At 56.7% G+C, this 103,771-nt stretch overlaps 3 protein-coding genes across 4 annotated transcripts; 1 reads left to right on the top strand and 2 right to left on the bottom strand.

The window, feature by feature from the left end:
* The first annotated feature begins 21,905 nt into the window (after positions 1-21,905).
* CSNK1G2 (casein kinase 1 gamma 2) lies at positions 21,906-58,420 on the top strand. Its single transcript, XM_007994673.3, has 12 exons — positions 21,906-22,172; positions 45,906-46,358; positions 55,411-55,451; positions 55,547-55,616; positions 55,707-55,855; positions 55,959-56,193; positions 56,263-56,348; positions 56,436-56,520; positions 56,597-56,745; positions 56,852-56,935; positions 57,010-57,116; positions 57,227-58,420. The coding sequence occupies exons 2-12, from the start codon at positions 46,172-46,174 to the stop codon at positions 57,279-57,281; spliced, it is 1,248 nt and encodes a 415-aa protein (XP_007992864.1). The 5' UTR covers positions 21,906-22,172; positions 45,906-46,171; the 3' UTR covers positions 57,282-58,420.
* Positions 30,002-32,395, bottom strand: LOC103233629 (uncharacterized protein CSNK1G2-AS1-like). The gene is given in 3 exon segments (XM_037994442.2): positions 30,002-31,337; positions 31,732-31,864; positions 32,194-32,395. Coding segments are annotated over 3 exon segments (471 nt in total). The 3' UTR covers positions 30,002-31,201.
* A 4,944-nt stretch (positions 58,421-63,364) lies between the features above and the next one.
* On the bottom strand, positions 63,365-95,333 carry BTBD2 (BTB domain containing 2). Of its 2 annotated transcripts, XM_073017151.1 has the most exons (9): positions 94,927-95,333; positions 74,796-74,915; positions 72,260-72,416; positions 69,878-69,983; positions 69,159-69,356; positions 66,752-66,944; positions 65,170-65,257; positions 64,843-64,989; positions 63,365-64,663 (listed from the first exon to the last, which is right to left on the bottom strand). In XM_073017151.1, the coding sequence occupies exons 1-9, from the start codon at positions 95,316-95,318 to the stop codon at positions 64,502-64,504; spliced, it is 1,563 nt and encodes a 520-aa protein (XP_072873252.1). In that variant the 5' UTR covers positions 95,319-95,333; the 3' UTR covers positions 63,365-64,501. The 2 variants fall into 2 exon arrangements, with proteins under 2 accessions (XP_072873252.1, XP_072873253.1); XM_073017152.1 differs by lacking the exons at positions 63,365-64,663; positions 64,843-64,989; positions 65,170-65,257; ... (1 more) ...; positions 69,159-69,356; positions 69,878-69,983 and adding exons at positions 69,994-70,769; positions 71,034-71,213.
* Positions 95,334-103,771: the final 8,438 nt, after the last annotated feature.

Here is a 103,771-nt window from a genome sequence, read left to right as displayed (position 1 = left end):
CCTTTGGCCAGGTGCGGTGGCTCACGCTTGTAATCCCAGCACTTTGGGAGGCCGAGGCGGGCGGATCACGAGGTCAGGAGATCGAGACCATCCTGGCTAACACGGTGAAACCCCGTCTCTACTAAAAATGCAAAAAATTAGCCGGGCGAGGTGGCGGGCGCCTGTAGTCCCGGCTACCCGGGAGGCTGAGGCAGGAGAATGGCGTGAACCCGGGAGGCGGAGCTTGCAGTGAGCCGAGATCGCGCCACTGCACTCCAGCCTGGGCAACTGAGCCAGACTCCGTCTCAAAAAAAAAAATAAATAAAAATAAATAAAAATGGCCGGGCGCGGTGGCTCAAGCCTGTAATCCCAGCACTTTGGGAGGCCGAGACGGGCGGATCACGAGGTCAGGAGATCGAGACCATCCTGGCTAACACGGTGAAACCCCGTCTCTACTAAAAAATACAAAAAAAAAACTAGCCGGGTGAGATGGCGGGCGCCTGTAGTCCCAGCTACTCGGGAGGCTGAGGCAGGAGAATGGCGTAAACCCGGGAGGCGGAGCTTGCAGTGAGCTGAGATCCGGCCACTGCACTCCAGCCTGGGTGACAGAGCAAGACTCCGTCTCAAAATAAATAAATAAATAAATAAATAAAAATAAAAACACAAAACACTAGCCAGGCATGGTGGCCCACGCCTGTAATCGCAGCTACTCGGGAGGCTGGGGCAGGAGTATTGCTTGAACCTGGGAGGCTGAGTTGCAGTGAGCTGAGATTGCACCACTGCACTCCAGCCTGGGTGACTCAGCAAGACTCCATCTGGAGATAAAAAGAAATAGGGGTTTGTGGAGTGTGGTGGCTCACACCTGTAATACCAGCACTTTGGGAGGCTGAGGCAGGCAGATCACCTGACATCAGGAGTTCAAGACGAGCCTGGCCCACATGGTGAAACCCCACCTCTACTAGAAATACAAAAATTAGGCAGGTGTGGGGGTGGGCACCTGTAATCCCTGCTACTCGGGAGGCTGAGGCAGAAGAATCAGTTGAACCTGGGAGGTAGAGGTTGCAGTGAGTCAAGATCACACCACTGCATTGCCACCTGGGTGACAGAGCAAGATTGTGTTTCAAAAAACCAAAAGAATAAACATTGCATGTTAATTTTTTTAATACATTTTTTAAACAGGAGGATTGGTGGCATACATTTTTAAATTTTTGCAAATTTCTTGAACGTCTGGTTTCATAGAGAACGAGGGATGGCTCATCAGCTCTGTCACAAAAGGGTGTTTTAGCCACAACAAAGATTGAGGTCAAATGGTCTATCTAGGATGTGAACCCAGGAAGTACTGAAGGGGCATGGGGATGGGGAACGGCTTGTAGTTTGTAGGGAGGTGTGAATGGGGAGGTTATAGCTCCAGGCAGCTGGAGCTCAGTCCCTCTGAGGATCTGGTTCAGGTTGTCGTCCCAAGGTAAGGGAGCTGGGGTATTTATCCTCCAACTCCCCTGCAAATGGGATGGGGGCTGGGGAGGCTTAGCTCCCCCCTCAGGTGGAGAGTCATGTATGCCAGTCTGTGTGTGTTGTGCTTGTGTTGTGTGTGTATTGTATGTGTGTATGTATGTGCATCTGTGTGTCTATGAGTGTGTGTTTGTGCTTTACTACAGCTTGAATTAGGTCCTCCCCAATATCCACCTTAAGCCCTGGGACCTCAGAATGTGACTTTGCTTGGAAATAAGGTCATTGAGGATGGAACTATATCGTTAAGATGACTTCATTCTGGAGTAGTGTGGGCACTGATCCAATGTGACAGGTGTCCTTTATATACAACAGGAAATTTGAGCTGGGCCCAGTGGCTCTCGCCTGTAATCCCAGCAATTTGAGAGGCCGAGGCCAGGAGTTCAAGACCAGCCTTGGCAACATAGTGAGACCCTGACTCTACAAAAATTTTAAAATTAGCCAGGCATGGTGGCACACACCTGTAGTCCCAGCTACTCGGGAGGCTGAGGTGGGAGGATTGCTTGAGACCCAAGAGTTTGAAACCAGTCTGGGCAACACAGCAAGATCCCATTTCTACAAAAAATACAAAAATTATCTGGGCATGGTGGTGCATGCCTGTAGTCCCAGCTACTCAGGAGGCTGAGGTGGGAGGATTGCTTGAGACCCAAGAGTTTGAAACCAGTCTGGGCAACACAGCAAGATCCCATTTCTACAAAAAATACAAAAATTATCTGGGCATGGTGGTGCATGCCTGTAGTCCCAGCTACTCAGGAGGCTGAGGTGGGAGGATCGCTTGAGCCCTGGAGGTTAGGGCTGCAGTGAGCTGTTATGGCGCCACTGCACTCCAGCCTGGGTGCCAGAGAGACCCTATCTCAAAAACAAAAAACAAAACAAAAAAAGAGCCAGGTGCAGTGGCTCACGTTTGTAATCCCTGCACTTTGGCACACCAAGGCAGGTGGATCATCTGAGGTCAGGAGTTCAAGACCAGCCTGGACAATGTGGTGAAACCCCGTCTCTATTAAAAATGCAAACAATTAGCCAGGCGTGGTGGCGTGCATCTGTAATCCCAGCTACTTGGGAAGCTGAGGTGGGAGAATCGCTTGAAGCGGGAGGTGCAGGTTGCAGCGAGCCGAGATCGCACCACTGCACTTCAGCCTGGGTGACAGAGCAAGACTCTGTCTCAAAACAAGAGAAATTTGGGCACAGACACAGACACACAGAGGAAGAACACCATGGTGAAGCTTTCGCAAGCCAGGAACGCTGGTCACCACCAGGAACCAGGAGAGGCCTGGGACAGAGTCCCCTCGGGCTCAGAAGGACCCAGCGTCGCCAACACCTTCGTCTGGGACTTGCGGATGGAATGAACAGGTGTTTGCACCGCCGGGTCTGCAGTACCTGGCAAGGCAACCCTAGCAAACCGATGCGTGTTTGCATGTGTGTGTGCCTGTGTGCGTTTACATGTTCAGGAGTGACAGATGCTGCAGGGTACAGACGGGGACCCCAGCCTCTGCTGCGTGTCCTAAATATCACGCCCCTCTTTCTGCAAGCTGTCGCCCCAGTCACCCCGCCTTGTCTTCCCTTCGGTGGTCGACCCCGCCGCCCTCCGCTCGGCCGCCAGAGGGCGCCCTCGGACTCTGGTCGGACGGGCCCCGCCCGGGCTCCCGGGCTTCAGGTTCTCATAGAAACTCTCGCAGGGGTGGCTCACGCCTGTAATCCCAGCACCGTGGGAGGCTGAGGCAGGAGAATCGCTTGAACCCAGGAGGCAGAGGTTGCAGTGAGCTGAGAGCGCACCATTGCACTCCAGCCTGGGCGACAAGAGTGAAACTTCTTTTCAAAAAAAAGAAAAAAAAAAAACACACGAGGAGTGTCCTCCTGTGGACGAGGTGCAGCCGGCATGATGTGGTTCCTCTCTGAGTGGCCACGTCCCCTTCAGGGTCACAGGCGCGATCCAGAGAATGAGGAAAGGAAGACGGAACTGCAGGCATGGCGGGGGACCTGGCAGGCAGCTGGGAGAATCGTGTGCCCCCATCCTGTGCCCCCTCACCGTGTGCCACCCCCATCGTGTGCCCCCCATGGCTGCTGCCCCTGGTGGGGAGTCCCCTGGGTGGGCGCCACTCACAAGAGTGACTGCGATGGCTTCACTGGGCTGGGCCCTCCAGGCTCCCCCTCCACCCCTGCCACTGAGCTCCACGCGCAGACCCAGGCCTGGGGGAGCTGCAGGGACAGATCCTCAGCCCTATGGCTTCAGCTTCCATCCCAGCGGGGTCCGGGGTCCGGAGAGGAGCTTGCACCAGGAGGCAGGGGGCCGGGAGAGTGAGGGAGGAAGAGTGGGGGAGGGGGAGTGAGGCCGACTGTCAGTCCCTGGCCTCCTCCCTCCAAAGGACAGCCTGTCCATGGGGGTCCCTCTCTGCAGCCCCTACCCCTGCTGCTGGGCCCCGACTGTTGCCAACCCCAGGGGCTGTGTCATCCGGCGTTGCTGCCCCTCACCCTGCCTACGCCTCCACCAACCCCACTGCTAAATCCTTCTTCTGCATGAGGGAGCCATCACCTTCCGACAGCAATTAAGGAGGGTGAATGTGATACATTTGGGACATCTGAAGATTTCCCAGCATGAATGCACAATCCCAAACTTGTGTGTGTGTGTGAGAAAGAGAGAGAGAGAGGGAGAAAGAGAGTCTCACTCAGTCTCCCACGCTGGAGTGCAGTGGCACAATCTCAGCTCACTGCAACCTCCACCTCCCAGGTTCAAGCGATTCTCCTGCCTCAGCCTCCCAAGTAGCTGGAACTACAGGCATGGGTCGCCATGCCCAGCTAATTTTTATATATATATATATATATTTTTTTTTGAGACGGAGTCTCGCTCTGTCGCCCAGGCTGGAGTGCAGTGGCCGGATCTCGGCTCACTGCAAGCTCCGCCTTCCGGGTTTTACGCCATTCTCCTGCCTCAGCCTCCCGAGTAGCTGGGACTACAGACGCTCGCCACCTCGCCCGGCTATTTTTTTTTTGTATTTTTTACTAGAGACGGGGTTTCACCGGGTTAGCCAGGATGGTCTTGATCTCCTGACCTCGTGATCCGCCCGTCTCGGCCTCCCAAAGCGCTGGGATTACAGGCTTGAGCCACCGCGCCCGGCCTAATTTTTATATTTTTAATAGAAACGCTTTTTTTGCCACGTTGGCCAGGCTGGTATCGAACTCCTAGCCTCAAATGATCCACCCACCTCAGCCTCCCGAAGTGCTGGGATTACAGGTGAGAGCCACCCCATTGAGTCATTTCTTTCTTTCTTTTTTTTGAGACGGAGTTTCGCTCTTGTTGCCCAGACTGGAGTACAGTGGTGTGATCTCGGCTCACTACAACCTCCACCTCCTGGGTTCAAGCAATTCTCCTGCCTCAGCCTCCAGAGTAGCTGGAACTACAGGCGTGTGCCACCATGCCTGGCTAACTTGGATATTTTTAGTAGAGTCAGGGTTTCTCTCTTTGTTGGTCAGGCTGGTCTCAAACTCCCGACCTCAGGTGATCCGCCCACCTTGGCCTCCCAAAGTGCTGGGATTACAGGCATGAGCCACCACACCTGGCCCCCCAGTTGAGTCATTTCTGGTCTTCTGAGCACCAGAAACTTGATAAGATGTGTGATGTGTGTTGTTTTATTAATTTTATATTTATTTATTATTTATTTATTTGAGATAGAGTCTTGCTCTTTGCCCAGGCTGGAGTGCAGTGGTGCGATCCCGGCTCACTGCAACCTCTATTTCCCAGGTTCAAGTGATTCTCCTGCCTCAGCCATGCAAGTAACTGGGACTACAGGCGCCTGCCACCACGCCTGGCTCATTTTTTGTATTCTTATTAGAGATTGGGTTTCACCATGTTGGCCAAGCAGGTCTCAAATCCCTGACCTCAGGTGATCTGCCTGCCTCAGCCTCCCAAACTGCTGGGATTACAGGCATGAGTCATGGCTCTCAGGCTTTTTTCTTATTTAAAAAAAATTAAATATTTTTTGCTTAATTTATTTCACCAGTCATATCACAAAGACCTGTGTTGTTTAAAGCCACTGGGTTTGGTATAATTTGTTATGCAGTAGTAGCTGACTGATACAATCAGTGTTCCTGGATTACTTTCAGAAACTTGATAATAATATGTACACTAACTAGGGCTGTATCAGGGTGCATGGCAGGGTTTTTGAAGGCATTTTAAAGAGGTTTAGTTCCTGTCCTCAGGAGCTGCTGCCTAGTGGGGCAGACAGACCATGAATACCCATCGTGGGAGGCAGAACACATAAGTACGTGGACGAAAGCTGTTCCAGAGGCTGGTGGATTGGATTCATTTGGCCTGATGTATCATGGAGTCTTCCCAAAAGAGGTGGTCATCTGCCCGAGCTTGGCCAGGCCTGTTGGGCTGAGAGAAGCCAGACAAGGTTCAGATGGGTGGAGGGTCAGGGTGGGTTGGAAAGGAATAAGTCAATATGGGTGCAGAAGGCGTCCTAATGGATAGATGGTGCTGCAAAGTGGAACCAGCCATTGAGGCAGCCTCAAATGCTGTCCCCATTGTGAGGACTTTGAAAAGCCGCCCTCCTTTGAAACACAGAAGGGGCAAGGAGTAAATATATATATATATATTTCTTTATGTTTTTGAGACAGAGCCTCGCTCTGTCGCCCAGGCTGGAGTACAGTGGTGTGATCTCGGCTCACTGCAAGCTCCACCTCCCAGGTTCATGCCATTCTCCTGCCTCAGCCTCCCGAGTAGCTGGGACTGCAGGTGCCCACCACCACGCCCAGCTAATTTTTTTGTGTTTTTAGTAGAGATGGGGTTTCACCATGTCAGTCAGGATGGTCTCGATCTCTTGACCTCATGATCCGCCCACCTCGGCCTCCCAAAGTGCTGGGATTACAGGCGTGAGCCACCGCGCTCGGCCAATTTATATTTCTTGTAAGGGGTGAGAAGAAGGAGCTTTCTCAGGCTGGAGGGAAGAGAAGACAGATGAGCGCAGACACTCCTGGTGGCAGCATGAGGGCTGGGGAGCAGGTGCGGGGCATGGTGGGGCTCTGCAGGGTGGTTGTGGTTGGTGAGGACCACTGGAGCAGGGCCTTGAAGGGCCTCACCTCTCACCGGGCTGCCTCTGGACCATCCTCCAGTCTGCTGGGGACTAGCAGAGGGGAGAGACTGGGAGAGGAATCATTATTCGATGACCTCATTCAACCCTAGGGATTTGGGGTGGCTAAGGTGGAATGCCAGTGGATTATATCTGACATGATGCAGGGTGTCTGGGCTCAGCTAGGCAGTTCTGCTCCCTGTGGTGGTGGTGGTGGGGGGATCAACAATAATCTAGTGGCTTTCCCTGGCCAGGAATGTCTGAGGTAGCTCACTCACAGGGCTGGCACGTGGTGCCTGCTCAGTGGTGCCATCACCCAGGGGCTTCCAGGTGACTGCTTGAGCTGCCTCACAAGATGGTGGCTGGGTTCCAAGCAGAAAGGATGCTGTTGAGCGTTTTGTTGTTGTTGTTGTTGTTGTTTGTTTGTTTTTGAGACAGAGTCTCATTCTGTCACCCAGGCTGGAGTGCAATGGCACAGTCTTGGCTCACTGCAAACTCCACCTCCCGGGTTCAAATGATTCTCCTGCCTCAGCTTACTGAGTAGCTGGGATTACAGGCGCCCACCACCATGCCCAGCTAATTTTTATATTTTTAGTAAAGATAAGGTTTCACCACATTGGCCAGGCTGGTCTTGAACTCCTGACCTCAGGTGATCTGCCCACCTCAGCCTCCCAAAGTGCTGGGATGACAGGTGTGAGCCACCGCGCCTGGCCTACTGTTGAGCTCTTAAGACCCTGCCTCAGAAGTCTCAAGGCACCATTTCCACTGTCTTCAGTTCACAGGGAAATGGACTGTATCTTTCTGTGGGAGGAGCAGCCAAGAATCTGTGACCACCACACCCAGCTTTTGAACCACTTCTTCTTTGTGTCTCAGTGTTTGTGACGTGCAGCATCCCTGTTGCCTGGCTCCGGGATGCCACCCTCCTACTGGGGTTGCAGCTCCAAGGGGCTGGGCATTCCATTGAGCTGAGGGGTGGGGGCTCTGGACGGGAGGCTCCCTGGGGGGAGCTCATGTCTTCCATGAAGCATCGTGGTCACTGCTGCCCTGTCCTGCACCCTGTATACTGCGGGCTACCCTCTGTGGCTGGCCTTGGTGACAAGAGGTGGGAGAGACCCCGGTCAACACCATGGGAGGAGTCCCCAGGGACTGGGGGCAAATGGACACAGTGAATGCCAGGAAGACTACTTAGGCGCCATATGACCAAAAATAAGTTAAATCCAGTGGGCTGCGTCATCAACAAGAACGTCCCCCAGTCTCCACGAAACAGTCCAAAGCCTGGAGCAAGACGGGTCCCTAGAGCTGAGCAATGCCATTCACAGCGGCGTTCCCGAATCCCCCCATGCAGGCACGCACCCACTAACACACACAACACGCAAACCCACACACACCACACACAGGCATGCCAAACCCAGGCACACAAATGCACACGCCCCCACAGACCCAACAAACACACACACACTTCCCCAGACGCACAGGTGCGTGCACACACCCACGCACACAAAGACCCACACACAGACATGTGCACACACATACACAGATACACATGACATAAATGCATGAACACACGGACACACGGACCACACATAGCAACACGCCACCTCACACAGATGCACCTAACACACAAACACGCACCTGTGCACACATGTACATGGACATACACACTGGAAAACAACAAACACACATACACAAAACGCAGGCCGGGTACGGTGGCTCACACCTGTAATCCCAACACTTTGGGAGGTTGAGGCAGGGGGATCACTTGAGCCTGGGAAATGAAGGCTGCAATGAGCTATGATTGAAGCTCTGCACTCCAGCCTGGGTGACAGAGGGAGACCCTGTCTCAGAAAAACAAAACACAAATCACAAAACACAAAATACGGCCGGGCGCGGTGGGTGACTCACGTCTGTAATCCCAGCACTTTGGAAGGCCGAGGCGGGCAGATCACGAGGTCAGGAGATCTAGACCATCCTGGCTAACACGGTGAAATCCCATTTCTACTAAAAATACAAAAAATTAGCTGGGCGTGGTGGTGGGTGCCTGTAGTCCCAGGTACTCGGGAGGCTGAGGCAGGAGAATGGTGTGAACCCGGGAGGTGGAGCTTGCAGTGAGTGAAGTTCACGCCAGTGCACTCCAGCCTGGGTGACAGAGTGAGACTCCGTCTCAAAAAACAAACAAACAAACAAACAAAAAATACAAATGCATGGACACGTATCCACACACGCCAACATGTTACATCACACACAGACACACAAAACAAATATACACTCATGTATGGAGGTACACACAGACACACGCAAACATCAACAAATAGCATCCCACACAGACACACAAACACACAGCCATGTACCCCCAAAGTGTGCTGCAGGATGAGGCTTCGTTCTCTGGAACAGCGGAGAAAGTAGACAAAGGAGAGAAACTTCTCTCAGAGTCACCTATCCTCTGACTGGATCCTGTGCCCCTGTGAAGAGGCAGATCCCAGTGCCCCAAACTTGGCTCTGGGGCCACCCACTGCCCCCAGGCTCTGTCCCTGCGGGTGGTGGGGGTGAGGGCAGACCCTGCTCTTTGCTGCTTCCTCACTCAGCAAAACTTCCTGACATCGTCCCCGTCCGTTGGCTGGGCTGCATGTGGGAAGGCAGTGCTGGGCAGCCCCAGCCTCTCAGCTGGGAAGGGGTGCCGCAGCTGGCTGCGAAGACTGATGTTCTTTTCCCCCAAGTCTGTTTATGCCCTACCAGAGACTGTTGGGTGTAATTCCCAGAAAATTCTGGAATGATCTAAAATGAGGAAATAGAAAAGAGTTGTAGAATCAGGCCAGGCGCAGTGGTTCAAGCCTGTAAACCCAGCACTTTGGGAGGCTGAGGCAGGTGCATCACCTGAGGTCATGAATTTGAGACCAACCTGGCCAACATGGCAACATTGGCAGACGTCACCAATTAATCAAGGAATGATGTTTCTCCTGCCCTCCTTCCTCCTGTGCACAGGGTAGGCATCGCCAATTAACCAATGATGTTGGCTGACTGGGGAACGCTGCTGTTCGTCCTGCCCTTCCTCTTGTGCACAGGGCAGACATCACCAATCAACCAATGATGCCCACACTGCTTCCCTCCCATGCACAAAGCAGACATCACCAATCAATCAAGCAGCACCAGGAGGAAACCGATTTGGCAGTTCAGTCTGTCTTCAACCCTATCTTTTTTTCTTTTTTCTTTTTTTTTTGAGACAGAGTCTTGCTCAGTCACCCAGGCTGGAGTGCAGTGGCCTGATCTTGGCTCACTGCAAGCTCTGCCTCCTGGGTTCACGCCATTCTCCTGCCTCAGCCTCCCAAGTAGCTGGGACTACAGGCACCCGCCACTATGCCCGGCTAATTTTTTTTTTTTTTAATTTTTAGTAGAGACGGGGTTTCACCGTGTTAACCAGGATGGTCTCGATCTCCTGACCTCGTGATCCGCCCGTCTCAGCCTCCCAAAATGCTGGGATTACAGGTGTGAGCCACCGCGCCCGGCCAACCCTACCCTTTTATAGATGAGGTTGAGGCCCAGGGACCTGCTCAAGGGCAACTACAGGGCAGATCCCTCCTCCTCTTCCGGGGAATTAGCTTTGTCTCTTGTTCCTGGAGCAAATTCAGGAAAATTACAAGGTCATGTACATTTTCAGCCCAGGGCATGAGTCACTTGATCCCTGCTCTCCAGGACTGTCCCCTTACAGGGAGGCCACTGAGGCTGGTGGGGCCAAGGCTGGGCAGTGAGCCACTCCAGGCAGGAAAGCCGTTTGTCATCAGAGCTGCTCTGAACGCAGCCGCCAAGTGGCAGGCAGCTGTTGTCATCTGCTCAGCATCCCCCCTTTCTCCTGCTGTGGGGAACCTGGTCCACCTGACCCCTGTGTTCCCAAGGCGCTGCTCCTCGTGGAACCTGGCCTTCTGGTCACCAGGACGTTGCCTGAACCAGGCCTGGCCAGTCGTCCGGAAGGGGCCAATGCCAGATAATAAGAGACTTTGCTGGGATTTTATAACGATCCTGGGAGACGAGAGCTCTGTTTTTTGGGGGGTTGCTAAACTAAGCCACACCTGCCACCACGGACGGAAGCAGCTTGGAGTGAAAGAATGAAGCCAAGGCGCAGAGACGGAGAGAAAAGGAGAGGAAGAGAGAGAGAGGGAAAGGTAGAGACAGAGAGAGATATAGAGGGGGAGAGAGACAGAGACAGAGAGAGAGATGGAGAGAGAGGGAAAGGTAGAGACGGAGAGATGTGGGGAGGGAGAAAAAGACAGAGATAGGAGGTGAAAGAGACAAGACACAGTTGGAGGTAGAGGAAGGGAGAGATCCAGAGACAGCGAGAGATAGAGATAGGGAGGGAGAGACAGAGAGAGAGAGGAAGAGAAAGAGAGAGACACAGAGACAAAGGGAGACAGAGACAGAGAGATAGAGAAGCAGAGGAAGAAAGAGGCAGAAAGACAGAGAGACAGAGACAGGGAGAGACAGAGATACAGAAAGACGGCGAGCACTCCAGGCTGGGCAATAGAGCAAGACTCCATCTCAAAAAAAAACAGAGACATAGAGACAGACACGGAAGAGGCCTAGAGATAGGCATAGAAACAGAGAGAGAGAGACAAGGACAAGGAGAAAGGTCATCCCTGGTTGCAGCCATGTCTGAAGGCGGCGCCGCCCGACCGGTGAGTTCCACAGCTCAGCATCTGCGATGGGCTACACCTGTGTGTTAGCACGTTACTAATAAGGCCCAGCTGTTGTAACAAACAGACCTGTCGGGCACGCAGGCTCCGGCACAGTGGACATTTACTTCTTGCTCCAGGCCGGCAACGCAGGCAGCTCCACAGGACCCGCTCCACAGGTGACCTGAGGACTCAGGGTGCCTCCTCGTCCGGGCTCCATGGCCGCCTAGGGCCCCATGCACTCCTCCTCCTGCGGTTGGAAGGGGAATGGAGGCCCAGGGTGGACGGCAGGAAGAACACACAGGGCTGGAGGCACAAGCCCGCGACGGCCTCAGCAAAAGGACCCAGCTTTCCTTCCTGCAAAGCGTGAGTCTGGCCCCTGCCCCTGAGCCTCCTGACTCTCCAGCCAACCCGGCCTCAAAATGAGTGGCCCCGAGAGGGCCCCAGGCCACAGGGCTGTGGGGACACCTCCAGTCATAACATGCGGCAGGACCAAGAGGTGAGCAAGGGGAGAGAAGCTTCCAGAAGGCTTCCCAGAGGCGGCGACCCTGAGGCTGGGCCTTCAAGGATGAATGGGGCGAGAGTGGGAGAAGCGCTTCCCAGGCGGAGGGTGTGGGGCTGTCAGGGTAGTGGCATCTGTAACAAAATCCTGTAGTGGGGCAGCTTAGACGCAACAGAAATTTACTTCTCATGGTACTGGAGTGTCTGGAGGTTCCTGACCAGGGTGTGGGCAGCTTTGGTATCTGCTGAAGGCCTGTATTTGTCTTTTTTTTTTTTTTTTTTGAGACGGAGTCTCACTCTGTCGCCCAGGCTGGAGTGCAGTGGCCAGATCTCAGGTCACTGCAAGCTCTGCCTCCCGGGTTCACGCCATTCTCCTGCCTCAGCCTCCCGAGTAGCTGGGACTACAGGCGCCCGCCATCTTGCCCGGCTAGTTTTTTGTATTTTTTTAGTAGAGACGGGGTTTCACCGTGTTAGCCAGGATGGTCTCGATCTCCTGACCTCGTGATCCGCCCGCCTCGGCCTCCCAAAGTGCTGGGATTACAGGCTTGAGCCACTGCGCCTGGCCTTTTTTTTTTTTTTTTTTAAGGTTAGAGTGCAGTGGCACAATCTTGACTCACTGCAACCTCTGCCTCCCAGGTTCAAGCAATTCTTCTGCCTCATCCTGCTGAGTAGCTGGGATTACAGGCGTCCACCACCAAGCCTGGCTAATTTTTGCATTTTTTGTAGAGACGGGGTTTCACCACGTTGGCCAGGCTCGTCTTGAACTACTGACCTCAGGTGATCCGCCCGCCTCAGCCTCCCAAAGTGCTGGGATGACAGGTGTGAGCCATTGCGCCTGGCCTTTTATTTTGTTTTGTTTTGTTCGTTTTTGTTTTTATGAGACAAGGTCCCACTCTGTCGCCCAGGCTAAAGGTGTGATCTCAGCTCACTGCAGCCTCTGCCTCCTGGGCTCAAGAGATCCTTCCATCTCGATCCTCCCAGTTCAGCCTTGCCAGGTGCTAGAATTACAGGCATGAGCCGCCATGCCGTGCCATGGGCCTGTTCTTTATACAGGATGCCTTCTCGCCAGGTCTTCACATGGTGGAAGGGGCCAGCAATCTCGTTTGAGACTATTTCATTTTTTTCTTTCTCCTCTTCCTCCTCCTCCTTCCTTGTCCTTTCTCCCTTCTCCTTCCTGCCTTCTTTTTGTTTATTTTTGTTCTTTTTTTTTTTTTTTTAGACACAGTCTCGCTCTGTTGGTAGGCTGGAGTGCAGTGGTGCGATCTCTGCTCACTGCAACCTCCACCTCCCAGGTTCAAGCAATTCTGCCTCAGCTTCCTGAGAAGCTGGGATGACAGGCGCCCACCACCATGGCTGGCTAATTTTCGTATTTTTGGTAGAAACAGGGTTTCATTGGCCGGGCGCGGTGGCTCAAGCCTGTAATCCCAGCACTTTGGGAGGCCGAGACGGGCGGATCACGAGGTCAGGAGATCGAGACCATCCTGGCGAACACGGTGAAACCCCATCTCTACTAAAAATACAAAAAAATTAGCCGGGCGAGGTGGCGGGTGCCTGTAGTCCCAGCTACTCGGGAGGCTGAGGCAGGAGAATGGTGTAAACCCGGGAGGCGGAGCTTGCAGTGAGCTGAGATCCGGCCACTGCACTCCAGCCTGGGAGATAGAGCGAGACTCCGTCTCAAAAAAAAAAAAAAAAAAAAAAAGAAACAGGGTTTCACGATGTTGGAAAGATGGTCTCGATCTCTTGACCCCGTAAGCCACCACGCCCGGCCTATTTTTCTTCCTTCCTTTCCAGATATGAGGTCTTGCTATGTTGCCCAGGCTGGGGTGCAGTGGCTATTCACAGGTGCAATCATGGTGCACCATAGCCTCAACCTCCTGGCTCAAGCAGTCCTCCTGCCTCAGCCTCTGGAGTAGCTGGGACTACAGGTGCGAGTCACCACACCCGGCTTTTTTTTTTTGAGACAGAATCTCGCTCTGTTGCCCAGGCTGGAGTGCAGTGGCACGATCTTGGTTCACTGCATCTCCACCTCCTGGGTTCATGCCATTCTCCTGCCTCAGCCTCCTGAGTAGCTGGGACTATAGGTGCCCGCCACCATGCCTGGTTAATTTAATTTTTTTGTATTTTTAGTAGAGACGGGGTTTCACTGTTTTAGCCAGGATGGTCTCGATATCCTGACCTCGTGATCCACCCGCCTTGGCCTCCCAAAGTGCTGGGATTACAGGCGTGAGCCACCGCACCTGGCCCTCTGTATTCTTAGCCTCACTAAGGCTGATCTCGAACACTCGGTCATATGGGATCCTCCCACTTCGGCCTCCCTAAATGCTGGGATTACAAGTGTGAACGCCTCTTATGTGGGTATAGAAATAGAACAGAAGGGGGTGCTTCCTTCCTGTCTCCTCCCCCAAACCTACAGCTGTTTGGGATTTACTGGGAGGCTGGGAGATTTTCTCTCTAGAGGGTGGGATGGGCGTGGACAAGTTGTTATCTTTATAATGTTCTTATTAGATTAAGACTGCCAGAGGGTGCCAGGTGCGTTGGCTCACGCCTGTAATCCCAGCACTTTAGGAGGCCGAGGCGGGTACATTGCTTGAGTTCAGGAGTTGGAGGACCAGCCTGGGGAACATAGCAAAACCGTGTCTCTACAAAAAATTAGCCAGGCATGGTGGCGCGTGTCTGTGATCCCAGCTACTCGGGAGGCTTAGGTGGGAAGATTGCTTGAGCCTGGGGAGGCAGAGGCTGCAGTGAGCCGAGACTGGGCCACTGCACTGCAGCCTGGGTGACAAAGTCAGACCCTGTCTTAAAAAAGACCCGGCCGGGCACAGTGGCTCACACCTGTCATCCCAGCACTTTGGGAGGCCAAGGCGGGCGGATCACCTGAGGTCAGGAGTTCCAGACCAGCCTGGCCAACATGTGAAACCCCATCTCTACTAAAGGTACAAAAATCAGCCAGGTGTGGTGGCGGGCACCTGTAATCCCAGCTACTCAGGAGGCTGAGGCAGGAGAATCGCTTGAACCCGTGAGGTGGAGTTGCAGTGAGCCGAGATCTGCACTCCAGGCTGGGCAACAGAGCGAAACTCTGTCTCTAAGTAAGTAAGTAAATAAATAAATAAATAACCCTCAAAGGGGCTGGTCCGCCCCCTCCACCAGCTGTCCCCAATGAGGTCCTCATGATTAAAGCTGAAATGAATCAGGAACGCCGGGCGCGGTGGCTCAAGCCTGTAATCCCAGCACTTTGGGAGGCCGAGACGGGCGGATCACGAGGTCAGGAGATCGAGACTATCCTGGAGAACACGGTGAAACCCCGTCTCTACTAAAAAATACAAAAAAACTAGCCAGGTGAGGTGGCAGGCGCCTGTAGTACCAGCTACTCGGGAGGCTGAGGCAGGAGAATGGCGTAAACCCGGGAGGCAGAGCTTGTAGTGAGCTGAGATCTAGCCACTGCACTCCAGCCTGGGCGACAGAGCCAGACTCCATCTCAAAAAAAAAAAAAAAAAAGAATCAGGAACACGTGGACCACATTTGAAGTGGATTAAAAATAAGAAAGCAAGCTTGGCCGCCGTGGCTCACACTTTGAATCCCAGTTTTTGGGGAGGCTGAGGTGGGAGGATCGCTTAAGGCCAGGAGGTTGAGACTAGTCTGGGCAATATGGTAAAAGCCCATCTCTATTTAAAAAAAAAAAAAAAAAAAAAAAATGCCGGGCGTGGTGGCTCACGCCTGTAATCCCAGCACTTTGGGAGGCCGAGGCGGGTAGATCACGAGGTCAGGAGATCGATACCATCCTGGCTAACACGGTGAAACCCCCTCTCTACTAAAAATACCAAAATTAGCTGGGTGTGGTGGCTTGTGCCTGTAGTCCCAGCTACTTGGGAGGCTGAGGCAGGACAATTGCTTGGACCCGGGAGACAGAGGTTGCAGTGAGTAGAGATTGCACCACTGCACTCCAGCCTGGGCAACAGATCAAGACTGCATCTCAAAAAATAAATAAAATAAAGCCGGGCGTGGTGGCTCACGCCTATAATCCCAACACTTTGGGAGGCCGAGGTGGGTGGATCACCTGAGGTTAGGCATTCTAGACCAGCCTGGCCAACATGGTGAAACCCTATCTCTACTAAAAATACAAAAATTGGCCAGGTATGATGGCAGGTGCCTGTAATCCCAACTACTTGGGAGGCTGATGCAGGAGAATTGCTTGAACCGGGAGATGGAGGTTGCAGTGAGCCGAGATCCCGCCACTGCACTCCAGCCTGGGCATCATAGTGAGATTCTGTCTCAAACTATCCCAAATGATTAGAGAGAAATAGGTTTATTTGAGGCTAAAAGTCCTATGCTGGCAATTTTTCATTCATTCATTCATTCATGATACCTGTGGGAGCTATCGTTAGCCCTAATATACACACGAAGGTAAGGAGGTTAGAGAATGTGAATGAGCTACTCACAGTCACACAGCTTCTGACCAGCTCAGCCCCAGCCTGGGCCTCGCTATCTGCATTCTTTCAATTACACTCTTTTTTTTTTTTTTTTTTTTGAGACCGTTTCCATCTTGTTGCCCAGGCTGGAGTGCAATGACGGGATCTCGGCTCACCACAACCTCCGCCTCCCGGATTCAAGCGATTCTCCTGCCTCAGCCTCCCTAGTTGCTGGGATTATAGGCATGCGCCACCACGTCCAGCTAATTTTGTATTTTTAGTAGAGACGGGGTTTCTCCATGTTGGTCAGGCTGGTCTCGAACTCCCGACCTCAGGTGATCCATCTGCCTCGGCCTCCCAAAGTGCTGGGATTACAGGCGTGAGCCACTTGCCCAGCCATTCAGTTACACTCTTTTACAGGGACACAGCCAGAACTCAGCACTAAGGTACCACATACCTCTGAAGGAGAGGCAACAGTTCCCATGCCCCGAACCCCAGATGGGGAGTGACCGTTTAAGAACAGGTATTCCTGAAAGTCAAGAATGGGAGAGAAGCTGGACACGGTGGCTCACGCCTGTAATCCCAGCACTTTGGGAGGCCAAGGCAGGTGGATCACCTGAGGTCAGGAGTTTGAGACCAGCCTGGCAAACATGGTGAAACCCCATCTCTACTAAAAATACAAAAATTACCCAGGCGTGATGGTGCATGCCTGTAATCCCAGCTACTTGGGAGGCTGAGCCAGAACAGCTTGAACCTGGGAGGGGGAGGTTGCAGTGAGCCAAGATCACGCCACTGCACTCCAACCTGGGCTCCTATAATCCCAGCATGTTGGGAGGCCAAGGTGGGAGGATTACTTGAAGCCAGGAGTTTGAGACCAGCCTGTTCAACATAGAGAGATCCCTGTCTCTACAAAAAATTAAAAAATTAACTAGTCATGGTGGTGTGCACCTGTAGTCCCAGCTACTTGGGAGGCTGTGGTAGGAGGATTGCTTGGGCCTGGGAGGTCGAGTCTGCAGGGAGTAGTGACTGTGGCACCACTGCACTCCAGTCAGGCAACAGAATGAGACCCTGTCTCGGAAACAAAAGAGTGGGAGAGAAGAGAGGAGATGGGGCAGGCAAGTCTGAGGAAACAGAACCTGGGTTCTGAAAATTCTGGGAGGTCTGTGGAGTTCATTCATTCACCACGTATGGCCACCGCATTCAGACTGAGTGCCTACTGTGTGCCAGCCCTTCCGCTGGGTCCTACGGGCGTGGCTGGAGGAGACTGACATGAAACAAACACAGCCCTTCACAGCAGGGATCCGGGCAGAGGGGACCCTGATGCGGTGGCAAAGGATAGCAGGGCAGTTGCTGGCACTTCTCCAAGGAGTCACATTCCCCCTGGACTGATGGAGCACGGGGGTGCCGTGAGGCCTGCCTGCCTCTCACATTGCTGCCGGACAAGAGCCAGAACGGGCATCTCACAGGGCTCCGTGTAGCCCTGACAGCGCTGCCATTCAGCCCTCCCGTTCTGGTGGAATTCTTCATTTTTCTTTGCATTCCTATCTGGCTATAACAATAGCACAGGACTGTCATAGGAGACGATAAAATCTTCCTCCCAAGCTTATCACATCTGGTTTCGAGCCTGTAGGGTTTGGCCTTCCCTCACCATTCCGCCAGAGAAGGTCTCTCTCCCTCGGGAACTGTGCCACATACCATCTTTTTTTTTTTTTTTTTTTTTTTTTTTGAGATGGAGTCTCACTCTGCTGACCAGGCTGGAGTGCAGTGATGTGATCTTGGCTCACTGCAACCTCCACCTCCTAGGTTCAAGCGAGTCTCCTACCTCAGCTGCCTGAGTAGCTGGGACTACAGGTGTGCGCCACCACACCTGGCTTATTTTTGTATTTTTAGTAAAGATGGGGTTTCGCCAACCATGTTGACCAGGCTGATCTTGAACTCCTGACCTCAGGTGATCTGCCCGCCTTGACCTCCCAAAGTGCTGGGATTATAAGCACGAGCCACTGCGCCCGGCCCACCACATAGCGTTGGTTTTTTTTTTTTTTTTAAGACCAAGTCTCACTCTGTCGCCAGGCTGGAATGCAGTGGCGCAATCTTGGCTCACTGCAACCTCCTCCTCCCGGGTTCAGGTGATTCTCTTGCCTCAGCCTCCTGAGTAGCTGGGACTACAGGCGCCTGCCACCACACCTGGCTAATTTTTCTATGTTTATTAGAGACGGGGTTTTACCATGTTGGCCAGGATGGTCTCAATCTCTTGACGTCGTGATCTGCCCGCCTCGGCCTCCCAAAGTGCTGTAATTACAGGCGTGAGTCACTGCGCCCAGCCCTCATTTTCTATTTTTATTTTATTTTATTTTGAGATGGAGTCCCGCTCTGTTGCCCAGGCTGGAGGTGCAGTGGCACGATCTCGGCTCACTGTAAGCTCTGCCTCCCTGGTTCATGCCATTCTCCTGCCTCAGCCTCCCAAGTAGCTGGGACTACAGGTGCCTGCCACCACGCCTGGCTAATTTTTTGTATTTTTTTTTTTTTTTTTTAGTAGAGACAGGGTTTCACCACGTTAACCAGGATGGTCTTGATCTCCTGACCCCGTGATACTCCCACCTCGGCCTCCCAAAGTACTGGGATTACAGGCATGAGCCACCGTGCCCGGCCTATTTTTTCTTTTTCTTTTTTTTTTTTTTTTGAGACGGAGTCTGGCTCAGTCGCCCAGGCTGGAGTGCAGTGGCGCGATCTCGGCTCACTGCAAGCTCCGCCTCCCGGGTTCACGCCATTCTCCTGCCTCAGCCTCCCGGGTAGCCGGGACTACAGGCGCCCGCCACCTCGCCCGGCTAATTTTTTGCATTTTTAGTAGAGACGGGGTTTCACCGTGTTAGCCAGGATGGTCTCGATCTCCTGACCTCGTGATCCGCCCGCCTCGGCCTCCCAAAGTGCTGGGATTACAGGCGTGAGCCACCGCGCCCGGCCAATTTTTTCTTTTCTTTTTTTTTGAGATGGAGTCTGGCTCTGTTGCCCAGGCTGGCGTGCAGTGCCATGATCTTGGCTCACTGCAACCTCTGCCTCCCGGGTTCAAGCAATTCTCCTGCCTCAGCCTCCAGAGTAGCTGGGATTACAGGCGCCCCCCCACCTCGCCCAGCTAGCTTTTTGTATTTTTTAGTAGAGACGGGGTTTCACCGTGTTAGCCAGGATGGTCTCGATCTCCTGACCTCGTGATCCGCCCATCTCGGCCTCCCAAAGTGCTGGGATTACAGGCTTGAGCCACCGCGCCCGGCCCCAATTTTTGTATTTTTGGTAGAGTCGAGGTTTCACCATCTTAGCCAGGCTGGTCTTGAACTCCTGACCTTGTGATGTGATCCACGGGCCTCGGCTTCCTAAAGTGCTGGAATTACAGGCGTGATCCACCGTGCCTGGCGTAGCATCTTATTTTAAAAAAATTCTTATTAATGGTTGGGCATGATGGCTCACACCTGTAATCCCAGCACTTTGGGAGGGCGAGGCGGGAGGATCACTTGAGGTCAGGAGTTCAAGATCAGCCTGGCCAACACTACTAAAAATACAAAAATTAGGCACTGTGGTGGGCACCTGTAATCCCAGCTACTCAGGAGGTTGAGGCAGAATTGCTTGAACCCAGGAGGCGGAGGTTGCAGTGAGCCAAGATTGTGCCACTGCACTCCAGCTTGGGTGACAGAGCAAGACTGTCTCAAAAAAAAAAAAAAAATTACTTTTTTGAGACGCAGTCTGGCTTTATCGCCCAAGTTGGAGTACAGCGGCTCAATCACAGCTATTTTTTTTTTTTTTTCTGAGACGGAGTCTTGATCCTGGCTCAGTGCAGCCTCCACCTCCTAGGTTCAAGTGATTCTCCAGCCTCAGCCTCCCCAGTAGCTGGGATTACAGGCACCTGCCACCACTGCTGGCTAATTTTTGTATTTTTAGTAGAGACAGGGTTTTGCCATGTTGCCCAGGCTAGTCTCCAACTCCTGGGCTCAAGTGATGCACCTGCCTCAGCCTCCCAAAGTGCTGGGATTTCATTTGTTGTTTTTTTATACACACACACACACACACACACACACACACACACACATATATATATTTTTGAGATGGAGTCTCGCTCTGTTGCCCAGGCTGGAGTGCAATGGTGCAATCTCGGCTCACTGCAACCTCCGCCTACCAGGTTCAAGCGATTCTCCTGCCTCAGCCTCCAGACTAGTTGGCATTACAGTTCCCTACCACCACACTCGCCTAATTTTTGTATTTTTAGTAGAGAAGGGGTTTCTCCATGTTTGTCAGGCTGTCTCCAATTTCTGACCTCAGGTGATCCACCTACCTCGCCCTCCCAAAGTGCTGGGATTACAGGCGTGAGCCACCGCGCCCGGCCTTGGCCTTACTATTTTTTAAGGCAGTCTTGCTCTGTCAGGCAGGCTAGAGTGCAGTGGTGCCATCACAGCCCACTGCAGCCTCGATGTCCTGGCCAATGCAATCCTCCTGCCTCAGGCTCCCAAGTAGCTGGGGCCACAGGCATGCATCACCACGTTCCGCTCATTTTATTTTTTGTAGAGACAGGGTCTCTGTTACTTAGGCTGGTCTTGAACTCCTGGGCTCAACCAAGCCTCCTCCTCCCTCAGCCTCACAAAGCGCTGGCATTACAGGCATGAGCCTCCGCGCCCACCCCACACCCCACCTTATAACGTCATCTGAAATCACCACATAGGGCTCTCTCCTTCCCCTAGAACCAAGGGCTCCCTAGGAAACGATGCCAAGAGTCTAGCTCACTGTTCTATTCTGAGAGCCACTGGCAGGCACTTAATACATATTTGAATGAATGTGTCTCCTCCGACTTTAAAAATGCCCCCACCGGGAGGTGCGTGGGAGATGTGGGGAGGCCGGAAACCACTTCTGCAGCTGCCCGTTCACTTCCAGGCCCTGTCATGGGGTGGAACAGGGTCTCACTAGTGTGCGGGGCCTTGGCCTGTGGGTGTCCTCCCCACGTTTCTTGCTCGGTGCAGGCCGGAAGGCAGGCAGCGTAAGCAGAGTCGGCTCCACGCGCAGAGCCCCAGGGGAGCGGCCCGTGCAAGGCACCATAGACCCCGCAGTGCACTTGACCAGCTGCCGGCCGCAGGCCCGGGGCCACTTCCTCTCTGCTCCTTGCTGATGTCACGGTGGAGGAGGACACCGGGGCACCCAGGCCACCGCTTTTCTCCCCCTGGACACGGAGCAGTTATTCTAGAACTTTTTCCCCTTCTGGCTCAGGAAAGTCAGATGGAAAAACCCTCTTGCCCTTAACCAGCTCATTTCCTGGCTAGCCGCCTCTTCCAGCGCCTGCCCCGGAAACCTCGCGGCCTCGCGCGCGCAACCCGCCGCCTCCTGCGCCTCGCCCGCCACCGCCCCACGCACGAAACGCCCCGCGGCGCCGCCCGTCCGTGACGTCAGGTGGCGAGACTGTGACGTAACACACAAGGCGGCGGGCGGTGCCAGGACGACCAGCCACGCGTCGCCATGGCAACAGCGGGCGGGGGAGTGGCGGGCGGCGGAAGCTCCGCCCCCGGGAGGGTGTGGAAACCGTTCGACTCCCTTCGCTGCCCGCGCGCGCCCCCGCGGCCACGGGCTTTCGGTGTCCCCCGCGGTCAGCGGGCCAGAGGCCTCGTAGCGGCCGCAAAGCGCGGTGGCCGTCGCGCGGCGCCATCCGTTGTCGCAAAGCGGCGCGAGAGACGCCCGGCCGGGCGTTGGCCCGCCCTGCGCTGTGACGTCTGCGGCGCGCGCCCCCGGCGCCGCGGCTGCGCAGTGGGGCGCGTATGGCCGCCGCCCCCCGCTGGCCGACGCTGGCGGCGTAAGGCGCGCGGGCCCGGGAGCGGGCGCGGTGGAGCGCGGCGAGCCCGGCGCCTCCAGTCCCGAACATGCGGAGGCCGGCCCAGGCGGCGCGGGAGCCGGAGCGGGGGCCCGAGCGGGCACCGGAGCCGGAGCGCAAGCGGGCGCGGGGTCCGGAGCGGGGGTCCGCGCTGCGCTGCTGAAGCCGGGCCGGCCGCCCAGACGCTGCCCGCGGGCCCGGCCACGGCGGAGCCAAGGTAACGACGCGCGCGCCCGCACTGGCCCCCACACCCCCTGCACCCTGGCGGTCGGCCCCCCCAGTGACCCCTGGCGCCCCCGCCCCCACACTCAGGGTTCACTGCCCCCCCCCCCCGCGCCCTGCCGACCCCGCACTCTGGACCCGAGCGCCCCCCACCCTGTCTAACCGCCCCCCACGCTGACCCCCCCCCACTCAGGACCCCACCACCGGAACACCTCGCTGACCCTTCACTCGGGACCCCAGCGCCCCCCACCCCGCTGAACCCGCGCTCAGGACCTCCAGACACAGCCCCACGCTGACCTCCACACTCAGGAGTCTGCCGCCCCAGTGACCCTCACACTCCAGACCCTGCCCCCGCCGCTCCAGTGACTCCCCACTGTGCACCCTGGTGACTGCCGTGCTCCAACTCCCCTGCCCTCCGCTGAGCTTTTAGTCCCCACCCCACCTCCCGCTTTCTTCCCCCACCCAGGGCTCAAGCCCACCGCCCACTCACCCGTGTCCCTTATGCCTCCCCGCGTTCTGGTCCGCAGGCCCCTGCCCACCTGGCCCCATTGCCTACTTCTGTCTTGGCCTGGCCCCTCCCCACGCAGCTGTGTCCCAGTCCTCACTTTGTGGTCCTAAAGCTCTTCAGGGGGGAGAGCAGGGGAATGGTGGGGAGAGGAAGGTGGTCTGATCCGCAGGGACCTGTTGCGGCACTGCCTGGGAACTCCCGGCTGGGCTCGCTGCCCCCTCCCCCTTCCGCTGTGGCCACCGGCTTTGTTTTCCGGAAACGCACGGATCGGGGAGGGAGGGTGAGATGTCTGAACAGGGCCTGCGGTGGCCTCACCGATCCCCGATCCCCGCCTGGCTTCTCTCTCCCAACTTTCTTAGGGGAAGACTTTCCCGTTGGGGGGCGTGGGGGCTGAGAGGACATTCGGGGACTGTTGCGTCTTGAGCCAGAATGGCTTTGGGACATCTGGTTCTTATTCCTGTGGCCTCCGGATGGCATTGTTTGTAGGAAGCGGGCCGGAGGGTTGTCTGTGTAGGTGGAGTCCAGCATCTTCTCCCCGTTATGCTCCACCGTGTGGCCCAGGGCTCCGGGGCCGTCCACACGGCCATGTGGTAGGGCTCTGCCTCCCCACCCCAGGACGTGCTGGAGCTCTGGTAGTTCGTGGGTGTGGGAGCTGAGCAGGAAGGTACAAAGGCTCCCATCTGGAGGGAAAACCCAGGCGTCCCGCCGCGGCAAGGAGCTCGGATTAGGGAGGGGACTGGGGGTTGGGTGGCAGCTGGGGATGGAAGCACCCCGGGCTACTCTGCCCTGCACAGCCTGGCCCAGCCTGGGGTGCCTCTGTGCAGAGGACAGACTGTGTGCCAGGGCCCCCAGGTTTGAAAGGGGGAAGTTCTCGGTTGTCACCGGTACTTTGTTTTGTTTTCTCCTGTGTCTCCACCAAAACGAAACGCTCTGGGCCGGGCTGACTGATGAGTTTCCCAGGCACGCAGTCCCCGGGAGTGTGTGCAGGCACGCGCACGCCTGCCTTGACGTCTCTAGGGCCCCGAGTGTTTTGCTCAGCCCCCCACGGTGAGCTCCGAGAGCCGCTCCTGCACAGATGGGAGGGAACTGGAGACCTGCATGCAGGGGAGCGGGGTCTGGACAGGGTCCCAGTGGAAGGGCCAGGTCTGGGGGTGAGAGGCCAGCCGTATGTTCTGCAGGACTGTGAGGCGGGCAAATGGGGTGAGATGTCAGAGGAGCTGTCTCTGCTCCTTTCACCCCGGTGGGAGGCAAAACCCCAACTGGTCTGTAGTGTGTGCATTTACTATGCCTGCAGTGCGGTCGGACCTCCTTGTGTGTAAAGGGGCTTCCTGTCTGATTTGATCCTGTCTAGTTCCTCTGAAGAGGATGAGGGACCAGCACCTCATTGCCTGGACTCTGGGCAGGTCTGGGAGCCAGGCCGTTTGCAGGACGGCCTGCGATGGTGCAGCACTTGGTGCGGATGGATTTTGTGGAATTGCTGATTCGGGTTTCTTCTTTTTTTCTTCCCCTCCTTTTTAATGATACAGTAATTACTCTGGGCTACAAAGGAAGTAGGTGAGGGTTTTTTTAATTGAAAGTTCCTGTTGCTCATCCCAAGCTTAGGGGAAGCCAGTACCCCAGCCATTAATTTGGGGATTGGAGTAGTCCTGTTGGTGTGCCAGGCACGGTGGGGGGGCACTGTGTCTGTGGGGACTGGTGGGGGGGGTCAGTGCACGCCTGAGAGGCAGGCCCTAGCCCCCCAGCAGATGTGTCTTCAGAGCCACTGGGACAGACCGAAGCTGAGCTTAGGGACAGTCCGGGTTGCCCTGGGGTATCTGGAGTGATGTTGCCTATTTTCTGCATCCCCATCGAGCTGCCCCAGGCCCCTGGGGGCTCATGGTCCGTCAAGGCCTTGACTGAGGCCTGGCGGAGGGCAGGTGGTGGGTGGAGGCAGCGCTCTGGGTGCTGTTGAGGCCCAGGGCCGGTCACAGACTGGCAGGGGCTGCGGGCCTCGGGTGGCAGTGGGCAGGCCGGCGTGCGGGGCTGGCTGACTTTCTCTGAACCCAGAGGACACAGGGCCCATGTGAAGGAGGCCCTGGCCCGAGTCCTGGTTAGTGTCCCGGTGGTGGCGGGCAGCTGTGGGCTTTATCCTCAGGTCAGCCTCAAGTCCCGTGTCCAGCTAGGGCTCAGTGGCTGCGTGCGTACTGGATTGAGCTCTGGTGTCAGGCATGCCAGGTCCGCCTCCCCCACCCCACAGATCTGCGGATGTTCCGCTGGCAGCCACGCGAGAGAACCTGTTGGTTGGCGGCCTCTGGACAAGGCCATCTGAGTGAGGCCTGCAGTCTGGAGGCTCCCCAGGTTGGGAGGCTCCGCGTCTGCGTCTTCCTCATTCTGGAGTTCTCGTGGGGCCGGTGCTGTGGGGCTTCCTGGGAAGTGGGTGGAGCGCCCATTTTACAGATGAGGAAGTCGAGGCCTACTTGGCCTCCTTGGGTAGAGGAGGAAGTGGTGGTTACTGACTCCCACACCTGTGCTCCTCTGGTTACCCGCTGTGCCAGTGGGAGCAGTGACAGCGAGGGGTAGTGGCCCTGCGGGCAGAGGATGGGCCTCACCACCTTCCCCATCCTCTCTACCGGCTGTGGGTCCAGGGGACTGTGCTGTCCCTGTGACTGGCACGTGGATGCAGCCGTCTGCTGGATGGGTCTGTCCAGGAACTGGACTAGCCTGGCGGGGTGGGGCGTTTCCCTTTGTGCCACCTCAGCGAGGGCTCAAAGTGAGGGGCTAGGACCACCAGAATGAGGCTCGGGGGTCCCAGACCAGGGCGGGCCCATCACTATTTATTCATTTATTTATTTAGAGATGGAGTCTCGCTCTGTTGCCCAGGCTGGAATGCAGTGGCAAGATCTCAGCTCACTGCAACCTCTGCCTCCTGGGTTCAAGCGATTCTCCTGCCTCAACCTCCTGAGTATCTGAGATGACGTGCACCACCACTCCTGGCTAATTTTTTTGTATTGTTTTAGTAAAGACGAGGTTTCACCATGTTGGTCAGGCTGGTCTCAAACTACTGACCTTGTGAGCCACCGCGCCTGGCCTATTTATTTATTTTTTTGAGGCGGAGTCTCATTCTGTAGCCCAGGCTGGAGTGCAGTGGCGCCATCTTGGCTCACTGCCACCTCTGCCTTTTGCGTTCAAGCGATTGTCCCACATCAGCCTCCTGAGTAGCTGGGAAGCGCCACCACGCCCGACTAGTTTTTGTATTTTTACTAGAGACTGGGTTTCTCCATGTTGGCCAAGCTGGTCTTGAACTCCTGACCTCAGGTGATCCACCCGCTTCAGCCTCCCACATAGCTGGGATTATAGGCGTGAGCCCCTGCGCCCAGCCCTGTCGCTGTGTAAAAGGCAGAGGAAATCTAAGAGGTTTTTTGTTGTCTCCAGCGATGTTTCGTTGATGCGTGATTGCCCTTTGGATCCTTGAAGAAAGTTGTGCTTCAAGGTAATCCTTCAATTATCTGAAAACTTTCACCCTCTGGAGTGAGGCACCCCAAGTCCTGGTCTGGATTCGTGGACAGAGTCCCCGCCTGTGAGGCCTCATGGCCAGTCCTGCCCCCTTGGCCATGGTGCTGTGGGCCGTGTTGCCGGCGGGACCTGCCCTCCTTAGGGACTTTGTTTCCCCGGTGACTCCAGGATGCTCATGTTATCTGCAATGACCTCTGCCCCTTCCCATCTGACCTCCGTCCCCAAGAAAGATGGCAAGTGTGTGAGGGCTTGTCCCGTCTGCGGCGGCTGTGCCCCTCGGGCTTCTGCTCCAGTGGTCCTGGGGCCGGGCGGCTGGCGCCGCTGCCCAGGCTCTGCCTGCGGTCAGTTCCCAGGATGGTACCAGCATGAGGACAGGGACTGGCCCGTGTCTGCCTCTGACTTGCCGGGTGTGCTTTTGAGTTCCTCTGAGGGTGGGTGCGCTGAGGGGGTTCCAGCCAGAGCCCTGGAGCCTGCAGGTGGGCTGGGCCGAGGCTTGTGGCTGCAGGGGTGGTGTGCGTGTGCGCTGGCGGCGTCCGCACAGGTGTGTACATGCCGTGCCATCACACTGGTCAGGCCTGTATGCTGCGGAGAGGGGTGCTGTGTGGGGTTCGCTGCCTGAGTGCTGGGTGTACCATGGCTGTCCTGTTGGAAGTGGTCAGGGACCTCCGCTGCCCCTTGGACCTCGCCTGTGGCCTGGGTGACAGAGCAAGACTCCCTCTCAAAAAAAAAAAAAAAAAAAATTAACTATCCCATCACACTGACCCAGCTCACTGTTCTCTTACCAGCTGTATTTGGGTATGGTCCTCAGAGCATGAGCCACTTTTTTTGGTCAAAACCTAATCCACATTCGGTGGAATTCAGCGACGTGTGCACAGAAGTGATTTTTGTACAGCTGACCCTGGATCAGGGTGGGGTTTAGGGCTTCAGCCCCTCATGCAGTAAAATACCCTCGTATAGCTTTCGAGTCCTCCAGACTCCGCTGCCCACAGCCTGCTGGTGACCGGAGGCCTTGGGAGGACATGTGGTTCACGCTCACACGCCTCGGGTATTGTGTTAGGTGCTGCGTTCTCATAGTGAGGGAAGCTGGAGACCAGAACGTGTCGAGAAAAGCATAAAGAAGATAGACCTTGTTTGCTCTCCACGTGGTGGAAGTGACGCTCATGGAAGCCTCTGTCCTCATCGTGTTCATGTTGAGGGCTGAGGAGGGGAGGGTGGGTCTCGCTGTCTCGGGTGGCAGAGTGGGAGGGAGCCAGGAGAGGCCGGCGCCCTCAGGGCAGCCTTTATTGGAAAAAATCCGCATCCGAGTGGACCTGTCAGTTCAGACCCGCCGTGGACAAGGCTCCTGTGTGTGTGCAGCCACCGCCTCTTATTCCAGAACATTCTCATCACCTGCAAAGGGAGCCCCGGCCCCTTCAGCAGTCAGCCTTCCACACCGTCCTTTCTAGAACCTTCCCACCTTGCCAGATTGAGATGCTGTCCTCGTGAAACGTTCACTCCCTTGCCCTCTGCAGCCCCTGGCACCCCCATGCTACTTTCTGTCTCTGTGACTCTGAGGGTTCTAGGGACCTCCTGGGGTGGAATCACACAGGCCGAGGCCCTTGTGTGTTTGGCGTCTCTCGCTGAGCCAGGTGGCCCGTGTCCGAGCCTCGCTCCTGTTCGTGGCTGAGTCGTGTTCTGGTGCGTGGGTGGCCACGCGCTTATTTCTGTGATGGATGTTTGCGTGGTATCCGCGTGTGGTGGCTGCGAGCATCCGTGTCCGGTTCCTGCATGGCCGCGTGGTTGTTCTCGGGCGGACGTCTAGCGGTGGAACTGCTGGTCACACGGCCACTCCGGGTTGGACCATCTGAGAAGCCGCTGACCGCCATCCACAGCACCTGTACTGTTTGTCCCCTGCTGGGTTTTGGGGACTGGATCTCTGCACAGCGACGACCACTCCCCTCCTCTTCCAGGGACCTGGTTTCTCCTGGCGTTTCTCCCGTCCTTGGGCCGGATGCTTCTCTGGCCTGCAGGGCATCAGGGACTCTGCTGTCCTGATCTCCATGCCATCTAGAAAGCCAGGGGTCCTGCATGTGCCTGGTGTCCCCACTACCTTGTCAGGCACAGGGCCAGGTCTTGCACCCTGTGACGAGCACGGGCAGTGGGACAGACAGATGGATGTGCTGCCCATGACCTTCGCCACAGCAAGTTCAGAGGCTGGGGGCATCTAGTGTCCATAAAATGACTGACAGGCCCCAGCCCCACAGGATCATCCAGGTGGCCCTGGCCTTTCTTTTTTTTTTTTTTTTAGACGGAGTCTCACTCTGTTGCCCCGGCTGGAGTGCAGTGGCCGGATCTCAGCTCACTGCAAGCTCCGCCTCCCAGGTTTACGCCATTCTCCTGCCTCAGCCTCCCGAGTAGCTGGGACTACAGGCGCCTGCCACCTCGCCCGGCTAGTTTTTTTTTGTATTTTTTAGTAGAGACGGGGTTTCACCATGTTAGCCAGGATGGTCTCGATCTCCTGACCTTGTGATCCACCTGTCTCGGCCTCCCAAAGTGCTGGGGGCCCTGGCCTTTCAAGACCACAAAAATCAATGTTTATTTACTTATTTATTTATTTATTTTATTTTTTATTTTTATTTATTTATTTATTTATTTTGAGACGGAGTCTCGCTCTGTCGACCAGGCTGGAGTGCAGTGGCGCAATCTCGGCTCACTGCAAGCTCCGCCTCCCGGGTTCACGCCATTCTCCTACCTCAGCCTCCCCAGTAGCTGGGACTACAGGCGCCCGCCACTGCGCCCGGCTAATTTTTTCTATTTTTAGTAGAGACGGGGTTTCACCATGATCTCGATCTCCTGACCTTGTGATCCGCCCGCCTCGGCCTCCCAAAGTGCTGGGATTACAGGCGTGAGCCACCGCGCCCGGCCTATTTATTTTGTTTTTTTGAGATGGAATCTCACTCTGTGGTCCAGGCTGGAGTGCAGTGGCGCAACCTCGGCTCACTACAAGCTCCGCCTCCCAGGTTCACGCCATTCTCCTCCTGCCTTAGCTTCCTGGGTAGCTGGGACTCCAGGCGCCCACCACCACGCCTGGCTGATTTTTTTGTACTTTTAGTAGAGAAGGGGTTTCGCCATGTTAGCCAGGATGGTCTCGATCTCCTGACCTCGTGATCCGCCTGCCTCGGCCTCCCAAAGTGCTGGGATTACAGGCGTGAGCCACCGCGCCCGGCCATCAGTGTTTATTTTTAAGTAGCGAAAGAAAGCTCAGCAATGTCGGAGAGCTTGAACGTTACAGCAACATCTGAAGAAGGCGTTCTTTCCCAAACCTCAGATTCTAGTAGATGAGCACTGTCCATTTTTCAGGGAAAATTGTCCAAGACTCCCCCGAAGACAGGAGGGGGTGCGCTTAGAAACAGCCAAAAAAGCTTCCTTCCATGTCGGGACGGACGGGTCTTCCCGGGCTGGGCTGGCCTAAATCCACTGCCGCCCACCGAACACAAAGGCGCCTTCTCGTGCCCCAGAGGCCACCAGCGCCCGTCCCCACTGCCTCCCTCTAGCCAGCGTCAGGCGGGGCCTGGCCTCTGGGAGGGAGGTGTCACCTGCTCTGGGGCATCTAGGAGGGAGGGGCTGTGGGAGTTTTGCTGGAGACCCTCCAGGTGGGGGCTATGGGGGCATTGTGGTGGAGTGTGTTGGAAAGTTTTGGGTGAGCTGGGCGTGTATTTGCCTTGGTGCCCCCCTAGGTCCTTGGGTGAGCCATGTGCCCAGTTTTCAGGGGAGACCGTGGGGGTCAGAGAGCTGGCCAGGCGGGTGGTCTGTGTCTGTCCCCTGCTGTTGAAACGAGGGGAGGCAAGAGGAGACACCGTGTGCCTGGGGAGGCAACATTTTCTTCCATTTGGCCGATTTATAAAAATCAAAGATGGGGGCCTTCTGGGACCATGTGATGTCTTCCAGTTCAGACCCTGCCAGATCCTGAGGCTGGCCGCTTGTGTGCCCTTGGTCCTCCAGGGCTCCCTGAGAGGGCAGCGCCAGCTGTGTTGTGTATGATGGGACGGGGGTCCCAGTTGGGAGGGTGCAGCCTCCCAATGGGCCAGGACGGGGGATGCTTGGGTGTCCCCAGGATTCGCAGGCTGGGCGGGAGGAAGTAGAGTCCACCTCCCCACCCTCTTCCTCTTTGCTGTTTCTGACTCAACATCATGAAACATGACATTAAGCTGAGACGTGGTGAGACTGGGGCCACCCTCATTTCCACATAAGGCCGCGTTTCTGTTTACTGGGGGCTAGGACTTGGCATGTCATTTTGGGGGATAGCCCAACCCTTCTGTGTGAAAGGGGTTGTGGTGGTCACTGCAGGACAGCAAGGACACACTAGCTCCTCAGTGGGCGGTGGGTGCAGGGCCCAGGGGGCAGACGCTAGTACACCGATAGTGTGTGTGTCGTCCGCGGCCTCTGGGCACTGAGACTGCCCGGGTGACGGAGGGTGGGACGCTTCCGTGTGTTCAACCTTTTTTTTTTGTTTGTTTCTTGAGACAGAGTCTTGCTGTTGCCAAGGCAGAGTGCAGTGGTGCCATCTCGGCTTACTGCAGCCTCCAGTAGGTTCAAGTGATTCTCCTGCCTCAGCCTCCCTAGTAGCTGGGATTACAGGCGCCCACCACCACGCCCAGCTAAATTTTGTATTTTTAGTAGAGACAGGGTTTCACCATGTTGGCCAGGATGGTCTCAAACTCCTGACCTCAAGTGATCCGCCCACCTCAGCCTCCCAAAGTGTACATATCCTTTTAATAACAATATATTTGACGATGATTTTAAAAAGCCAATTCCTGAAAGCCCTTAATAAAAGCTGAGGTGAATACAGGCCTGACTCTGAGGCGCACAGGCCTAGCAGGCATCACCCGGTGCACAGGGCCAGGAGCCAAGTCGTGAGGGACTGGATGGAGGCCAGGGGATGGCAAAGACCTGGGCAGCTCCCCAGGACCAAGCTCTCGCCTGGGGCTCCCCGGGGAATGAGGCCGAACCCCGCTGTGCCCTCCACTCTGCAGCCCTCGTGGGGATCATCGCAGAGGCAGGAGCCGGCAACCAAGGAGACTGCCTTTGGGTGGAGGGAAACCAGGGTGGGACATCACCCAGCGGCTCCCACGCTGTGAGGGGAAAAGGCACTCCAGTCTGCGCGACAGAGTGAGACTCCATCTGGAAAAAAAAAAAAAAAGAAAAGGAAATGTAGAAACGCAGCCCACCCAGGTTTTCCATGGCTGTTTGTGGTTACGCTTCTGGAAGGACCAGTGTCCTCCCAGACCTAGCAGGGTTCCGATGGGAGCCACCCAGGGTCCCCAGGGTCCCACCCCGCCCCGGGACCTGCCGTGGGAGCTTTCTTTCCTGGTGGGGTGCCTGACTCTGCCTGAGTGCTTCCCCCCGCTGTCTGTGGCACCACCTGGAGCCAGGGGACCCCTGCCCCCCTGGCAAGACCGGGTCAGCTCTGCCCTCGGGCCGGGGTGCAGGAACCAGAACTGAGGCTGCTGAGGTGGAGTAGGGTTGCCGTGTGGGCCTGTGCGCCGTGCGGGCCTGTGCGCGTCGGGGCATGTGCGTTGGTGCTCTCACTTCCCCGAGTCTTGAAGGCCGTCTTTGTGATGGATTTGATGCAAATGTGTCCACTTTGCTTTTGTTGATGGTGTCTGAGGCCCTGGAGTCCATGGCAGCCGCGCCTCCCTTTGCATAATCTGAATTTTGGGAAAATTGCTCCTATGTGGAGAAGTTGCAGGGACAGTGCCCTCCGCCAAGGCTGCCAGTGGGATGTGCAGCTCTGGGTGAGGGCCAGCTTTTCCCTGGAGTCAGCTCCGCCCGTGGCCCTCACCTGTGGTCTGTGCCATCACCAGGGCAAGGCTGACCTCCTGTGGGATAGAGGTCCCTGCGCAGCCTCGCTGCCCCCCCGCCACTCCCCAACAGGGTCCAGTCCCAGCTGCCATTGCGCAGCCTTGCCCCCTCCCCCAGACAGGGTCCGTCTGGGCCGCTGTGCTGTGGTTGCTCATGGCCCTCCTGTGCTCTTTACCTGGGTCCTTGCCTTTGCTGACGGTGGCCTGTGACGGCTCAGCCACGTTCTCGGAGGCCGGCTCTCCTCATGGGCGTCTCTGGTGCAATCGGTGCGGTGAGGTTGGCTTCTGCCGTGGACGAGGCCTTTTCGTGGTGATGACAGTCGCCCTTAGTCTGGTCTCCACAGTGCTGTGAGGACCGGCCCCGCCTGGCCCTGGCATTCGCTCCTCAGCCTCCTCCCGTGGAGTGGGCAGCTTCCCTTCTCTCCCTGATTTGTGGGGTGTTTCTCTTTTGCACCCAATGAGTTAAACCCATTGCCGGCCTAGGTCAGCCTACGGTTGGTTTGTCCCGGCGGCGGCAGCTCCTGTGCTCTTCTGTTTTGGAGGGCGCCCTTCCGTCTGCCCTGTGTCACCAGGCTGGGCCTGGCCCCGCTCTGCTCTGGCCCTGGGACTGGAAGTATGTGCTGCCCTGGTGTTCGGGGGCTCGTGGGTCCTGGGGCGCTGCAACTCCGCATTCTCTTTCCTTGGGGTGCAGATGAATCGGGGTGGCGGGGGACCGAGCCCACGGTGGCCAGCCCCGGCGGCCCCAGATCAGAGGGCAGGGCCGGCCTGGACAGCGCTGCCCAGAAGGGGCCACGGCCGGGTCCACATGAGTCTAGGTGTCTCTGAGGGCACTGGGACGGGGGTGGCCTGCACCTGCCCAGCCCAGCGGAGGTCCCTGGCCTCCCCTCAGCTTTTCCCTGGGCTCTGGGCTAAGGGCTGTGTGGTGATGTCAGTCCAGGGACTGTGACATCACTGAGTGGAGACAGAGAAGGGGGCTGCCAGGGCCCTCCCCAGGGAACTGGCCCTGGGCCCAGACCAGATGGAGGACCCCAAGAAGAACAGGGCAGGTAGAGGCCTGAGGCCAGGGCTGGGGAAAGGGGTGGGAGCTGACAGGGAGGGTCGGCTCTGGCCCAGAGCCAGCCATGAGAGCAGCCCCTGTGGGAATGGCTGCAGTCCTGTTTGGTGCCCGGGAGCCATCCTTGGTGTGTGACCCTGAGCTGGCGCTCTCCCCTTGGGATGGAATTGTGGCCGCGTGGGTTGGGTGGAGGCTGAGTGAGGATCAGTGTCCCCTTCTCCCTCCCCGAGATCATTGCTCTTCGCTGTGGCCCTCAGGCGTGGCAGGACAGACCCCCAACCCCCAGGCCTGCATGGGCACGGTGGGTGCCCGGCCTTCACATCCCTGCTTCCTTTTAGGCCCCGGCCTTGTCTGGCTTCCCTTGGGCACCCCCTGGGGTTCGGAGCACCCCAGGAGAGGCCAGGCTCTTCTTCCTTGGTGACGGATGGGTGCTGGGCCCCAACCGAGTGGTGACTACCTCCAGGGAGTGGTCAGCGCCCTCAGAAGCGGCTGAGTCTTGGGGTGGCGGCTCTTGTTTGTAGGGGCATGGGGAGCTGGGTACCCACCCTGTACCCATGGAACGTGGCCCAGGGTGGCAGCCCTGCCTGTCCTCTGACTGCACTCCTGCTGCTGTGAAGGCCTCAGGCGCAGGCAGTGATCGTCGGGGCCAGTCCTGAGGTGGGGGACATGGGCTGGGGGCCACTGTGGGCAGCAGGTGTGCAGGCAGCACTCCCATTTTGCACTGGGCTGCCCTCCACCTGCTGCAGGTCAGTGCCCCCCACTGAGGCTGAGGCAAGACTCCGCGGGGTGGGCGTGTATCCAGGCGAGGCTCTGCGGGGTGGGGTGGTGCCCAGGGCAGGGGCTTCTCCGTCTGTGTCAGGCTTAGGGTGTGTGTGGCTGGGCTCTCCCTCTGCTGTCTGCCCGTGACCCCCTCACAGCGGCTGTTGTGAGGTGCTTGGAGGCGTGATCCAGCCCTGAGTGTGCAGGGAGTGTGAAGTGGACACCCGTGCCACTCCTGTCACCAGAGGAGGCTGTTGCCCGCCCCGGGCTCCATCTGCAAAGTCGGGTGTGCATCTGTGTGGCTTCCTGGCCCTAGTGCTCAGCTCTGCAGGGCACAGTGGGGTTTGCTCCCAGCCCTGAGGCTGGGCACAGAGAGGCCGGTGCTCGTCCAGGGACCCAGAGAGAAAGCAGCAGCCCCAACCTGCCTGGGCCGCAACACATAAGACCACTGTATCAGGACAGACGCCAGCGGGGCAGCTTGCTTGGTGGCCAGGTGGAGCCGGGTCGGCACACAGCCTGGGCCGGCCTTCACCCCAGCTCTCAACGGTGTTGCGTCCCTGAGCGCGGGGCCTGCCCCTTTCTCATCCTCCTGACTCCAGGTCATGGGGTAGGGGTGCCGGGAGCCTCTGTGGGAGCCAGGACCTGAGAGGTGATGGTCACCACCCAGATGAGGGGCCGGGGGTCACACAGGGAGGCTTCCACGGGATGCCAAGAGCAGTGGGGCCCTAGACCCGGCAGTGGGTAGAGCCAGCAGGGCCGTGCCCATGTCGGAGGTTCTCGGGGGTGGGGCTTGTCATCTGCAGCTGGGATGGGAATTGGTGAAAAACTGGAACACACAGAGCTGAGTCAAGATCAGACAGCGAGGTGGCAGCGCCTGTGGTCCCAGCTACTCGGGAGGCTGAGGCCGGAGAATCGCTTGAACTCAGGAGACGGAGGTTGCAGTGAGCTGAGATTGTGCCACTGTACTCCAGCCTGGGCGATGGAGCTAGATCCTGTCTCAAAAAACAGAAGACCATGGGTCCCAGCCCTCGAGGCCGCTCTGTACTTGGACCCGGCAGCTGTGGCTGCAGCACAGGTGCTCACCCTGCGGCCTTGGCTGTTTCAGTGGTTGGTGTTGACCCTCCACGGAGGGGCTGAGTGGGGCGTGTTCAGTCCCATCTGGGTGGCCTGAGTGTTGGGGATGGGAGACTGGTTTTTTGTTTTTGAGACGGAGTCTCACTCTGTTGCCCAGACTGGAGTGCAGTGGTGCGATCTCAGCTCACTACAAGCTCCGCCTCCTGGGTTCATGCCATTCTCCTACCTCACCCTCCCAAGTAGCTGGGACTACAGGTGCCCGCCGCCGTGCCTGGCTAATTTTTTTTATTTTTAGTAGAGACGGGGTTTCACTGTGTTAGCCAGGATAGTCTCGATCTCCTGACCTCGTGATCCCAAAGTGCTGGGATTACAGGTGTGAGCCACTGCGCCCGGCCATCACTCATGGTTTCTTAGCAGAAGAAACTGACCATGCTAGTGGCTCACCTGGAAGAGAGAAGGAGGGAGAAGGTAGGGGATTCTGCAGAGGGAAGGCTGGTGGTGGTGCCCGCCTTTGACGGCCGTGTCCTGATCCTGTGTGGCTTAAACGGTGCCACCCGGAGATTGGTGGGCGAGATTGGGCCTCTGGGTGCCCCCAGCTGTGGGAGCGGGTGTGGCAGGGATGGCTAGAAAGAAAAGCAACCTGGACGCAGGTCCCACCTCACTCCTGGCAGCCCCACAGGCTCAAGGCCATTGTGTCAGGAGGGATAGCCTAGATGGAGAGCAGGCGAGTGGTCCCGCGCCCAGGAGGGGGCTTTGCCCAGCCTGGAGGCCGCAAGGATGAGAAGCAGTGTGTGCCCGGGAGGTCACGTGGGCACCACAGACGGAAGTGGAGCTGGGGGAGAGATGTCTCGGGATGCACCAGGCGCTCGTGCAAACCAAGTGGTGAGCAGAGAGCAGCCTGGAAGAGAAGGGGGACTGCCCCGAGCAGCTTGGGTGGCCGGGCGTGTGGGAGACCTTGGGTTTGCTGTTAGGAGGGACAATGAATGCAGGCGCCTCCATCTCCACTTCGTGTCCGTCCTCACTGAGGGAGCCGAGCAGATGCCTTTGCCCCTGCAGGTCCCCCATGTCCCCTCACCGGGGGCGCGCTCCACACGCCAGGCCCCTTTCACAGCTCACCACATAGGCGGAGACTGGAGGGTGCTCAGGACCCCGAGTGACTGCGGACGTGGGCACAGAGGGGCCTCTGAGGGTGCCTGGTCGCATCTGAGCAGCTGCCGGATCTCCCATGGAGACACCCCGGGGTGGGTGCCCAGTGGGTGCTGTGTGTGTGGCACGGCCACTGGTGAGGGCCCCCTGGGGCTCTGGGGCACACAGCAGAGCCAGCCTCTTGTCACCACATGCTTCCCCTGTGTGCAGGGAGAGGTTGGAGGCACGCGCCCGTCTTGTCTGGAAGCCAGGTGTTGGGACGTGTCCTGACGACGGCCCTGCCCACTTCCTGACGGGGCACCTGAGGGTTGTCAGTGGCTGAGCAAGGGGCTCCTCCCGAGCGGGTCCGAAGGCCATGGAAGCACAGTACAGCCTCATGGGGGCAACGTCCCCAGGCGTGCCCTGCCTGCAATCGAGGGGCGATTGGGACTCCCACCGCCTCTGCCAAAGCCTGTGCCCCGATGTCTGTCGAGAGCACGGCTTCCTCCTTGGCGGTTCCGAGGCCACTGGGCCTCACTTGGTCCTTTCTGGGCACCGAGTGTGTATGTTGGGGGAACAGGAGCCTGGCAAGGCCGTCCTGCAGGGCTCAGCAGTGGGGGCTGCGGGGTTGGTGATCCAGGACGGGAGAGCTGCCCGGCTCCTGCCAGGTGTCGAGAGGGCCTCAGCTCTCGCAGGTACTGTCTCCCCTCCCAGGGCCGCAGCGGCTGGTGTTGAGTGTGGGTATGAGCTGTGGCTCTGGGTCCTGAGTGTCCCCCCCGATGTGGCTTCCTGGTCTGCATCTCTGTCCTCTCCCAGGGGGAGTTGATTTTTGTGTTAATAACTGAGGTGTGACGCTCGGGCGGTACCCGCTAGCTGTGTAACTCACACAGCTCGGTGCCTTTAGCTCTTCACGAGGCCGTGGCTCCATCCGTGCCGTCTAGTAGAGGATACTTTCATCCTCACGGCGAGAAGGGATGGATTTGTTTTCCTCGTGAAGTCGGTGGCGTTTGCTTTTCCGGTTCCGCTTGGTGGCCTCCAGCCTCTCATCCTCAGCGAGGGTTTTGGCGGCTCCCTCTCCGAGGTCTGAGTGTCCCCACTCGCTTGTCTAGAAAGGGGCCGGAGCTCTGGGGCTCGCATCGAGGGTGGGCGCGATGTCTTTTCCTGACGCGGCATCGGGTGTCTCAGCTGCCTGGACACCTGCCTGCGCAGGGTAGCACAGACCCTATAGGCAGCGGCTCGGCCCCCAGCACCCACCCCCCTTTTAATGCCACACTGGGTCCCCCAGCACTGGCCCAACCTTTAATGCCACCCTGGGTCCCCACACCCCTGGCTACACATTGCGGCTCCCACGACCCTTGTTTGGGTCCCCGGTCCTCCAGCAGGACTCTCGGAACTGGGGAGTGAGACTTTGTTCCCTGCTGTTGTAAAGGGCATAACCTGGGAGAAGCCAGGCGGACAGAAGCCCTCACCCATGTCCAGGGCCCCACGTAGGGGTCCGGAGCTCCCCTGTCCTCCTGAAGTGCCAGTCCTGACCCTCCCACAGCAGAGTGTCTTCCCACAGGGGCTTGTAGGAAGAAAAGGCGTCCTGCTGCTTAGGAGATAGGTACATCCGGGACCTGGGGCCTTCTCGCCCTCAGCCTATGGGCAGCCCCTGGACGGCGCCTGCCCCTTCCTCGCTCCCCACCCCGCTTCTGCATGCACTCCCCCGAGATGGCCCCATGTCCTGCTGCTTTCTGGCAGGGGAGGGCTGAGGCCTGTATCTCCAGGACGCTGCCTCTCGGGCAGTCTCCAGCCCTAGTCGAGAAAGGCAGGCAGTGTGGCGCGAGCAGGCTGGCCTCGGGCGGGGGTGCCTCCTGGGCAATGTCTCCTCGGGATGTTTGCCGTACCGGATCTTACAACCGGCTCTGACAGGGTCTGCGTGTGTGTCTGTGTACTTGCATGTGGTTTTGCTTTCTTGTGGGATGGAGAATCTAACAGTAGGCGGGGTATGGTGGCGAACAACTGTGATCCCAGCACTTTGGGAGGCTGAGGCGGGCGGATCACTTGAGGTCGGGAGTTTGAGACCAGCCTGGCCAACGTGGCGAAACCTTGTCTCTACCAAAAATACAAAAAATTAGCCGGGCGTGGTGGTACATGCCTGTAATCACAGCTTACTTGGGAGGCTGAGGCAGGAGAATCACTTGAAACCGGGAGGCGGAGGCTGCAATGAGCCGAGATCACACCACTGCACTCCAGCCTGGGTGACAGAGCGAGACTCTGTCTTGAAACAGAACAAAACAAAATGCAGGCACAGACATTTCAGTGCCCCCTTCCTGTGGACGCCCCCTTCCTGTGGGTGCCACGAAGGTTTCCAGAAGAAGGAGAGTGTTCCCGTGCTGGCCGCTCATCCAGGTGTGGGCAGGTGTGCGTCGGGGCACGGGCAGGGGGAGGCGCTGGGCTCCAGTTTATCTCCTGTGGATGCATCACTCCTCCATGATGGTTCTCTGCGCAAGTCCCCCGTCCGCCCCGTGGGCAGCCGCAGTGGAAGGACAGATGGATGGACGGGCTGTGACCGGGACAGCCCAATGTGACCCCAGCCCCAGCTGTCATGGTTGTGGCATTCTCGCTGTTCCCTGTGGCTCTCGTGGCTGTGGAGGGGCATGGATGGGGCGGTCCCTGCGGTCAGAACCTGGCCGTGTCGGGTTGAGGACTTGAGCCCGGCTCAGCCGTCAGAGCCGCTGCTCGTTCCCCCACACAGAGGCATTGGATGGGGCTGCCTTGGGTGTCCCTCTTGGCTGGGGTGCACGCATCACCCCGATTCTCCAGCCCATGCTGAGGAGCCTCGCGGGCAGTGCCCAGCAGTTTATACTCCAGGCCATTGCTGTCCATTTCTCCAGAAGGCCCTGCTGGTGGGGGATCCCAGGACAGTGGAGCCTGGGGGGGCCCCAGCGTTGGCTGTGAGGTGTGGAGGTGCTGTCTGGAACTAGGGGTGCCCCGAAGCAGTATGGCGCCCAGTCCCTGTGCTGGAAGAGATGAGCTGCGGTGGGGGGCGGGGGCTGCGTCTCACGGATCCCTCTCCCAGGGCACACGAGGAGATTCCTCCCCCAAAACGCCCAGGAAGGAAGTTAAATTTTAATATGGGTCTGGTTTAGAGAAACTAGGTTAGCCATGCGTGGGTGTTTTTGGATGTTTGGGCAGTAAAGAGAGTTGGTAACTTAAGAAATCTGCTGGCCACTAAGCAGGGGTGAGGGGTACTGACTTCTTCAGCTACGGCCCTTCTTCAGCTACGGCCACTCGGTCCCATCAGTGTCCCCGGCCACCTCCCTCATATCCAGCGCCAACACAGCGCTGCAGCTGTGACTCAGTCCAGTGGAGAAAACTCACATCCAAAACTAAACCAGGAGTCAGCCAAAAAATGCAATTTAAAAGCACACCCCAGCCAGGTGCAGTGGCTCACGCCTGGAATCCCAGCACTTTGGGAGGCTGAGGCGGGTGGATCACAAGGTGAGGAGTTCAAGACCATCCTGGCCAAGATGGTGAAACCCCGTGTCTACTGAAGATACAAAAATTAGCCCAACGTGGTGGCGGGTGCCTGTAGTCCCAGCTAGTCAGGCGGCTGAGGCAGAGAATTGCACGAACTTGGGAGGTGGAGGTTGCAGTGAGCTGAGATCGTGCCACTGCGCTTCAGCCTGGAGCCGAGATCGTGCCACTGCGCTCTAGCCTGGGCAAAAGAGCGAGACTCCATCTAAAAAAGAAAAAGGCACATCCCCAGCATGGCTGTGCACAGGAGTGGGGTCACCACAGCTCACGCCTATAATCCCAGCACTTTGGGAGGCCAAGGAGGGAAGATTGAGCCCAGGAGATTGAGACCAGCCTGGGCAACATAGCAAGATCCCATCTCTACAAAAAAAAAAAAAAAAAAAAGGCCGGGCACGGTGGCTCAAGCCTGTAATCCCAGCACTTTGGGAGGCCGAGACGGGTGGATCACGAGGTCAGGAGATCGAGACCATCCTGGCTAACATGGTGAAACCCCGTCTCTACTAAAAAATACAAAAAAAAACTAGCCGGGCGACATGGCGGGCGCTTGTAGTCCCAGCTACTCGGGAGGCTGAGGCAGGAGAATGGTGTAAACCTGGGAGGTGGAGCTTGCAGTGAGCTGAGATCCGGCCACTGCACTCCAGCCTGGGTGACAGAGCAAGACTCCGTCTCAAAAAAAAAAAAAAAAAAACAACCAGACATGGGGGTCCATGCCTGTGGTCCCAGCTACTCGGGAGGCTGATTGTTTGAGCCTGGGAGACAAGTCACAGTGAGCTGAGATCGTACCACTGTGCTCCAGCCTGGGCGCCAGAGCCATACCCCGTCTGAAACCAAAATCCTACGCGCACAGAAGAGTCGGGGTGGGTGTGTAGGAGTCAGACCCTCGGGAGCGGCAGGTCGAGTGTAACTTGGCGCAGTCACCGTGGAGATGGCCTGGCGGCTCCTCAAAGACACACACAGAGCTCTCATCCGATCCAGCAACCCACGGCCACACACAAGCCCGTGCGCAAATACAGCAGCGGACTCCAGCAGCCGGGCGGTGGCCACAGCCCAGATGGCCATCAGCAGAGGAGGAGACGGAGTGCGGCCCTCCATGCACTGGAACACAACCCAGCCACGAAAGGAAGAAGCTCTGACTCGGGCCACGGCGTGGATGCACCTCGAGGACGCCAGACACAGAAGGACACGCCGTATGTCGTCCCATTTCTATGAAATGTCCAGGGCAGGCCCATCCACAGAGACAGGGAGTAACGTGGTGGTTTATTATAAATTTTTAATGAAAATAAAATATACAGTACTCTCTTGTGAGTTTATTTTAGCCCATATAGCCCATTGATGTTTTCTTTTTTTTTTTTTTTTTCCTGAGGCGGATTCTTGCTCTGTCACCCAAGCTCTGCCTCCCAGGTTCACGCTGTTCTCCTGCCTCAACCTCCCAAGTAACTGGGACTACAGGTGCCCACCACCATGCCTGGCTAATTTTTTTGTATTTTTAGTAGAGACAGAGTTTTATTTTTATTTTATTTTATTTTTTTTGAGACAGAGTCTCGCTCTGTCACCCAGGCTGGAGTGCAGTGGCTGGATCTCAGCTCACTGCAAGCTCCGCCTCCCGGGTTCACGCCATTCTCCTGCTTCAGCCTCCCGAGTAGCTGGGACTACAGGTGCTCGGCACCTTGCCCGGCTAGGTTTTTGTATTTTTTTTTTTTTTTAGTAGAGATGGGGTTTCACCGTGTTAGCCAGGATGGTCTCGATCTCCTGACCTCAAGTGATCCCCACACCTTGGCCTCCCAAAATGCTGGGATTGCAAGTGTGAGCCCGCGGCCAGCCTCTACAAATCTTTTTTTTTTTTGAGACGGAGTCTCACTCTGTCGCCCAGGCTGGAGTGCGGTGGTGTGATCTCGGCTCACTGCAAGCTCCGCCTCCTGGGTTCACACCATTCTCCTGCCTCAGCCTCCCGAGAGCTGGGACTACAGGCGCCCGCCACCACGCCCGGGTAATTTTTTTTTTTTTGTATTTTAGTAGAGACAGGGTTTCACCGTGTTAGCCAGGATGGTCTCGATCTCCTGACCTTGTGATCTGCCTGTCTCGGCCTCTCAAAGTGCTGGGATTATAGGCGTGAGCCACCGCACCCGGCCTTTTTTTTTTTTTTTTTTTTTTTGAGACAAAATCATCTTGCTCTGTTGTCCAGGCTGGAGTGCAGTGGCATGATCTTGTCTCACTAAAACCTTCACCTCCCAGGTTCATGCCATTCTCCTGCCTCAGCCTCTCAAGTAGCTGGGATTTCAGGTGCCTGCCACCACGCCCAACTAATTTTTGTATTTTTAATAGAGTTGGGGTTTCACCAGGTTGGCCAGGCTGGTCTCGAACTCCTGGATCAGGTGATCCCAAAGTGCTGGGCCTTGGCCTCCCAAAGTGCTGGGATTATAGGCATGAGCCACGGCGCCTAGCCTACAAAAAACTGTTTAAAAATTAGCTGGGCGTGGTGGTGTGTGCTTGTAGTTCCAGCTACTCTGGAGGCTGAGGTGGGAGGATGGCTTGAGCCCAGGAGGTCGAGGCTGCAGCAAGCTGTGATTGCACCATGGTACTGCAGCCTGGGTGACAGATTGAGACCCTGTGTCAAAAAAAAAACAACACCCAAGTTTAAGGTGAAAAGCATGAAGTCCGGCTGGAGAGGCATCAGCCAGCATTCAGACGATCTGGCCAAGATCACTGATGGAGGTGGCTACGCTAAGCAGACTTTCAGTGTAGAAGCAGCAGCCGTCTGCCGGAAGAAGATGTCACCCAGGCCTTTCCTCGCGTGGGAGAAGCGGTTCCCTGGCTTCCAAGGAGAGGCCCACCCTCTTCACCCTCTTGTTAGGGGCTAATGCAGCTGGTGACTTTAAGGTGACGCCAGGGCTTTTTACCATTCCACAAATCCTAGGACCCGTGAGAATTATGCTAAATCTATTCGGGACTCTGTAAATAGAACAACAGAGCCTGGGTGACAGCACATCTGTTTAGCACCTGGCTTACGGAATATTTGGAGCCCACTTTTGAGACCTATTGCTCAAGAAAAGTTTCTTTCAAAATATGACTGCTCACGTACAGTGCACCTGGTCACCCAAGAGCCCTGGTGGAGACGCACAAGATCAGTGTTTCTGGCCAGGTGCGGTGGCTCACGCCTGTAATCCCAGCACTTTGGGAGGCCGAGGCGGGCGGATCACCTGAGGTCAAGAGATCAAGACCATCCTGACTAACACGGTGAAACCCCGTCTCTACTAAAACTACAAAAAATTAGCCGGACGTGGTGGCAGGCGCCTGTAGTCCCAGCTACTCGGGAGGCTGAGGCAGGAGAATGGTGGGAACCCGGGAGGCGGAGCTTGCAGTGAGCCGAGACCGCGCCACTGCACTCCAGCCTGGGTGACAGAGCGAGACTCTGTCTCAAAAAGAAAAAAAAAAAAAAGATCAGTGTTTCCATTCCTGCTAGCACAACATCCAGCCTGTGGCCTGTGGATCCATGAATGAATGACTTGGAAATCAAGATGACTCCTTGACATGTCATTCATTCATTTATTTATGAATGACACGGTGCCGCTCTGTCACCCAGGCTGGAGTGCAGTGGCATAATCTCGGCTCACCGCATCCTCTGCCTCCCGGGTTGAAGCAGTTGTCCTCCCTCAGCCTTCCGAGTAGCTCGGGCTATAGGCACGTGCCAGCACGCATAGCTAATTTTTATATTTTTTTGTAGGGGGGTGGTTTCACCATGTTCCCCAGGCTGGTCTTGAACTCCTGAGTTCAAAGCAGTCTGCCCATCTCAGCCTCCCAAAGTGCTGGGACTCCAGGCATGAGCTACAGTGCCTGGCCAAGTCTCACTGTTTTTGAGGCAAGGTCTCACTGTGTCGCCCAGGCTGCAGTGGAGAAGCAGAATCACAGTTCACTGTAGCCTCTACCTCCCAGGCCCAAGCGATCTTCTCACCTCAGCCTCCTAAGTAGCTAGGACTACAGGTGTGCACCACCATGCCTGGCTAATTTTGATTTTATTTTTGTAGAGATAGGGTCTCCCTGTGTTGCCCAGGCTGGTCTTGAACTCCTGGCCTCAAGCAGTCCGCTTGGGTCAGCCTCCCAAAGTATTGGGGTTACAGGCAGTAGCCACTGCACCCGCCCACAACTCTCATTATTGAGAAATACATTTGTAAGACTCTGGGTGCTTGTAGGTACCGTGGAGAGCAATCACTCTGATGGAGCTGGGGAAATTGAGTAAATTGAAACCCCTGGAAAGGATTTGCCATTCTAGAGGCCGTGCAGGACCTCTCCCGTATGATCCATGGGAGGAGGTCAAATGGCAGGATTCGTGGAAGTTTGGAGGAAGTTGATCCCAGGCCTGAAGGATCAGGACTTCTATGGAGGAGGAACTGCAGAGATTTTAGAAGCAGCAAGACAGCTAGAATGAGAGGAACTTGGAGATGTGACTGCCCTGCTGCCATCTCACAAGAAACTTTCACACGTGAGGAGTTGCCTTTTTTTTTTTTTTGAGACAGAGTCTTGCTCTGTCACCCAGGCTGGAGTGCAGTGGCACGATCTCGGCTCCCTGCCAGCTCCACCTCCCGGGTTCACGCCATTCTCCTGCCTCAGCCTCCCGAGTAGCCGGGACTACAGGCGACCGGCACCGCACCTGGCTAATTTTTTGTATTTTTAGTAGAGACGGGGTTTCACCATGTTGGTCAGCCAGGTCTTGATCTCCTGACCTCGTGATCTGCCCGCCTCAGCCTCCCGAAGTGCTGGGATTCCAGGTGTGAGCCACCGCGCCCAGCCGAGGCGTTGCCTCTTGAGGGTGAGCAGGGGAGTTGCTTCAGCTGCTCTGTAGTCCCAGTGAAGGTTCTGTGAACCTAGTGGAAATGAGGACAGAGGACTCGGAATAGCTCGGAACCTCAGTTGATGAAGCCGCGGCTGGGTTTAGAGGACTGACTGCAGTTTTGAAAGACGTTCTGCTGTGGGTGATAAATGCTATCAGACGGCATCACGCCCCACAAAGAAATCTTTGATGAAAGGAAGAGTCGGTCGCTATGGCCAACTTTTCTGTGGTCATAGTTTAAGAAGTTGCCCCCGCCTCCGGCAGCCACCGCCCCAGTGAGTCAGCCGGCGTCTACGTCGAGGCAAGACCCTCCTCCAGGGAGATTAGGGCGCACTCACAGTCCGACGATCGTTACCGTTGTTTAGCAGTATTTTTATTTCTCTATTATTTAGTTAAGATGGGGTCTCGCTGTATCACCCGGGCTGGAGTGCAGTGGTACGATCATGGCTCCCTACAGCCTCCGCCTCCTGGGCTCAAGCGATCCTGCCGCCTCAGTCTCCCGACTAGCTGGCACCACAGGCTTAATTAAAGTGTGTCCGTTCACAGTGTACCATGGTATACCGTGGTACACTGTGAACGTAACTTTTGTGCGCACTAGGAAACGAAAACATCTGAGTGGCTATTGCAGCGTGGAACCCCAAGACACGCTTGCGATCACCTCAGGGTGTTTCTCGTACCAGAACACGGTTGCCATGTGCAGTGGGGCAGTGCTTGTGACGCTGGTGCCTTTGTTTCTGTTGTGCCTTATTCAGCTGGGAGTTCCTGTCCTAACATTTTCGGCGATGGCTGTGCACCCGTGGCCCCTCCTCACCTGCATCCCTCAGGCCCCGCCATACCCTTCTCAGCTCCGCTCTGCACCGAAGGGGCTGGGTGGGACCCACCCTGGCATCGTCACAGCCCCGAGTGGCGTCCAGCCTGCCCGCTCCACCAGTGGCTGCTGGAGAATGACCCGAGCCTGGGTCAGGCCGTGGGGATTCCTGCAGCAGCTTACAGCTCGCCGGGGCCTCCTGCCCTCCGGTCCACTCTCCCCACTTTCAGTGTCCCCTGGCTGCCATGGGCAGGGGCAGCTCTGTGGCTTCTGTGTCCCTGCCTCAGGTCTGCCTGCTGTCATCTGCCTCCCTCCCTCTTTCTCAGAGCAGCCCTGGGCCTGGAGATGGGGACTGTTGTGCGGCCCCTCTGCGTCTGGGGGTGGGACTGCCCCCTGGCTTCAGGATCCTCAGGGCCTCTCCCCGGGATTGGCAGTCATGCCCTCCCTGCAGTACGTTCTCCCACCTGTGCCACCCACCCACCCATCTCACTCCACAGAAAGGCCCCTCAGCCCTACCCTGTTAGTCTCTAGGCAGTCACGCTGAGACCTCTGGCCTCTAATGTCATGTGGCGTGTGTTTCCCAGCTGGGTTCCGGGCAGGGACAGTGCTTGTCATGTCCCAGCCTTCAGAGCTCCTTCCAGCCCAGCAGCCCCCTGGCTGCGTCCTCTGTGGCCTCCGCCCCGTGTCCTCGCCGGCGCTCACCTGTGCCTCTGTTTCTCCACAGCTGTGAGCCGTGAGCTTTGAGGCGGTGGGACCTGTCAGCAGAATGTCTCCTGCCCCCGAGAGCCACCCCGAGGCCACTGAGATGAGCCCCGTGGCCTGGCCGGCCCCATTGCCTGCGTCTCAGTAGCCAGGAGCCACAGGGCCCACGCCCGCCCGCCAGCCGCGGTGATGTTCTAGCCACAGAGGAGCCAAGACCTCAGGTTTCCAGAGCCTTGGGATTTGCACGGCAGCAGAGTCACCGTGGAGAGGCCAGGGTATCACAAACTTATGGATTTTGACAAGAAAGGAGGGAAAGGGGAGACAGAGGAGGGCCGGAGAATGTCCAAGGCCGGCGGGGGCCGGAGCAGCCACGGCATCCGGAGCTCGGGGACCAGCTCGGGGGTCCTGATGGTGGGCCCCAACTTCCGCGTCGGCAAGAAGATTGGCTGCGGCAACTTCGGGGAGCTCCGCCTAGGTGAGGCCTGCTCATGGCTGATGGGGCGGGAGGCTGCTGGCAGGGCCGCACGGGGTCACCGGAGCCTCCGGCGGGGCCACCCTGGGTCACGGGAGCCTCCGGCCGGGCCGCACGGGGTCACCGGAGCCTCCGGCGGGTCCACCCTGGGTCACGGGAGCCTCCGGCCGGGCCGCACGGGGTCACCGGAGCCTCCGGTGGGGCCACCCCGGGTCACGGGAGCCTCCGGCCGGGCCGCACGAGGTCACCGGAGCCTCCGGCGGGGCCACCCCGGGTCACGGGAGCCTCCGGCGGGGCGGCACGGGGTCACCGGAGCCTCCGGTGAGGCCATCCTGGGTCACAGGATCCTCCGGTGGGGCGGCACGGGTCACTGGCATGTGTTGAATCATCGGTCCATCGTGGTACGAGTGCCACTTCCCTTCGAGGAAGCTCTGTGGGGAGAGTGGGTTTCTGGCCCTGTCACCTTTTCGGGAAACAGTTCTGTTGGGAGGCAGGTGGCCCAGAGCAGGCCAGGCCATGCCGCAGTGAGTCCGAGTATTAAGTCATGAATGACTTCCACAGCGCATGTCCGTGCTGGGCAAAGCCCTGGCCTTAACCGCAGGTGCCAGCGCAGAGCCAGCGTCGGGTGACTGGAGTGACTGTTCAGTGATGACGCTGCTGTGTGCCACTCCCAGCTTCACTGTGTAAAACGCCGAGCCTGGCCCACCTGGCTCCATGCCTTCTGCTCACACTGACCTCTCCCGGGTCGCGATCTGATTGCCCGGGCAGGCGTGAGGAGCAGGGCCGAGGACTGAGCCTCTTACTGGCCAGGGGCGCCTTCCCTGGGGTGGGGGTGCCTGAAGATGACCACCAGGCCTGGGGGAGCTCTGAGCACGTTTGGGGCCAGTCGCAGTTCGTGATTAGCTGTGCCGGGGAGGCGGATCATCCCCAGAAATACTAAATTCATTCCTGGTGCTGCTGGGTGTGCGGCAAACGCCTGAGCTCCTGCGGGAGGGCATTTGACGTCTGTGGCTGGGATTGTCCGGGCGACCCAAGTGCACCCCCGGTTAATGTCTGTCGTGGTGGGAGTCGGGGTCTCTGGGAAGGAGCGCAGGATGGGCAGGTCCGGGAGGCCGCGGCAGTGGATCAGCCTCATGTGGGCACCCACGGCAGGTAGTACTGCAATCCGGCCCCTCGGCCCAATGAGGTGGTCAGGTGAGGGAAACTGAGGTGGTTGTCAGGTGAGGGAAACTGAGGCCCAGGCAGTGGGCATGTTGTGGCTGCACCTTCAAGAGCGGCCGCCCAGGGGTGCAGGAGCATGGGCTGTAGCCACCTGGACCCCAGGCATGTTTTGTGACCCCGCTTCCCGCCTCCTGCCTCAGTTTACCCACCTGTTAAATAGGGATGAATGGTAGTTGCCGCTCTTCAGAAGTGGGTTCAGCAGGCAGTTGTGTGGCAGAAGTGTGTGTCCTGAGTCAAGCAGCTTCTCCCAGGCGAGCGCAGCTGTTGGGGTCACTGTTGGCTGCTTCAGTGTTCCCATTGGCTGCACCCAGGGCCCCAGGAGGCCTGTTTGAGACCCCCATCCCGAACCAGATCCCACCCCAGCCCTTGGGGAGGCTGCTGGGATTCCACCCTTTTGCGCAGAGGCTGGGCTTGGGCCTCACTGCCTGTCTGATGGCCTGTGGCTCGGGAGGCCCCGGGCTCCGTTTCTCAGCCAAGAGAGTGAGCTTTTCCCTACTGGTAGCTGTGGCCTCCCAACCCTGTGTGTGTGCGCATACTCGGACACACGTGCAGACACATGCAGATGTGTACACACATGCCCACACACGTACATGTGCACACTACAGCACATGCACACAGGCACGCACAGCCACAACCATGTGTACACGTGCACACAGGCACATCTGCACACACTCGCCTGGCACAGCCCTGTGACCTGCAGCCTGCGGGATATGGCTTTTGGGGACCCAGATGACTGTGTGGGTCCTGTCCTTGGGCGGTGGTTGCAGGCCGCTGAACAGTGCAGGTCCCCGTAGGCAGGTGAGAGGTGAGAGTGACATATGGGTGATGCTAGCTTGCCAGCTTTTTTTTTTTTTTGAGACGGAGTCTTGCTCTGTTGCCCAGGCTGGAGTACTGTGGTGCAATCTCGGCTCACTGCAAGCTCTGCCTCCCGGGTTCACGCCATTCTCCTACCTCAGCCTCCCAAGTAGCTGGGACTACAGGTGCCCACCACCGCACCCGGCTAATTTTTTGTATTTTTAGTAGAGACGGGGTTTTGCTGTGTTAGCCAGGATGGTCTCGATCTCCTGACCTCATGATCTGCCCGCCTCGGCCTCCCAAAGTGCTGGGATCACAGGCGTGAGCCACCGCACCTGGCCTGGTGACGCCAGCTTTTGCTGAGTTGTAGTTTGCGCTCTCTTCAGCCTGGCGTCTTGGGCGTTGTGTGCTTCGCTGGCAGCCGCACGTCGTGGTTTCTCAGGGATGCCGGGAGGCTGTCCATCGGAGAATGCACTACCCCTTCTTCATCTCCTCCTCAGTGCAGGGACGCTTGGCTGTTTCCGGATTTAGGCCCTTCTGAATAGAACTAACTGCCCAAATAGAACTGAACAGCACTGGGCGTCTCAAGCGCTCCACATCCCCAGCACTCAGGACTGTCGGTGGCTTCGGCGTTGAGCCTGTTGTAGACTCAGGTTGTTGAATATTGTTCTGTTGTCTAGAATGTGTCATTTTTTTCTGTTTTTAAGGTTTTTATCTTTGATGTAAAATTTTGACTCTGCTCTGTTTGCATCCTGCTTAGGATCCATTGTCTTGGATGTCTGTGTTGATACTTTTCAAATTAACTTTGGAAAAATGTGAGCCATTATTTCATGAGGCATTTGTCCATCTCAGCTTTGCTTTGCTTTGCTTTGTTTTGTTTTGTTTTGTTTTTTAGATGGAGTTTTTCACTCTTGTTGCCCAGGCTGGAGTACAGTGGGACAATCCCAGCTCACTGCAACCTCTGCCTCCCGGGTTCAAGCCATTCTGCCTCAGCCTCCCAAGTACCTGGGATTACAGGCGTGCGCCACCACGCCCAGCTAATTTTTTCTGTTTTTTCTTTTCTTTTTCCCAGATAAGAGTCTTCCTCTGTCGCCCAGACTGGAGTGCAGTGGCATAATCTGGGCTCACTGTAACCTCTGCCTCCCGGGTTCAAGCCATTCTTCTGGCTCAGCCTCCCAAGTAGCTGGGATTACAGGCGTCTACCACCACGCTCAGCTAATTTTTATATTTTTAGTAGAGACAGGGATCTCACCATGTTGGCCAGGCTGGTCTCGATCTCCTGACCTCGTGATCCGCCCACCTTGGCCTCCCAAAGTGCTGGGATTACAGGCGTGAGCCAACGCGCCTGGCCATTTTTTCTATTTTTAGTAGACATGGCGTTTCACCATGTTGGACAGGCTGGTCTCGAACGCCTGACCTCAGGTGATCCACCTGCCTTGGCCTCTCAAAGCGGTGTTACACACGTGAGCTACTGCACCTGGCCTGCTTTGTTTTTTTGAGACAGAGTCTTGCTCTGCCCAGACTGGAGTGCAATGGCGCAATCTCAGCTCACTGCAACCTCCACCTCCTGGGTTCAAGCAATTCTCCTGCCTCAGCTTCCCAAGTAGCTGGGATTACAAGCGCACCCCACCACACCCAACTAATTTTTTGTATTTTTAGTAGAGACGGGGTTTCACCATGTTGGCCAGGCTGGTCTCAAACTCCTGACCTCAGGTGATCCACCTACCTCAGCCTCTGAAAGTGCTGGGATTACAGGCGTGAACCACCACGCCTGGCTGATCCCGGAAGTTTTGGACTGGCCCAGCCTTGCTCTCATTCTTGGGTTCTGGTTCTGCATGTGACGCGAGTGCTTGGCGCTATCTGCAGGCCCCTCGGCCCTGGCTGTTTTCCCTCAGTCTCTGTGTTCTCCTGGTGTCAGGCTGTGCGGCTGCTGCTGCTTGCTGTAAGTTTACTCTTTTTCTACAGCCTCCAACCCTGGAAGTCCATGCGGTGCATCTTTGATCGCTTAGTGGCATTTTTCAGTTCCGTATGATTCTCCATTCGACCTCAGCTGAGATTTCCCATGTGCACATTGATTTTGGCCATCTTTTCCTTTACATCTTTGAACATGTTTGTGCCGTTTCTTAGTCCATTTTGTGCTGCTATAACAGAATGCCATAGACTGGGTCATTTATTTTTATTTTTTATTTTTTTTGAGATGGAGTCTTGCTCTGTTGCCCAGGCTGGAGTGCAGTGGTACGATCTTGGCTCACCACAACCCCCGCCTCCCGGGTTCAAGTGATTCTCCTGCCTCAGCCTCCCGAGTAGCTGGGAATACAGGCGCACACCACCATTCCCAGCTAAGTTTTGTATTTTTAGTAGAGACGGGGTTTCACTGTGTTGGCCAGGCTGGTCTGGAACTCCTGACCTCGTGATCCGCCTGCCTCAGCCTCCCAGAGTGCTGGGATTACAGGTGTGAGCCACTGCACCTGACCAGGCCATTTATAGTGAACAGAAATTGACAGACTCACTGTTCTGGAGGCTGGCAGTCTTTAGATTGAGGATGGCATCTGGCAAGGACCTTCTTGCTGTGTCATCCCGTGGTGGAAGGCAGGAGGGCAAGGACCGGAGGGGGCTGGATTTGCCCTTTAATCAGGAGCCCGCTCCCATGCTGATGGCATTCATCCATCCACCAGGGCAGTGACCCAGCCCCAACAGTGCTGGACTGGGGACCCAGTTCCCAACACGTGACCCTTAGGGGGGTGCATCAAAGACACAGCACTGTGTGGAATGACGTCTGTGCTGCTGCTGACTTTCTCTCTTGTCACGGTCACACCCCCTTCGTTCACCTGTGGGACGGCCTCAGTGGGTGTGGCTGTGGTGTGTGCCATGAGGTGTGGAGGTGTGGTCTCCCAGCTTGAGCGCTGGGTTTGTCCCTGTGGCTCACCTTGTTTCTGTCAGGGTTGGTTTCAGTGTTGCTGGGGCAGGGCTGAGGGTAAACATGAGTGACTCCAAGGCCAGGAAGCCCTGCGCCAAGCTGTGGACCTTTTGGGTTCTCAGCTGTAGTCAGAGAATCCAGGGAGGACCTCGCACTCCGGCTGTTGGAGGTGTGGCATCCTCCCGCCCGTGTGTCCCCCGGAACCTCCTGAGCCTCTCTGGAGCTGTTCTCTGCCGGGCCCCATAGGGTCTCCTGCCCTCTGCGTGCACCGCGAGTACTGCCGGAGAAGGCCCCTTCGGCTTTCAGAGCCCAGAGCGCCCGACCTCCTCCAGGAGTCTGCAGATCCACAGGCCTCAGATGCTGCCACACCCGCCCAGCGCACACCCAGGTCTCTGAAATGCTGTGTGCACACAGCGGTGGGGGTCAGGCGAAGGTTTCTTCCACAGTGCAGAGTGGAAGAGCCGGGAAAGACCACATCACATCAGAGGCACCAGAGCTTCAAAGGTCTGCTCATCAAGACACTGCCAAAAGCATGAGGCCAGCCAGGCTGGGCAAGACCGAGCATCCGTCTAAGTGTCGGGGAGCCACAGCTGGATGATACATCGACAGACAGCGGAGGGACGGCGCAGCACACAGGCGAGGGCTCGGCCTCCTCAGTTGGGGCAGCGCAGCTCAGCCCTTGGTGGTGGTCAGCAAGTGGCTGACACTTTGCCGGAGAAGGGGACAACTGCCCTCAGGAAGAGCTGCACAGCCGTGTTCGCCGAACTCCACCCTGGAGAGTCAGAACTGGAGACGGCAGGGCGTGCCGCAAGGGCGAATGGGCACGCCAAACCCCGTCTTCCCCGTGAGCTGGGGCGCAGCACCAGGCAGGCACACGCCGCGCACTACGGCGAGGAGCCCACCGCAGTGGCAGCCTCTTAGGGGGGGAGGGGGGATGGCTGAGGGGCAGGGCACTCTCCCTCTCAACAGGACTGGGTTGGTTCAGGAGCGGGCAGCTGCCAGCGCTCACCAGACAGGACTTTGGAGACACGGGCATCCCACTGTGAATCCCACCTCCAAAAAGCAGCGCAGGAAGGAAAACCGCAAATGCTGGGCTGAACCTGCAGCTGCCAGATTCAGGGGAAGGACCTACGAACGCTGGGCTGAACCTGCAGCTGCAAGATTCAGGGGGCAGGCCGGGTGCGGTGGCTCAAGCCTGTAATCCCAGCACTTTGGGAGGCCGAGACGGGCGGATCACGAGGTCAGAAGATCGAGACCATCCTGGCTAACCTGGTGAAACCCCGTCTCTACTAAAAAATACAAAAAACTAGCCGGGCAAGGTGGCGGTGCCTGTAGTCCCAGCTACTCGGGAGGCTGAGAATGGTGTAAACCCAGGAGGCGGAGCTTGCAGTGAGCTGAGATCGCGCCACTGCACTCCAGCCTGGGCGACAGAGCGAGACTCCGTCTCAAAAAAAAAAAAAAAAAGATTCAGGGAGCAGTGTCCTGGGCTCTAAAACTTCCAAACTTGGGGCAGTGTCCTGGGCTCTAAAATTTCCAAATCTGGGGCAGTGTCCTGAGCTCTAAAACTTCGAAATCTGGCCAGGCGCAGTGGCTCACGCCTCTAAATCCCAGCACTTCGGGAGGCCGAGGCAGGCGGATCACCTGAGGTCAGGATTTCGAGACAAGCCTGGCCTACATGGCGAAACCTCATCTCTAGTGAAAATACAAAAATTAGTCAGGTTGATGGTGCCTGTCTGTAATCTCAGCTACTCAGGAGGCTGAGCCAGGAGAATCGCTTGAACCTAGGAGGCAGAGGTTACAGTGAGCCATGATCATGCCACTGCACTCCAGCCTGAGCAACAGAATGAGACTCCATCTCAAAAAGGAAAAAACTTTGAAGTACCTCTAAAAATAAGATGGACCAGTGGATGGTAGCTGTGAGGATGTACCATGTGGCAGGTTTAGTTCTGGGGCCTCGGCGGTGAGTGTTGGGTATTCGGGGCACGGCTCCTATTGTTTTACGAGGAGAATTTCCGAATAACGTTTCACTGGGGAAAACACAGGAGGGGAGCCCATTTGTTCTGAAAACGCAGGGACCAGCCCTGGTCCCCAGCTCAGGACTGGAGGGGGCGCCCTGGTCCCGGGCTCAGGACTGGAGGGAGGCGCCTGGTCATTACTCATCCTTATGATCCTGCCCCGTCAAGATGCCACATTCTTGAGGCTGTTTAGGGAAATTGACAAGCTGATTGGAAACTGTGCCGAAATAGAGCCCAGGCAGTGCTGCAGACGGGGCAATGCGGGAAGGGGCCCCGGCAGTTCCCGTGCTGCAGGGCACATGTGGGTTGGGGCACTAGTGGGAGGAAGAGGCTCTCAGGGCCCAGGTGGGACCCCGGCCTCAGACTGTGAGGTCATGACCGTGTGCAGCGCGGCCAGCAGGCTTTGGGGCTTTGCATCCACCTTAGCAGGGTTTCCAAACCCGTTGTCGCCACGGCCACCCTGCCAGTCCAGCTGCAGCAGGGCGGGAGGAAGTGGAGGCTTCTTTCTTTTTTTTCTTTCTTTCTTTTTTTGAGACAGAGTTTCGCTCTTGTTGCTCAGGCTGGAGTGCAGTGGCATGATCTCAGCTCAACACAACCTCCACCTCCCGGGTTCAAGCACTTCTCCTGCCTCAGCCTCCCTAGTAGCTGGGATTACAAGCATGCACCACCACACCTGGCTGATTTTGTATTTTCAGTAGAGACGGGGTTTCTCCATGTTGGTCAGGCTGGTCTCGAACTCCCGACCTCAGGTGACGCCCTCCTTCGCCTCCCAAAGTGCTGGGATGACAGGTGTGAGCCACCACCCACAGATGTGAGCCACCGCCCCCGGCCACGGAGGCCTCTTTCTGCCATGGATGCTGCTCAGGCAAAGGCAGCCGAATGCAGACCCAACACGGTGACCCAGCCTGACAGTGCCTGAGAGATGGGGCTGCCCTACGTGGTACCCTGTCATGCCGCGGGACAGGTCGCCCAGCAGACAGTAGCTGTGGCCCCAGTGCCATCCCGGGCTGGAGCCACACGGGTGCCGGACACATTCGTGCCTGTTGTCTGGCTCAGCTGCCGTGGGGAGCCCTCCAGGGCCATGTGCCATGTGTGCCTGCAAGGATCCAACCTGTTCACCGCTGGTCTCACCCCTCGGGTGCTGAGCCACCACAATGGGTGGGGCCATGCCCCCCTCCCAGGCCGGCTTCCACATTTGCCCCTGCAGAGCTTCCCTGTGTTAAGGGCTGGCCGCCTCCTTCCTCAGTGGGTGTAACAGGTAAAAAGCTGCACCCTGGGAAGTATTGGGGCTCCCGCCTGTCATCGCAGCCCTGTGGGAGGCTGCGGCAGGCCGATCACTTGAGCTCATGAGTTCAAGACCAGCTGGGTAACTTGGAGAAACCCCGTCTCTACTAAAAATACAAAAATTAGTTGGGTGTGGTGGTGCGCACCTGCAGTCCCAGCTACTTGGGAGGCTGAGGTGGGAGGATGGCTTGCGCCCAGGAGACAGGCTGCAGTGAACTGCGATCTCGCCTCTTCACTCCAGCCTGGGCAACAGAGCGAGACCTCAAAAAAAAAAAAAAAAAAAGGTTATGGGCCTTGTGCCTTCTGCCCTTTCATGGGACTGAGCCCTGGAAGTTCTGTGTGGCTGGTGACCCCAGGGGACAGGACCTGGCTCCTCTCTTCTAACCCATGTGGGCCACGGGTCCCTGTCCAGCTGTGCTGGGGCTCACCTGGGGGCCTCCAGCATGCATGCGGGGGATGCTGTGCCCTGGGGTGTCTTTGAGAAAGGGGTGGAGGAGTGTGGAGCCCCTGGGGCTCCCTTGCAGCCGTGAGAAACTCCCCAGTGCCACTTATGTCCTGGACTAGGGAGGGGGTGGGGAGAGGGGGAGGAGTGGCAGACACGGAGGCAGTGACCACACGGGCAGGGTGCAGGTGTGGGGAGGACCTGGCAGGCCCCAGTGCAGTGCTCGGGCAGGCTGGGCCCAGGCCCGGCTGCTGGGCAGGGGTGCCCTTTGGAGGCTGGTCCTTCAGGGATCCCCTCCTGCCTCCTTCCTGGGGGGCGGGCTGGGAAGGTGGGGGCTAGGTGGGCCCGGCGCCGCGGTGCTGATGCTCTCTGTCCCCACAGGAAAGAATCTCTATACAAATGAATACGTGGCTATCAAATTGGTGAGTCGGCCCCTCCACCCCACCCCCGCTGACGTACCCCCAGGGATTTCAGGGCAGCGACCAGTGTCCCCGGTGACTCGCGCTTGTGCCCTCAGGAGCCGATCAAGTCCCGGGCCCCGCAGCTGCACCTGGAGTACCGGTTCTACAAGCAGCTCAGCGCCACAGGTACTGGGCAGCCCGCGGGTGGGGCGGGGGCTGCGCAGGGGCAGGGAGGGGGCCGCCGCCGCACGCCCGTGCGTCTGTCCTCCGCCGCAGAGGGCGTCCCTCAGGTCTACTACTTCGGCCCGTGCGGGAAGTACAACGCCATGGTGCTGGAGCTGCTGGGGCCCAGCCTGGAGGACCTGTTCGACCTGTGCGACCGGACCTTCACGCTCAAGACGGTGCTGATGATCGCCATCCAGCTGGTGCGCGGCGGGCGGGCGGGCGGGGCTCGGAGGGAAGAGGGTGGCTCTGGAGGGAGCCCGTGAGCTGGGGAGGGGCCTGGCCGACACCGCTTTGCCCCTGCAGATCACGCGCATGGAGTACGTGCACACCAAGAGCCTCATCTACCGGGACGTGAAGCCCGAGAACTTCCTGGTGGGCCGCCCGGGGACCAAGCGGCAGCACGCCATCCACATCATCGACTTCGGGCTGGCCAAGGAGTACATCGACCCCGAGACCAAGAAGCACATCCCGTACCGCGAGCACAAGAGCCTGACGGGCACGGCGCGATACATGAGCATCAACACGCACCTGGGCAAGGGTGAGCTGCGCGCGCGCGGCGGGGGGCGGGCGCCCGGGCCCCGCTGAGGCTGCGCCCCTATTCCCGCAGAGCAGAGCCGCCGCGACGACCTGGAGGCGCTGGGCCACATGTTCATGTACTTCCTGCGCGGCAGCCTCCCCTGGCAGGGGCTCAAGGTAGGCGCAGGGGCCGGGTGGGCGCAGGGGCCGGGCGGACGGGCGGGGACACAGGCCGGGAACAAGGCTGACCGCGGACCCCCGCAGGCCGACACGCTCAAGGAGCGATACCAGAAGATCGGGGACACCAAGCGCGCCACGCCCATTGAGGTGCTCTGCGAGAACTTCCCAGGTAAGGGGTCCCTGCGTCCCCGCCCCCACCCGGTGCCCCCACCCCCGCCGAGGCCCCGCTGGCACTCTCTCTGCAGAGGAGATGGCCACGTACCTGCGCTACGTGCGGCGCCTGGACTTCTTCGAGAAGCCGGACTACGACTACCTGCGGAAGCTCTTCACCGACCTCTTCGACCGCAGCGGCTTCGTGTTCGACTATGAGTACGACTGGGCCGGGAAGCCCCTGGTAGGTGGGGGGCCCCAGTGTGTGGGGAGGTGGACTAGGAAACCGCCCTGCAGGAGATGGGAACTGGCACTGCAGCCCATCCTGAGCCCTGCTCATTCACCCACAGCCGACCCCCATCGGCACCGTCCACACCGACCTGCCCTCCCAGCCTCAGCTCCGGGACAAAGGCCAGCCGCACAGCAAAAACCAGGTGAGGCCCGGGCGGGACCGACGCCCCAGGGAGGGGCACGGGCGGCCAGCGTGACCCCCTACTGCCCTCGCCAGGCGCTGAACTCCACCAACGGGGAGCTGAACGCGGACGACCCCACGGCTGGTCACTCCAATGCCCCCATCACGGCGCCTGCAGAGGTGGAGGTGGCCGATGAAACCAAGTAAGGCTCCGGGGAGGTGCGGTGCCCTGGGTCCCCATGGGGTGGGAGGGCCTGAGGCCTGGGCTGCCCCCGCACCGCGCTCCTCCTACCTGTGCCACCTCCCTCCCCAGATGCTGCTGTTTCTTCAAGAGGAGAAAGAGAAAATCGCTGCAGCGACACAAGTGACCCCGGGCGCGTGCAGCCCCCTTGAATCTTCTCCGCGCAGCCCCTTGGGGCGAGAGCTTGTGCGAGGCCCTCGGGGCCCACCCACAGCGGCCCAGGGCCAGACCCTGGCCGGAAAGCCAGAACGCAGACTGCAGGGGCCGCACCTGGCTCAGCCGGCGGCCCCACCCCCGGGACGTGGGGTCACTTCTTTCACGTAAGACTTTGGCCGAAATTTCTACACCTGTGTCTAGTCCTCCCCTCCAAGAGCATTAACTATTTAAAACAAGGAGAAAAGGAAAAACAGAGGCCCACTTGCCCCCACCGTGCCCTCCGTTTCTTTGCTGAAGTGAGTAGTGTGATCTGGGGGCCCCCGGCTGAGGCCCGGCCTGGCCCCGCCAGCCGCCCCCGTTAGCGTCATAAAGTCCAGCTTGTCTCCCTCGATCCAAAGGCCGTTTTCTCGAGGGGAGGGCAGGCCCGGCCTGGAGGGTGCTGTGAGGCTGTCTTGCCCCGGCCCTCCTGGGAGGGGAGAGGCATTGCTGCCAGGGGTGAGGCCGTGCCTCAGGCCTCCCTGAAACCAAAGGGGAAGGCAGGGGTGGGCCCGCGGCGGAAGCCGGCTCCCCAACCAAAATGCTGCACCAAAGCTCGGGCGCCGCAGGCACGGCCACTGCAGCCTCTGACCGGCCTGGCCCCGGCGAGGGGCGGGCGGGCGCTGCCAGGCTGGTGCTTCTCAACGCACTTGCTTCCGGAGGCTGTGCCCCGGCGCCTGGAACCTGAGGTGGGAGGACCAGCTGGTGTCGCCCTGCTCGGCCCTGGGCCCTGTTGCGTGGGGCGTGTGGGCACAGGGCTTCCTGCCTCTGTGCTCCGCCACCCGGCAAGCAGCCGGAGACAAAACGCCTTAAAGCCCCGGCGCAGCCCCGCGGGTGTATGTGCAGGGGCCTGGGGTGGCCCTGGACTGGCGGGCGGTCCCCCAGCGGGGTGCCCTGGAGGCTGCTGGGCAGAGTGAAGCAGCTTGGGGCCGTGCCTAGGGCGGTGGCTGTGAGTCTAGTTTTTGCTTTACCAAGTGTACAGAAATGGTATTTACGTTTCTCTGATGCTCCCTTGAAGCCATAGAATTTAGGGGCTTTTTTTAAAAAATAAAAGAAAAATGAAACCAAACCCAAGTGTAGTGTCTGGACTTTCCACGAAGCTTGACCTGGAGCGGGTAGCGTCTCCATCCCCATCCTGCCCATCCAGGACAAGTCCGGGAGTGGCCGGTGGCCTCCGGTAACAGAAACCAACTCAGGAGGCAGAAGTTTGTAAGGAAGACGGAAGCCGAGGGCAGAGCTGGGCTCTGTCTGGGGAGAGGGCAGGAGACGAGTGTTGGTGGACCATGGAAAGGGGAAGTCACATACATGCAGCTGTGGCCCTGGGGGTCCTGTTCTCTGATGCTACACAAATACACCCGAAAAGCTCAGTGACGGGGCCCAGGCGGGATGGTCCTGGCTGCCTCTGACAGCGGAAGGCCTCCTTGACTCCCTGTGTCCATGCAGCAGGGCGGAAAACATCCCCATAGGGGCCCACGGCACGGTGAAGGGAATCAACAATAGCTCCCGGAAGAACAGTGGAACCTTCAGGCACGTGAAGACCGTGGCAGCGCCAGCCCTGACTCCGTCCCATGCTTTCTCCCCACGCTGCAGCTGCACTGGCAAGGGGAGTGGAGGCAGAAGTCCCCAAATGCCGCGTGGGGTCTTCGTCTCCACCCACTCGTCTCCTGCAAGGCTTCAAAGGGGGAGAGGGCAGCAGAGGGCGGGGCAGGGAGGAAACTCCTCTGCACTCCTCCAGTGACAGCCAAGAAAGCTCACCCTCCCCAGACAAGTCACCAAGAAGCTGAAGGGGACAGAGGTCCCTTCCAGGAAGCACTGAAGACCAGAAACCCATCCCGGATCAGAGACTCAAAAACTAAGCACAGAAATTGACGGCCCTCCGAAAATGAATTCAGGAAGAAAACATCAGAAAAGAATTGGTTTTGGAAATGAATAAATTGCAAGGTGCCCAAGACCCTCATTAAAATCGGAGGAGAGGCACTGAGGGCAGGAAAACAAGATGAAACAAGACGTGAAAGTGCCAAACGGCACAGAATCCAGAAGATGAAAGAAGACGGGAAACTGCCGACCACGGCACAGAATCCGAAAGATGGGCCAAGAAGGGCTGGTGTTTGAGTCTTTGAAGAGGTGAAACAGAGCTAGCATTTAAGACTCTTGTCCAAGGAAGCTTTGCAGAAAAAGACCTGAACCTCCCACATGGAACGTACATCTGGGAAAATTAAACCAGAGTGAGCGCGGTGGCTCACACCTGTAATCCCAGCACTCTAGGAGGCTGAGGTGGGCAGATCACCTGAGGTCAGGAGGTTGAGACCAGTCTGGCCAACATGTAATCCCAGCACTCTAGGAGGCTGAGGTGGGCAGATCACCTGAGGTCAGGAGTTTGAGACCAGTCTGGCCAACATGGTGAAACCCCGTCTCTACTAAAAATACAAAAATTAGCCAGTCGTGGTGGCACACGCCTGTAGTCCCAGCTACTCAGAAGGCTGAGGCAGGAGAATCGCTTGAACCCGGGAGGCGAGGTTGCAGTGAGCTGAGATCGTGCCACTGCACTCCAGCCCAGGCGACAGAGCAAGACTCCCTCTTCAGAAAAAGACCTTGTCTCAAAAACAAAATTTTTTTTTTTTTTGAGGCGGAGTCTCAGTCTGTCACCCGGGCTGGAGTGCAGAGGCACGATCTGGGCTCACTGCAAGCTCCGCCTCTCAGGTTCACGCTATTCTCCCACCTCAGGATCCAGAGTAGCTGAGATTACAAGGCGCCTACCACCACGTTTGGCTAATTTTGTTTTTGTATTTTTAGTAGAGATGGAGTTTCACCCTGTTAGCCAGGATAGTCTCGATCTGATCTCAGGTGATCCGCCTGCCTCGGCCTCCCAAAGTGCTGGGATTACAGGCGTGAGCCACTGTGCCCGGTGAAAATAACTTTTTTTTTTTTTTTTGAGACGGAGTCTCGCTCTGTCGCCCAGGCTGGAGTGCAGTGGCTGGATCTCAGCTCCACTGCAAGCTCCGCCTCCCGGGTTTATGCCATTCTCCTGCCTCACCCTCCCGAGTAGCTGGGACTACAGGCGCCCGCCACCTCGCCTGGCTAGTTTTTTGTATTTTTTAGTAGAGACGGGGTATCACCGTGTTAGCCAGGATGGTCTTGATCTCCTGACCTTGTGATCCGCCCGTCTTGGCCTCCCAAAGTGCTGGGATTATAGGCTTGAGCCACTGCACCTGGCTGAAAATAATTTTTTTAAAGGTGAGACCAAGGGTGGAATACCAGTACCACTGTAATACGTTGTGACAAAGCAGAAATAATGCACCTGTAAGAGTCAGATGGCAAGAGGGAAATGGGCTGATCCCATCAATGGTTTTCCCAGCAGTAGCTTGAGGATAAGGAGTGCCTGTCATGTGTTTTATCTACTTACCCACATGTTCACCGTTTTCTGATGTTCTTCATTTCTTCTTGCTGATCAGAGATTACATCTGGGATAATTTCCTTTCAGCCTGAAGAACTTCTTCAGTATTTCTTACAGTGCCGCTTGCTTTTTTGTTTGTTTTGTTTTTTTTTGTTGTTGTTTTTTTTTTTTTTTTTGAGACAGAGTCTGGCTCTGTCGCCCAGGCTGGAGTGCAGTGGCCGGATCTCAGCTCACTGCAAGCTCCGCCTCCCGGGTTCACGCCATTCTCCTGCCTCAGCCTCCCGAGTAGCTGGGACTACAGGCGCCCGCCACCACGCCCGGCTAGTTTTTTGTATTTTTAGTAGAGACGGGGTTTCACCAGGTTAGCCAGGATGGTCTCGATCTCCTGACCTCGTGATCCGCCCGTCTCGGCCTCCCAAAGTGCTGGGATTACAGGCTTGAGCCACCGCGCCCGGCCTTTTGTTTGTTTTTGAGACAGATTCTTGCTCTGTCGCCCAAGCTGGAGAGCAGTGGTGAGATCTCGGCTCACTGGCAAGCTCCGCCTCCTGGGTTCACGCCATTCTCCTGCCTCAGTCTCCCAAGTAGCTGGGACCACAGGCATCCACCACCATGCCTGGCTAATTTTTTTTTTTTTTTTTTTTTTTGAGACGGAGTCTCCCTCTGTCGCCCAGGCTGGAGTGCAGTGGCCGGATCTCAGGTCACTGCAAGCTCCACCTCCCGGGTTCACGCCATTCTCCTGCCTCAGCCTCCCGAGTAGCTGGGACTACAGGCGTCCGCCACCTCACCCGGCTAGTTTTTTATTTTTTTTTATTTTTTTTATTTTTTTTTTTTAGTAGAGACGGGGTTTCACCGTGTTAGCCAGGATGGTCTTGATCTCCTGACCTCATGATCCGCCCGTCTCGGCCTCCCAAAGTGCTGGGATTACAGGCTTGAGCCACCACACCCGGCCTTTTTTTTTTTTTTTAAATCGAGACAGGGTTTCATCCTGTTAGCCAGGATAGTCTTGATCTCCTTACCTCGTGATCTGCTCACCTCGGCCTTCCAAAGTGCTGGGATTACAGGCATGAGCCACTGCACGTGGCTTTTTTTTTTCTTCTTCTTTTTTTTGAGACAAGAGTCTCTCTCTGTCGCCCAGGCTGGAGTGCAGTGTCACAATCTCGGCTCACTGCAATGTCCGCCTCCCAGGTTAAAGTGATTCTCCTGGCTCAGCCTCCCAAGTAGCTGGGATTACAGGCACCGGCCACCATGCCCGGCTAATTTTTATATTTTTATAGAGACGGGGGTTTAACCATGTTGGCCAGGCTGGTCTCGAACTCGTGACCTCAGGTGATCACCTGCCTCGGCCTCCCAAAGTGCTGGGATTGCAGGCGTGAGCCACCATGCCCAGCCTGTCATTTTTGAATGGATGCTGGACATTATAAATGACAGATGGTGGAAGCTGGTGCTGATGTGTCTTCACAGGGCTGTGTTTCCTTTTGGCAGGGGCCAGTGTAACAGCAGCTCACTGAGACCCCACCAGGGTTTTGTTTTGGAGTGATGAGGGCTTGCTTCAGTTCTGTCCTCCCCCAGGGGTGTTGCCCTAGCTCCTGGTGTGTGGCCCTTCTGATGTCTTCATTAGAAGCCCAAGGTCCTTCTAATATGTATTTTTGTAGAGATGGGGTCTTGCTGTGTTGCCCAGGCTCGAACTCCTGGTTCCAAGCAGTCCTGCCTCAGCCTCCCAAAGTGCTGGGCTTGCAGGTGTGAGCTACCACGCTTGGCCCTCAGGGTGTTCAGCAAGGCCCCCTACCCCGCCAGGCTCCATCTCCATTGCCTCTTCCCAGCAGCACACACTGCAAATCTGCTCAGCCTTCAGCCTCCTGGCAACTGTTTGCTGCTGGGTTTTTTTTTTTAGACGGAGTCTTGCTTTCTCACCGAGGCTGGAGTGCAGTGGCACCATCTCGGCTCACTGCAACCTCCACCTGCCAGGTTAAAGCGATTCTCCTGCCTCAGCCTCCCAAGTAGCTGGGATTACAGGTGCCCGCCACCACGCCTGGCTAATTCTTGTGTTTTTAGTGGAGACGGGATTTCACCATGTCGGTCAGGTTGGTCTTGAACTCCTGACCTCAGGTGATTCACCTGCATTGGCCTCCCAAAGTGCGGGGATTACAGGTGTGAGCCACCGGGCCCGGCCTTGCTGCCGGGTTTCTTGTTATCTTGCCCTGCATGTGTGCTCCTGAGGCAGCAGCCAACAGCTTGACTCCTCTGGCCATCGAGGCCAGAACTGAGCACTTCCTGCTTTCTCTCTGTCCCTCACATCCACGGTCCCCCAGCAGCTAGCAGGACCTCCCCACGTGAAAATCGGCGCACACTTCCATTGCATTTGGGTTGGGGGGGAGGTGTTGGGTCAGGGTCTTGCTCTTGCCCAGGTGGGAGGGCAGTGGTGCAATCACTGCTCACTGCAGTCCCGACCTCCCGGGCTTAAGCGTGGGCTGTGGTACTCGAGGAGGGTCTCGCGGTGCTGGCGAACCAGACCCAGGGTTCAGGGCCTCTCTCCAGAGCACACAACATCTCTCACCCACTGTAGCCTGGACAGCGGGGCGGAGAGTGAAGGGGAGTGAAGGGGAGAGAAGCAGCATGCGCTCAGGGCAGGTGTGTTTGTTTCTTTATTTAAAAAAATCATCTGGGGGTGGTCGGAGGAGGACACCCCTCCCATGGCTTTGGGGAGGACGCAGGTTCCAGGAGTCACAGGGCAGAAACACGCAGGGTGGGTGGGGGCGTGGCCTGGGGTGGGGAGGGGCTGTGCCCCCCAGCACCTGGGGGTGGCTCCCGCGGCACCAGGCAGGCTAGGGCAACGATATGTACAGGCAAGCAGTGCCCCTGGACCCGGTCGGGGCCAGCTGGAGCCCCATCCTGCGGCAGGGGAGCTCTGGGGCACAGGGTCTGAGTCCCACGCTGGGCTGCAGCAGCCACGAGGGCCGTCCAGGGAGGCTGGACAGCGGGGGCCCTTGGCTGGGCCCATCAGGTGGATGAGAACGGACACTGCAAACCGCTCACCACCTGGGCCAGGGCTAGGCCTATCCAGCGGGGGCCATCACCACACTGAGTCCCTCGCGGAACTCAGGCCAGCATCCAGGCAGTGGGAACACCCTGCAGGCTGGGGTTGGGTGGCCTCGGGCATGTGACAGGTGGGGCCTCAGTCCCAATAAACGGACAGGAACAAAAGGAATGCAAGGTCTGGAACCCATGGCTCTGGGAGCGGTGCCACCAGGCTGGCTCCTAGCAGAGAAATGGGAATCGCAAATGCATTGCAATGTGCAGTGAAGAAACGTGGGGACGCCGCGTACCGCCGTCAGACGACGTGGGCAGGCGCCCTGAGCAGTGGGCCCGTGGGCCCTGGCCCCAGTCCTGAGGGATTGTCTCCACAGGGCCTGGCCACTGACCTGGCCACCTCCCTGGCTGCCCTGATCCAGCAGCCGCACTCGTGGTGGTGAACACAGGGCAACCCCTTCCTGATGCTGAGAAAGGTGGCGTGGACTGGACAGATGGCCCGGGGGAACACTGGGCCTGGCGCCACGTGGGGGGCCCCAGCAGCGGATGATGGCCTGGGGCTGCGGCTGTCCCCATGGAGGGAGGGCGACGGCAGGGCAGCCCAGGTGTAGATGACCTCGGGGCCCCAGTGGTCCCCACAGAGGGAGGGTGGTGTCGGGTGGCCCAGGTGTAGAAGATGACCTTGGGGCCCCAGCCTTCCCCGCACAGGGAGGGCGGTGTCGGTGTCAGGCAGCCTAGGTGTAGAAGATGACCTCGGGGATCTGGCCGTCCTCCACGGATGTGCCATTGTTGTTCCCGGCTGCGTAGCAAAAGGTGAAGCAGGTCTTGGCACCCGTGGTGGGCGACTCGTGTGTCACCTTGCGCAGGCCTTTGGTGCCGTAGTGGGAGTCTGGGCCCTGTGGGAGATGGGGTACAGTGAGGTCAAGGACCACCAGGCCAGGATGACCCAGGTGTGGACAGGGCGAGGCCCCAACTGGGCCAGGGTGGCCACGTCTGGAGAGTGTCGGCTGTGTCCTGGGGGTCTCAGGATGGGCCAGAGACTCCCACGGAGGGACCCCACTCCCCAGCGGTGCACCTTGAGCGTGGCGCAGGCTGTGTAGTTGACGTTGGGCAGCACCTCCACCGGCTCCTTGAACATGACACGGAAGGTGCTGGCAGAGCCGTCGCAGCTGAATCCCGTGTCGTTCTGGCCCAGGACGGTGTTGCTGTCGGTGTGAATAATCTGCAGGGAGGTGGGAGGCTCAGGCCTGGGGAGGGCTGACAGGGACCCCTCGAGGCCCAGCCCACCTGCCCAGGGTGGGTAGTGCAGGGACCAGGGCCGGGGGTTCGGCCAGGGTTCCACGGAGGTGGGGACAGGACGCGGGCCGGAGTGCAGCCTGGGGAGGCAGCTTGGGACAGGTACCTGGATGTTCACTTGGTAGTCGGTGGGCCCGTGGATGGATCCGTACAGCCCAAATCCCACCACGAAGATGCGCTTGTTGACTGAGAACCTGCCGTGGCAGATAACAGGCAGCCACGTGGATGCCCAGGGACAGCCTAAGGTGAGCTGGGGCTGGCCCACCCCCCCCACCTCTGTTATCCCTGAGTTCTCCACCCCCATGCCCAGTAACACCACACTGTGCCTTCATCATCCCTGAGTCCTCTCACCCCCATGCTTGCCCCCCATCTCCATCATCCCTGAGTCCTCCACCCCCATGCCTGGAACCCCCCCCGCCTTCATCATCTGAGTCCTCCACCCCCATGCCCAGCCCCCCTTCGCCTTCGTCATCCCTGAGTCCTCCACCCCCATGCCCAGCAGCCCCCCGCCCCCATCCCTGAGTCCTCCACCCCCATGCCCATCCTCCCCCTGCCTCTGTCATCCCTGAGTCCTCCACCCCCATGCCCGTCCTTCCCCCGCTTTCATCATCCCTGAGTCCTCCACCCCCTATGCCCGCCTCCCCGCCTCCATCATCCCTGAGTCCTCCACCCCCTATGCCCGCCCCCCTGCCTCCATCATCCCTGAGTCCTCCACCCCCATGCCCAGACCCCCTCCCGCCCCCATCCCTGAGTCCTCCACCCCCATGCCCGTCCTTCCCCCGCTTTTATCATCCCTGAGTCCTCCACCCCCACGCCCGGACCCCCTGCTTCCATCATCCCTGAGTCCTCCACCTCCATGCCTGCCCCCCCACCTCCGTCATCCCTGAGTCCTCCAACCCCAAGCCCGGACCCCCTGCTTTCATCATCCCTGAGTCCTCCACCCCCTATGCCCGCCCCCGTGCCTCCATCATCCCTGAGTCCTCCACCCCCATGCCCGTCCTTCCCCCGCTTTCATCATCCCTGAGTCCTCCACCCCCATGCCCGTCCTTCCCCCGCTTTCATCATCCCTGAGTCCTCCACCCCCTATGCCCGCCCCCGTGCCTCCATCATCCCTGAGTCCTCCACCTCCATGCCCGCCCCCCCCGCCTCCATCATCCCTGAGTCCTCCACCCCCGGACCCCCCGCTTCCATCATCCCTGAGTCCTCCACCTCCATGCCCGCCCCCCATCATCCCTGAGTCCTCTACCTCCATGCCCGCCCCCCCGCCTCCATCATCCCTGAGTCCTCCACCTCCATGCCCGGACCCCCAGCTTTCATCATCCCTGAGTCCTCCACCCCCTATGCCCGCCCCCCCGCCTCCATCATCCCTGAGTCCTCCACCTCCATGCCCGCCCCCCCCGCCTCCATCATCCCTGAGTCCTCCACCTCCATGCCCGCCCCCCCCGCCTCCATCATCCCTGAGTCCTCCACCTCCATGCCCGCCCCCCCCGCCTCCATCATCCCTGAGTCCTCCACCTCCATGCCCGCCCCCCCGCCTCCATCATCCCTGAGTCCTCCACCTCCATGCCCGGACCCCCAGCTTTCATCATCCCTGAGTCCTCCACCCCCTATGCCCGACCCCCCGCCTCCATCATCCCTGAGACCTCCACCCCATGCTCGGCGCCCCCCACCTGCACCCCGAGCCCCACCTGATGCGGTCGCTGGTCCCGCTGTAGCCCCAGCGACTCTCCACCTGCTGGAAGCGGTTGATGCTGCACTCCTTCCCACGCAGGCAGCAGCGGGGCCGGTCAATGAACTCCACTCGCGGCTTGGGGTTCACGGTGAAGTGCAGGAAGAGGCTGACCACCTCGCGGTCCACCAGGATGCCCGACTGTGCTGGGCCTGTGGTACAGTGAGGGCGTGGGGGCGGGCCCGGAAGGACACGCTCCTTCTCCCTAAGATGGCTGCGTCGGACTTTCAAGGTGCAGGGACCTGGGCAGCCCCTCCCCGGGGGACCAGCCATCAGCCACGGCCCCTGCTGCCTGGGCTTTTGGAGAGAGGTCCCAGGGCAGAGACCAGAGGCTGACAGATACGCTCACTCAGGGGCGATATCTCAGGGTCTGGCCCCGTCGTAGGGACCACCCGTGACTTCACTGTGGGAGGGGGGACTCCACTGCCTGTTCTCTCAGGGCCATTGGCTGGGAAGGGTCACTGCAGCTCCCCGATAGGCCTGTACCCCCCAGGCTGCAGCCCTGGCTTCTAGAAACAGCCTTGGGGGTTCCTCTCCATGTGGGGCCTAGGCGGCCACCTTCCAAAGCGCTTACGCCCCCAGGGGTGATGGCTAGCACACGCCAAGCAGGCTCCAAGAGCCAGGCTCTTAATCCCAGTGGGGAGAGGTGACAGGCAGAAGGGCCATGCATGGGATACGAAGGCGCTCCGGGCAGGGAGGGGTGGCTGGGGGGGCAGAACTGGGGCTCCACCATCCACCTCCAGGAGTGCCGGGACACGGTGAGCACCCTCTGCTCTGATGAGAGCAGCCCCGCCCACCTGAGACCTAATCACTCATCAGCCAAGGTGGGCTCAATTCTGCATCCCTCAGCTGCAAGTCAGCCCAACGCACAGTTTAATAACTGGCGAGAAACAGACCATTATGGGTTAAGTGAATTAGGAAGGCTGAGTATCAGAACTGAATAAACGATGTTAACCATTTTTTTTTTTTGAGACTGACTTTTGCTCTTGTTACCCAGGCTGGAGTGCAATGGCGTAATCTTGGCTCACTGCAACATCCATCTTCCGGGTTCAAGCAGTTCTTCTGCCTCAGCCTCCCGCGTAGCTTAGTTTACAGGCACCTGCCACCACGCCCAGCTAATTTTGTATTTTCAGGAGAGATGGGGTTTCACCCTGTTGGTCAGTCTGATCTCGAACTCCCGACCTCAAGTATTCCCCCCCCACCTTGGCCTCACAAAGTGCTGGGATTACATGTGAGAATGACCAAGCCTGGCCAACGATTTTTTTTTTTTTTTTTTTTGGAGACGGAGTTTCACTCTTGTTGCCCAGGCTGGAGTGCAGTGGCATGATCTCGGTTCACCACAACCTCCGCCTCCTGGGTTCAAGCGATTCTCCTGCCTGCCTCAGCCTCCCGAGTAGCTGAGATTACAGGTGCCCGCCACCACACCCGGCTGATCAACAATTGTATTCTTAAAAAGTGTATATCTGGCCAGGCTTGGTGGCCCACGCCCATAATCCTAGCACTTTGTGAGGCCAAGGTGGGAGGATGGCTGGAGCCCAGTTCATGAGCAGCCCGGGCAACATAACAAAACCCTGTCCCTACAAAAAATACAAATATAAGCCTTGTGTAGTGGTGGCACCTGTGATCCTAGCTACTCTGGAGTCTTAAGCAGGAGGATCACTTGAGCCCAGGAGGTCGAGGCTGCAGTGAGCTGTGACTGCACCACTGCACCCCAGCCTGGGCGACAGACTGAGACCCTGTTGCTAAGTCTGGCGACCTTCAGTCAAGCGAGAGCAGAGGCCGTGTGGACCTGGGGAAGGCCAGATGGCGAGTGTGCACCAGCCACAGGGATCTGTCCCAGCCCCTTATGGAACGTTCCAGGCCTGTTTTGCTCCAGAGCTGGATGGTGTCAGGCAGTGAGCAGCCACAAGAGGGCAGGAGGCATCATTAGGGCTGCCCCTCACGTCACCCTAGAGGCCAGGCCCTGCGGCAGGGGACCCCAAGGCCCACTCATGGGAGCACGACAGCTGCCCCGGCCATGTCAGAGCCTTCCTGGGCTTGTCGTGGACACTGGTACCTGCACCAGCAGGTAGCACAAGAGCCTGAGACAGGGACTCCCTTCCCTCCTGGGGAGATGCCACCAAAACATAGCTGGATGGACATGGGGGGCGGGGGTCTGGCAATGCGTACAGTGGGGACAGAGCAGCCAGGCCGGGGCTAACGGCCCTGTGGACGTGCCCTCACAAGCCAGGTTTCTTCCTATCTTTATACTCTAGGCATCTGCCAGGCTTTCTGCAGTGAACTTCGGGGCGCTATCCTCGGTACCCAGGTGCCCACCTGTGTGCCACTCCCCCCTCAAGCCAGCCCGAGCCCCTGAGCTCTGTTACCTGCAGCAAACTCCTCGATGGTCATGAGTGGGAAGCGGATGAGGCCCAGGGCCTTGCCCAGAACCTTCCGCCTATTTTCCGGTGTCACCTGCAGCTGCTGCCGCTGACACTCGGCCTCAGACCAGCGGACAACGGCATTGAACAGCCGCACCTCACGGATGCCCAGTGTGTCGCGCTCCAGGACGGCCACCAGCGTGTCTGCGGGGTGGAGGAAGGGGCTGTGTGAACATGACACCCTGCCCACCCTGCAGGAGGCAGTGAGACTAACGTGAGGACCAACAGTTAAAGCCGGGCTGGCAACTATGGCCCGTGGCCCAAACCTGGCCCTGTGCTTGTGTTTATAAATAAAGCTTTATCGACACATGACCATGCCCCTTCATTTTCCTAGGCTGTGGTTGCTTTTAGCCACAAGGACAGACTTGAGTAGCTTTGACAACAGCTGTTTAACAACAAAGTTAAAACCATGGGCCATCGGAGGACAAGACGGTCACCATCAGCTGGGATGGTGAGGTCTGGCCTGTGGCCTCCCGGCCAAGGCCCCAGACTCCCCTGGGGCTGTGCTGGACCCGAGCTCCTGACCCACTGCAAGTGGTGTGACCCCAGCTCACCGGTGCAGCTCCCCCAGGGAACCCCCAGGCCCAAAGCTCCCACTGTCGATCCCCAGACCCTCTTGCCAAGGCCCTGCTGGGAGTCCCACACCTGGGCCCCTGGACCCTTACCCAGGTCAATGTCGGTGAAGCCCTCCGCGGTGATGGCATCTGCGGTGTTTTTGTCAATGTTCTCCAGGCACAGGCTGGCCAGCTGTGGTTCATCGAAGAGTCGCGCCTGGCAAGAGACATCAATGGGGGCGTGGGGGGGACATCAGCACCCAGCCCTCGGCAAATCCCCAATGCGGAGCTGGCTCAAATGCAGCCCTGACCGCACGGGCCTTCCTGAGCGTGGCCAGGAGCCACCGGGGTCTCAGCCAGCAGGCCAGCCCTGCCGTGGGCCCAGAGACCCCCGCGTGACTGCTGAGTGGGGCGGGAGAGTTGGGGAGTTCCCTCTCAGAACCTCAGAGGCCAAGGAAGGAAGAAAAAGATGCTCAGGTCCCTGTCGGCAGGGCCTGCTGCTTTAGGCAAAAGGGGCACTGCAGCTGCACTTGGGGGGCAGCAGGGCCCAGGACCCCGAGTGGCAGGCAGAGGTGAGGCGGCCAGGGTCGACCCGGTGAAGCTTCCGGATCACAACACGCCCTTGGCCACCTGTGGTGGGAGGGCTGTGTCCCTGGCAGCTCCATCCCAAGACACACAGCAGACATGACTCCTGACAGGTGACAGAGCTGGACATCGCCTGTGCTCTCAGGGAAACTGAGGCTGTTAGTGGAAGGTGCTGGAAGGGCCTATGCCAGCAGGGACGCAGGCAGGCCTTTCTGCAGGCATTTCCCCCGAGGACACCTCTCAAGCGGGTTTGCAGTGGTTTTAGGAGCAGGGAGGCTGAGGCAGCCACAAGGTGAAGCTCAGGGCGTGAACTCCAGGCACCTCTCAGGTCAGGTAGAGGCCCCTCCAGCAAGGCGACCACAGATGACCCGGACAAGAAACCCCTCCCTCTGGGAGTCCAGGATCCTCTGCATCTGACCTGCCAGGTTGGAGAGGGAGAAGGTTCTGGGTCTTTTCCAGGATGCTGGACCCCTGAAGCCCATTGGAGGACCTAGTGCTGCTGTCCCCTCTGGCCGCCCTCCACCCCCGACCAGGAGCTCACAGCTCCCAAGCGGCCGTCCACCTGTCCTGGCCCCATGTCCTCTGAGCCTCCCTGGCCTGCAGGCCCTCCCCAGCTCCCACCCGTTGGGCTGCACAGAGCCCAACTGGGGTCCCCTGAGATCCCCGGCCCTGCTCTGTCTACCTGACATTTCCTTAGAGAGAGACGGAAAGTTCTCTCTTTTTTTTTGGTTTCTTTTTCTTTAGCCAGGCGTGGTGGTGGGGGCCTGTAATCCCAGCTACTCTGGAGGCTGAGGCAGGAGAATCGCTTGAACCCTGGAGGTGGAGGTTGCAGTGAGCTGAGATCATGCCATTGCACTCCAGCCTGGGCAACAAGAGAAACCCGTCTCAAAAAAAAAAATTATTTTACTTTTTTTGAGAGACAGGGTCTCACTCTGTCACTCAGGCTGGAGTGCAGTGGCGCCACCTCCACTCACCGCAGCCTCAACCTCCTGGGCTCAGGCAATCTTCCTGCTTTGGTGCCCCAGGTAGCTGAGATTACAGACACGCACCACCATGCTTGGCTAATTTATGAAAAAAAATTTTTTTTTTTTTTAGTAGAGATGGGGTTTTACCATGTTGGCCAGGCTGGTCTCAAACTCTTCGCCACTAGTGATCTGCCTGTCTCAGCCTCCCAAAGTGCTGGGATTACAGGCATGAACCACTATGCCCAGCCTGTATCTTTTTTCTATTTTTTGTAGAAATGGGGTCTCCCTACGTTGCCTAGTCTGGTCTAGAACTCCCGGCCTCAAGCAATCCTCCCTCCTCGGCCTCCCAAAGTGCTGGGGTTACAGGCATGAGCCACCGCACCCTGCCAATAACTTTTTAAAGTATCACAGAAAAGTCCAAGGCACATTTTTTTTTTTCAGGTGGAGTCTCGCTTTGTTGCCAGACTGGAGTGCAGTGGTGCAATCTCGGCTCACTACAACCTCCGCCTCCCAGGTTCAAGCGATTCTCCTGCCTCAGCCTCCCGAGTAGCTGGGATTACAGATGACCGCCACCACTCCTGGCTCCTTTTTGTATTTTTAGTAGAGACGGGATTTCGCCATGTTGGCGAGGCTGGTCTGGAACGCCTGACCTCAGGTGATCCGCCCGCCTCAGCCTGCTCCCAATGTGCCGGGATTACAGGCGTGAACCACAGCGCACGGCCCAAAACACATTTTACTACCAGGCAGGATCCTGCTGCCTCCAGGGCCCGCCCCGGCCCCGCCTCCAGCCCGGGCCCGCCCACACCCCGTCCCGCCTCCAGCCAGGCCTGGCCCCGGCCCCGCCCCGTGCCGGCCCCGCCCCGTGCCGGCCCCGCCCCGTGCCGGCCCCGCCCCGTGCCGGCCCCGCCCCGTGCCGGCCCCGCCCCGTGCCGGCCCCGCCCACCTGCGTGAGCAGCATGAAGGCGTTGTCGGCTCGCAGGTTCTTCTTCAGGAACTCCACGCAGTGGGCCTCCAGCGCTGGCACCGCGTACTTCTTGGCGGTGTATAGCGTGGTCATCACCGTCTCCGGGCCGATCTGCACCTCGTCCGAGTAGAGAAACCTGCAGAGCCAACGCGGGTGGCCGTGAGATGGAACCGCCATGCCCGCCCCCAGGGGAGGGCGTCAGAGGACCACTCAGACCGTTAGACCTGGCCGCCTGCCCTTGAGCCTGCAGGGCCCAAACGCCCCACATCAGGCTCCCCGAGGAACCTTCCAGAATTAGCCCTTGTCTGTTGCCCTCTGACCTAGGGACACGACTTGGCAAGGCAGTCACCCATGAAAACAAGAGGCTGGGCCGGGCGCGGTGGCTCAAGCCTGTAATCCCAGCACTTTGGGAGGCCGAGACGGGCGGATCACGAGGTCAAGAGATGGAGACCATCCTGGCGAACACGGTGAAACCCCGTCTCTACTAAAAAATACAAAAAAACTAGCCGGGCGAGGTGGCGGGCGCCTGTAGTCCCAGCTACTCGGGAGGCTGAGGCAGGAGAATGGCGTAAACCCGGGAGGCGGAGCTTGCAGTGAGCTGAGATCCGGCCACTGCACTCCAGCCTGGGCAACAGAGCCAGACTCCATCTCAAAAAAAAAAAAAAAAAGAAAAGAAAACAAGAGGCTGAACCCATCCACACAGCACACACCCGAAGTGTCTACACAGCCTGTCTCATTCTTCCTGGGATGCCCCAGGAGAGGGCACTGGGAGCTGGGTGTCTCCTCCTTGGGCGCCTTTTCCATGAGGAACTCTTGATTCCCCACCTCAGGCCCCACCGAAAACCTCGACCACTTCTGGGTGGGTCACAGAACCCAACACGCTAATTAGGCTCATGGATAATCATGGACGACATTACTGTATGACAGCGAGGGGTCCACACCACACTGAACACGATGCCAGCCAGTGGCCCACACTGAATACAGATCAGAAGTTGGGCCGATCAAAAATAGAAGCAAAGGCCGGGCCTGGTGGCTCACACCAGTAATCCCCACCCTTTGGGAGGCTGAGACAGGCAGATCACCTGAGGTCAAGAAGTTCCAGACCAGCCTGGCCAACATGGTGAAACCCCGTCTCTACTAAAAATACAAAAATTAGCTGGGCATGGTGGTGGGCACCTGTAATCCCAGCTACTCAGGAGGCTGAGGCAAGAGAATCGCTTGAACCTGGGAGGCAGAGGTTGCAGTGAGCTGAGATTGCACCACTGCACTCCAGCCTGGAGACAGAGCAAGACTCCGTCTCAAAAAAAAAAAAAAAAAAAAAAAAAAAAAAAAAAAAAAGCAGCACATGGCCAGGTGCAGTGGCTCACGCCTGTAATCCCAACACTTTGAGATGCCAAGGCAGGTGGATCACTTGAGGCCAGGATTTAGAGACTAGCCTAGCCTGGTCAACACGGTAAAACCCCCTCCCTACGAAAAATACAAAAATTAGCCAGGCGTGGTGGCACACACCTGTAATCTCAGCTACTCGGGAGGCTGAGGCACAAGAATCGCTTGAACCCAGGAGGCGGAGGTTGCAGTGAGCCAAGATCGAGTCACTGTACTCCAGCCTGGGAGACAGAGGGAGACTCCATCTCAAAAAAAAAAAGAAAGAAAAGAAAGAACTTGTCTCCAGCCTGGAGCAGTGGCTCACATCTGTATTCCCAGCACTTTGGGAGGCAGAGGTGAGAGGATTGCCTGAGGCCAGGAGTTGCCTGAACCAGTGTGGGCATAGGGAGATCTTATCTCTAAACATTTTTTTTTTCAGCTGGGCACAGTGGCTCACGCCTGTAATCTCAGCCCTTTGAGAGGCTGAGGCGGGTGGATCATGAGATCAGGAGATCGAGACCATCCTGGCCAACATGATGAAACCCCGTCTCTACTAAAAATACAAAAATTAGCCAGGCATGGTGGCACATGCCTGTAGTCCCAGCTATTCAGGAGGCTGATGCAGGAGAATCACTTGAACCCGGGAGGCAGAGGTTGCAGTAAGCCAGGATCAAGCCACTGCACTCCAGCCATGGTGGCAGAGTGCTACTCCAAATTAAAAAAAAAAAAATTTTTTTTCTCAGGTGGATCACCTGAGGCCAGGAGTTTGAGACCAGCCTGGCCAACATAGAGAAACGCTGTCTCTACTGAAAACACAAAAATGAGCTGGGTGTGGTGGTGAACGCCTGTAATCCTAGGTACTTAGGAGGCTGAGGCAGGAGAATCACTTGAACCAGGAAGGCGGAGGTCGCAGTGAGCTGAGATCACACCACTGCACTCCAGCCTGGGCAACAGAGCGAGATTCTATCTCAAAAAAAAAAAAAAAAAAGGGAAAAAAAGGTGCCTCTGGAACCCCTCACTGCACAGGAACACAGTTCTAGAAATCTCCACCAAGCCAGGGCCTCTGAGGTGGTGTCAGACAGCGTCTACGTTCTCTGAGGTCCCCCTCCCCGCACCCGGCTCCCCAGCAGGAAGCATCCGGAAGCGTTACTTGAGCAGTGCTAGGAAGGCAGCGGGTTCCACGTCGGGCAGCTCAATCTCTGTGGACGTTGTGGCCATTCCCCCGTTGAACATGGCATCAAAGACGGCGCTGCCCACAGCCAGCACGAACCTGGCACGGGAGAGAGGAGGCCCTGGTTAACCCCATGGCCGCCACCCCATGGCAGGGAGGGCCTGCCCGGTATCCTGGGTGACCACCCCACCAGGGCTCCCCGCCAGCCCCCAGCAGGCATGTGCCAGGCCCCCTGATGGCAGAGGCTTCTGGAAGGGGCCTGGGACAGCAGGAGGGTGATGCAGATGGATCCACGGCAAGGACAGACAGAGCTGGGACCATGCCCTGGACCACACAGGGCCTCACACTCTGCCAGCCCTCACCATCCTCTTTCCTTCCAGGCGTCAGGCACGCACTCATTCACGCATTCCCACATGCATGCATGCATTCATTCCCAGATGCGTTCATTCACTCGCTCATTCATTCACATGTGCATTCACTCGCTCATACACATACACTCTCTCATTCATCCACACATGCATTCATTCCCAGATGCGTTCATTCACTCGCTCATTCATTCACATGTGCATTCATTAACTCATTCATTTCCATGTGCATTCACTCACTCATACACATACACTCTCTCATTCATCCACACATGCATTCATTGACCCACTGATTCATTCCCATGGGCGTGCATTCACACGCTCATTTATGACCCGCATTCATTCATTCACTTTCTCATTCATCACACTCATTCGCTCACTGGTTCATCCAACACGTGAATTTACTCACTCATTCACCCATTGACACACACGTTCATTCATTCCCACATGCACTCATCCACTTATTCAGCCTCATTATTCACTCACTGATTCACACACTCATCTACTCTCTATCACTTTCCCGCTCACGCATTCTCTCATCAGCACACACTTTCCCAGGGAGTCAGCTACAGGCACAGGGCCTGGCCTGAGGGAGACAGACAAGGACCAAGTGGCCGAACAGCCCCCACTGAGTGAGGGAAGAGAGGGGAGCGTGGTCCTGTTCGGAACACAAGGCCCAGGGAAGCCTTGTGGGGTCATCTGAGCCACCACGCCGGTGGGGAAGGGCATCAAGGCCCAGGGAACAGCAGGAGCATGGGAGGAGCGTTAGGAGGCACCAGGGGCAGCCCCAGCTGGGAAAGCAGTGGCTGTGAGGACGCTGTGGGTTCTGCCCCGTGTGGAGCACAGGCTCCCTATGGGACCCACTCAGTGGCTCAGATCCTCCGTATCGCAACAGGCAGGAGGGTGCAGTGGGCACAGGAAGGCTGCTGGTGCCTCTCGAGCCTCCGCAAGAGCCGGCTATGAAGCCGCGTTTGGCCAGGTCTGTATGGGGCGCGGGGGACTCCATGGCTCCCAGGCTCAGGACGCCACTCTATGCTGTCCATGTACGGTCCCCAGTGCCTGCCGCTATGATGGCCTCCCAGGGGGCTGAGACCACACACAGCATAGGGGGTCCCGGACACTCAGCAGGTGCACAGACACTCGCGGGGCGGGTTCATAGATGCTCGCGAAGTCGCGCGGCGGTGCACCTGCCCCAGGACGTGGCGGTCCCTGCGTCACCTCTTCCCCACCTGTCCCCTTCCACGGCTCCCACCACAGCAAACGCTGGCTCTGAACAGCCTCTCCCCGCCCGGAAAGCTCCGGAGCTGCAGGTGGTTCCGCCCGGATGGGACCTGCTTCTCACTCCTGCACGGCTCTACCTCCAGGCCCCGCTGGGCGACCTCCACACAGCTCCGGGGAAAGCCCCCGCTTTCCGGGGAGAAGCTCCTCGCTCTCCTCCCACCACACGCGCCGCCCCCGCAGGCCCTCAGCCCATCCAGTCCAGCCCAGCGCTTGACTGCGCCGGAGAGTCGGGTCAGAAACCAAGGCAGTGACTTCCACACGGACCCCGACCACAGCGTCCACATCCGCCCGGAAACTCGGAATGCGACGCCCCGTGGAAATGGGCCCGTGCTAACACCATGAGTCAGGACGAAGGTGCCGGGGAACGTGGGCCCTAACCAGTGGCTGGTGTCCTTGGAAGGTGGAGACACGGGCCGGGCACGGTGGCCCAGGCCTGTCATCCCAGCATGTGGGAGGCCAAGGCAGGAGCATCGCTTGAGCCCAGGAGTTTGAGACCAGCCTGGGCAACACAGTGAGACCCCATCTCTACAAAAACACTGAAAATTAGCCAGGTGGCTGGGCGCGGTGGCTCAAGCCTGTAATCCCAGCACTTTGGGAGGCCCAGACGGGTGGATCACGAGGTCAAGAGATCGAGACCATCCTGGCTAACACGGTGGAACCCCATCTCTACTAAAAAAATACCAAAAAAACTAGCTGGGCGAGGTGGCGGGCGCCTGTAGTCCCAGCTACTCGGGAGGCTGAGGCAGGAGAATGGCGTGAACCTAGGAGGCGGAGCTTGCAGTGAGCTGACATCCGGCCACTGCACTCCAGCCTGGGCGACAGAGCGAGACTCCGTCTCAAAAAAAAAAAAAAGAAAAGAAAAAGAAAATTAGCCAGGCATGGTGGTGAGCGACTGCAATCCTAGCTACTCAGGAGGCTGAGGCAGGAGGACTGCTTGAGGCCAGGACGTCAAGACTTCAGAGAGCCAGGATTGTGCCACCGCACTCCAGCCTGGGTGACAGAACAAGACCCTGTCTCAAAAAAAAAAAAAAAAAAAAAAAAAAAAAAAGGGCCAGGGGCAGTGGCTTATGCCTGTTATCCCACCACTTTGGGAGGCCAAGGCAGATCACCTGGGGTCAGGAGTTTGAGACTAGCCTGGCCAACATGGTGAAACCCCATCTCTACTAAAAATACAAAAATTAGCCGGGCATGGTGGCGGGCGCCTGTAATCCCAGCTACTCAGGAAGCTGAGGCAGGAGAATCGCTTCAACCTGGGAGTCAGAGGTTGCAGTAAGCTGAGATTGCGCCATTGCACTCCTGCTTGGGTGACAGACCAAGACTCCGTCTCAAAAAAAAAAAAAAAAAAGAAACAGAGTGGGTGTCTGCATGGAGACAGACACAGCGACTGGAGTGATGCGGCTATAGGCCAAGGACATCTGGAGCCCCCAGAAGCTGGGTGGGGCAAGAGGATCCTCCCTTGAGCCTCCAGAGGGAGCACTGCCCTGGGATGCCTTGATCCATGATCCTGGGCTCCAGGACTGGCAGAGGATGAACCCACTGAGTTTGACCCCCAGTGTGTGGGCATTGGGACTCCCACCTGCCCGTCTGCCCTCCTGGCTGCATCCTCAGCGGCCCAGGCCTCAGGGCCCTGCGCCACCATCACCCACAGCCGGTGACCCAGGACAAACGCTTCCCTCCCACATGATGTTCCAGAAATAGAGTACCTGTGCGTGGGACTTCTCTTTCTTGATTTAAAAATGCATCTTGGTCTCCTGTGGGGAAAACCTTTGAGGAGGGTTCAAAAGCAGAAAGCAGGAGGCACTAAAGTGGGCCCAGCATGCACAGATGGGAATCAGGGAGCCCCCCTGACATGGGCGGGTCCCCAGGCAGCTCTGCTGGTCTCTGAGGCAGAGGCTTCTCCAACACCGAGCCCCTCCCTGGAGACACCCCCATGGGCCTTCCAACCCCCGGGCACCGCAACTGCCTCCTCTGCCCACCGTGAGCACCCAGACCCACTCCTGGCCCAGTCGGCCCCATGTCATGTGTCTGTAACCCCTTCCCCTTTCAAACAAATCGAGAACACATGGCCACACAAAAACACGTCCACAATTGCTCACAGCAGCATGATTCCCAGCTCCGAGCAGGGGAAACAACCAGTGTCCATCGACAGACACGGCGCAGCCACCCACACGCTGGAACACGACCCATCCACAAACAGAAACGAGGCTCTGATGCAGGACCTGACACAGATGCACCTTGAGAATGTCACGCTCTATGAGAGACGCCAGGCAGAGAAGGACAAATCCTTGTGATCCACTCCTAGGAGGTGCCCAGAGTCCTCAGATTCAGAGAGACAGAACGTAGGATGGGGGACGGGCGTGGTGGCTCATGCTTGTCATCCCAGCACTTTGGGAGGCTGAGATGCGCAGATCACCTAAGATCAGGAGTTCGAGACCAGCCTGGCCAACATGGTGAAACCCCATTTCTACTAAAAATACAAAAATTAGCCAGGGCCAGGCGCGGTGGCTCACACCTGTAATCCTAGCACTTTGGGAGGCCAAGGCAGGCAGATCACGAGGTCAGGAGATCGAGACCATCCTGGCTAACACGGTGAAATCCTGTGTCTAATAAAAATACACAAAATCAGCCGAGTGTAGTGATGGGTGCCTGTAGTCCCAGCTACTCAGGAGGCTGAGGCAGGAGAATGGCGTGAACTTGGGAGGTGGAGCTTGCAGTGAGCCAAGATCGCGCCACTGCACTCCATCCTGGGCGACAGAGTGAGACTCCGTCTCAAAAAAAAAAAAAAAAAGAAAAAAATTAGCCGGGTGTGGTGGTGGATACCTGTAGTCCCAGCTACTCAGGAGGCTGAGGCAGGAGAATCACTTAGAACCCAGGAGGTGCCAGGCACGGTGGCTCATGCCTGTAATCCCAGCACTTTGGGAGGCCAGGGCAGGTGGCTCACAAGGTCAGGAGATCGAGACCATCCTGGCTAATATGGTGAAACCCCATCTTTACTAAAAATCAAAAACTTAGCCGGGTGTGGTGGCACCCATAATCCCAGATACTCAGGAGTCTGAGGCAGAATAGCTTGAACCGTGGAGGCAGAGGCTGCAGTGAGCTGAGATCGTGCCACTGCACTGCAGCCTGGGCTACAAGAGAGAGACTCCGTCTCAAAAAAAAAAAAAAAAAAAAAACAAACCCAGGAGGCAGAGGTGGCAGTGAGCCGAGACCTGCACTCAAGCCTGGACAGCAAGAGTGCAACTCCATCTCAAAAAGAAAAGAAAACAGGTTAAAGACCGAAAGAACTGCATGGCGCACAAAGGGCCAATGATTCCGTGATTTAATCTACGCAATGGAACCTCCATGAAGAGCCCTAAACCACAGAGCTCAGAGCTTCCAAGCTGGTGATTTTGTCCACATGCCATGAGGGTGGCCACCCCGAGCCCACAGGACACAGGTGTGGGTGCTGATACCCTCTGGACCTGTGAACCTCTTCATCTGGCTGCAGGATGTCCTTGTTGTTTTTGTTTTTGTTTTTTTTGAGACGGAGTCTCGCTCTGCCGCCCAGGCTGGAGTGCAGTGGCCGGATCTCAGCTCACTACAAGCTCCATCTCCTGGGTTCACGCCATTCTCCTGCCTCAGCCTCCCGAGTAACTAGGACTACAGGCGCCCGCCACCACGCCCGGCTAATTTTTTGTATTTTTAGTAGAGATGGGGTTTCACTGTGTTAGCCAGGATGGTCTCGATCTCCTGACCTCATGATCCGCCCATCTCGGCCTCCCAAAGTGCTGGGATTACAGGCTTGAGCCACGGCGCCCGGCCAGTTTTTATTTTTTTTAGACAGAGTCTCCCTCCATCGCTCAGGCTGGAGTGCCGTGGCGTGATCTTGGCTCACTGCAACCTCCGCGTCCCGAGTTCCAGTGAGTCTCCTGCATCAGCCTCTTGAGTAGCTGGGATTACAGGTGCCCGCCATCCCGCCTGGCTAATTTTTGTATTTTTAGTAGAGACTGGATTTCACCATGTTGGCCAGGCTGGTCTCGAACTCCTGACCTAGTAATCCACCCTCCTCAGCCTACCAAAGTGCTGGGATTACAGGCATGAGCCACCGCACCTGGCCATTTATTTATTTGTTTATTAATTATTATTATTATTTTTGAGATGGAGTCTCCCTCTGTCACCCAGGCTGGAGTACAGTGGCGTGATCTCGACTCACTGTAACCTCCACCTCCCGAGTTCCCGTGAGTCTCCTGCATCAGCCTCCTGAGTAGCTGGGATTCCAGGCACCTGCCACCCCACCTGGCTAATTTTTATACTTTTAGTAGAGACAGGGTTTCACCACGTTGGCCAGGATGGTCTCGAACTCCTGACGTCAGATGATCCGCCTGCCTCTGCCTCCCAAAGTGCTGGGATTACAGGTGTGAGCCACCGCTCCTGGAAGAAATGTCCTTTATTATCTTTATTTCATTTTTATTTTTAGTTTTGACAGATGTGGTCTCACTCTGTCACCCAGGCTGGAATGCAGTGGCACGATCATAGCTCACTGCAGCCTCAACCTCCCAGGCTCAAGCAATTCTCCCACCTCAGCCTCCCAGTAGCTGGGAGCACACACACAAGCCACAAAGCCCAGCTAATTGTTAACTGTTTTATACAGACAGGGACTCGCTATGTTGCCCAGGTTGGCCTCAAAATGCCTGGGCTCAAGCGATCCTCCCAGTTCAGCTGCCCAAAGCGCTGCGATTATGGGCAAACTGGTAACTCTATTTCTCGAAGTTCTGTGAGCTATTATGGCTCATTATCAAGCTCAAGGACAGAGTTGTGGGACTCCTGATTTTAGTCAGGGAGAAGCGTGGGTCACCTGGGGACCCGACCCTGCAACAGGCATCTGACGTGGGTGGCATGGGGCTCAGCTGAGCACCTGTGGGGTCTGTGCCCACTCTGGGTGGTGAGTGTGAGGGATCGTCTCAATTTAAGTAGGATGCCCAGTTTGTGTCCACAAGAATGAAGAAATCATGTGCTGTGGAAAATCCACACACTTGGTGCCAGAAGCACCGTGAGGAGTAAAAACAGATTTTCCTTTACACCTAAAGAGAAACCATGAGAGCCAAGGCGGGGCGTGGTGGCTCACGCCTGTAATCCCAGCACTTTGGGAGGCCAAAGCAGGCGAATCACGAGGTCAGGAGATCGAGACCATCCTGGCTAACATGGTGAAACCCCGTCTCTACTAAAAATACAACAAATTAGCCAGGCATGGTGGCGGGTGCCTGTAGTCCCAGCTACTCGGGAGGCTGAGACAGGAGAATGGCGTGAACCCGGGAGGTGGAGGTGGCAGTGAGCCGAGATTGCACCACTGAACTCTAGCCTGGGCAACAGAGCGAGACTCCATCTCAAAAAAAAAGAGAAACTATGAAACCACGAGAGCCGAAGTGGCTACATCAACATCAGAAGAAAGACACCACTTTGTTTGGGAGACCAAGACAGGAAGATAGCTTGAGCCCAGAGCTGGAGACCAGACTGGCCCATGCAGCAAGACTCCGCCTTGCCTTTTTTTCTACAAAAAGTTTAAAAATTAGCCACACATAGGCCGGGTGCAGGAGCTCACCCCTATAATCCCAGCACTTTGGGAGGCTGAGGGAGGCAGATCACAAGGTCAGGAGTTCAAGACCAGCCTGGCCAACATAGTGAAACCCCATCTCTACTAAAAAAAAATGCAAAAATTAGCCAGGCACAGTGCTGCGTGCCTGTAGTCCCAGCTACTCAGGAGGCTGAGGCAGGAGAATAGCTTGAACCCGGGAGGTGGAGGTTGCAGTGAGCCGAGATCACGCCACTGCACTCCAGCCTGGGCGACAGGGCAAGACTCTGTCTCGGAAAAAAAAAAAGGTTAGGCGCAGTGGTTCACACCTGTAATCCCAGTACTTTGGGAGGCCAAGGTGGACGATCACATGAGGTTGGGAGTTCAAGACCAGCCTGACCAACACGGAGAAATCCCATCTCTACTAAAAATACAAAGTTAGCCAGGTGTGGTGATGCATGCCTGTAATCCCAGCTACTCGGGAGGCTGAGGCAGGAGAAGTGCTTGAACCTGGGAGGCGGAGGTTGTGGTGAGCCGAGATCCCACCACTGCACTCCAGCCTGGGCAACAAGAGCAAAACTCCATCAAAAAAAAAAAAAAGGAAAGAGAGAGAGAGAGAAAGAAAGAAAGAAAAGAAAAAGAAAGAAAGAAAGAAGAGAAAAAGAAAGAGAGGAAGAAAGGAAGAAAGAAAGAAAAGAAAAGAGAAAGAAAGAAAGGAAGGGAGGGAGGGAGGGAAATAAAAGAAAGAAAGAAAAGAGAGAGAGAAACAGAGAGACGAATCTCTGGACCCCAAAATCACTGAGCCAAAGGGAAAAATCAAGCTGGGAACTGCTTAGGGCAAACCGGCCTCCTGTTCTATTCCTTACAATGACAGTCAGCAAGATGAAAAGGCTACATACCTCCCTCCCAATCTGTCCACAAGCAAATTCCGTGTGGACAAGGGACAGAGAGAACTCAGCCATCCCTCTGCTCAGAGAGAAATGCATCACTGCCTTTGAAAAGGCTCATCAGAAACTCAAAACGACACAATGGTCCGTCTCTCACCTATGACCGGAAGCCCCCGCCCCGTTAAGATTTCCCCCCTTTCTGGACCGAACCAATGTGCATCTTACATATACTGACTGATGTCTCATGTCCCCCTAACACGTTTAAAAGCAACCTGTGCCCCAACCACCTTGGGAACATACCGTCAGGACCTCCTGAGGCTGTCACGGGCACGCGTCCTTCATGTTGGCAAAAGGAACTTTTTTTTTTTTTTCTTTGGAGACAGAGTTTCCGCTCTTGTTGCCCAGGCTGGAGTGCAGTGGTGCGATCTCGGGTCACCACAAAATCTGCCTCCCGGGTTCAAGCAATTCTCCCGCCTCAGCCTCCCGAGTAGCTGGGAATACAGCCATGTGCCACCACGCCTGGCTAATTTTGTATTTTTAGTAGAGACGGGGTTTCTCTTCAGGCTCGTCTCAAACTCCTGACCTCAGGTGATCCGCCTGCCTCGGCCTCCCAAAGTGCTGAGAATACAGGCGTGAGCCACCGTGCCCAGCCAGGCAAAATAAACTTTCTAAATTGACTTTGGACCTGTCTCAAATATTTAGGGTTCACGTAACAAACCTTCACATATACCCCCTGAATCTAAAATAAAATAAGGCCAGGAGTCGTGACTCATGCCTGTAATCCCAGCACTTTGGGAGACTGAGGCAGGAGGATTACTTGAGCCCAGGAGTTTGAGACGAGCCTCAGCAAAATAGAAAGACCCCATCTCTACAAAAAAAAAGTTCAAGTGATTCTCCTGCCTCAGCCACCCGAGCAGCTGGGATTACAGGCGTGCACCACCACACCTGGTTATTTTTTGTATTTTTAGTAGAGATAGGGTCTTGTCATGTTGCCTAAGCTAGTCTTGAACTCCTGACCTCAAGTGATCCACCCGCCTTGGCCTCCCAAAGTGCTGGGATTACAGGCGTGAGCCACTGTGCCCTGCCTAAAGGAATTCTTTTGACTGTCAAATTCCATCGGATATGTGGGCCGCGGTTGGTTTATGCACTCACCGGCTGATCGGCGGGTTTTCCGGTTTTGAGCTACTGTGAATCGTGCCACCCTGAGCACTCATGCACGAGGCTGTGTGAGGTCCTAGATTCCCTTTCTCTTGCATAAATGCCTCGGAGTGGAATGACCCTGACGTTTAACATTTTCTTTTTTGAGACGGGGTCTCACTCTGTCACCCAGGCTGGACTGCAGTGGTGTGATCACAGCTCACTGCAGGCTTGACTTCCTGGGCTCAAGAGATCCTCCTACTTCAGCCTCCTGAGTACCTGAGACTGGGGCGTGCACCACCATGCCTGGCTAATTTTTAAAATTATTATTATTATTATTTTTAGATGGAGTCTTGCTCTGTCGCCCAGGCTGGAGTGCGGTGGTGTGATGTTGGCTCACTGCAAGCTCCACCTCCTGGGTTCACGCCATTCTCCTGCCTCAGCCTCCCATGTAGCTGGGACTACAGGTGCCTGTCACCACACCTGGCTAACTTTTTGTATTTTTTTAGTAGAGATGGGGTTTCACCATGTTAGCCAGGATGGTCTTGATCTCCTGACCTCGTGATCTGCCCGTCTCGGCCTCCCAAAGTGCTGGGATTACAGGTGTGAGCCACTGTGCCCAGCCCTTAAAATTATTTTTTAGCCAGGTGCAGTGGCTCACGCCTGTAATCCCAGCACTTTGGCAGGCTGAGGCAGGCAGATCACCTGAGGTCAGGAATTCGAGACCAGCCTGACCAATATAATGAAAGCCCGTCTCTACTAAAAATACCAAACTTGGTCGGGCGCAGTGGCTCACGCCTGTAATCCCAGTGCTTTGGGAGGCCGAGTTGGGAGGATCACCTGAACACACAAGTTCAAGACCAGCCTGGGCAACATAGCAAGACCCCATCTCTACTAAACATTAAAAAATTAGCTGAGCATGGTGGTGCATGCCTGTAGTCCCAGCTACTTGGGAGGCTAAGGTGGGAGGACTGCTTGAGTCCAGGAGCTGGAGGATGCAGTGAGCTATGATCGAGTCATTGCACTCCAGTGTGGGTGACAGAGAGAGACCCTGTCTCTAAAAAAAAAAATTTTTTTAATTTAAAGGCTGGGCACGGTGGCTCATGCCTGTAATCCTAGCACTTTGGGAGGCTGAGGCAGGTGGATCACAAGGTCAGGAGATCAAGACCATCCTGGCTAACACGGTGAAACACTGTCTCTACTAAAAATACAAAAAAATTAGCTGGGCGTGGTGGTGGGTGCCTGTAGTCCCAGGTACTCGGGAGTTTGAGGCAGGAGAATGGCGTGAACCCGGGAGGCGGAGCTTGCAGTGAGCCAAGATCGTGCCACTGCACTCCAGCCTGGGCGACAGAGCGAGACTCCATCTCAAAAAAAAAAAAAATTTTTTTTTTAAATCTAAGAGTCCAAGGGGTCAATACTAGCCATACATGGCTATTTAAATCTAAATCCAAATTCAGCTGAATTCAGTATTCAACTCCTGGGTCACGCTGTCCACATCTGTAGTCCTTACTGGCCACGAGTGTCTAGTATTGGACAGCTCAGATCCAAACCATTCCGTTACTACAGGATACTGTACTGCAGAGCACAAGACCACAGAACCCACTGAGAAACTGTGAAACCTAACAAGGCTTCAGGAAGAAATAGTTCAAACCAGATAAAAGTAAACATGCCAGGTACTCGGGAGGCTGAGGCAGGAGAATGGCGTGAACCCGGGAGGCGGAGCTTGTAGTGAGCTGAGATCGCGCCACTGCACACCAGCCTGGCGACAGAGCGAGACTCCGTCTCAAAAAAACAAACAAAAAAAAAGTAAAAATCTACAGCTTTCAGGCTGGGCGCAGTGGCTCATACCTGACATCCCAGCACTTTGGGAGACTGAGGTGTGTAGATCACGAGGTCAGGAGTTCGAGACCAGCTTGGCCAACATAGTGAAACCCCATCTCTACTAAAAATACAAAAAAATCAGCCTAGTATGCCGGCGGGCACCTGTAATCCCAGCTACTCAGGAGGCTGAAGCAAAAGAATCTCTGGAACCCAGGAGCCGGAGGTTACAGTGAGCCAAGATCGCACCACTGAGCTGTAAAACAACTAAATCAAAACCTTAACATGTAATTTATGTCTTTAGAAAGACCAATCTCTTTGATAAATTCCTTTATCACTTGACGAACTGATTCTCAAGACCATCAGGCACCATCAGGCCAGGGGCTGGTAAACTATGTCCCTTAGAGTGAATCTGACCCACCATTTGTTTTTTGTAAATAAAGCTTTTTTTTGGTTCTGTTTTTGAGACAGAGTTTTCACTCTTGTTAACCAGGCTGGAGTGCACTGGCATTATCTCAGGTCACTATAACCTCCTCCTCCCAGATTCAAGCAATTCTCCTGCCTCAGCCTCCTGAGTAGCTGGGATTACAAGTGCCCACCACCACGCCCAGCTAATTTTTTTATTTTTTATTTTTTTGAGACACAGTCTCACTCTATCACCCAGGCTGGAGTGCAGTGGCGCGATCTCAGCTCGCTGCAACCTCTGCTGCCCAGGTTCAAGCAATTCTCCTGCCTCAGCCTCCCACATAGCTGGGATTACAGGCGCCCGCCACCACGCCTGGCTAATTTTTGTATTTTTTGTAGAGACGGGGTTTTATCATCTTGGCCAGGCTGGTCTTGAACTCCTGACCTCATGATCCACCTGCCTCGGCCTCCCAAAGTGCTGGGATTACAGGCGTGAGCCACCGTGCCTGGCCAATTTTTGTATTTTTAGTAGAGATGGGGTATCACCATGTTGGCCAGGCTGGTCTGGAACTCCTGACCTGAGGTGATCCTCCCACCTCGGCCTCCCAAAATGCCAGGATTACAGGTGTGAGCCACCGTGCCGGGCCAATAAAGTTCTATTCGAATACAGCTATTCTTGCTCATTTACATGTTGTTGATTTATGGTTTTCTGTCCTGTAGAATTAAGTAGTTGCAACTGAAACAGTGTCGCCTGCCAGAAATATTTACTCTCTGACCCCTCACGTGAACTCGCCGGCACCTGGGTCTTTTACCTGTTTTGGTTTTGTTTTACATTGGCAAGGTCTCACTATGGTGCCCACACTGGTAGCAAACTCTTGGCTTCAAAAGATCTTCCCACCTCAGGCTGGGCGCGGTGGCTCACACCTGTAATCCCAGTACTTTGGGAGGCCAAGGATAGCCTGAGGTCAGGAGTTCGACACCAGCCCCGCCAACATGGCGAGACCCCGTCTCTAAAAATACAAAAATTAGCCGGCGTGGTGGCGGGCGCCTGTAATCCCAGCTACTCGGGAGGCTGAGGCAGGAGAACTGCTGGAACCCGGGAGGCGGAGCTTTGCAGTGAGCCGAGATCACATCACTGCACTCCAGCCTGGGCGACACAGTGAGACTCCGTCTCAAAAAATAGTAACAGGCCGGGCGCGGTGGCTCAAGCCTGTAATCCTAGCACTTTGGGAGGCCGAGACGGGCGGATCACGAGGTCAGGAGATCGAGACCATCCTAACACGGTGAAACCCCGTCTCTACTAAAAATACAAAAAAAAAATTAGCCGGGCGAGGTGGTGGGCGCCTGTAGTCCCAGCTACTCGGGAGGCTGAAGCAGGAGAATGGCGTGAACCCGGGAGGCGGAGCTTGCAGTGAGCCGAGATCCGACCACTGCACTCCAGCCCGGGCGACACAGCGAGACTCTGTCTCAAAAAATAATAATAATAATAATAAAACACAGAATATAAGTTTCACAAGGAAGGAGATGTTCTTCTGTCACATTCACCTCCTGTAGCCAGCATTGTATTTCAATGAGTATCTGTAGGGTGGACAGATGGTTGGATGTGGGTGACTGATTCTAGAAGAGTAAATGTGTCAGACCAGCTGAGAAAGTCTATTTTTTTTTTTGAGAAGGAGTTTTACTCTTGTTGCCCAGGCTGGAGTGCAATGGCGCGATCTCAGCTCACCACAACCTCTGCTTCCCAGGTTCAAATGATTCTCCTGCCTCAGCCTCCCGAGTAGCTGGGATGCCAGGCGCCCGCCACCATGCCTGGCTAATTTTGTATTTTTAGTAGAGACAGGGTTTTACCATATTGGCCGGGCTGGTCTCAAACTCCTGACCTCAGGTGATCCGTACCCAGTAATTTTTTTTTTTTTTTTTTTTAGGTGGAGTCTTGCTCTCTTGCCCAGGCTAGAGTGCAGTGGTGCGATCTCAGCTCACCATAACCTCCGCCTCCCAGGTTTAAGCGATTCTCCTGCCTCAGTCTCCCAAGTAGCAGGCGCACACCACCATGCCTGGGTAATTTTTGTATTTTTAGTACAGACAGAGTTTCACTGTGTTGGCCAAGCTGGTCTCGAACTCCTGACCTCAGGTGATCCACCCGCCTCAGCCTCCCAAAGTGCTGGGATTACAGGCGTGAGCCACTGTGCCCGGATTTATTTTATTTTATTTTATTTTTAGAGACAGAGTCTCACTCTATTGCCCAGGCTGGAGTGCAGTGGTGGGATCATGGCTCACTGCAGCAGCGACCTCCCAGGCTAAGGTGATGCTCCTACCTGAGCCTCCTAAGTAGCAGGGACCACAGGCGCACACCACCATGTTCAAGTAATGAGGTCTCACTCTATTGGCCAGGTTGGTCTTGAACTTCCGGGGTCAAGTGATGCTGTCACCTCAGCCTCCCAAAGTGCTGGGATGACAGATGTGTGCCACGGCACTCAGCCTGAAAAGTTTTCACAAAGAATAAAGTTGGGAAGAATTTGGTGAGCAGTTCTCAAAACATCCTGTGAAGCAGCAATCATCAAACGTGTTACGGGAATAAGGATTCACAACGCAGTCAGTGAAACAGGAGACCCCAGAACACACTGTTCTACCTTTATTTTTCCAAGACAGAGTCTCGCTCTGTCGCCCAGGCTGGAGTGCAATGATGCAATCTTGGCTCACTGCAACCTCCACCTCCCGGGTTCAAATGATTCTCCTGCCTCAGCCTCCCCAGTAGCTGGGACTACAGGTGCCCACCACCACGCCCGGCTAATTTTTGTGTATGTGGTTTTTTTTTTTTTTCTTTTTTAAGACAGAGTCTTGCTCTGTCGCCCAGGCTGGAGGTTCAAGCCATTCTCCTGCCTCAGCCTCCCAAGTAGCTGGGATTACAGGTGCCCACCATCACGCCAGGCTAATTTTTTGTATTTTTAGTAGAGACAGGGTTTCACCATGTTGGCCAGGCTGGTCTCGAACTCCTGACCTCGTGATCTGCCTCACTCAGCCTCCCAACGTGCTGGGATAATAGGCGTGATCCACCGTGCCCAGCCAGACCGTCCTACTTCTAGACCTCGCCACATTGCTGACAGTTCCGTGATAGAGTGAATAAAGATATTTTAGGCTGGGTGCAGTGGCTCATGCCTGTAATCTCAGCACTTTGGGAGGCCAAGGTGGGTGGATCACCTGAGCTCAGGAGTTCACCACCAGCCTGGGCAACAAGACAGAAATACTGTTTCTACTAAAAATACAAAAATTAGCCAGGCGTAGTGGGACGCACCTATAATCCTAGCTACTCAGGAGGCTGCGACAGGAGAATCACTTGAGCCAGGGAGCTGAAGGCTACGGCACGCAGAGATCACACCACTGTATTCCAGCCTGGGCAACAGAGCAAGATTCTGTCACACACACACACACAAAAAAAAGGGGGGGAAGCCAGGTGCAGTGGCTCATGCTTCCACTCCCAGCACTTTGGGAGGCTGGGGTGGGTGGATCACTTAAGGTCAGGAGTTCGAGACCAGCCTGGCCAACAAGGCAAAACCCCGTCTCTACTAAAAATACAAAAATTGGCCGGGTGCAGTGGCTCACGCCTGTAATCTGAGCACTCTGGGAGGCCAAGGCAGGCGGATCACAAGGTCAGGGGATCGAGAACATCCTGGTTAACACGGTGAAACCCCATCTCTACTAAAAAAATACAAAAAATTAGCCGGGCGTGGTGGTGGGCACCTGTAGTCCCAGCTACTCAGGAGGCTGAGGCACCAGAATCACTTGAGTCCAGGAGGCATAGGTCACAGTGAACTGAGATCTCGCCACTGCACTCCAGCCTGGGCGACAGGGTGAGAGTCGATCTCAAAAAAAAAGAAAAAAAAGGTATTTTAGATACTAACTTCATGGGACCGGCCGATGTGTACATCTACCAAAGTGCAACCCTGGAGATCTTCAGTCCTCCCTTGGAGCCCCACGAGAGAATCAGATGTTTAACCCCCCCCCCCCAGATCATTCAATGCATAATGACTGCGTGCCTACTGTGTACCAGGCTCCAGCGCGGTGAGGTGGGACGGGTGCTCATCCAGGACCGGGGAACAGCCTAGAAGCCACGTGCAACCCTGGCCTCCTCCCCAGCACAAATGCCAACCCCTGTGCTATGGTCCCAGACACTGGGGCCACCGCCAAGGCCTGCTCCCAGCCTCCTCTCTGCCATGTCTCAGCTCACCCTGCACCCCAGCCAGGGACCAGGCCCAAGTCCAGGCCACCTGCTCTCCCCACAGCCGGCAAGGCCCCGGCCCCTCTCCGCTCATCATTAAACTCCAGGCTTTATTCCAGCACCCCCAGTTCTTCCCGACGTACCCCCACTGTTCTTTTTCAAGACGGAGTCTTGCCCTGTCACCCAGGCTGGAGTGCAGGGGCGCGATCTCGGCTCACTGCAATTTGTGCCTTCCAGATTCAAGCGATTCTCCTGCCTCAGCCTCCTAGTAGCTGGGATTACAGGTGGGCGCCACCACGCCCGGCTAATTTTTGTATTTTTAGTAGAGACAGGGTTTTGCCATGTTGGCCAGTCTGGTCTCGAACTCCTGACCTCAGGTGTCCACCTGCCTCGGCCTCCCAAAGTGCTGGCATTACAGGCGTGAGCCACTGCGCCCGGCCTCAACTGCTGTTTTCTATCTGCTGTGTGGCCTGTGGCTGTCAGCACTGCATCGGGTCCGTTTGTTCCCACAGCCCTGGGACAGACGTGTCTGAGTGACCCCATTTCACAGGCATGGAAACTGAGGCACAGGGCACTTGGGACGCACTGCTCTGCAGACCTCTCAGCCCTAGGTGCCGCAAACACATCCAAGCCAGTACTTGTCCCTCCTGAGCCTGTCCTGGCTTGTGATACTCCAGCCAGAAGTCTGGGGACCCCCGCTGCAGCCCCCCAAGCCCTCACCTGCCAAGCTGCCTCCTCTCCTGGCCACAGGAACTCGCTTCCTCCAAAGAGGACCTGCATCCTCTACCCCTCATTTCTGCCATCCCCACCAAGCCCCCGCCGCTGTCTCCCGCCTGGAGTCTGCAGCTGCTGCTCCCCAGCCTCACTCCTGGGCCCCTCCATGGCGCATTCCACCCTCAACGCGGATCTGGTCATGCTGGACCACAGGGCTTCCCTCACTCCTCCTGCTCCGGTCTTGCCATGGCTCCCACTTGCCCAGCTCCTCTGGGCTCTGGGCCTTCCATCCCTGAGCCAGGGGCACGGCATTCCCCGTCAACATCACTTGCTCAGGGCGTCGTTCTGGACCAGGTCAGTGCCCCCTCTCCATTTTCAGCCCTCCTGAAATCCTAAGGAAATACAGATGACCTTCGAACAAGGCGGTTTGGAACTGCACGAGTCCACTCATACATGAATGCTTCCAATATAGGTTGCCCCAAGGGTGCCAGCCTCTCCTACCTCCCCTTCCACCTCTGCCACCCCCGAGACAGAGAAACCCACCCTCCTGCTGCTCCTCCTCAGCCCTCAACATGAACACAAGGTCAGAAGCCTTCATGATGGTCACTTCCACTGTGCGAACAGCAAACAGGTTTTCTCCTTTCACTTTTTTTTTCCTTTTTTTTGAGACAGAGTCTCGCTCTTGTCACCCAGGCTGGAGTGCAATGGCGCAGTCTTGGCTCACTGTAACCTCTGCCTCCCAGGTTCAAGTCATTCTCCTGCCTCAGCCTCCCGAGTAGCTGGGATTACAGGTGCACACCACCATGCCCGGCTAATTTTTTGTATTTTTAGTAGAGACGGGGTTTCACCATGTTAGCCAGGATGGTCTCGAACTCCTGACCTCATGATTCACCTGCCTCAGCCTCCCAAAATGCTGGGATTACAGGCGTGAGCCACCGCGCCTGGCCTGTCCTTTATTTTTATTTTTTTGAGATGGAGTGTCACTGTGTCGCCTGGGCTGGAGTGCAGCAGCGCAATCTCCGTTCCCTGCAACCTCTGCCTCCTGGGTTCACGAGATTCTCGTGCCTCAGCCTCCTGAGTAGCTGGGATTACAGACGTGTGCCACCATGCCCGGTTAATTTTTGTATTTTTGTGGAGACACGGATTCAGTGTTGGCCAGGCTGGTCTTGATCTCCTGACCTCAGGTGATCCACTCGCCTCAGCCTCCCAAAGTGCTGGGATTCCAGGCGTGAGCACCCACGCCCGGCCCCTTAGGCTTTTCTGAATATATTTTCTGGTCTCCAGCCTCCGTTATTGTGAGAACAGGAAGCGGGTGTGCACGGACCGGGTGTCCTCACAAGGCCTCCGGTTGGTGAGAAGCCGTTCCTAGTTAAGTCCCTAGCTAAGTTCGTGGGAGACAAAAGTTGTACTCGGATTTGAGCTGAGTGAGGGTCCACACCCCTAACCCCACGTCGAAGGTCCGCTGCCCCAGGCCCGCCCACCTTACCTCGCTGCCATCTCCCGCTGGGCCTCACTGCCCTCTCCTGAGCCCCCCAGGGGCAGACCCCTGGCCTACTTTTCTCCAAGGGGTCCTTGTCCTGCCTCCATCCTCCCCACTTTGCAACCGAGCCAGCAGTCCCTCAAGTGCAATCGCGTACATGTCCCACGGTCAGCCGGCGCTCAAGGGACCCGGCCTGCCCCTCAAACAGAAAGCCTGGGGTTCTCCAACCTGCTGCGGGGTGAGTTCCAGCTGCAACCAACCCGCCCCTCCCCAGAGAGCACGAAGACCACCCAGGCGGAGGGGGCAAACCCACCACCCCCCACTCCAAGCTAGGGGAGGCCCAGCAGCTAAGAATGACAGCGACAGGGATGGCACGAGCCACAGGAGGTCCCGGAACCATCCAGGGGCAGGACCCCACCAGAAGAGACCCAGCTGCCCATAAACACCCAGGAAGAAGCCAGAACAGGTTAACAAAAGCACCCGAAGGTCAGAAGGGAGGGCAGGACCCTCCCCTCCAGGCCCCGCAACAAAAAAACCCAGCCCCTGCCTCCCCCCCCGCCAATGAGGGGCAGGGTAAGAGGGACCCGGGAGTGGGGGGAGCCTGGGTCCTGGGGCCAGTGCCTGGCACACCGGCAGAGACAGATACTGGACCAAACCCGCCGCTTTCCCAGAAAGGAGGCCTGGGGGCTGGGGAGGGAGGGACCCCTGAGCTGGAGGTCTCTGGGTTGGAAGGGCTGAAACATGGGGTCTGGGCGGGGTCTAGGGTGGTGGTCTGGTGGCAAGGGGTCATAGGATGTAGTACAGGCGGTGGCAGGGCCCAGGGTCGGGAGCCTGGCAGTGGCGGAGCTGGAGGCGAGTGGTCACTGAAGTGGGAGGCAGCAGGGCCCAGGGGTCTCTGGCTGAGGTGGAGGCCTGGGGCTGAGTGGCTGCGGGTGGTAGTCTACAATCTGGACTGCAGGGCAGGCGGGGGTATCTCTGGAGGGGAGCAGCATGGTTTGAGGGTCTCTGATCGAGATCATGTGCTGAGCCTGGGGGTCTCCGGTGGGGGTTAGTGGCTCTGGAGGCAGCGGGGATGACACAGGGAGGGAGCAAGGCCCAGGGGTCTTGGGGCACAGGGGTGCGGGTGGGAGTGACAGGGTCCCTGGATGGTGGGGGAAGAGGCAGGGGTCTTGGGGGTCATGGGTGGGGGCGGAGGAAATAGCAGGACCCCTGGAGGGAGCGGTCCTGGAGTTCAGGGGTCATAGGTTGGGGGTTACGGACTGAGGTGGTGAGGACTGGGGATGGTGGGGTCTCAGGTGAGAGTGGAAGAGTCTCACAACCTGGGATGCAGGTCCTAGGGACAGTGGGTTGGGGTCCTGGAATGGAGGAGCAGATGGGAGTACACGTCCCAGGGTTGGGGGGTCCGGGGTGGTGGGTAGGGGTGCAGGGCCAGGCAATGGAGGGGACCCAGGAATGCAGGCCGGGTGGGGTCCAGGGATGGAGGACCTCAGGGTGCAGGCAGAGGTTTCGGCCAGAGGTGAGGGGCCAGGGGATCTGGAGGCAGAGGTGTCTGGGGACCTGAGGTGCAGGGAGGGGTGAGGTCCAGGGGTGGAGGGTCCTGGACATGCGGTATCCAGGGTCCTGGGGTGCAGGCTGGGTGGGGTTCAAGGATGGAGGGGCCCAGGGGCCCCAGGTGCAAGCCGAGTTGGAGGGTCCCAGGAACGGAGGGTCTCAAAGAGTGCAGGCTGGGTGGGTCCAGGGATGGAGGAGAGCAGGGGTCCCAGGGGTTCAGGGCCTGGGGTCCCAGGGAACAGGCTGAGGGCACAAGCCAGGGGTGGAGGATCCAGGGAGTCCTGGGGATGCAGGGGTGCAGAGGCCCGGAGTGCAGGCCTGGTGGGGTCTGGGGACAGAGAGGTGCAAGGTGGCAGGGACAGAGGGGTGCAGAGCCCAGGGAACTGGGTGGAGTCTGGGGATGGAGGGGTGCAGGCCGGGTCGGGTTCAGGGCCGGAGGGGTGCAGGGGTGCCAGGCACAGAGGGGTGCAGGCCATTAGGTGCAGGCCGAGCTGGGTTCAGGGCCTGAGGCTGCAGGGGTGCAGCGGTCCCGCGGGGAGAGGGGTGCAGGGCCTTAGGTGCAGAGCCCGGGGACGGAGGGGTGCAGGAGTTCTGGGACCGAAGGGGTGCAGGGGTCTCGGGAACACAGGGGTGCAGGGCCTCAGGTGCAGGGCCCGGGGAGCAGGCCGGGAGGGTCGGGGCCGGGGCTGGCGGGGTCGGGGCGCCCACCTGTGCGCGGGGATGCGCTGCGAGCTGAGCCCCTTGCCCACCAGGAAGTGCACGTCGCACAGCACCTCGTTGTTGAAGAGGAAGGCGAAGCGCTCCTGCACGGTGGGCTTGCTGGCCTGCCAGTTGTACGCGGCCTCGCGCTGCAGCGCCGCCGCCCCCGGGCCCGCCGCCTCCTCCGCCCGCTCCGCGCCCGCGGCCTGCGCGTCTGTCCCGGGGCCCGGCGGGGCGGGCGGGGTCGGCCCGGGGGCGGCGGCGGCGGCGGCGGCGGCCGCGTTGCCGGGGGCCGGGGCGGCGGCGGCGTTGGCGCTGGGCCCGGGGCTGCCCCCCACGCCCGGGCCGACCCCGACCCCCGGCGGGCACGACGCGCGCCCGCCGCTCCCACCCGCCGCCATTTTGTCGCTGCGGCGCGGGCGGGGGAGGGGAGGAGGGAGGGAGGGAAGAGGAGGGAGGGAGGAGGGAGGGAGGAGAGGGGGAAGGGAGGAGGGGAGGAGGGAGGGAGGAGGGAGGGGAAAGAAGGAGGGGGGAGGAGGGAGGAGAGGAGGGAGGGAAAGGGAACGAGGAAGGACAGGGGGAGGAGGGAGAGGGGAGGGGAGAAGGGAGGGAGGGAAGGAGAAGGGAGGGAGGAGGGAGGGAGGAGAGGAGGAAGGGAGAAGGGAAGGAGGGGAGGAGGGAGGGAGGAGAGAAGGAGGGGGCAGGAGGGAGGAGAGGAGGGAGGGGAAGGGAAAGAGGAAGGAGGGAGGGGAGGAGGGAGGAAAGGGGAGGAGGGAGGGGAGGGGAATGGGGAGGGTGTTGCAGGGGAGGGGAGGGAGGGACGGAGAGGAGAGGGAGGAGGAGGAGGGGCCTGCAGAGGGGAGGGGCTGGTGAAAGACCCTCTTGCTCCACTCCCTAAGCATCCTCACCTGAAGCCCAGACCCCAGACCCAGGTCTAGAATTTGGGGTCCAGGGCCCGGACTCCAGACTGGGGATCCTAAACACTCGAGCACAGACCTCAGTGCGGGACCCCAGGCCTCAGACCTTGAATCCTAGATCCCAGACTCAACCCCAGACTTCAGACCCCAGCTTCTAGATCCCAGACCCTGGACCCAGGTGGTGGGTCCGCCCCGTGGCACGGGCCCCACTGTACAGAGACATAGCCTGAGGCCGGGAAGCTGCGGATGAGCGGGCGGAGTGCAGGCCACGTTCTCTCACACTCAGCAGATGCCCGGCACCCTCTCCAGGTCAGTGTGGACGGAGCTGGGACTTCCCCAAAACGCTTACTATATACATAACGTCAAGGTAGACAAGTGCCACAAAGATTGAGGAACCAGGCTGGGCGCAGTGACTCACGCCTGTAATCCCAGCACTTCAGGAGGCCTAGGCGGGTACATCACCTGAGTTCAGGAGTTCGAGACCAGCCTGGGCAACATGGCAAAACCCTATCTGTACAAAAAATACAAAAATTAGCCAGGCAGGCGCGGTGGTTCACGACTGTAATCCCAGCACTTTGGGAGGCCGAGGCAGGAGGATCACGAGGTCAGGAGATCAAGACCATCCTGGCTAACACGGTGAAACCCCATCTCTACTGAAAATACAAAAAATTAGCCGGGTGTGGTGGCGGGCGCCTGTAGTCCCAGCTACTTGGGAGGCTGAGGCAGGAAAATGGCGTGAACCTGGGAGGCGGAGCTTGCAATGAGCCGAGATCGTGCCACTGCACTACAGCCTGGGTGACAGAGCCAGACTCTGTCTCAAAAAAAACAGAAAAAAAAAAATACGAAAATTAGCCAGGCGCGGTGGCCGGCACCTGTAATCCCAGCTACTTGGGAGGCTGAGGCAAGAGAATCACTTGAACCCGGGAAGCAGAGTTTGCAGTGAGCCAAGACCGTGCCATTGCACTCCAGCCTGGCAACAAGAACAAAACGCTGTCTCAAAAAAAAAAAAAAGGCCGGGCGCGGTACCTCATGCCTGTAATGTCAGCACTTTGGGAGGCGGAGGAGGGTGGATCATGAGGTCAGGAGATCGAGACCATCCTGGCTAACACGGTGAAACTCCGTCTGTACTAAAAATACAAAAAATTAGCCAGGCGTGGTGGCGGGCGCCTGAAGTCCCAGGTACTCAGGAGGCTGAGACAGGAGAATGGCTTGAACCTGGGAGGTGGAGCTTGCAGTGAGCCGAGATCGCGCCACTGCACTCCAGCCTGGGCAACAGAGCGAGAGTCCATATCAAAAACAAACAAACAAACAAACAAAAAAACTAGGTGTGGTGGTATGTACCTGTTGTCGCAGCTACTCAAGAGGCTGAGACAGGAGGAGCATCACTTGAGCGTGGAAGGTTGAGCTTTTGATGAGCTATGATTCCACCACTGCACCCCAGCCTGGGCAACAGAGCAAGATCCTGTCTCAAAAAAAAAAAAAAAAGAAAATAGGGTATTAAAAAAACCCAAGTGATAACGCTATTTTCAGTTCTCCATGGTTGGGTGGTGGTGGTTGAGGTAGTTAAAATTATTTTTTATTTTTTATTTTTAGAGTTTCCCTCTATCGCCCAGGCTGTAATGCAGTGACGTGATCTTGGCTCACTGCAACCTTGGCCTCTTGGTTCAAGCAATTCTCCTGCCTCAGCCTCCTGAGTAGCTGGGGTTACAGGTACCGGCCACCACGCCTGGCTAAGGCTAATTTTGTTTTGTTTTGTTTTGTTTTTGAGACAGAGTCTTGTTCTGTCCCCCAGGCTGGAGTGCAGTGGCACGATCTCGGCTCACTGCAAGCTCTGCCTCCCGGGTTCACACCATTCTCTTGCCTCAGCCTCCTGAGTAGCTGGGACTTGCCCGCCACCACGTCCGACTAATTTTTTGTATTTTTAGTAGAGACGCGGTTTCACCATGTTAGCCAGGATAGTCTTGATCTCCTGACCTCGTGATCCGCCCGCCTCAACCTCCCAAAGTGCTGGGATTACAGGTATGAGCCACCATGCCCTGCCCATATTTTTAGTAGAGACAGGGTTTGCCTGTATGGGCCAGGATGGTCTCAATCTCCTTACCTCAGGTGATCCACCCACTTCGGTCTCCCAAAGTGCTGGGATTACAGGGGTGAGCCACCACGTCCAGCCAGCTACAATTGTTTTGAGTTATAATTTAAAAGATCGTTATTTTTACTTTATTTTATTACTATTATTATTATTATTATTTTGAGGCGGAGTCTGGCTCTGTCTCCCAGGCTGGAGCACAGTGACACAATCTCAGCTCACTGCAACCTCGGCCTCCTAGGGTTCAAATAATTCTCCTGCCTCAGGCTCGCAAGTAGCTGGCACTACCTGCCACCATGTTAGGCTAATTTCTGTATTTTCAGTAGAGATGGGGTTTTGCCATGTGGGCCAGACTGGTCTCGAACTCCTGACCTCAAGTGATCCACCTACTTCAGCCTCCCAAAGTGCTGGGATTACAGGCATAGGCCACCACACCCGGCCAATTTCTACTTTAATTTTTAATTTTAATTATTATTATTATTTTTAAATAAAGTCTTGCTGTGTCGCCCAGGCTGGAGTGCAGCTGCAGGATCATGGCTCACTGCGGCCTTGAACTCCTGGGCTTCAGCAGTCCTCCCCCTTGGATTCCCGAAATGCTAGGATTACAAGCAACTGAACCCAGCTTTTTCCTTCCTTCCTTCCTTCCTTCCTTCCTCCCTCCCTCCCTCTCTTTTACTTTTTTTTTTTTTGACAGAGTTTCCCGCTGTTGCCCAGGCTGAAGTGTAATGGCGTGACCTCAACTCACTACAACTTCCGCCTCCTGGGTTCAAACGATTCTATTCTCTTGCCTCAGCCTCTTGAGTAGCTGGGATTACAGCTGTGCACCACCATGCCCAGCAAATATATATATATATATTTTTGAGACAGAGTTTCGCTCTTGTTGCCCAGGCTGGTGTGCAGTGGCGCGATCTAGGCTCACCACAACCTCCGCCTCCCGGATTCAAGTGATCCTCCTGCCTCGGCCTCCTGAGTAGCTGGGATTACATGCACCACCATGCCCAGCTAATTCTGTATTTTTAGTAGAGACGGGGTTTCTCCATGTTGGCGAGGCTGGTCTCGAACTCCCGACCTCAGGTGATCCGCCTGCCTTGGCCTCCCAAGGTGCCGGGATTACAGGCAGGAGTCATCACAGCCAGCCTCTAAATGTCAACTTTCTTATCTCTCATCTCATACATTTGCAAAGTGACATATTTCCAGCCAGACCCTAAAGAGGACATCTGTGCAGTCCTTCTAGAAGAGGTTCCAGAACAGGCATACTTGCCAAGGTGATGGAAATTAACAAAACAGTAGATCATCTGAGGAAAGGGTGAACTTTACAGAATGCTAAAATGTTCAAGTTTTTTTTTTTTTTTTTTTTTAAGAGATGGAGGCCAGCCATGGTGGCTCATGCCTATAATCCCAGCACTTTGGGAAGCTGAGGCAGGCAGATTACTTGAGTTCAGGAGTTCAAGACCAGCCTGGCCAGCATAGTGAAACCCTGTCTCCACAAAAAAACACAAAATTAACTAGGTGTGGTGATGCGTGCCTGTAGTCCCAGCTTTTGGGAGGCTGAAGTGGGAGGATGGCTACAGATGGGGAGGCTGAGATTGTGCCACTGCACTGCAGCCTGGGCGACAAAGTGAGGCCCTGCCTCACACACACACACACAAACACACACACACACACACACACACACACACACACACAGATGGGGTCTCACTTTGTTGCCCAGGCTGCTCCTGAAATCCTAGGCTCAAGCAATCCTCCCACTAGGACTCCCAAAACGCTGGGATGACGGGTGTGAGCCACCTGGCCATGTGGAGATTTTGTTTGTTTGTTTTGATTTGTTTTTTAGTGAGACAGAGTCTCGCTCTTTCGCCCAGGCTGGAGTGCAGTGGCGCGATCTCGGCTCACTGTAAGCTCCGCCTCCCGGGTTCACGCCATTCTCCTGCCTCAGCCTCCCAAGTAGCTGGGACTACAGGCACCCGCCACCACGCCCGGCTAATTTTTTGTTTTTTTCATAGAGACGGGGTTTCACCATGTTAGTCAGGATGGTCTTGATCTCCTGACCTTGTGATCCGCCCGCCTCGGCCTCCCAAAGTGCTGGGATTACAGGGGTGAGCCACCGCACCCAGCCTAATTTTTGTATTTTTAATAGAGAGGGGGGTTTTCCATGTTGGCTAGGCTGGTGTCGAACTCCTGACCTCCTGATCTGCCAGCCTCGGCCTCCCAAAATACTGGGATTACAGGTGTGAGCCAGCGCACCCAGCCCACGTGATTTTGAGAGGGCTGTGAGTGAAACAGGTTCATGTATTTGCCTCAATTAACCAAACTACACTTAAGATTTGTCTGGCCAGGCACCGTGGCTCAAGCCTATAATCCCAGCACTTTGGGAGGTCGAGACGGGTGGATCACGAGGTCAGGAGATCGAGACTATCCTGGCTAATATGGTGAAACCCCGTCTCTACTAAAAAAATACAAAAAAAAACTAGCCGGGCGAGGTGGTGGGCGCCTGTAGTCCCAGCTACTCGGGAGGCTGAGGCAGGAGAATGGCGTGAACCTGGGAGGCGGAGCTTGCAGTGAGCTGAGATCCGGCCACTGCACTCCAGCCTGGGCGACAGAGCGAGACTCCGTCTCAAAAAAAAAAAAAAAAAAAAAAAAGATTTGTCCATTTGCTGTAGGTAAACCATGCCTCTCACTAGACCTAAACATATTACAGATGGAGATTATCTGCAAGGGCAGAAACATGAGCCCACCTCAGCCGCAGGGGTGGCAAGGGAAGCTTGCTGAGCCTTTTTGTTCTTTGTTACTGCTATTTTTATTTATTTTATTTTATTTTATTTTTTTGCTGGCTATTGAGGCAACACCTGCCGCAGTCCCTGGCACTGTGTTTTGAGCGTTTTTGAGTTTTTCCCCGGGTTTCTGGAACCAATCCCAGCCCTGGCTATGCGGTGGTGGCCTCTAGAGGGCGCCAGTCACCAAGCTGATGGCTGGATTTCCATTCATTTCTAAAGACGTGTGCAATTCATATAATAAAACTATCCTTGGCCAGGACGGTGTGATGTCATTTTCTTCCCTCCCACGGCCCCCTTTCCTCTCCTCTGGCTCCAGGACACTCAGACTGGCTGGCTTGCTTGCTTGCTTTTTTCTTTTTTTCTGAGACAGTCTCGCTCTATCTTCCAGGGCTAGAGTGCCGTGGTGCAGTCACAGCTCACTGCAGCCTCCACCTCCTGGGCTCGAGCGATCCTCCTGCCTCAGCCTCCTGAGTAGCTGGGACCACAGGCGCGCACCACCATGCCTAATTTTTTTTTTTTTTTAAAGAGTCTAGGTCAGTTGCCCAGGCTGGAGTGCAGTGGTGTGATCTCGGCTTACCGTAACCTCCGTCTCCCGGGTTCAAGCGATTCTCCTGCCTCAGCTTCTTGAATAGCTGGGATTCCAAGCACCCACCACTACACCCGGCTAATTTTTGTATTTTTAGTCGAGACACGGTTTCACCATGTTGGCCAGGCTAGTCTCAAACTCCTCACCTCAGGTGATCCTCCCGCCTCAGTCTTCCAAAATGTTGGGATTGCAGGCATGAACCACCATGGCAGCCAACACTAGGACTTTCATTCAGGAATATTATGCACACCAGAAAGACCTCATGTGGACGAAAATATTTAAAGAGTTCACAAAAAATTTAGAGGGAGCAACTGAAGGAGATTAGAATATGCCATGTCAAAATATGCCAACTTAGGAACCGGGTGCAGTGGCTCACGGCTGCAATCCCAGCATTTTGGGAGACTGAGGCAGGCGGATCACCTGAGTTCAGGAGTTTGAGACCAGCCTGGCCAACATGGTGAAACCCCATCTCTACTAAAAATATAAAATTAAGGCTGGGCACGGTGGCTCATGCCTGTAATCCCAGCACTTTGGGAGGCCGAGGCAGGCAGATCACGAGGTCAGGAGATCGAGACCATCCTGGCTAACACGGTGAAACTAAAAAATACTTTAAAAATACAAAAAATTAGCCAGGCATGCTGACGGGCGCCTGTAGTCCCAGCTACTCAGGAGGCTGAGGCAGGAGAATGGCATGAACCCGGGAGGCGGAGCTTGCAATGAGCCGAGATCACACCACTGCACTCCAGCCTGGGCAACAGAGGGAGACTCTGTCTAAAAAAAAAAAAAAAAAAAAAAAAAAAAAAAAAAAAATTAGCTGGGCGTGGTGGCACGCACCTGTAATTCCAGTTACTCGAGAGGCCGAGCCAGGAGAATCCCTTGAACCTGGGAGGGAGAGGCTGCAGCAAGCCAAGATCGCACTGCTGCACCCCATCCTGGGTGAAAGAGGGAGACTTTCTCATGAGATAAGAGAAGGTAAGATAAGATAAGCCAAGCCTCAGGAGGAAATAAAGCAGAGACCTTTGGATTGAATTGTGGCCAGGACAGAAGGGGGCACGTCAACCTCTCTGTCTCACTGGGCTCTCCTTGCCCTTCAAGTGCTGGCCCTGAGCCCCCTTCTCTGCAAGCCCTGCCCACCGGCCCCTCTCCCTGGCTGCAGGGAAAAGCCAATGCTGGCAGATGCGTGGGGACAGCCATGTCCTGGCCACCTGGCTCAGCCCCAGGCTGGGGCAAGCAGTGAGGCTCTTCCTTGTGGATTTCAGGTACTCTCATTGGCAGTGAAGGGCTGTGTGCCTAGTTCCTTACAGCTGTGTCACCTGAACAGTTCTACCCAGAAGGGGTGTGACGACTCTGGCCTGTAGCATTTAATGGCCAGGGCAAGACCCTCCAGAGACCTGTCCTGTGTGCTGCATTGGAGATGATGGCTGTGAGCCAGGAGTGAAGAGATGTGGGCAGAGCCACAGCCTCCCAGCAACAGAGCTGGAAATCAACCTGTGGGTGGTTTATACTTCATTTTTTATTGTAGTGGTAAATAAAATACACATAATGTAAATCTGCCTTCTTTTGTTTTGAGATGGAGTCTCACCCTGTCGCCCAGGCTGAAGTGCAGCGGCACAATCTCGGCTCACTGCAACCTCCGCCTCCTGGGTTCAAGTGATTCTCCTGCCTCAGCCTCCCAAGTAGCTCGGATTATAGGTGTGCATCACCATGCCCAGCTAATTTTTGTATTTTTAGTAGAGACGGGGTTATGTCATGTTGCCCAGGCTGGTCTTGAACTCCTGGGCTCAAGTGATTCTTCCCCTGTCTTGGTCTCCCAAAGTGCTGGGATTACAGGTGTGAACCACCGCGCCTGACTCTGAATATTTTTTGTTTTTTGGTGGGGGATGGAGTCTCATTCTGTTGCCCAGGCTGGAGTCCAGTGGCACAATCTCGGCTCACAGCAACCTCTGCCTCCTAGGTTCAAGCCATTCTCCTGCCTCGGACTCCTGAGTAGCTGGGATTACAGGCGCACACCACCACATCTGGCTAATTTTTGTATTATTATTATTTTTTTTCAGTAGAGATGATGTTTCACCATGTTGGCCAGGCTGATGTCGAACTCATGACGTCCGGTGATCCGTCCACCTCAGCCTTCCAAAGTGTTGGGATTACAGGCATGAGCCGCTGCACCTGGCTTGCTTGCTTTCTCTTTCTCTCTTTCTGTCTCTCTTTCTTTTTTTTTCTTTCTTCCTTCCTTCCTTTTCTTTCCTTTTCTTTCATTCCTTCCTTCCTTCCTCCCTCCATGCCTTCCTCCTTCCTCTCTCCTTCCTTCCTTCCACCCTCCCATCCTCCTTCTTTTTCTTCTTTCTTTCCTTTTTTTTCTTCCTTCCTTCCTTCCTTCCTTTCTTTCTTTCTTTTCTTTCCTTCCTTCCTTCCTTCTTTCCTTCCTTCGTTTTATTTCTTTCTCTCTTTCTTTCTTCTTCCTTTTTTTTTTTTTCCTGAGACAGGGTCTTGC

The sequence above is a fragment of the Chlorocebus sabaeus genome, chromosome 6, assembly GCF_047675955.1.
Source record: "Chlorocebus sabaeus isolate Y175 chromosome 6, mChlSab1.0.hap1, whole genome shotgun sequence".
Lineage (NCBI taxonomy): Eukaryota > Metazoa > Chordata > Mammalia > Primates > Cercopithecidae > Chlorocebus > Chlorocebus sabaeus.
The sequence above is the reverse complement of the archived record's forward strand: the minus strand, read 5'-3'. Positions and strand labels throughout refer to the sequence as shown.

Bases quoted from the DNA above. Each gene is read 5' to 3' on its own strand.
- CSNK1G2 (XM_007994673.3), top strand. From the start codon at position 46,172: ATGGATTTTGACAAGAAAGGAGGGAAAGGGGAGACAGAGGAGGGCCGG. The intron at 56,936-57,009 runs GTGAGGCCCGGG...TGCCCTCGCCAG, and splicing joins AGCCGCACAGCAAAAACCAG to GCGCTGAACTCCACCAACGG. The intron at 57,117-57,226 runs GTAAGGCTCCGG...CTCCCTCCCCAG, and splicing joins GAGGTGGCCGATGAAACCAA to ATGCTGCTGTTTCTTCAAGA.
- BTBD2 (XM_073017151.1), bottom strand. From the start codon at position 95,318: ATGGCGGCGGGTGGGAGCGGCGGGCGCGCGTCGTGCCCGCCGGGGGTC. The intron at 69,357-69,877 runs GTAAGGGTCCAG...TCCACCCCGCAG, and splicing joins CTTCACCGACATTGACCTGG to ACACGCTGGTGGCCGTCCTG. The intron at 66,945-69,158 runs GTAACAGAGCTC...ACTGTACCACAG, and splicing joins CATCGAGGAGTTTGCTGCAG to GCCCAGCACAGTCGGGCATC.